The 116,786-nt window shown below is 33.2% G+C and overlaps 1 protein-coding gene across 4 annotated transcripts; it reads right to left on the bottom strand.

Annotated features, from left to right (window-relative positions):
* Positions 1–11,253: 11,253 nt before the first annotated feature.
* LIN28B (lin-28 RNA binding posttranscriptional regulator B) lies at positions 11,254–113,166 on the bottom strand. 4 transcript variants are annotated; one of them, XM_039869502.1, is made up of 5 exons: positions 112,966–113,166; positions 111,923–112,110; positions 65,590–65,774; positions 21,630–21,671; positions 11,254–16,114 (listed from the first exon to the last, which is right to left on the bottom strand). In XM_039869502.1, exons 1-5 carry the CDS (start codon positions 112,973–112,975, stop codon positions 15,745–15,747), a joined length of 795 nt encoding a protein of 264 aa, XP_039725436.1. In that variant the 5' UTR covers positions 112,976–113,166; the 3' UTR covers positions 11,254–15,744. The 4 variants fall into 4 exon arrangements, with proteins under 4 accessions (XP_039725436.1, XP_039725435.1, XP_039725442.1 ...); XM_039869501.1 differs by lacking the exon at positions 112,966–113,166 and adding an exon at positions 112,448–112,560; XM_039869508.1 differs by lacking the exon at positions 21,630–21,671.
* Positions 113,167–116,786: the final 3,620 nt, after the last annotated feature.

Genomic DNA, 116,786 nt, shown 5'->3' with positions numbered 1-116,786 from the left:
CTAAAGGCTATTAGAATACGTCTTTTTTTTTTTTCAACTATATATCTGTGTGAGGTCAGATTTCCCTCGTAAACTTTAGCCAAAACAATGCAGAAGCAGATGTGAGAATCCAGCTCTGTTTTCTATTAAGCCAAACTTTTAAAAGATTTGTAACTAAAAAAATATAGGATGCTACTCTTCATCCTATATTTTTTTAGTTTGGTAAAATAGTTATTTAAAGAATAATGTCCTTTACAGTAACATGTAATAAGTTTTTTTATTATTTTAAAATAAAATAATAAATATCGTCATTCTATGTGTGCCTCCACTTCCGATCTCTGTGATTCTCTCTGTGATTGGTTTCTGCAACAGAACCCAACTTGTTTCTCTACCTCTAGCCTTGGCTTTTCCAGTCAACCTTTGTGCTACTATTAATCTGAAAATTTGCAGAGATGAAAACCTTCTTACCTGCAGACATCTTACCTGCAGAGAAAAGCCCACATTTTTAGCAGGGCTACCAGGCTATCCATGTCCAGTCGCCCCTCCCCCTGCACCCAGCCATGGTGGTGACCATTTGCCATTCTCTGAGCTCATCACCCAGCCCTTCTGCCTGAAATGCCAGTGCCTCCCCCTCCAGCAGTGCCCCAGGATTAACTCCTACACCTCCCAGTTAAAGTGTCGCACCCTCTTTGAAGTCAGTTCTTCCTCATTCCTCCCCCTCTGCTGCCTTGGGTTTACAACCACAGTGTGTCTGGTAGGTAGTAAGTATGCTGTGCCACAGCCATGGCAGAGAGATTCGTTCAGGTTCTCAAAGTCCCCTGATGTATTTGACAAAGCCCTTATCCTTACCCACGCAGTAGCTGAACCCCCTGCAGTGCTGTGAAGGTGGCAGGACAGGTATTAGCATCCCCGTTTTAGATGGGAGGGAAGTGCAGAGAGGATGAATGACTGGTTCAAGGTCACATGGCCAGCAAGTGAGCAACCAGGACCCAAATGCATGGTTGGCCTGGGCACTTTCCTAGCTATACCTTACAACTCTGAGAAACCTATTTTTTTCCAACCATGCTCTTATTCTACTCTTAGGCCTTCTTCTCATTCCACTTTAGGGCCATTTGCATAGTTTCAACATTGTCATACCAGATTCCTCTGGATTGCTACACTCCTGGATCCTGTATGTTAGAGAATACATTAATATTTCCTTCTATTTACTAGAGTCAAAGATATCCCACATTGACCTTTGAGATCACCCAGGCTCCTTCTTCATTCTGTCATGAAAGAATTCACCTCTCTCCAGTTTCCAGCTAAGCCTTTCTGTTTTTCTACTTCTATTTGCTTGTCAGAGCTGCTTGTCACACTGTGGTTACTTAGCATCACTGGACTTGCTCCCCGGAGAAGGAAGCACCGTGACTTGGGGTTTTCCTCTCTGACTCCTTGCATGACAGGCCAATAGAACTAAATATGGTTTAAACTAAGCTAAACTACCTGACACCTGAGTAAAGGAAGTCTCACAACTATAAAATGGCTCTTACAGGAAAGGAGCCTTGAGTGAGAAATGATTATAGCCATTTACTTCTTGATATTTTTCTGCATGTGATAAAAACACAGAGCTGCTCACGTCTTTTAGTGGTTACATATAATTATGCCATTTATGCAGAGACTGACTGAGATGAAACACATGTCCCTTTCAAGGAGCTCAGACAGGGATGAATCTCAGGATCAGTCTTCCAGTGCACTGGCTACACTGCACATAAAACAGAGCTACAGAGATTCATCCACTCTGAATTAGTTTCTCTTAAAAAAGCTTCTGCTATCTTGGAGACATAGCCAAACTTTTTCAAGGTGTTTCCCATTATTTTTGTTGTTCTCATCTGTTTACTCTTCTTATTAATATTGATATGTATTATGAGTAAGAATAACAATATAATACTTTATATTTTTTGTACATGTATTTACATAGAGAGGCGGGCGTTTTTTTAGAAAAAAGAAAAATTAAAATCTGATGTTCCCCTTTAAAATAATTTATCAGTTCATATGAAAATGCAGGGGCCAAGTTACATGCTGCCCCAAACAAATTTCTTATCTATGTTGTCTACCTCGGCCTCCCTCTCGACTCAAAGCAACTCTAAAGTACTGACCTGAAAAAGGAAGCGGAGTCCTTCTCCTTGGACGTGGCTTGAGGTCAGACAGATGCACGTGATCTTTGGCAAGTTGTTAAAACTTTTAAAGCCACAGTGTCCCCATGTGGTAACCAAAACTTTTCCCAACACATAGTTGGCACTCAGTAAATGTTAGTTCTCGATCTTTTTCCCTTTTTCCTTCAGCTGCCAAGTCAAATCCTTAAGGTTCTGGCATCTTGGCAACCCTGGTCCTTGTAAAGAGCCAGAGGGTCAGTGCCAGGACCCGAGGGACAGGCAGGGCAGAGAACTGTTACCAAGGCCCCTTCTGTTTACAGCATACATAGTCGAAGGCACAGGAGCCCAGCGCTCACAGACTGCGGTCTCTCTGGACATGTTGGCCTGGGGCAGAGAGAGAAGCCAATTCTGACTTCAATAAGTGGTCCCAGAAAGCACTCGGCTGGGAAAGGAGGCTGTAGGCACCACTCTAAGGTGGCTAGTGAGTGGAAAACATTGGCATTAGGAAAAAGGATGATCTCCATGAGGTGATGAGAAAGAAGAACATGTTAAGCTGCAGTCAACTTTTGACACTTATTTTGACCTAATACTCTTGCTTATCTCCCCACGGTGACCAGATGAGAGCTGTGAGCAGGTGGGATGGAGATGCGTGGAATGTTCAATGGGTGAGTTTCGACAATAGGAAGGATGGAGAGAAATTCATCTAGACCCCAGAAAGTGTGAGAAAGGGAGAAGTTCTAAAAACCTTAGGAGACTGTAAGACTTGTATTCCTGGCATGGTTTGAGTGCTAAAGAATGCTGGACATAATCTTTTAGACTAAAGCAATGAGGAGTTAATACCTCATCCTCAAACTCCAACATGATCTATGCCTAAGTGTTTGAATTTTTTTGTTTGCTTTGATGGAAAAGCAAGAATATTTGGAGCAAGAAGCTGCAGTACTCCAAATACACAATAGGCCTTTTCTTCATCATTCATACATTTCTGGTTAAGCTATATATAGATGGGCCATGTTATTTGTCCAGAGGAAGAGAGTGTAAAGATACGAGAATAATTTTTTAGTCCTAAATGCTGTTTTGTTTACTTTCTGTCTAGATATTTACCAGTATCAAATTCAAACTATAATACTGTGTAATTATACATAATTTTTTTTATGTTTTTGAAATTAGACTAGATATACATTTATAAACTGAAAATCTGGCTGAACAGTGTTCTATTAACTCATTGCATGTGTTTCCTTTGTCTTGCGTTAATAAATAGCAATGTCTAGAAAAAAAAGAATGCTGAGACATTGGGCAGTTGATATCACCTGTTTGGACCTCGGTTTCATCTGTAAAATGAGGTGAGAGCAGGTGAGGACTCTTCTAATTCCGATGTCCATAACTCTAAGTTGCATACTTTTTAAGGTCTGACATGGTGTCTCCTTGCTCCGGGACTTTTTCTTTTTTTGGTCGAAGATGATTTGGAGTGTTACGTAAAGTCTCACCAGCTGCCCCACCTCTGGCTATCTTTCCTATCTGGGGCAGTCCCATCTTTGCCCTGTCCTTCACAAATGCTCTGTTGGTTTGAAGTCATGTTACCTTTATTCTCAGTACCAGAACTAAATTTTAGGTCTTTTTATCACCAAGTATCCAATGTTTTCTTTTACACCATTTAAAGGGTTTCTCAAAAGTACTCCTCAAAGCAGTTAGCTTGCTGGAAAACCCCTTCTAGCCCTTTCAAAATGGTGTTCACTGAGATTTTGGAGGGACATAGAACTTCAGAGCAGACAGAATCTGTATTTCAACTAGTTCAGATATTCTCAAACTTGAGTGGGCATCAGAAGAATCACCTGAGCCTCCTCAAAACACAGCTTGCTGGGCCCCACCCCCAGAGATTTGATTCAGTACATCTGGGATAGAGCCCTAACTCTGGGTTTCTAAGTTCCCAGATATGTTGACACTACCATTAAGGAGACCACACTTTGAAGTCCCTTTAATTATTAGTCCAGTGCTCTTATTAACCTACGAGGAGACTACGGCTGGGAAAATTGAACTCAAGAAAAATTATTACCCAGGTAATCTCATTCACAGTCCAATGGCTTTCAATTAAAAGCAATTTATATATATAGGCCAGTAGTTTTCAAACTTTTAATAAAAGAGTCACTTAGGGAACCAGTTAAAATGTGGATCCAGGAACACAATACACCTGTAGCGATGATTCATAACCCCAGCTGCACATTGGAGCCAGAGATTCCAGTGTAATTTATCTGGGCATCAAGATTCTTAAAAGGCCCCAGGATGATTCTAATGTGTTAAGTTTGAGATGCTGTGGTCTGGAAAAAGGTCAGAAACCTTCTCTTGTACAGGCATCCCAGGTGATGTGGGTATAGCTGTGAGCTGGTGCAGACTTTGCAGGCAAATACTTTTCTAGTTTTGCTTCCTGCTTTAGGAAACATAAAGCAGCAGGAGTGTCAGTGTGGGGTTTGAAGAGTGAATAGCAGGTGGCATAGAAGGAAACATGCAGATTAAAGCAAGTGTAAATAGTCTTGTTGGCGTGATTTTTTTTCCTGTGTATATCAATATTTGGTTCTGGAACTTTTCAATTGAGATATAATTGACAAATAATAACATATTACTTTCAAGTGTACAACATAATGATTTTTTTATACATATATAGTGAGAAATAATCACCACAAGTCTAGTAAACAACCATCACCACATATGGTTACAAATTTCTTGTGATGAGAACTTTTAAGATCTACTCTCTCAGCAACTTTCAAATGTGCAGTACAGTATTATTAACTATAGCAGTACACAGCAAGCAGTACATTAGATCTCCAGGACTCATTTATTTTATTAATGGAAGTTTGTACCTTTTGACCACTGTTGGTGAATGATTTTGATCTGTTCAGCTCCCTCAGTCATGTTCTTTGGCTTTCTGTAGCTTCTTATATAACAGAGTCAGAAACAAGCTTACAGCCTGATTCTGGTATTTGGGGGAAAAGAATAATTACAATCAGAATTCTGAGATGTCTCTTCGAGCTCCAAGACTAGTTATGTGACCTGAGCAGTTAATGTCACCTCCTTGAGCCCAATTGTATATTCTTTCGTAATATAGGAATATTAATATCTGACATCTTTAAAAGGGTTTTGTAAGAACCCATTTTCAAAGCCTATGTAAACTATAAAGCACTATGAAATTGAAAGCTATTATTATATTAACACATAAATGGAAGCTTAAGATGAAAGCAATTCCTCTTCACTAAATTACATTTGGAAATTCGCTTGTAACATTTATTTAATTTGTCCTTATTTCTAGGTACACACTTTCAAATCCCAAACCCAGAACACCTGGGTGTGTGTGATAGTATGAGCATTTCGACAAGATATAGTTTTTTTCTCAGATAATGGGAGCATGGATAGACCTATTAAAATGTCTAAGTGAGAAGAACATCAAAGTTTTAAGTGAAAAAAACCCTAAAAAATTTTTTTAAAGTCTTATATTTCTTATATCTTGAAACAGGGATAAGAAATTTATGGGACAGTAATGCAAGTATGAGTAGCAATGCAATATAGGTGTTCACAGTTTTGAAGTTTCTTATTACGAGAAGATCTAAAAATACTGAGATAAAAATTTTTGTCCTAGACGTTACCGATATCAATATCCCTTTGATACCCACGGATTCCACATTGACAGCCTGTCTTCTGCATAAGATCCCATAAAGTCATTTCTTATAATTACATATTTTTCCAAGCAGAAATTCTCCTTGGCTAAGTTCATCAAACATATGAAATATACAGAAATTCAAATAGCAGCTATGAGGTGATGTAAAATTGTTTCAGAGAGCGAGTGAAGAGTGCCCTCTGGTGATATCATGCAGCAACTGAAATGCATCATACATAGTCTTTAATCACAGAATCATTAAATCACACTTCTACAGTTTCTTAAAAATCAGACTTTCATCTCAACCATAAGGAATTACTACACTTCCAAAGGCCCATTGTACACTGTACTAAATTAGAAAGTGTTATATTATTTAGGTTAGATTTGACGGGAGACCTAAAAAAAATTTTAGTTGGGACAGTGTTCCATTAAGAAATTTTAATTAAAAAAAAAAAAAAAAGCACTAAGGGTGCTTTTAAACTGAGGATAACACATTATGTTTAAGTAACAGTGAAAGCTTTCTCTTCAATTCCAATTGTTTCCATATTAACTCTGGCACTTCCAAATTGTGTCTCTTAAGTAATCTGACTTTGGCCCACAGTTTTTTGTTTTGTTTTGTTTTGTTTTGTTTTTTGTTTTACTGCTAATTTGTTTTGTTTTATTTTGTGGTGGGATTGGAGATTGTTTTGGAACATTTAGACATGGTGATGGAGTTCTAATAGAACTTGTTGACTCTCCTGAAAGTTTTGGGAATAACAATCTGGAATGATCTGGTGTGACCCTTGATGAAGGTAGAATAATGGACCAAATGACATTCCAGGGCTCCTTCCAAACATTTTACTCTGTTAAAATTGCCCTGGTAATCTGATATGTCTCCCCATTAATGCTGTGCAGTATTAACAAAGAAATACAAACCCAAGGAAACAGTGAGCACTGGCACATCTCCAGAATACTTCAACAACAGCTTCTCACATTTCAGCCCCTCCTTTGCATTTTCAAATTTTTCTATCATGAAAAAGCTTATTATGGTTATAATTAGATTTTATTATTGTTTTAAACGGATTGCTTTGGGTGAGTGGCAGAAGCAAGTTTAACACAGGACTAGCTAAACTAATATATCTGGACTAACTAATGAAAATTATTTGTACAGAATTAATTTCATGAAGAAATAAGAACATTTGAAGAGCCAGTGTGGAGGTAACTGCAATGGCTCGAATATGTGATCTGATGATCTAAATGAAAGAAGTGATAAAATAAAATTTGAAATATCTGATATGCCAGTAGTGAGGCCACACTTAGAGAAGAAAATGTAGAAAAGCAGTAAGAAAGGACCACATGTCAATAATACATCTATTTGAACCAAGTCAAATGTAAATATGGTTTGATTCTTAAGTTCGAAATTCTCTTTCCATCTACTCTGATTTTGCAGCATTATTGCTACTATAATATTTAAGTGTGAGTCTAGTTTTCTTGACAAAAATGTAGAACCATGTCATTTGAGGTGTGAGCAAAAACCCAAAGGTTGGAGTAGACTTTAAAGAATTTTTATAAACTGGAACGGGCAAATAGCTATAGGTGTGAAGCAGCTCAGAAATTAAATGGAAATTGAAGCCCTTGACCTTCAAAAAATAGCTCACATCTTCAATAAACTTTGACTAATTTTATAGCCAAAGTACATAAATGTATCTTATAGATAAGAAAATTTTTAAGTGGAAATATTGTGTTAAGAAACATGCCTGATATGCAGCCTCAGAAACATTTACCATTTTCCGGAGTACTAAAAACCACTTCAGAAAATGTATACCTGTGTGTGTGTGTGTGTGTGTGTGTGTGTGCGTGTGAGAGTGAAAGAGAGAGAGAGAGAGAGAGAATTAGAAAGGGTAACATACGCTGATTTCTAAACTGAGGATGACAAGTTATATTTAAGTAACAGTAAAATCTTTCTTTTAAATTTCAATTGTTTCTAGAAAGCAAAGCAGACAATAGAACCCATAGAGTTTTTGAGAGGAAAAAAAAATCAATTTTGTGAAAATAACAAGAAAACAGGAGCAGGATCTGTCACAAAATGGTAGATTGTCACAAAAGTAATTTTTTGATTTAGTAGCCTACCAAGCAAAAGCTTCATATAAAGGCACTTACAGAAAGCTTCTACAAGAGGCACAAACAGGGGTATAGGGCAAATGCAGTGCTTTGTGTAGAGGATTCTGGGGCTTCTTCTTATCCTGAATGGGTCTTACATTTTTTTTTTTTTAATTAAGAAAAAGAAAAGAAACATTAATTACAGAAGCATATTGGACCACCTATATTTTAGTTGTCAAATTCTCCTATCATTTAAATACTATAACTTCTTTTCCCCAGTGTAGAGGAGAGGGTGAATGTGGTAAATGATGTTTCTCCAAATCAGCATGTGGGTTCACCAGCAAAATATCTTGTGGATTTCTAAACAGTTATAAAACATTCAGATTATCTTAAGCCCCAGCTTTTCAGTGATGGTCTAGGGAGTTCCATTAAAATTCTAAAATTAAGTGTCCCTGTGTTCACCGCACCCCACCCCACTCTCCTACCAATGGCTGCTTAGAAAGCAACCAAAAAAGAAAACAAACAAAAAAAAGTGGTGAGAAGTCCTTTCCCCCATGTTCTTTCATGAAAGTACATAGTTTTATACTTAGGTCATCTTCCAGAACCTTCTGTCTCTCTCTCCACTGGTTCTATTCCCTCTGCCTTCAAATGCATGCTTTGTATCCTTAAAAAATAAATGATAAGTTCATGAGAAGACGTTATGGTATAGAAGCAAAGGGTTGCTGTTCTTTGATTTACGGATCAGTCTTTCTTGTCTGTCTGCCTGCCTGTCTGTTTTATCGTCAGATTCACTAGGATTCAAAACTTCGACAAGGTATTGTGAAAGATAGCCACCTTAAAGAGTACAAGCACAGAGCAGGAGTCCAACAGGGCTACTTTAGCAAGCAAGTTGGGAAGCAAAACTCTACCACTGCAATAACTTGGTTAAGGAAGCAACTTTGTAATAATTTTAGTAACTTTGTTAACACCTATAGCTTTTCCACATTGTAGCACATTATTTGTTATTCTATATATTTTCCCATAATGAAATAAAACAAAACAGTAAACAAAAAACCCCTAGTATTTTTAATCTTGAAAAATTTGTAACTTATTTTTTCTAATTGTATTACATTTATGCTCCCTTTCACTCCCATAAACAAGTGGTATAGGCTGTGTTGCTATTTTTTTAAACCTCTGCAATTTGGTTTCACCCATATTTTTCCATTAAAAATTTTCAGTCTATGATTCTGGATACTTTTTATTGACCTTTCTTCCTATTTATTAATCTTCTGTTCTGTTGCTTTTCTGCTTTTTTTTTCTCTCCCTGTTCTCTCAGCAGTTAACCTTCTGTTAAACCCACCTGAATTCTAATTTTTAGTCGTTATAATTTTGGGTTCTAAAATTTGACTTTTATATTTTCTCTATTTATTAGTTATTTTAAAAGTCTTTGTATAATAATTGCAATTCTGAGACACCTGCCTATATATCTGTTGTTTTCCATTGTTTCCAGTGAATTGATACTGTTTATTAGCATGCTTCCTATTATTTGACTGAATGCTGGGCATTGCAGATGAAAATTTGTAGAACCTTTGGGTAATGTTATCTTCTTCCAAGGAGGGTTGTTTTATTTTGGTAGGTAGGTAGAGTATCAGGGTTTTTAGTCTTTGTTAGGGCTGGTCTATTTCAAGTTTGCCCCTTTCCTGGTATTTGGCCTGTAATCTTAGGACAGGCCCTTATTCCTAGATTTAGCCCTTCTGGGATCCAGACAAAAAGCCCAGGTGTTGACCAAGCCCCGTCCAACTCTCTGAGGCTTCAAATTCCATCCCTATCTGTCCAGCATTAGATGGTTGAGAAAAGCTCTTTTAACTCCTTTAGCCTCCCAACCAGGGGCTGACTAGGGTGAAATAAGGAAGGTGACTAAAGCACCTTCCTCAGCTCGCTAAGACTGCCACTTCCTGTTTGGGTTCTATCACCCTGTGGTGGCACCTCAGGAAACAGGAAAGTGCCTTTAGGGAAAAAGCTGGGCGTAAGCGTATGGCGCTCAATTGTGCTTTGCCCTTCTTTCAGAGTAGGTGGCCCCTGAAGTTCCTGGCTGCACAGATTGCCCTCCAATGTATTCACCCTGATTTTAATACTTTGTCTCATCAAATTTATCTCTTTATTGATTGAATGTGAACTGCTTATTTTCAACTCTGATTTTTTGTTTATGCTGTTTCTTGTCTTCCATTTACTTCCTTCACCCATCCAAATCAATTCCATCTTTCTTACTTCACCTGAGTCTCACTTCCTCAAACCACTTGTACATTTATCAAAAAATGTTTTTGAACAATTTTTACTGATATAGTAAAATATATGATGTAAAGGGAAAAAGTGTAAAGTTCCAAATCATTTATAATGTAACTTAATTTTATTTTAAAAAATCAAATTTATTGATAAAAGAAAAGAAAATCAATGAAAAATGTTAATAGTTACTTATAGGTGATGGGATTATGTATTTTTAAAGAGGTTTTCTATATTTGAAATTAATAAAGAATATTTCCAGGTGATAGGATTATGTATAAATTTTTATTTTTTAAGGTTCTCCCTATTCCCTACAGTAAAGTACAATGTTACTTTTATAACAAAAATCTACTCTTTTAAATATTATCAAAAATAAACGTGGTTGAAATGTTTATGTAATCACACTCTCATGAGCATACATGATAGAGACCTTCACATTCTAAAAGTGAATCATTCACTGTTGCACAATATACTAAACACTACTATAGACTTAAAAATGATTAAGATGGTAAATTATCTTTTTTTCACCACGATTAAAAAGAAAAAAAAGTAAGTCAGAGTAGACACCATTCACCACCCACAAACATGCACACGCACAGTGAGTCATCCAGGTATAGAGTGCAAATGAAAAAGAGCGTAATCGTGGGACTGGCCAATTTATAGCACTCAAGTTTTATCAAATTGTTTCTGTAGTATATCAACAGTGTATACACAGTTCGACAAATCTACATTCACATTTTAGATATTGGTACTGGTGTAACTTGACTTTGTTTCTTTGTACCTTTACAAATAATAAGAAAAAAAATTGTAGGGAAATCCTAAAACGGTTCCCCATTGGGGTTTGAATATTTTTGTTTCAGGTGACTTCTCCTGATCACATGAAGTATGTATCTTGATTCACAAGCTTGCATAATCCATGCTGGCTAATGCAGGATGACTCTTAATGATGACAGAACCCATCTTTCCTTCTTGATTCATTCAGACTGAATTTATCCACCATCTGTATTGTCATAAGTAAGGTCCATATTTATAATCACCTCTGAAGATATGTTAAAACTCTTTAATTTATGCTGATTGATGCACATACTGCCTCAATAGCCTTTTATTCATTCATTTAATCAAGCAGCCATACAAATCATGAATAATCTACAAAACTCATCGTAAATGTCAACGTTATATGTTTTATTTTTAATCAAGTAATTTTTTTAAACCTCAAAATATCCACAATTGACAGAATAAGACATTAGGCATGAAATGAAAATATAAAATTCATGGTCTGCAGAAAGGCAAACAGTACTTTAGTCCATTGGGATGTCTGCACATGGGTGAAATGCTATTCCAAACATCTACTCTTTTTTTTTTTTTTGTCATTTAAAAACATACAGTTCAAATGATTTTTTAAAAAAAATTTTCACTTGTAAACAACATGAGTCAAAATGGACAATGAGGTCATCTAAATACTACACAGGATAATTTAAAAACACTAGATAAAACACCATATTAAAGACATAGAGAAATCAGTGTTCACTTTGGTCTCTAGTATGGTTAGAGCTGTTAATACCAAAAACAACACGTACTAATTAAAGCCAGCTTGGTGGTGGATGCCAGTGGTTGGTAGATGTAAGTAATTCAAGAGGTAGTCAACACCATCATTTTCAAGCTGGTAAACTCTCACAAGTGTTAAGCCACAGATGTATTAAATAGAGTAATAATTTCTCACAGTACAGTACTTTGCCATAACTTTGCAGCTTTGTTCCATATATAAAATTTAAAAACGATTCATAGGTCAACCTCTTATTCTAACTGAACTATGACACAGATCACACAACCACCACGTCTTAAAGAGGCTGATGACAGCTATGTAAGACAGAATTTGATGCTTTTAACAAGTTGTTCTCTAAAACAAATAAATCTCATTAAGACATCTAGAAAATTAAAGGCAGTGCAGCTGCACTTGTACATACTTTCCCAAATTTTATAACCAAAGGGGAAATACACATATATATTTTATGATAAACATTTCTTAGAGGAAAACAGATAAATTAATTTAAATTAACTTTAGACTTAATGAGATTTCCCATGTCCTGTATAATTCATCTTACAGTGAATGTTACAAAGTCTATTAACACTTATGAGCTTCTATTCACAAACTAAATACAACTAGCAGTAACTTGGGGCCACATTGGTGCAAAATAAAACTGGGCCAGAGTATTAAAAAAATTGGCAATAAAAACATCCTATTTTTGTAGATGGACCGATGCTAAGAACATGATGTTTCCTGATCTTTTCCCCTACATTGCACGCCAAACTTCCAAGTTATAAGCAGGTAAAAATCTTTCTATATCTTTCAATTGTAAAAATACATCCAAAGTCTAAAAAGACTAGAAATGCAAGTATAAAAATGTTTCCACTATCATCTGCCATGTAGCAAAGGAATAGCTCACAGGGCTAAGAGACTGGTAAAGCATCTTTCTTAGGAATTACATTTGTGTTGACATGGGGGTGAAGTCAAGGGGCAACTAATTCACAGACCTCCTGCCCAATCCATGAGTAAACCTGTAAACAGATGCTTCACACAGACCCTTCCCCTCAGTAGCTAGAAATGGCATTGCACATGCACTCTATGTCCACTCCTTGGCAAGCCAGTGCTAGTTAGTTAGTGTGCCTGGGGTAATAATGCTGCAATATGCTTGGCTTCAGGGCATCACAGACACAAACGAAGAATGGCATCTTTTATACCGTTTGCTCAGCATGAATACACTCATATACCAACCTCTTCTGCTATACTTTCCGCCCCCAACCTCTGGGCAAAGCAGCTATTTCCAAGATAGCTTCTATGTTCTGTTTTGCTTAAATGTAAGAATGCCCATAATTCCTTAAATTAAATACATGGTAACTTTAAGGAAATGTTTGGAGACTTTGCTAACTAAATGAGATGCTTCATTATTCACAAGTGTTTGTCAGAAACATGGAGTTGTAAGTTGTTATTTATATTATAGATAAAAAGTTTCTGTACCAGAGAATTAACAGCCAACTGTAAGGCTGGAGCAGCATAAAGGTGTGCTATGCATCATCTATGAGGTAGCCTTTTGTTGTAAACAGAATATATTTCACCCATGTAAATGAACACTGCTCACATCAGTGATATTCCCACACGCAAGGAATTCAGGAATTCTGCTTTAGAGTACTTTCCACATGAAACAGAGAGAACTGATATCTGATATTCAGAAATTTTGATCTGTCAAACGTAGAGGTAGTTATTACTAACATCAGTACATAATACTTATATAAAGGTCCAGGTTATTTGGTTTGTTTTGAGTAAGCAGGACTGTAGACTATTCTGTAAAAAATCAACATTATATGGTATGTTCCCTGAGCAAAGTTCTTTGTCCTGAGTATGTTATGTAATAGTGATAATATTCTTATATAAAAAATAAACCCCAACTTTTAATCAAGATAGGTTTGGTATGTGCTCTTAGTTCAGTCTGTTAAGATGCTTAAAATGATTTCAAATTGCACCCACGAAGTCCACAGTATAAAATGTTTGTTTGTTTTTTTTTAACCAGGATGTCAGCTCTGAACTTTTTTTATGTAAACAGGGAATGTCCAATTCTCAAGTCCATAATGTCCTATTCCTATAAAGTCAAGGAACTTTGGTTTGAATTTTCAAAGTGACTTATTGTGTTTTGCATTTTTTACTGTTAACCTGCTTATTATACCTGCTAAAGATTAAGCGATGCCACTTTGATTTGTCTACATAATTTAAATAAGCTTACAATCCTCACATAAGGCAAGGAAGTACTTCTCTACAGCTATATCACATTCAATATCGTCAAAGGTAAGCGTTGCATCACAGCACACTGATATTTCAGTATATACTATGGAGATTCTCACAAACACTGTCATGGAATTCAAGCTGGGTTGTAAAGAACTGATGGCCCAGCCCAAGGCATTTCTCCTTATTCGTGGCTTGCTGAAACAGCAGCAACTGTTCAGGTCTCCCATGGCAGGACAGGGGGACAGGGAGCCAAAACTGTTCAGTAGAATATGTCTCATTTGAGTCATGCTATTTTCTCTTTTTTGATTATCCAAGCTTACACCAACAGGCTCATACAAAACAACATTTACTGCCAATGTTAAGCATTATAATTAAGTGATACCTTCTTGCAGATGTTTCAGAAATGTACCCATAGTATCTATAACCAGGATGACACCTAAATGATTTTTTTCATGACCGAAACCTAAAAGGACCAATACTACGATTGGTCCCTAACCAACTTATTAACATAACTGAAGACCAACTTGAGAAATGTCTCTATTCCCTTCATTGCATGTTCATCCTGAATCCACCATATAGGTACTTCAGCATGAGTAATGGAGAGAACTTCCATAAGATCAACTTTATCGTATAAAATCCTTCTAGCTCTCTGGTAGGAGAGGTTTTGATACCTCTGTCCAGGCTCATCACTCTAGTTGCCTGCCACCAAACACTGCGCTTTTTAATATTACTGACGGTCACACATATTGGGTAATTGTGAGCATCTACTTACTATTCATTCTCAACCGTGGCATTTTATTCATATCTCTTGCTATTTTGTTTCAGAAAGAAGTTAGATAACTCACCAGGGGGAATAAAAACAGCCACCAAAAATGTACACCAAATGACTGGAGTTTTCCTCCAAGGTCTTCAGTAGTAAACAAGGAGGGCCCCTGCTCAAAGCGATGGTTAGGACTGACTTAGTCAAGGGATACTGTTGCCACAATCCCATCAAAAACCTCATAACATAAATGATTATGAGCTGGTATCAAAATACCAATGAAAGCAATCAAGTCACTACATTTTTACACTGCCCTCCCCTTCTTTTCTCTTAATAGGCATCTAATTTACAATCAAAATATATGAATTAAGAACATTGAAATATCGGCACAGAAATTACACATTCATTGTCTTTTCTGGAGTTATGTATCCCAGATTCAAAAAAGCTTATGGCAGTCAAGAGGCATATGGAGTTAAGTTACTGCCTTCAAAGGGGGTGGGGGTCACTCTACAGGTATCAAGAAAAAAAGGCAATCCCAAACTTGGGAGAACTGATGATTTAAAAACCTTTAGTACCATATGATTGGCAGCTCTGAGATCTGAAGTATCCTTTGGTTCACACAAAAGGTAACAGTCATGTTTTTATTTGTATGTAATCTAAAGGGAATGGCATTTCAAGAAAAACTTCAGGGGTTATTTTTGAAACCATCTAAAATGCTTCACATGAGTGTTTTTAGTTCTTGGGGATGTCAAATTCTGTGAGGGAGGGTGTGTGCTTGTATCTATATACACACATATATAAAGATAAACTCTCTTTATATATATGTCTACATTCCTATATAAATCCTCCTACACACACACAGATTCAGGCTCTCTCCCTCTCACACATGCACATATAGATATACACAGTATCTCATTCTCTGAATAACATAAAACATGACACCCTGCTCAAATGTAATTTGCTTAGAGTGATTTGTCTGTTTAAAAAAATTCACAGTTCCTCAACAGTAGTTAAAATCCCAGGTTAGCTGCTATTTGTGAAATACTGTTCTCCTGTACTTGCATGAGGTAGACTTCCCAACCGGGGAAAGAAAATGACACATTAAGAAGAGGGGTTATGTCTTTTTCCTTTTTTGAACAGAAGGCCCCTTTTTGCTTTGTTCTTCTGGTGCTGTAGGTGACTTCGTGGAGGAAGCCTCTTGAGGTGACCTGCCTGGCCATTCTGAGATCTCGGACCTGGCCTCCTGAGGAAACGGTGCTGATGTACAGCCATGCCCTCCCCCCACCTCCCGAGGGAAAGTCGAAGTGCATGGCTGTGATTCTACTTCCTGTCTTCCCTGAGAACTGACGGGCGGCTGCACAACAGTTTTATGTGGGCAGTTTGCCACCATGTGCGTGATGCTCTGACAGTAATGGCACTTCTTTGGCTGAGGAGGTAGACTACATTCCTTAGCATGATGATCAAGGCCACCACAGTTGTAGCATCTGCAACAAGAAAGAAAACATCTTAGAAGTAGGGAGCATATGTCATAAAATAGACATTATTTTATGTCTGTCAAAAGATAATGAAATATACAAACTGTCAATGAGATCAGCTTATTTTAATGTGCCTTCTTAATAAGAACGTAATGCTATTTATATTAGTTGCTGCAGACTATCATCACAAAAATGCTCCAGCAAAGTTATAAAGCTAGTTGTACTAAACACACCAACGTAAAACACAAAAGATAAATCACTTCCATATAGAAATAACCCCTTTTTAAAATCTGATAGGTTATTGTAAAAGAACAGTTTAGTCCACTAGAGGGCAGCCAATGTTCAACAAAAAACAACTAGCTAGCTCTAAATAAAGACAGTTAAAAAATACAGCTGTTGACATAATATGCAATGGCAGTGCACTTGGCAATTGGGAAAATTATAGAGCAGATTAAATTTTATCAGTTTAACATTTATTTGGGGGTAAAATTACTCTGAGTGTGGAAACCAGCTGACTTAAAGAATTTTTTTCCTTTGTACAAATTAAGTACTGCCGTGAAAGTTGATATGCAGGAAAACCATACGTCTATGGTGAATGATATCTGGAAAATTATCAAGTAATTTTAGAGAAGTACAGTAAGTATGTGAATCAAAAGAATGCTATAAAAGAAAGCTTCTAATTACTTAGATTGGATTAAGAAAAGTTGATGATAGTTCAGAAACTTTACTTTCTTTTTCTTCTGTAAGAAATTAGTTTTCCTTTAGAGTAAATTCTTCTAAATTGAAATAAACATAAATTCATCCTAAATTAATATTTATATGCACATTGGGGGCATGGCTTTGTATTAGATGTTAGAAAATTTGACTTAGCTTCTAAAAGCTCAGTAAGTAAATTATAGTTTGTCAGATTTTCTTTTAAAATTTTATATTAAAAATGACAAAACAGTATAAAGTGGAGAAAATCAAATTTTGTACTAAAATTTTTAATCTACTTGTTGAGTATAAAATTTACTTATTACTTTGTCTCCAAATGAAATGTTTTAAAGACTTTCTATTTTAAATTTATTTTCAAATACATTTATCACTTCATAATTCTCATTATGAAGCACAAACCATAGGTCACAAAGTTTTTAAAAAACAGCAAAGTAAGTGGTCACTGTGAGTCAGATTAAGATGATAATGACAACAAAATAATTATAATTAATTAGATTTATGTGTATGTGAGACTAGCAAGCTTAATAATTTATATTACCATATATTTCAAAGACAAACTACTAAGCTACTACTAACCTACTGAGCAGTATATGTAAAATACTTAGTATTTTATCTTCTGGGATAAATGATAAAGAGTGACTTTTTTTATTTGGCAAAAACTAGGATAACTACTGCCTGCTTCTCCAGTTGTCGATGTTACCTTATAGATTTCAGAATAATGGGTTCACAAGAAGAGTTTTTACTCTTTGCAATATTAACAAGTATTTAGGGGGAAAAAAGTGCATCATTTGAAATATTAAAGGGAAAAACCAAGAAATCACTTTTTCTAATTAAATTATTTCTTGTGCAATTACATAATTTAACATGATAAATTAATAAAATATTACAATGCAGATTCACTATTGTTTCAGCCATGTGTTTTAAGATAATACAAAAATAAATAATAAAAATCACTTATGCTTGAAATTTGGGTCCCCAAATAACACTCAAAAATGACATCTTTGAAAAATACAACCAGATTACTCATAATGTTTTCTCATATAGTTCTCTTCTATAACAGTAAGTGAATTCTTAAATTAAATTTGCCCATCTATAAAATATCTCCTTTTGAATTAAATTCACTTTCTTGCGGATAACATCCACTCAAGAGCTCATTTTCGAAGAAAGAGAAAATGGGTTAAAGGCTCAGTAATAGAGCAGGCTCTCCTGTGGACACATCAATTTCATCAGTCACTGTGGTATGCACTGTGTTATCCAATTCAGGGAACCATTTTGCCCACTCATTTACCAAGGGCCTGATGTCAGATTCCACTTTCACAAATGGGGTCTTCTATCATATTCTATATGTGCATTTACCATTACATTTGGATTTTAAAAGTTATTTTTAAGGATACTATATAATTTTAGTTTCCTTGTATTTTGATCTGCATAGTTAATTTACTCCCCTAGCTTTTTAGATATGTGCTATCATTAGGCCAGACTGCCTTCCACACTGAAAAGATTTGCATTCAGTGTATATATGCTTAGCCTTTAAAGGGGAGGAGTGGTATTTATTCTCCTCTTCTATTTAATTGTTCAATGTCAATCACTCTTACTAAGAGTGTGATCACACCCCATTATGAAACCCCTTCCTTCCCAAGAGACTGACACCAAAATGGAAATGTTCAGCTCACAAATGACACATCACATACAAGCTCTATATGGTACTATTCTCCTTTGTTCACTCTCTACACTTCTCCAAGTCAGCTTGCTTTTGTTAGTTTGAATGAATTTTACATTATGATGTGAGGTTAAAAGTGGCATGTGTCCACATGTATAGTTACATGCTTAAGAAATATAAGGACGTACTCATAAGCGAAAGACTGCATAAAAAGAAATCATACTCTATGTATTCCCGCTAATGTTAAGTATTCTACAGAATGATGAACCAGTGGCCCAAAGGATATTTTCTCATATATTAAACATAAAGTAAATAAAAATGTTCAGATTAATCTTAGAACTTGATCAAATTCTTCATAAAAATCACTTTATAAATAATTTAATTCTAGTGAGCTAGCATAGCACATTCTACAAATATTATTTCTTAAAAGATGCTTTTTAAGATGGAAGATAATCAAATTTTTAAAGATAATCAAATTTTTAAAGATAAGATTAACATTTTAAAAGGAAGGAGAATACCAATGACAGAGCAGAAAGGAAGCACATAAAATGGTAAAATAAATTAAAACAAATCTCTTAGATTTACATCTTTGGAAGTATTTAATTACATGATGAAATAAGTAATTATGTGAATTTTAATAAGCTAAGCCCAAACACCTACTCTAGTTAAAAAGGTTAATCAAAACATCCAAAGTTTTGAAGATTCCACAATAAAAATGGCAACTCTGATTCAGAAATCAGAGTTTAAATCTGCTCTGATCTTTGTAAAAATTATCATTTTGGGAGTCCAAAGCACTGAATAAGTAAATTATATTTTCTAAAGACACCAGAAAAAAATGGTTAGAACTGAGCTCAACTAATGACTACTAGATTATACAGACATTATATGTAGATACTAATTTTTAAATGATACCTCAATGGCTTAATAAGAGGATTTCTCAATTGTGTATTTCCCTTAAGTCTCAAAATTGATTTAAAAAAATCGGGCAGAGGGGTGATACTACAGATAAAGGGCCAGATTTGCCTGTCTAAAAATGTAATGGATAAAATGTAACTTAGGTGCTTTTAAGTATTTATAAAGTGTTAGCTTAATAAGAATTTATGTGGAAATTTAAATCTGTATTCTGTGGGGTTTGGTGAGGTCATTAAGAATAAGGATACAGTGATCTGTAAAAGCTACTCAAGAGGAAGGATATATTGAAAGAATAGTAAGTAAAGCAATATCAGGGAAAGAGAATAGAGTGGAAAAAACAAGTGCAAGCTATGGGGAAGGGGAGAAGGAATGAATATAGGAAAAGAGTACATAAAAATTCTTGGAAAAGAAAGATGAGAGAAAAGATCAATGAAATTTCCAAATGGGAGGCCAGAAGGGCTAAAGAAAAGCCATAAAATGGAAAGAATTTCAGAAACTAATTTGGAGAAAAGATAAGTGACTCTTTGATTGTTTATAATGTTTAATCCTGACACAATCCAACTCAAATCCAGAAATAATACTAATGACATTCACCAAGTCTATAGTTTTCTATTCTAATGTATGCACACTTGTTATCTAATTCAATTGAGTGTCAATTAACCAAACCCAGGGAGTGTTAGGCCCCAGTTTGGTGGTGGGAGGAAGGTCAATGGACAGAAAGGCCATCAGAGAACCCCAGAAAGATGAGGAAAAAGGAAAAGATCCAGAGCGTAGCTTTTGATAGATGCAATCTGCCTACCTTGTATGTATCTCTTGAAGGGAAGTGAGACAGATTCTAAAATCAGCCTTCCAGAACAAGGTCCCATTTTGTTCTGATAGCTTCTAATCTAAACTTGCACCTATGTATTGTTTATTCACTCTACAGAATCTGCTCCAAAACACCAAGAGGAGAATTAGAAAACTTTGAGCCTTTCAACAGTGCACACGCTTTCTGACCTCTATCAAAGTAACCTTATTCTTTATGTAAACTTCTGTTTAATTTAATTTTCTTATATCCTAACTCTTAAGACCGAAAGCAAATTAAACAATAAAATATTTTAATAAAGTTAATTTTTATATGTTCTTTCTAAGCATAGTGGTAAAACTATTGAGTTTTTAAAAATATTGGTTAGTGGTGGGTTTATGTTCCTTTAGAAAGGTTCTTATAGAACAAACACATATTTAATACCAGAAAAAATTTTTATTTGTATTATTCAAAATATAGAAGTCAGTATCTCCATAAATTACCTTTATTTGTGCTAAAAATAAAATGATCTATACACAAGATTCTGTTAACAGAAGTAAAATGTTAATAACAGAAATGATAACAGGTTCAATTTATCAAGAGTTTTACTTATGTTCCAGACACTGTGCAAAAGGTTTATAATGTGCTAAATAATTAAATCTTCCCTTAAACCCTATGAACTAGGTAATATAATATCTATTTCCATTGATAAAAAAATTAAGACTCAGTTTACACAGAAGGCAATTTTAATTGAAAATAGTAAATTTTACCTGCATTTTAATTACATAAAAACAGAGCCAAAAATATTGATGTAAATTTTATTATATGTAAGTCTAAAAATATATAGAGTCCTAAATTAAAACACCAGCACAAACATACACACTAGATTTTTCATGAGATTTGGGCTACTGCTGTGTCATTATGCTGTGGGGAAATGAGTTTCTCTCTTTGAACTGTCAATGCCCACTGTTTTTACCCCTCTGGTACTTTCTATGTTGAAAAATTCTGTCTAAAAAATGAATACATAATTTTTCCAATCTCCTTTATCATAAGTTTAAGAATATAGACCAGAACTTCAGGTTAACATGCTATAGACAGAGCTATTAAACTGCCTCAATAAAATTCCAGTCAAAATAAAGAAGTCTGACATTTTAGTTAGCTCATGATGTCATACTGTAATGTAAATGATTTATCTAGGCCCTGAAATAAAAATTGCAATCAGAGTCTATTGGTTGGAATGAATGTAAATTGAAATTGTCTCTCTTGGAGGGCAATCTGACAGCATATTTCAAAATGTTAACATTACATACTCTCTGATCCATCAACTCTATCTGTAGGAATTTGCCCTATAGGAATATCCACTGATAAGCATGATGATTTGGGTACTGAGATATTAACTAGAATGTTGCCCGTAGTGGTAAAAAATAGAAAAATTAAATGATGATAATACTAACCCAGGTAATCTGGCTACAGAATCCATATTCTTTACCGCTAAGCTGTAAATATGTGAAAATGAAAAAGAAATTAAAAGTACGCATATACCAATAAACACTGCAGATATTTAAAGGAGTTAAGTAAAAGAATTTTTTACTTGAGGTAGATCTATTTGTATTGACATGGAAAGACCTCCAAGACAAATTAAGTAAAAAATAAAACAAACCACAGGATAGTATATAAATATAGTATAATCTCATTTATGTTTCAAAAACACTATGCACAACTTCAAGTAATTGTATGCATTTTTAAAGGCATAGAAAAACCACTGAAAGGATAAACAATAAATTAGCAGTGGTTACATCTGAGAAGAGAATAGAGTTAGTAAGGTGAAGGGGGAATTTCATTTTTACTGCATAACTTTTAGTATAGTTTCTTTTTAAGTAACAAGAAAGAATCTATATATATTTGTGTAATTTTAAAAAAAGATCAATAATAAAGCTTTTCTTCCATTTTTTAAATCTGACTCTCATTATTACTGTTAGTTATCTGGCAGTGAACCTGTATACCAGTAGTTCTAGAATCATCTTAAAAGCTTTTAAAAGATACAAATGCTGGGCTCTACTCCAGACCAATTAAATCAGAATCTTTGAGATGGAGCCCCAGGCGTCAGTACTTTTTATAAGCCTCCCAGGAGATAGGAGCGTGCAGCTCTTTGAGAACCACAGCTGTGTAAAAACCCAAGTTTAACACTGACAACATGACCAAGGGATGACTATAATCTAAACCATAAGGGATGTGGTTCAAAACCATAAATCTCCCAAAGCATGTTTCAACAGGTCACTGATACCTGGAAAGAAAGAAGGAAGGAAGGAAGGAAGGAAGGAAGGAAGGAAGGAAGGAAGGAGAAAAGGAAGGAAAAGAAGAAGGGAAGGAAGGAAAGGAGAAAGGAAGGCAGAAAAAAAAAAGGTATGTATGCATCATATTTCTTTACTGGGAAGTAAAAATGACTCCTTAAAATTTAAGTCTGTGAAAGTTGTAAAAAGTCCACACCTTTTAAGGTCCTTAATCTCTGCTTATTTTAGAAGGAAGACATTGCAAAAATCTACTGAGTTTAGTTTCAGATGTGGTTTCTCTTTTTCTGAGGCCATTATTTAATTCTTACTTAATTCATCAGTCAAGGATGAGTTCAATGTGCAGGCACCCATGTCATCAGAATGGGTGATAGTTTACAGCTCTGGAATCAATTGCTTTCTCTAAACTTCAACCATCATTACCAATTAACATTTACTGATTTCCCATAATAACTCTTTTAATTCTCCATCTTCTATTGCTTGCATCTAAAATAATTTTCAAAAGCATATACACTTGTTTAGTATGAACATACCCCTGCAAACATTTCTCCTAACGGCGAAATTCTGTTGGCTCTTAAATAGAAAATTACTATCTTAAATCTAAAAACAAGGTCTTTGCTTTTTATAAACTCTATTAGCCATGGAATTTTTAAAAACTCTAACATTTAAACTATATATCGCGTGAAAGAGTGCCACTGATAACTACTGTTCAATCTGTTTCCTATACTTGGAGAAAAAGAAAGTCCATAAGAGATGGACTACAACCCTAAGGCTAGGTTTTCAATATTATTTTTAAAAAGCAAAATGTAGTCACTATAATTACCATTCAGTTCTTTCTGGTGCATGACAAATGGTAGACATTTGGATGGTTCTATATTGCCTAGTTCTGGTCACAGTAAGCAATGGTCAGCGTGTTCTGGCATGAAGCTAAAGTAAACTCTAAAACCATTGGTAGTGGAAAGGAATAATCTATGTCTCTTCTAAACCTTAGTTTTTAGATCATTTACTAAACTATCCGGCATCTGCAGTGAGTTCAAAGGGTGTCTTTTTACTTACCGATCTCTGTTCTAACCTCTTTTATCATCTGGCCTTTTGGAGAGAAATTATCTAAATACATTGGTCTGTTAATGGATTCAGCTACTTATAATATCCATGCAATCATTTTCATAAATTCAAATGAAAAATAGAAAAAAAAACAAGCACTTAATATCTATTAATGCGCACAACTTTGTACCAGATCCTAATGAAACATACGTGAATACTTAGCTGGATGGTAAGATATATGTAGTTACATATTTAATTTTGTTTGATGTCTTCTCCTGACTGCTTCTTAGATTGTCATATGTTTATTAGTTTTTGCACACTTTCTGATTAATGCTATCTATATTGTAACTCCAGCTAAAATTGCACCAAAGTATCTTGAAAACCAGCTAAACTACAGTAATAGCTCTGTTCACAAACTTTTCACTATCACATAAGAACAAGAAGATAAGATGGAAAACGTGACGACAAGATATGTGAATGGCAGTGCAGGGTATTGAGAGAAGTGGGGATGGAACATGGAGCAGTTTTAAAAGAGAAGAAGACATGGAAGAGAAACATCACTGGAGAAATGGGAGCTATAGGAGTCTTTTTCATGTATGGACACTTCAATCAGGCATGGTTATAAGCCAGGTATTTTTGTATTTCATTCCATTATATTTAAAAGTACTCGGCACATTCTCCAGCAATTCCATGGAACAAAAACCATTTGTTGAGAGCTTGCTACTTTGTACCATAACTTTAAAAAGAGCATAAAAATGAATTTTAGGTCTTTAAGTTAAATCTGTATTTAAAATAGAAATGTTATCTCTCTTTTAGGTGACAGACAACATCCCAGACAGGTAATCTGTTCTGGCTAATGGAAAAGTTGAAAAAACAAGGAGAAGGATGTACTCAAACTCAGATAGCTTAATGCTTTCCAATTTCTTGGGAGTAGAAGAAGTTTGTTATGAAATAGAACCCATCTCGCAGACAGCGGGCCTTCTGCCAGCACTGCTTTCATGATCCCAAAACAAAACGAGAGAGAAATGTCTGGGTCAGGACCTCTCCCTCCCTCCCTCCCTCCCTCTCTCTCTCTTTCTCAGTATATATGTGTGTGTGTGAGAGAGAAATGAAAGCCACATATGCACTTTTGCAGTGGTGGTGTAACTATCCAAACTGCTGGTTTAAGTCCATCTTCGTTGTAACCAAAGTCAGTTTATTTACCAGATTTGGTCACAATGACCTTAAGGTATAGAGTATTTTTAGAAGGTTAGTGCTGGTATCAAATATGAATGGAAGACATTTAATATTTTAATGACCAGATTTTCATGACCAGATCTTGAACTGGTCAGAATTAGGTGTCTGCTCAGATGGAAGAATCAGATTATAATATGTAATCTGAAAATGTTGGTTCATTTATTTATGACAGCAGCCATGCTGAAAACTTAAAACCCCCAGGGTTGCTTGCTTTTCACCAGACCATTTCACATTTGCCAGTGTCAGAGGTGCGACATCTGTTGTAAATAAGCATCCGTTTGGCCTGAAGAAATACAATTCCACTACTGCTTTTGTGTCAACTTTTATAAATTTTTTTTTCTTTTTTTGCTCATCACATGATGTCTTTTAGGCTTGGGCTCTGTTAACCAACCTTATTTTTAGGGCTGTAATTATTTCATAAGTCATTCTAAAGGATTAATATCTTTTTCTTTATGTATACAGTGAAAACATTTTTTTACTACTAAACATTTGTCCAAAAGCACAAGAAATTTTAAAAGAGGAATTTCATGATTACTTGATAGGTGAAGGAATAATCTGTTATCTAGAGAAGTGAATGTAAACATCAAAACAACATATGAAAGAATTTAAATACATAAAAAAAATTACCTTAGGTATATATAAAAAAAAGTCTTAGGTATACAGATAAGGACTGCAAAATAAAAAAGTAACTACCTCATATTTTATCACACACACCTCTCTGTGAAACACAGAAGGAAGACAGCATGAGAAATTTCAAAGAAAGATACATACAGGTCAAGAATCAATGTCAGTGGCGTGATTGAGGAACGGCACAGAAGTTAGGTAAAAGTTCCAGACGTGCAAACTGGTTGTTTGCAAGCTGGAGGCAAAAGGGGGCTGGATTAAAAGATGCTATCCCAGTTTTAGCCAAGTGAGTTATTATAATTATTTAGCCAAAAGGGTTATTTAAAGCCTTGAAGTTACCATGACTGACTTACCTTTGAGGTAGATATGTAATAATAATAATATATTGGTAGTATCTGTGTTTCTATGCAGACAGAGTGTTAAAACATTTCTCTGTTATTGTATTACTAAATTAATATTATTACTGTTACGGCCGTATTACAGAATTAGTAGGAACTATGCATATGCTTTCCATTTTGATGACGTTTATATGAGTAGCATAAAAATTTTTTATAGAGGAGTTGTTGTCCTAGAGCACACTACTTGGTGTGATCTATCTAAAATACACCTTCAGGATTAATTCATGTGCAAGAGGCAAAAGGAGACTGTGCCAAACCATCTCTTATCTCTATAGCTACTCAGGAATCAGAAGGAGTTAAAACTATTCTGCTGAAATCACCAAGGAAAGGCTTCTAATGATCGATAAATTTGATCTCCTGTTCCAGCACCAGCTACTGCTGAGGAAAATGATGAAGTACAGACGAGAAGTAAATGACCTCTGTCCACTTTCCCCTCCAGCCCAATTGGTCTTCCTGTGACTGACTATATATCGCCCTTTGCCAAGTATCAGCAGTTCTTAAATTGTTCACCGTGTAGGTAGGTAGGTGAAAATTGAACAAGGAAAATCGCTACTGTGTTCAGATAACTCCATAAACTGTGATATTATCTCCTTTCCATGTAGGTCTGATTTTGAAAATTAAAGCTTAAGGTAAAGTCATGTAAGGTATTCTTGGCCTCGTGGCTACTTTTCACCTCCTCCTGACTGGGTGCAGCTGCCTTTCATGTCATCCAGCTTTTCATATGACTAAAGCTTGATGGTCAAACTGCTAAGACATCCCTGCAGATCTCTTCTCTATCAATGATACCTTAAGCAATCTCGTTTCCTTATTTGAACAATTTAAGGCTGTGACCCTGTGAACACATGGCCATTGACATAAAAAGAGATAGCTCTCAAGCCAAAGATGGAGGCAAAAAACTAAAGGTCTGTGGGTATGAGAAGAGCAGATAGTTCCCTGGACAGAGATGGGATTGTTTACATATGTGCAAATACTCTTAATAAGTGTTACCTGTTAGGACTAGACTCTATACGTTAACAAAATTATTTGTGCATATTCTACAGGCCAAAAATTGGCTTGTCTTGAAGGCAATTCCTTGAGTATTTAAACAATAAATTTTCCATCTCCTTTGGACTTCCTTTCAATTTGACTGGTAGAAATTTACATGAAGAATTTCATTCATTCTCTTAGTGAGACAAAAATAAAGTCACTGAATAAGTTTTCTATGTTTTTCTAACAAAAAAATTTTGAAAAATATCCTGGAAGATGTGGTAAAAGGAAGTAAACTTGCTTGGATAATACTTGATCTTTTTACTCTAAAAATGCATATATTTCAGAAAACTAATAAACATCTAAAATGATAGCTGCAAATAACAAAGTGTTCTTTACTTATACTGAAGTGGAAGTTCTCTTTATGTTTTATTTTTACAATTTATGTGAATACAACATATGTGTAGGGAAAAAGCTGTGCTTCAGTGGAAAACTGTGTATTGTCCAGATCTGGAGCCCACACCATAGATGATCCAATTCTGATTTCATGGAAGTTACTTTACAGCTCTTTAGGATGCTGGTAAATGACAGCAATGCCTACCAAGAGGCCAATTCTGTCCTGTCAGGTGAAGGTTCAAATGACTCCCTTTCCCCACAGCGGACAAAGCTAGTTTTGTCTTCATTTGCATATTAATTTCAATATTCCCTATCTACAAATAGCCTTTGGAGTCTCCTTTGAACTCTTATAACATTGCCTATTTCCTTCATTTAATTGAGTTAAATAAAATCTAACACTTGCTTAATTTATATCTGTATGACAGTCATGATATTACCTTTCTTAAAAATTATCCTTTAATTCTCATACTGTGAATATGCACCACAGAAGCCACTGGATGAGATATAAAGATCATTATGACATGGTCCTTGCTTATCTTTAAGCACAGAGAATCTAGAAAATAAATAAGATAAATGCACAACTAATTTTAACCTCAGAGTTATTGGACCCAATTTTAGTTTTTGTATTTCTTCTTAGTGATCTCATTTTTCTTACACCTTGAAACATTTTGTTCTTTCATAATCCTGGGAATTATTTTCAACTATGCTAAAAAGTAGCTTAGAATAATAAGAAAATTAAAAAATTTCTGAAGACATACAAATGGCCAATAGGTACCTGAAGAGTAGCTCAATATCATTAAACATCAGGGAAATGCAACTCAAAACCATAAATTAAATGGCCATCATCAAAAGACAAGGGATAACAAGTGTTGGGGAGGATGTGGAGAAAAGGGAACCCTCATGTATTGTTGGTAGAAATTTAAATTTGCGCAGACACTAAGGAGAACGGTATTGAAGTTTTTCAAAAATTTAAAAATATCATAACTATCATATGACCCAGAAACCCTTCCTTCTGGGTACATATACTCAAAGGAAATGAAATCACTATCTTGAAGAGATGTCTATACCCTCATGTTCATTGCAGCATTCTTTACAATAGCCAAGACATGGAAACAACCTAAGTGTCCATCGATGGATGAATGAAGAAAATGATAGATGTACATACAGATATATGTCATGTGCTACTTAACAAGGAGGATATGTTCTAAGAAATGCATCTTTAGGTGATTTTGTCATTGTGCAAACATCATAGAGTGCACTTACACAGACCTAGATGGCACAGCCTACTACAAACCTAAGCTACCTATTGCTTCTAGGCTACAAACCTATATAGCATGTTACTGTACAAAAACAGGTTAAATTAAGCACAAGAGAAAATGATGCAATCAAGAGACACATAAACACAAGATGTATGAGGCTGCTGCTAGCATAACCAGCATCACTACAAACACATGAGTAATGAATGCGTTGTGCATTTTCTGTCATTACATAATTACATCAGTAGACAACAAGAACTTTTTAGCTCCATCATAAGCTTACGGGATCACGATAGCATATAAGATCTATTGTTGACCCCAAAATTGTTGAGGTCCATGACTATACACAATGGAATATTACTGAGACATAAAAAGGAAGTCCTGGCATTAATGACAACATAGATGGACCTTGAAGACATTAAGCTAAGTGAAATAATTCAGAGGAAGAAAATAGTATATGATCTCACTTATATATGGAATCTAAAAAAAAGTCATACTCAGAGTAGATGAGTGGTTGTCAGGGTCTGAGAGGGCTAGAGAAAGTAGTAAGGGGTTAGTAAAAGAGTATGAACTTTCAGCTATAAGATAAATAAGGTCTGAGAATCTAATGTAAAACATGGTGACAACATAGTCGATAACACTGTATTGTATTATTGAAATTTGCTGAGTAGAACTTAAATGTTCTCACTAAAAAATTAAACAAACTAACAAATATCTGAGGTGATGGATGAATTAACCAGATGGAAGGAATCCTTCACAATGTGTGTGTGTGTGTGTATGTGTGTGTGTGTGTGTGTATACATACATATACATATATACATATATACATATATATACATATATATATATATAAATTATCTTGATGCACACTTTCAGTATCTTAAAACTTTATCGGTCAATTGTACTTCAATAAAGCTAGGGGTGGGGAATGAAAAAACATTTCCCTTAGAGGACTTCATGCCACCTTAATGCATTTACTCTTCTCTAATATTTGATGTAATTTTCCCTTCAATTTGCCTACTTCTCAATTCACTATGCTGGAAAACACTGAAACAAGGGTCAGGAAACTTTGGCTCTTGTTTTTCGTTTCACTGTTAACTAACTCTCCATTTCATTTTCAAAATGGGGCTAGGACTTTAATTCTCTTGATTCTCCCAGTTTGATCTGTCTATGATCTCGGTATCTCTCTACTCTCATAATCAGCAAGTTAGCCTAATTTTATGACTTTCTCCAAGAAATATTTGTCAGCCCAGTAGTGATCAATGGGAGGTAAAAGAGATCCGAATTTTTCTAGAGTTAGTACTGGCAAGGTGGATACTAGGAAATGATAGAGGGTGAAGGGGGAGTATTTTGCTTATAAAAGCATTATTGAAATGAGTCAGTTCCAGCTGGGAGGAGAGGCAAATAGGACCAGAAGGAATTCAGAGGATTTCAAATACCTAAACTCAGTAGTCTCAATCTTCTCTAATGTCATAACCCTAAATATCAATTATAGTACATGTTCACCTGGAACTGAGATTATATAAATTATTACTCAATTGCCCCATGCAATCTTGGAGTACAAAACTATTGGCAGAAAACTTAATCTGTTTAACAGTATTCTGTATTGCCTCCATAAAGTTCTATTAATTATACAATTAAATCATTTTCTAATACCTGGGAAATAACCATTTTGAACTTAAGGCTCTCACAGAAAAAAAGAAAATTTAGAAATAACGTGATCACCTAGAGAGATGATAAAATAGTGGAATAAATCATCACTATTTCATTATCCTTCAGTTTTCTTATTGCATTGCCCACAATAGGGTCTGATTTTCCCATAAAAGACATCAGGGAACAGTAATTCTTTAAAGACATATTTTTGTAATTTTTTTTTGTTTACTTTTTCATTGAATGCAGTTGAGAATTCAGAAAATTTTCATTTTCTGTCGATAATGGCAAATAGAAGAAAACTGACAGATGTTCCACAATTGTTAGATGAATAAGAATACAAATACAAAAAGATGGCAGCACTCCAGACTCTTAATGATTTATAAGTTTGAGTCCCTAAAAAAAACTCAGAGTAACTTTGTTTTAATAAATTTCATCAGAAAATTTTGAAGATGAAGAAAATTGTAAAGATGTTAACTTGTGTATAATATAGTTTTACATATGGGGACTGTGCTCACTACTCCTATATACTAGAAACTATTCTTTCATTTAGTTTCCAGGATACTCTATTATTATATTGGTTTCGTTCTACCTTTCTGACATCATTTTCTTACCTTATTCTCAGTAACTTCCTGGATTCACCAAAGTCTAAACTTATGCTTATCTATCATCTCTCCTTTGAAAAACTGATCCATTTCCTTTAAAAAAACGATTTTTTTATGCTGATCACTCACAAATTATTCCCACTTTGATGTCTTCCTGTAATTTCAAACTCAATTAATCTCTTCAAGGCAAATTTGACCTCTAAGTTTCCAGATCTCTTCCAATATTTATTGATTTTTCCTGTAAGTTCTATCATTCATCGTTGCATTCATAGTATTTATTCTTACTTACTTGGTTGGCTCAAAGAAAAGGAAAGAAATTATTAAAATCTTTACTATCTTTTTGTCCTTTCAAAGCAAAATGGAAACATAAAGCTTACCCTTGGGTCAACTCTCCTAAACCTATTAACAGTTTTCTCTGTTTCTTATCAATTTGGGAATAGATTTCTGGTATCTTATCTTTATGCCATGCCAAAGACTGGTCATGCTAATTGGTACTTCAGGTATTTTTATCAGCACAATTGGCCCACTCAATAATCAACCAATGGCGATCACATTAGTATTATCTTAGATAATGTAAATAACACACACATAAATTTATTAAATCAGTCATTTTGTATTATTTTTTTAAATAATGTAGTAATAAAAACAATGAAAAGGTAAACTTAGGAGCTGGTGGAACATGAAGGTGAAAAAGAGAGTATTTAATATTAAAAGGGCAACATTATTAAAATGGGCAAGATATAGTGACTGTCAAAAAGAAATGAAAACATAAATTCCCACCTACTTTAATTTTTGTACCAAGTATTACTGTAATGTAGTCTAGTCAATATTGCAACATAACGGTCACCCACTGAGCTGTCATGTAACTCTCTGGCAGAAACCTCACCTCCTGGGCAAACTACCAAAACTCAGCTCAGTTTCCCATTATCTAGTCATCTTTTGACAATTCTTTCCGGCTTTTTTGACTAAACTTCAGTAATCATAAGGAGTTTTCAAAGAAGTAGTAAGGAGAACCGAAACAACTGTTAGTTGATGCGCATCTTTGGAGATACTGCTCATGTGAAATTTGAGGAGAGTCTAAAGTTAACCTCACAAAGGAGACATCATTGAAAGGACAGATGGTAGTTAAAGCCATGGGACGGAGGTTATTAGCAAAATCTGAAGAATGAGAAGAGGACTGCTGATAAAGCTTTCAGAAATACTTTGTTCAATAACTTTCAGGGAGAGGAATCAGAAGTCTAAGAAAGAAGAGTCAGCTAACTAGGAAGGAAGGCAAAAAAGGAGGCATTTCTCTAGTTAAAAATTAAAATAGTTTTATATTGGAGAAATTGGCTTACAGTGATCAAATAAGATGATTACAAAATAGGTTGATGGATTTGTCAAGCAAGAGGTAGTCTCAGGTAGAACATACAAAAATACAAAATAATAAAGGAACTAAAATTGAATTGCAGTGCCAGTATCATATTTAACAACCTCAAACACATGACATCTTAGGAAATAGGTTTGTCAAGGGGATTCACTTACTCAGAGAGTGTAGAAGCCCCTTCCAAATATGTACGCTACCTATTCTTTTGAAAATCAGCAGAGTCCAACAGAATGACAATCAAAAGCCTTTAACAGTAAATTCACAAAAAAGAAAAATGACACAGATACTTCTAAAATACTCAGATTAGCAAAACACTTTCAAAACTTAAAAAAAATCAATCATACAAAAAAAATCAATGAATTATAGTCTCTTCAAAGTAACACGTAAAAAGACACACTGTAACAATGAAAACAACTAAAAATACTAGGGAAAATATTTTTAAAACATCTTTTGGAATGCATTACTGATCAGGCAAGAAAGTAAGGAATGCTTAGAAGTGAAAAATAAAGTGAAAGCAGAAAAGTAGGGTGGTAAGCAGAGCACTGAAACATATTCTCACCCTAGAGGCATCTACAGATGCGTGTTACTTTGTAAGGAGGATGATGAGCAGAGGGGTCAGGTAACAAAGCTTAGGATTTGACTGGAAGTTGACAGTCTAATAAGAGATCCTGCTCCATTGCAAATAGAACCCCTCCTCCCGAAACTATATTCACAATGTAAAGATAAATGAAAAAAGCAACTTGCCCCTGCCCCCATGAAAACATTTCTACTCCAAACATGGTGACGGGAGGAAGAGAAAACAAATCGCTGCTGAGGACTGATAACTACAACCAAGATCGTGTATGGTGTTGTAGCTCAAGCGGAGATATGGCATGAGCTGAGAATTTATTATAAAATGGTTCCCATTTGGTACAAGTGCCTCCTGGCACATGACAAAGCAAACACACACAAAAAATCCCTGGAAAAAATGTATCTATTAGCCAAGAGTCAAAGAATTCCAATAGATAAAAGTCCAAGAAATATAAGCAGTTAAAACAATCATAAAAGATATAAGAAAACAGGGCACCAAAACTACACTCAGTAGAATCAGATCCAAAGATTTCAGATATTGAATTGACTATATACAGACTATAAAATAAATACATGTTGATATGTTTAAAGCAACAGTTCTTAACATCAGACCAATGTCTGCTTTTTATAATAAATATTTTTGTAGTGCCCCTATTCTTATTCTCAAGAAATTTAAAATAATATAATGTACACACACAGAGCACACTATATGTTTTCTTTATAATACAAAAGGGAAAAAGTAATTTATAATAAAATAGTATATGTTTTAATTTAAAAATGAAGTAATGAAACCACACTGGAAGACATAATGAAATTATCACTTGTTTATGATAAATTTGGATTTCAGAGAAGCCATTCCATACAAATACGGGAAAATAAAAAAAGAAAAGGTATAGGGGAATACTAGAATAAAAATTAGTGTCAGTGTACCTATACACAACAAGAGATAGGAAAATTACCTTAACTAAAGCAGCATAATATGTCAAGACAAATTAAGAAACAATCAACATGTAAGAAATCAAAAAAAACAACACTCTTCAAATGAGCTAGACTTATTACATAAGTGCAGTATCCAATTAATTCCCCATGTTGTAACATGGTAGACAATAGTGATGAAGTATAATATAAAACATATTAAGTATTTTTTTAACTCCATCACATGATGAGACATAACTTCAGTGTCAAGTATATAAAAAGACATTGGAAACCATATCTTTTAATAGCTGATGGAGAAAAGTTGATGGATTTGAAAATAAAATATTATACAGGAGGCTATAAAGAAATTGTTTCTGGGGACAGTACTACAGTAAGACTGAAAAACAACTTGCAACCCCAAAGAAATAATTTCTACATGTATTTTTTTTTTTTTTTTACAGTATAGATTCTTTATCTCTGTGTTACAATGAAAATCAAGAACACGTAGGTTCAGTAGATTACTGACCATGACGGACTTACTGTTACTATACCTGCTCTTTAGTAAACAACTATAAAACTGGGGGGGAAAAAACCCAGATATAAAGCAACTGTTTATAAGCACTGTATGGAACAACAGGCAGTAGAAAACTGTGATGCTTTATAGAAGGGGAATGTTTAAAGTAAGCACCATGTTTGACCTGGCTTTCTGCCTGAGTAGACTCTTGAGAAATAAGGGTCAAGAAGATGGAACCCAAGTATACAGTACAGTGGTGTCAGTGAGCTGAAGAGGTGAAGATTTGAGCTCAGGGTTTATGAAGCAATTCGTGGGACAGACTACTGGAGAGATTTGTGCAAAAGACAATCCTTTACCTCCATACACAGAGTGAGACTGCAAAGCATAACGGAAAGAGACTGTAGTTGTTTGGTGGAGAAATAAGCAGATACCCAAGGTCACCCAGTGCTGGGAAATACCAGAATTTTACTTAGCTAGGGTGAAGAGACCACACTGGATTCTGAGTCCAACACCTTGGGCATTCAGTTGAGATCCCAGTAAGCTCATATCTTACGAATAAAGAAGGACCATACCCTAGAGGAAAGGCCACACCCGAGGACTAAACACAAAACCAACAAACACTACAGTAAACTAGAACAAAAACAAGGCTGGCAGAATAAAAATCTACCAGTAATTCAACTGCCTGTCAGAACAAGATACAACACCTTGTAAAGAAGATAAAAACCCAGACTCCCTACAACCCATAAGCCACATGTTCTGCATATAATAAAAAAATTACTAGACATGTAAAGAAACAGAAAACCAACCCACAGGCAAGGAAAAAATTAGTCAATAGAAAAGACCTTGAAAAGATCCAAATATAGGAAATAAAAGGACTCAAGACAGCAATTATAAATATATTCAACAACATTAAGGACATAATGAATGAACAAATGGGAAATCTTGGCAGAAAAAAATGTAAACCATAAAAAGTAAAGCAACTGAAAATTCTAAAAATGAAAGCTATAATATCTAAAATAGAAAAACCACTGATTGGATAACAGCATCTTAGAAACTGCAGAGAAGTCAGTGAACTTAAACAGATTATCAAAAACAAAGAACTGAAATATATGAACAGAACCTCTATGACATGTGGGACAATATGAAATAGTGTGATATATATGTAATTCGTCTCAGAAAGAGAAGAGAAAATGGTTAAGAAAAAAATACTTGAAGAAATAAAGGCCAAAAATTGTCTAAATTTTATTAAAAAGATTTGAGTCAACAGATTGAAAAGTTTATACAACTCCAAACACGATAAATACAAAGAAAACCACACCAACGCACATCATAATTAAACTACTAAAAATCCAAATAAAGGAGCAAGGTGGAAAAAAAGACACATTTCATATTGTGAAACAAAGAAATCGAATGACATTTAATGTCTTCTCAGAAACAGTGGAGGACATGTGACAACGGAAGAACACCTTCAAAGTCATAAATGAAAAAATACTTGCTGAGAGAGTTTGTAGCTGGCAGACTGCCACACACACAAAAAAAAGCAAAAGGAAAAAGGTTCTTCAGGCTCAAGGTAAATGCTACTACATGGAAACTTAGATCTACACAAAGGAATAAAGAGAACTAGAAATGAGAGATGTATACATAAACATAAGATACTACCTATTTTCTACTCTTAGTTCTGAGGTATATATCAAATAAAAGCAAAAGAAATAACACTGAATTGTGGGATTTATAAGTTAAGATGAAGTAAATATATGACACAGTAGTACAAAAGATAACATTAGGAATGAATGAAATTACATTAATTATACTTTTGTAAATAAGATTCTTACATTTCATAGCACACGAAACAGTATTAACCAAAAAGAAGGCAGAAAATGAAGAACAGGGAAACAAGAAACAAATGATAAAAACAGAAAAAGAGCAAAATGGTAGACCTGTATCTAACTATATCAATAATTACATACAAACAGTCTCAGTGCTCCAATTAAAAGGCAGAGATTATCAGATTTAAAAAAAAAAATAAAACCTAATTATATCTTTGACTACAGGAGACACTTTAAATATAGTTGTAGATTTGTTGAAATTATAAGGAAGGAAAAACATAAACCACGCAAACAATAATCAAAACGGTGTAGCTCTATCAGACGAGGATACTTCAAAAAGAGATATGTTATAAAAGAAGTGAGAAATTGCATAAACACAAGGGTCACTCCATCAGAAAGCATTCTCAAATGTGAATGAAACTCACTTGCTGTTAAGGGAGTTACCAATTTCCAAACACAGGAAGCAAATACTGTCAGAACTCAAAGGGAAAATAAGAGAAATGCACAACCATAGTTGGATTTTAGCATCCCTTTCTCAGTAATTGGTAAAACAAGTACACACACACACACGATATAAAAGATATGAGCCACATTATAGAAGAATCCACACAATATCTGCAGAATAAGCATTCTTTTCAAATGTACATGGAATATTGTTCAGGACAGAATATGTTCGGGGACATAATGTAAGTCTAAATAAATTTCAAAAAGTCGAATTCATATATAATATGTTTTCTGATCACAATGGAATTAGGTTTAGAAATACATAAGGAGAGAGAAAATCTAAACTATTTTAGAAATTACACACTTTAAATAAAAGATCAAAGAAGAAATCACAAGTGTAATAAAAATGAAAACAAAATGTTAAAATTTGTGAGATTTCTTAGAAACTTAAAGCTTTAAATGTTTATATTAGAAAAGAAAGATTTAAAAAAAAATCAATGGTCTAAGTTTTTACCTTAAGAAGCTACAAAAGAACAAAAAAATCCCAAAGTAATTTAAATTAAATAAAGAGTAGAAATCAAAGAAATAGGAAACAAACGATAAAGTTAAGAAAGCCAAAAATTGGTTTAAAAAGATTAATAAAACTAACAAACTATTAGTAAAATTGATCAAGAAACAAGAGAAATTATCAATATCAGAAATGAAAGAAGAGATACTCATATGTTACAGACATTAAAAGGATATACAAAAATATTATTTATAATTTTATGCAAAAAACACTCCACGAATTAAAGACTCATTCCTTTAAAAAAATACAATGTAAGAAAACTGACCTAAGACTAAAGAGAAAATCTGAATTGCCTTTTGTGATGATTAATTTTATGTGTCAATTTGGCAAGGCCACGGTAGCCAGTTCTTGGTCAAACACCAGTCTAGATATTTCTGTGAAGGTCATTTTTAGATGTGATTAACATTTAACTCAAGAGACTTTGAGTTAAGGAGATTACCCTCACATAATGTGAGTGAGCCCACTCCAATCAGTTTAAAGTTTTAAGAGAAAAGAACTGAGGTCCCTGAGAAAGAGGGAGTTCTGCCTCCATACTGCCTTTGGATTTGAGCTGTAATATCAACTCTTCCCTGGTTCTTCAGCCTATTGGTTGGCTCTGCAAATTTCAGACCTGCCAATCTCCAGGAATTTTGCCTTCAGACTGACTTCACTTCAAGGTGAGCGAGCCTAAAGGCAACGTCAAGAATTCTCTGGGTTTCCAATCTAGTGGTCCTGCAAATTTTGGACTTGCCTGTCCCTAATAGTAGCATGAACCAAATATATATATCCCATTTCCCCAGAGAATTCCATTATACCTTCCGCCCATTAAAGAAATTGAATTCGTAATAAAAAAAAATTTCAAAAAGGAAAGCTCTAAGCCCAGATGGTTTCACTGGTGAATTCTATCAGACATTTAAAGAAATTTTAAAAATAAATGATTCAATCTTACAAAACTCTTTTTATGAGAACACTTATTTAAGAAGATCCAAATAATCTTAATACCTAAACCTGACTAATACATTACAAGAAAATAAAATTATACACTACCATTTTTCATGAACATGGACATACAAATCATTAGCAAAATATTAGTAAAAAGAGTGCAGCATTATATAAAAAGGATTATGTATGATGACCAATTGGAGTTTATCCAAGAAATGCACAGTTGGTTTATCACCTGAAATGTCAGTTAATTAATTCACTATATTAATAGAGTAAAAGAGATAAAAACATCTGGTCATTTCAGTACAAACAGATAAAAGCATCTGACAAATCTCAACATTCATTCATGATTAAAAACTCTCAGAAAGTAGAAAGAGAAGAAAAACTTCCTCAACCTGACAAAGGACTACTATCATTATTAACAGTGAAATACTGAACACTTTAACACATCGTTATAAGAAAAAAAAAAAAAGGCAGGAATATTCACTCACCACTTCTAAACAACATTTTTTATCGAAGAACATTTTAGCTAACAATATGGGAAAAAAGGCATAAAGATGGAAAAGTAGAAGGAAAATTGTTTTCATTTGTAGACAACACAATTGTTAACATATAAAATCCTAAGAAATCTACAAGAAATAGAACATATAAATATAGTAGTCACTAGCTTTATTTTATATACTAGCAGCAAAAATAAAAAAAATAAAAAATATTTACAATAGCATTATAGTATATAATACTCAAGAATACAAAAGATATGGCAGACTTTATATACTAAAAATTACAAAACAATATTCAGAGAAATAAAAGAAAACCTAAATAAGTGGTTATATACCAGGTTAAGGAATCTGAAGACTCAAATTGTTAAGATATCAATTCTTACCAAATTATTCTATGATTAAATGCAACCTCAATCAAATTCCCAATCGACAAGTTCATTTTATAATTTACATAAAAATGCAAAGGACCTTGACTATTCAAGGCTATTCTGAAAAATATAAACAAGATTAAAGAACTGATGCTACCTGATCTCAAGACTTACTAGAAAGCTGCAGAAGGGGTTTTCAACCTTGTTATTATGACATTAGGATAGATAATTCTTATTATAGGTTGCTGTCCTGTGCAGTATAGGACTTTTAGCAGTATCCCTAGTCTCTACCTACAACACCGCTTCTCAGTTGTAACAATCAAAGATGTCTCCAGATATTGCCAAATGTTCCTCGAAGGGCAAAATCACTCTCAGCTGAGAAACAATAAACAAGACAGTGTGGTATTAGCATTAAGATAGACAAATAATATAGAGGGCAGAATCCATAAACATGTCACCTCTATGCGGTCAATTGATCTGCAACAAAAATGCCAAGGTAAATCAATGAAACAAATAAAGTCTTCATCAAAAAGGCATTAGAAAATTTAGATAAACATATGGAGAAAAAAAGAACCTCATCTTCTACTTCACACCACATATCAAAATGAGTTCATTTATGAGTGACAGACCTCATAAAAGATAAAAACAGCAGAACTTTCAAAAGGAAATATGGGAGAATTATTTTTATAATCTTGAGGTAGGCAAACATTTCTTAAAGAGAACATAATAAGCACCAACGATGATAAACAACTGATTATTAGATTCTACTAAAATTATAAAGCTTCTGCTTATCAAAAAACTCAGGTATAAAAGTGAAAAAGGTAAACCTCGGAAAATATTCTCAATACATTATCTGTCATTGAAATTGTATCCAGAATATATATAATGAATTATTATAACTCGGTAATAAAAAGGCTACCTAATTTAAAAATAAATGAACAAAAGAAGAAATATAAATGGCTCAAAGTATATGAAAAGATTCTCACCCATCATCATGGGAATGAAAATTAAAACTGAAATGAGACACCACTACACAGTCAGTAGAAAGACTTAAATTAAAAACATCAAAATTTTAAATACCGAGAAAGATGTGGAACAACCTGAACTCATTAAAATTGCTGGTTTAGAAAACGCAGTTTACTAAAAAGTTTGGAAAACTACCCTATGACCTAGCTATTCTACTATTATGTAATTACTCAAGAGAAAAATATGTGTCCACAAAAAACTTTTACAAAAAGTTTACAGCAGCTTTATTCATAATAGCAACACATTGTTAACAAGCCAATGTGTATCAATAGGTAAATGGTTTAACAAACTGTGATATATTCATACAAACACTACACAATAACTAAAATTAAAATGACCTACTGAACAGACATTAATCAATCTCCTAAACATGTTGAGAAAAACAAACTAGACAAAACTATGACAGCATGACTCATTCCAATTATGATAAGTTCAGGCGAAACTAAACTATGGGGACAGAAATCAAGAGTGGTTACATATAGAAAGCAGAGATTGGCTGCAAAGAGGCACAGGGTAATTCATAGAAGGACGAAAAAATACATTTGTCATATTTGTTCAATGAGTGTATATTTTATCAAAATGTATTAAATTATAAATTTCAGATCTGTGCATTTCATTATACATAAATTTTAACTGAATTAAAAATATGTAAAATATGAAAATATGAAAATTATTAAAAATATGCAATAATGTGAGATATTTTAAAATAATTTATTCATGTATATATGCTACTTGATAATATTTGAATTTAAATCTGTTAAAAGAAGTCTCAAATCTGTCCTGTAATATATTTACATATGACTACAAATTAACAGTGATATTGATATGATATCAATATTGATATTGATATATATATAGAGAGAGCACTGATATTTTTAAAAGAAATTATATATATATTATATATATGATTTCAGAAACTTTAAATATTAACATCGACCATTTGAGGGATGGAGAATATGGAAAACTCATCTAACCCAGTGATCTTTTAAATGATAATACTTTGGTTTCAATCTCTCCTTTTTCTCCAAATTAAGAAAAGACTACCCAGTATGTATAAAAATAAATATTAAAGTGATTTTTCTTGCTAGATAAGAAAGTAATCATCTATCTCTTTCACCTAAAATCACTAGAAACACCCCTTTATTAAAGTCACCACTGACCTCTATCCTGCCAGATTGAATGGCTGCTTCTCATCTCACCTTCTCGGCAGCATACCAACATAGTTAAATCACTTTCTCTTTGAGACACTTCTCTCTTTGAGACATAGCTAGCAAGGACTGTCTCTCTTCATTTTCCTCTCTGTCCACTCTTTTTTAGCTGTTCTTCTAATCTTAAGTTCTAAATTCTTCTCAGTCCTCAAAGTGCTCCCATCTATCCCCATGGCTTTAAATGCTGTCAGTACATTGATAATTCCCAATTTATATTTCCAGCACCTACCCCTACCTTGAACTATGAGATTTCTGTTCTAGAGGCAGCTCAAACTTAATATACCCAAAAGCCTACTTCTGATTCTCCAACTCTGCTTGCCCCCATCCTCATTTCAGTAAATGGTACTTTCATCCAACTGCTCACACCAGAAATTAGCAGTCATCCTAATTCCTCCCTTTCCCTCACACTTCATATCCAGTCTATCAACAATTCTCTTTGGCTCATTTAAATCATGTCCAGAATCTGACAGCAACTTCTTGGATGTTCACGACCACATCTCTGTCCAAGCCATCATCGCCTCTCATCTACCTGCATAATTAAAACAGCCTCTAAACTGGTCTTTCTGCTTCTATTCTTCTTCGCCAAGGGCTATTTTCCACAGAGCAGCCAGAGTGACTCTTGCAAGATAAACAAACAGAAAAAGGTCATGTCACTTCTTTCCTCAAAACACTTCAAAGCCTATCCATCTCACCAAGAATAAAATCAAACTTCATAAATAACCACAGTGCTATATAATCAGACCCCTGCCAATTTCTCAGCTCTCATCTTGCACTTCCTCCTTCAGCCACATCACTTTCATCATACTGACCAGCCTGGAGGAGCCTTGCAAACCGGATAAATTCATTACTGCCTTAGAGTCTTTGCATAGGTCTTGCCTTTTGAATAGAAATCACTTCCCCCAGAGCTATAGAAGGCTTGCTCCATCTCTTTATTCAGGTGTCTGCTCAGAAGTCATCTTCTTAGGTATTTCTTGACCACTTTACTTAAAATAGTCCTACGGTTAACCTCTGTCCCCTTATCCTGGGTATTTTTCTTTACAGCTGTTACTACCACCTGACTTTATATTATGCATTTATTTGTATATCTGTTTATTTGTCTCACATTAAAGCATTTGCTCCAGAATGACAAAACTCTGTGTCCCACTCCCAGCTACATGCTCAGTGCTAGAACAGTGCCTGGCACACAGGAGGTATGTAACAAACATTGGTGGAATGAATGATTTTATAGATGAGGTAACTGAGGCATACAGAAAGTCAAGCACTCAAGGCCACAGCTACTTTATTCAAGAAATACTCACTGAGGACTTATTATATACCACACTTGGTGCTTAGAGCTAGATATACTATGATGAATAAGAAGATCAGATCCTGTTCTCATGGACTGTACACATCAAAAGAACCCAGATTGTAGGTCTCATGGCCTACTGCTCTTTCTATTACACACACCTCTTTGAAACTTTAAAAAAGTCTTTTGAAATGGGCAGGGGACCTGAACAGACAGTTTTCCCAGGAAGACATACAAATGGCCAACAGATGTATGAAAAAAGATGCTCAACTTCACCAGCTATAAGGGAAATGAGAATCAAACCCACAATAAGATACCACCTCATACATGTCAGAATGGCTATTATCAATAAGTCAAGAAATAAGACATGTTGGAGAGGATGTGGAGAAAAAGAAATCTTCATACTCTACTCACAGGAATGTAAATGGGTGTGCAGCTACTATGGAAAATAGAATGGAGATTCCTCAAAAAATTGTGAATAGAGATACTATAGTACCCAGCAATCCCTCTTCTGGATATCAACTTAAAAATTTTGAAAACATTTATTTGTAAAGATATATGTACCCATATGTTTACTGCAGCATTATTCATGGTAGCCAAGACATGAAAACAACCCAAGTGTCCTTTGATGGATGATTGGATAAAGATGTGTCACATATATGCAATGGAATACTACTAAGCCATAAAAAGAATGAAATACTGCCATTTGTGACAACATAGATCAATCCTGAGAGTATAATGCTAACTGAAATAAATCAGACAGACAAGAAAAAGAATCATATGATTTCACTTACATATGGGGTATAAAACAGAAAGCAACAAATGAACGAACAAAACAAACAAACTCATAGACATAGACAACAGTATGATGGTCACCAGAGAAGAAGGGGGTTAGGGGAGAATAAAGAGGGTAGAGGAAGTCAAATTTACAATGATGGAAGGAAACTAGACTTTAGGTGGTGAGCACACAACACAATGTATCTGATGATGTATTATACAATTGTATACCTAAAACTTATATAATATTATTAACCAATGTTACCTCAGTAAACTTAATTAGTAAAAGAAAAGTCTTCTGAAAGAACTGAGTAAAGCTAGAACACAACATTCCTTAGCAATTCAATGACAACTAAGATGTCTACTAAAAAGTAAAGACATCCCTTGGATGTCTACTTTTTAAATTTATTAATAACTGCAATTTTTCTTTTTTAAAATTAAGGTATAATTGACATACAACATTATATTAGTTTCAGGTATAAAAGATAATGATTTAATATTTGTATATACTGTAAAATGATCACCACCATAAGTCTAGTTAACATCTGTTACCATGCATAGTTTTTTTTCTTGTGATGAGAACTTTTTAAGTGTACTCTCTTACTAACTTTCTAATACAACCTAATTTAAAATTTTTTGATATATTTACTTAGCCTAGGTGAGCCCTATATATTTCTTACAGCATCACTTGCAAAACAGTCTTACATTTTATACCATATCTTGAATTTCCTAATAAAACAAAGTACCTTAATTAATATTTCTCAGATATTTTGGTGATCTCCGACTCACACACACAATTTTTTTTTAATTAATGAGGCCTATAATTGACCTAATATAAAAACATAAAGTAATTTTAAAACACTTTAAAATAATTTAGTATTAATTAAAAGTACCAACTATAAGAAAAAAACACTTCAGAAAATAGAATAAAAACAACCCAAGGATGAAAGAATATCTAAGCTTAAAAAAATTTTTTTTAAGGTGGTATTAGCTAGCACATCACATATTGATCATTTGGAGAGAGACATGGTTAAGTTTACAGTTCTGAGTTCTGGCCAGGTTTTGCTCATAATCTCACCAACTGGACTTTGAAAAGCAGCCTGGCCATGCCATTCAGGACATCAGACTTCCTTCTCGAGCCAAAAAATGAGTAATTTTTTTTTTAACATGTTCAAGTGTGTGCAGACATGATAGCTTTTTTAAGTTTTGAAAAAAGTAAAATTTAAAACAAGTAAATTTAGAGTCACCCAGAATTTAATTAAACAGGCCTACCTATATAAATATACGCAGGAGAGTCATACAGTGCCTTCAGGTATTCCTGTTATTTTTCTCAGCCTATGATGGGATTATGTATCTGTTTTTCTATTACTACTCTTAACAGTTTAACTGTTAGACTCTTCATGATACATATACCTGTAGCATTACTTTCCCCTTCTATCTTTGACAATATCTTTCTTATACATCATAGATCTAAATTTGGCTTATTACGTTGTATTTTGTACATAAATATCAGACGTAAATTTTTAATAACTATGAATAGAAATTAAGTTGATGCTTTTAAAATAATTTCCAATGACCGTATTAATTCAATTTTTAGAGCATAAAAAATAGATCAACCTATGTGACATAACAGTTTATGGAATCATTATAGAAATTTAAATTTCTATTTAAAGTACTGTACCTCTGACTTATCAACTATAAAACTGGGATTCCTGTACCAAAGGAATCTCATGAATAAAATAACTTATATTCCTATCGAAACCAGTGGGATTATTTTGGTAGTGACAAGAAGACTTGACAAAGTGATTTTAAAGTTCATCCAGAAAAATAAATGAAAATAGCTACAAGAATATTGTAGAACAATAATAAAGTGATATTCACTTTCTAGGTACAATAAGGTATTAAAAATATATAGAAATTAAAACAATTGCTAGAAGAAAAGGCGGAACAAAAGCAATGCAAAATTAGAGAGCCCTGAAACATAAATACTAGAAGAAATACGGAGAATGAATCATGATAATGAAAGAGGCTTCGCAAATCTCTGGAAAGGGTTCAAACAAGGGATGCTGAGTATGGGGAAATTCAGAATAAAGCTTCATATTATATAAAGTTACAAATTAAATTTTAGATAGATTTAAGAGTTAAAAGAAATAAACCAGAATAAATTAGATCAATATTTATCTGGCCATCAGATGGGTAAGAAACAAAATGGAGGCACTCACCAAATAGAAGTAATAAAATTGAATATAACAAAAATTATCATAGATGAGTCAAAATTATTACTTGTAGGTGAAAATATTTTATACTTGAAAATCATAAATGCACTGAAAATTTATTAAAATCAATAAAATAAGCTAGTAAGGTGGCTGGTTATAAAATTTTATATAAAATCAATCCTCTTTAGAAAAAGATTATAAAAATAAAAGAAATCCCATTTTTAATAGTACACACACACACACACTCATACATGCACACAATACACCCCAGGACAGACTCTGTACATGTGTTTAGATTTACTCAACTGTGCTTTCATGCTAACAAAGTATAGTTTTCATTTTCTCTATTTAGGTTTTGCCTATCTCTTATTAAGCTTTATTACTGTTTTTTTTTCCCCCTTTGGTAAATGGAATAAATTCTTCAGTGAGTGGAGAAAGATACAGAGAGGTTCTTTATTCAGCTATCCATCCTCTATCCTCCTATCTCCCCTAGCAGAAGGGTCATGGTTTGATAGTTTATTTACTGCCGGCTCCGAAGAGCAGAAATTATACCTTCCACAGCTCAGAGATTTGCCTCTGCTCAAGAAACGCTAAAAGCCAGCTTCTTACTCTTCTTAAGGGGAAGAAAAACCACAATTGGAGACCAGAAACAAAAAAAACCTCATATGCACAATGTAACTTAAGGAAGAAAGATGCACTTTTAGAAAATGTAGTTCTCACTGAAATTTTCTGGAGAATTTTAATATAAACTAGTATAGAATATAAAAAAACAGGCTTTCCAGAACTAAAAACGATTTCAAATTTTAAAATTGAATAGAAAAAAACAGTAAGAGGAGATAGTATACTTGAGAGAGAATTCAATAGTCTAGAAGTTCAAGAAAAACAAACTTATAACGAAAAGCAAGACAGGAGATGGAAATGCTGAGAGAAAAGATATGAAACTTTAAAGACCAATTTAGGAGCATTAATATTTGACTAACAAATTCCAGAAGAAGAAAAGGAAACAAGTAAAAAATTTTTTTTAATAATAAAAGAATATTTCTAAACACATGAAGAAATGAATATTTAGAACAGGTGACATTGTTTTGTAACAAGACTTTCTCAATGAAGGAAGTAGCATGTTGATTTACTTACATAATGGCACAAGCTCCTTGTGTTGTTGGAAAACAGAAACAAACTGCAGACTGACTACTTTGAATAGTACTGTTTTATGGACATCGGTTGTTTCTGCCTAACTTCATCCAGTATCTATTTTCATAACACCTTGATGTTCTTTTGGAGAGTCTTCTTTCCCCTACTTTTAATCCTTGTAGTCTGAATTAGACTCATTTCATTCCTCAGCTCAAGAGGTGTGCAAATGATTCAAGTCGATCGAATCAGAGTGTCACATTATAGGTTAGATCAATAAAATCAATCCTAGGCTTTTGTTAGAATTGCTGATAATTCTACCCTTGGCACTTGAATTTAGCACTCAAATCCAGATGTATCTGAAAACTATTCTAATTCCTAGAATTATAAATTATGTGAGTCAATAAATTTTCTGTTTTTCTTCTTAAGCCAGTGGTTCTCAAACTTCAGAGTGTATTGAAATTATCTTCAGGGTTTGTTAAAAAAAAAAAAAACCCAGAAAACAGTTTCTGGGACCAATACCCTGAGATAAGTCTGTATGAGATCTGAGAATTTTTATTTCTAACAAAATCCCAGTGATGCTGATGCTGATCTAGGGCCCACACTTGAGAATAACTGCTTTAAGCCATCATGAATTGGTTCATATAACTTATACCTGAAAGATTAGTGCCAATTTATCTCGTCAGATGAAAAACAAATAAGTCTTGAAGCAAAGCGGAAATTAAAATTAATTTTAAATTGCCTAGAAAATAATTAGAAATTCATACCAAAACTTGTGCAACAGTTAAGCTTTTCTTAAAGGAATATCTATGTTCTGAAATCCTTATTATTTATAAAAATATAGAGTAAAAATAAGCTAAATATTCAATTTATGAAAATAGAAAAAATATAACAATTAACAAAAGATAGAAAACTTTATACAGGAAAGATATGAAAGTGAAGAAATAGAAAATCAACAAAAACACCAGAAAATGTAGATAAAAATTAATTATTTGAAAAGGTAAACCCATGAGAAACCTAAATAGGAAGAGAGAAAATAAAAATGTAAAATGCTAGGAATTGTTAAAATCCAAATGCATATATGGAAGTGACTAAAAGAATAAAAAAATTTTATTACCACAAATTAGAAAATCTAAAGGAAGTAAATAATTTTGCAGCAAAAAATTACCAAATTTGAATGGATAGGAAGCAAAACAACAACAACAACAACAACAGCAAATTAACAGACAAGAATCTGGAAATGTAAGTTTTTAAACTACAAATGGGAAAGAGGTTAGATGTTTTTAGCTTAGTTCTATCACCTTTTAAAGCTATGGGCATATTTTCACCATGCACACTTATCAGTAAAATATTTTTGAACAGCCACCCCAATATATGTTTATTGTTTGTATTTACAGATTAAACTAGTATACATTATAAAACAAAAAGTATAAAGTATATAAAATATAAATACAAATTGTGATTTTTTTTCCATGTATGAAGAAAATGAATATATTATCTTGTCTATCCCTTGGAATGTGGACTTTCCACTTGGGAAATCACTCTTTAATTCTTATCTACATTAAATATTCTACAACATGGAAAGAGACAGAAAACTCCCTAATACATGAAGCTGGAATAACCTTAATAATAAAACATGATGAGTAAAATACATAAGAAATCCAAGTTATGGACCAATAAATGTGAATTGAATACATCAGCATATCATGACTAAAGTTTTTTGTCCCCCCAAATATAAGAATAGTTCAACCTTAGAAAACAACTATAATTCATTTTATCAATAAACTGAAGTAGAAAGTTAATAATTATTTTAATAGATGCTGAAAAGATTTTTTATATAATCCAACAGTTATCCACAATAAAAATTGAGCAAAAGAAAAAAGCAATTAAACATGATGATTATTTATGAAATAATAGCAAACAGATTAAATTTGAAATATTAAAGCCATTTTCACTAAATCAGAAGACAAGATGCTTGCTGTCACCAGCATTATTTAACACTATTTAGGAAGTTCGAGCCCACTCCATAAGAACAGAACCAGCTCTTCACTATAACATCAATAACCAGTTAAAACAAAACTTAAAAAATCATTCACAATAACATCAAAAGTTAGAATACCTAAGAATATTATAATGGATGTATATAAATATCTTATAGAAAGACAAAAAATAACTTGAAAAAAATGGGTCAAAATAGCTCATATGCTCCTCTTATCCACTTCTCCAAAGTAAGCACTATGATGAACTTGGGGTTTATCATGTTTTTATATTTTTATCATACATGTAAGTATCCGTAGACAATACATCATATCACTAGATGGGTTTTAAAAGTTAATAAAGATGGAAGATCTTTCTGCAACTTGCTTTGTTATTCGCATTACAGTGGGCTTTTTAAAAGAATTATCCAAATTGATAAAAGTAGCTATAATCTGTTCATTTTGACTCTATATCATCTTGTGAATATACTATAATTTAGCCATTCTCTTGCTAATAGACATTTAGGTTGTTTCCAGTTTTTTGCTATTACAAACAATGCTGCAATAAACATTTTCTTTGCACCATTGACTCTGTGTGCATGTGACCACGACCCATGCTGAGAAAACATTTTGAATCATGATTCAGTACTCACAAATGCAAATGCGCATAGCACAAACCCAAAGTTCATGAGACAATAGTCACTATATACAGTGCAGAGATGAATTTTATTCTAGTTCATTAAAAAAAAAAACTAATAATACTGGGCATCACCCACAAATTAATATCAAAAGCCACTAGAGTGGCTCAATTCACAGGTTGGAAAACACTGCTCTGGGAAATCCACCTAGAAGTGGAATCAAAGATTATGAAAAAATTTGATGCTATCAGATATTGCCGGATTGCTCTCTAAAGTGGTTGTATCAATGAAGAATCTCATCAGAATTGTGTGACATTCTTCACAACACTTGGTTATGGTCAGACTTCAAAATTTTTGCTATTTCAATGAGAGCGAAATAGTATCTCATTTAAATTAGTAATGCTAAACATGTTTTTGTTTATTGAACATTTTCTTTTATAAATTACTGCTTGTTTACTCCTTTTTCTATTGTTTTTACTTCTTCTTGATCTGTAGTCCTTTATATGTCTCATATATTAATTCCTTATCAACTGCATGCATTGCAAATATCTTCCCATTCTATATCTTATTCTCTAACTTTGCTTATATTGTTAGTGCTGGACTGTTTTACGTCAATTTGGTTTTGGCTGGTAACTATGCTTCCCAGAATCTTTCTCTGGATAAGGTTTTGGGTGAGGATTATCCAAAAGAGAAATTTGTACATGATTTGGAAGGCAGAAGTGAAGCAGAAGCCATTATTCTTGGAGGGTAATCATGGTCAGACAGATCTGTCCATCAGGCCCCAGCTTTTTCCCTCTAGCGCTCTGTGCCCAGCTTGTCTTCCTGATGTTGGCCCTGCCGGCCTGCTACCAGCCTTGTCTGCAAACCCAGAGAGGCTGTAGCTACACAGAGGCAGCAGTTTCATAGACCTCAGGGGCTCCCTCTTCCCATTTCCCCTGCAATAGCCAGATGTGATGGCTTTTTGGAATTCCCTGCAAGTTCTGATTTGTCTATCTAGCCCAGGGCTTCTGAAGACTGGTTAGTGACTATTTCTTTAATGCACTGACTCATCCCTTCCCCACCATACTTATATAACAAATATTGATATCTAGCTGGAAAAGCCCCTACACACTTCTATTTTCATCTACAAAATTGTGTGGTTATTATTAGCCCTATAACTTCCAAATCAATTTTAGAATCAACATTATGAGAATTTTGAATGGAATGACACTGAATTTGTAGATTAATTTATGGGAAATCACCTTTTTAAAAAGATCGAGTCTTGCCATTCATTAACCTTTATTTATTTAGGTCTGCTTTTTCTATCTCTCTCAATACAAAGTTATCATTTTCTCTATAAAAGTTTTTCGTAATTTGTTAGATATATTCCTGGCTATAACATATTAACATATTATGCTTTTTTTAATGTTCCAATTACAAAATAAACTTTTTAAAAAAATTATAGTTTCAATTATTAGTTCCTAGGGTATAGGATTGTTCTTACATTCCTGATATTCAGTTGTTTTTAGTTTAATTTCTGCATATTGAACTTATAACTAGCAATCTGTTAATTTATTTTATTCCAATTATTCCAACAATTTGTCTGTAGATAATCATAGATATAAAATCATCTTGTTGTGAATAACAAAGCATTTGGTTTCTTCTTTTCCAATTCTTAGGTGTTTTATTTTGTTTTCTTCTCTTATTACATTGGTAGTATCTTTAGTATTATCAATAATAAACCCAGGAAGGGACACTGTATGGGCTACTAAAACTGAAGGGACTAAAAACAAATGCTTAAATCGGAGAACAGAGTTTGGAGTCAGCAAAATAGTAAAAGCAGAAACTGACTTAATAGCAATTCCATACAATGGTCCTGTAAAAAAAAAAATGTTATCCCTCAGAGGCTTTTGTTTGTGACAGTGTAGAATGGCTAGTGAGGAGGCAGGCTAGGGATTAAGAGCCCTTCGTTTAAATTTAGCTCAAGGCAATCAAGCTCCTCTAACTACGATCATATCCTACTTTCTCAATTAATGAGGACAGCTATGAAATTCGGTTCATAGTATAAGATTCTTAGAAACTGAGAGTTTTAAAAATAATTATGGAAAGTACCAATAATATTTTTAGCCTTCACAGAAGGGCATCAGTAGATTTTAAGCACTTTTAGAGATTCTGAACATTTTCTATAGCCACTAAGAGTCAACAAATAACTCTCTCCTAAAAGGAAGGAAAACATTTGATTTTGTTCCTTATTAATATCTGTTCTTAAAATCACTTGCAACAAACAAGACTAAACTTAAAGCAAAATTTTATGGGCCAAAATTTTTCAATTCTTGCTTGACTTATTTAGATTTTCTTTAAAGAAAAGATGATCACAAGAGCATTTTTACCTTTACAAAACATTTTCTAAATTTAAAATCTGTTCTCTGCTTCTATCCAAAGGATACACTTAAAAAATAGCCCTTCATTATGTAAAAATGCATGTGTTAACAATATTTCTTTATAGAAAAACTTACTGATCATGAATCTGATTTTACAAAAATGAAACCTGCTTTACTTCTTTAAAACACTACTTCTTACTGATAAGTGTAATTATATTATAATTTATATATTACATATATTATACCATATATTATAATGTAATATATAAATTATGATATAATTAAGGCAATTCTGTTTATACCAACAAAAAGAAAAATCTCTATAATCTGAGAATAGTTTATGTTGCAGCTCTTAATTGGTTTATTTTAACCAAATTTCAAAAAATTAAAATTCCAGTGTAAACTTACAAGAACCTCTACACAGGCTCTTCAAATTTATAGGAACAGAATTAACTTGTACTTCTTCATTAATGGAGAATAAAGAAAGGCTAGCTAGTGGCTCTTAACAACTTTGTAATTCCCTCGATTACTACTTGGGCTTGGGCACAGGACTCATATTTCAGTGGAGGGATTTAGCAGTATAAAAATGGAAATTTTCTGTTGATTAGTCTTCATTTTGACCAGCTCTTATTCTATTCACACAAGAACAGACTGGACATCACAACAATATTAACATGAGAATTTATGTCTTTACAGTTTAAAACTGACACTCTAAACAAAGTCATATGTTCATTAAAAAATATACATACTTAATATTAAAGGTTAATTAATTTCCTTTTTTTGAAAGAATATCAAAGTTTATAAATATTACCCAATTCTCATAATGTCTTGTATGGAAACTATACTATAAATATTCGATCTCATTTTCACCAAGACCACAGTCTAAAGAAAGAAAGCCACATAAAGTTACTTTTTAAATCCACAATTTCTACTTGAAATATCAGTAGAGTTTCTTCTGGAACATTGTTTTCTACAGGCATTATTTTACTATTTATTATTCTTAGAATAAAACAGCAATCAGAAAATCAACCTAAAATTGTGATTATGTGCCACTTGGCTTTTGACCGTTCCCATCAGGCATCTTGGGAGACCTATGCAGCGCCAAATGAAGCTCAGCCCCACACAATGTCTCGCTCAGGGTGATGAGAATGGCACATTGTCTGCCTGGTCTGAACAGAGGTCACAGCAGGGAGAGCATCTGCTAAGATAATGTGAATGAAGGAAACAACTATAATTGCTTCATTAAGAGATCTCTAGCCAAATAATCACAAGAACAAAGGACTTGGAAAACCACCCTAAAATTAAGTTTATAATAAGGTAAATTTGAGATAGAATAAAAATACAGAAGAATTAAGGAGACTTGGGTATTCTATTGGTTCTAGTAATTTTCTTAGTCACTGTATGGATGAATGGAAACTAGGATGCAACAGTTCAGTTATTCAACTCCAGCCCTTGCAGTCATTAGTAAGAAGCAGAAGATGCAAATCCACAGCTGTCCAGGATACAAACAAATGTAAAATAAAGAGTGCTGGGGAATTGCTTACAAAGGATCAAAAATAGAAATTAAGAAGGGATGTCTACTGTTCTATATTGTGGAATAATAATGAAAAGCATGTAATTAATTAAAAGCATAATAAACATTTTAGGAGGAAAAGAGGTAAATTTTTAAAAAGCAAAGTCTCAGAAAAACAAAGAAAAAAGCACAAATTGCCAGTGCCTGATCAATTTACTTTCTTCTATTTTCTACCTCTACCTTTTAAAATCAGATTTTTCTTTAAGTCAATAGTGTAGAATTACAACTAAATTCCCCAGTCACCGCAAATTACCAGTTGATATAGGTGTAGTGTTTTATTCAACACTGTTGATTAATTAAAATATTTTATAGTAAAAGCTAAGGTAAATGTTTTCCCAATTTAAATTTAAATTAAGTATCCAAACTGGACACAAGACTAAAATGTATTGACGCTGTGACAAATTATTTTTGCATGTCCTGATATTTTGAAGTTAAGCTTTATGAACTTAATTTATATTATATAGTTAAAAATGATTATTATATAAATAGAATCTTGAAATGAATTATGATTACTAAATTTTTCTGATTCCAACACAGTAAAATTAGCTTGTAACACCCATAAGCCAGGTTTAAAATAAGCAAACTATTTGATGACTTTGATGTTTTGCACCCAAAATGTGCTGGCTAATTTTTCCATTCCATTTACCATTCCGGTCTTTAAACTGCCTTAATCTCCTGCCCTCAGATGTTGACCTTGTAAGAATAGGGGTCATAGGTCAGAATAGACAGACCTCAAAGGATCTGGACTATCAATTCATGCCTGAGAGATTTCTCTTCCACAATAGGAACCTACTAAACAGCAAATTCCTAAATCTAATCACACAAGTATCAGGGTGAAACAGTTATTTATTGGAATGTGTTTATTTACATTTCCAAACATCTCTAGCACTTACAAAGAGCATTTTTTCTTCTGTCATACAATAAATATGAAAGTAAAATAACTGAAAGAAATTTTAATGTAAAATAGATATCCTTAATACAATGGTATCATAAACCTAAGTATAGATTTATTGTTTTAAAAATGCTATGTAGGTTTAAAAAAATGTACAGCACTAGAAATACTAATTATAAAGTACCTGGAAAACTTCGAATTTCACCAGAGATAATGAGTGGGAGAGGTTATACTATTGTAAAGGTAGATGGGGGAGGGGCTTGGGGAAGGTTACCAAAAGTTTGAACTCACTTGCTCTAATGGTAAATGAGGGCATTAAACAAATATTTTTTAATAAACAAATGAAAATACACAGTCCTTCAATAGGAAAGCCTAAATAGATAAAAATCAAAACTAAAACAATATCTTATGGCTTCTAAAAACTTTTTGCAAATTTAAAGAATTTAAAACTACAAAATTATTGTCCTGTAAAAATAACTTTAGTATCATATGTCTTCACTTTTATTTTTTTTTTTAAAAAAAGGCAAACTAGGTCTTCTAGCTGAGAAAAAATTAGACATTTATAAGTTCCTGTTTATGCTTACCTTGGTGTTTCTAACCATAAACAGTAAATATAATGTGCCATTCTAATACCATTTTAATACTGAACTGTAAATAATGTCAAATTTCATAATCAACTTTAAGTCTAAATGAAGAACATCTTAAAAATGATAAACAACTCTAATTGATAAAATGAAAGGAATTTCCTACACTTCCATGCCAAAAGCACTAATACTGAACCACACAACAATTACTCTTCTTTCTAAACAAAATATTTAAAACTTCAACTCATGTAGAAAATCAAAAAGCTTACTCATGTGCTAATGCAGTGATGCAAATAAAATATTGTCTGAAATGGAATGAAAGGAGTAGAACGATGGTATTATTTTCCAAGTTATTTTAAAAATCTCAAGTCAACATTGTTGAAAGGGAACTTGCACTATTATGAATAGCAGTTCTTGGACTGTGTGGTTGGGTCAAAAGATGTGGAAGGTTAAGGAGAACAAAGAAGATAGTCACTACTCAAGGAAAAAAAATAGAATGAAAAAGGAAGTTAAAAAGAAACCTTAAACAATAAAAAAAATGAAGCTATATGTATATACCCAATATGTACATCTACCATGTATGCGTGTACTTCAAATGTTTTTAAAAAATCACATCTATTTTTATTCCTTAATTATTAAATATTAAAATAATTTAACTTATATAGAAACACTTCCATATCAGTTGTTCTAGTCCACATCCTTTTCATAACTATCACACTTGTTAACATAAACTAAAATTTTATGATATAAAATATTTAATTCTATATTATAGGCTGACATGATTATTTCATGTAAATACTAAAAATCAACAACGGCAAACAAATAATCATTCTACTCTCTTCCCCCTACTGTTAAAAGTTACTTCTTTTTCCTCAGAAATTGTGGTTTATTAAAGAATAAAAATGTAACAATTGTAGGTCAGTTTTTGAGAAGAAATATAAAGTTTTAAAATATTTTGTTAACAAAAAACTTCACTTTACTATAAAGAGAGTTTTATGGGGGTCATTCAATCTCTTTGCTCTTTGCTAATGAACATAAGAAAAACTAAACAGCAAAAATAAATCTAAAATTATTTCATTTGAAATTCTAAGAAAACATTTTAAATATGGAGGATTTAAAATAAAACAAGATAACACTGCTATTGGGTAACTGGACACTAGTAACTGATCACTAAATGTAGTACAATTTAAGACAGAATGAAAAAATAATCCAACTTTCTTTTGTAAACAGTTTACTCAAAATTAAAGTAGAATCTTTAAAATTATTTTATATTTCTTGCCACAGAGACATAAATCTTCACGAAATGTGGTTCTATCATATATATAAATATTAGAATTGAACAAATAAGTTAGTTCTCTTGGGTGATGAAACCAAATCTGAATTTGTTAAATATTTCAATAGTCTGTGATAAAAACTTTAGAGTTTTAATTTTTTAACCTGAAATGACAGAAATTAAACTTTCTAATTTAAAAACATTTCAAGAGAAAAATATTCTTTTCAACAGACAGCACTTGAACAATTCATATTATTCATTATCAAAAAAAATGAAACCCAACTTGAACCTCACACCTTCTATACAGAAACGAACTCTAAATGGATTGATGATGTAAATACAAACTATAAAACTATAAAACTACAAGAACAAAAATGGGGAAAAAATATGTGTGATCTGAGATTAAGCAGATTTCTTAAACAAGACATCATGATAAATATAACCTAAAATAAAAAATAAATACCTTTATTAAAATTTAAAACTTTTCCTCTGTGAGATGTTTAAGAGGTTGGAAAGGCAAGCCACAAATTCGAAAAAAATATTTGCAAATCATATATCTGATAAAGAGCTGTTATCCACAATTTATCTAAATGCAACAAGAAAACAAAAAATCCAGTAAAAAATGGGCAAAATGTATGAACAGACACTTTACCAAGGCTGACAAAAGGATAACACAAAAACATAAAAAGAAGTTCAATATCAGTAGCCATTAGGGAAATGAAAATTAAAACCATAATGAGATATCACGACACGCCTATTAGAATGCTTAAAATAAAAAATATTGTCAATACCAAATACTGGCAAAGATGTAGAGCAGTTGGAACTCTTATATACTGTTGGTGGGAATTCAAAATAGTTCAATCATGCTGGAAAAAATTTGGGCAGCTTCTTATAAAGTTAAACATATACCTATGACCATATTATCCATCAATCCCATTCCAAGATAAATGAAAACTTATGTTCACATGAAAACTGGTACACAGACTTTTGTAGTAACTCTACTCATAATTACCAAACCGAAACTACCCAATTGCCCTTCAACGGATGAAAAGATAAAGTGTTATATCCATGTAATGCAATACTACTAAGCAATAAAAAGGAACAAACTACTGATAATACTCAACAGTTTAGAAGAATTTCAAAGCCATTATGCTGAGTGCAAAATGCCATTTTCAAAAAGTTACAAAAAAACTAAGCCCAAAGTTGGCAGAAGGAAGGAAATAACAAAGATCAGAATGGAAAGAAACGAAAGAGACTAAAAATACAATAGAAAAGATCAAAGACACTAAAAACTGGTATCGTGAAAAAAAGAAACAAACTAGACAAAGCTTTAACTAGATTACCAAGAAAAAAAGAGATAGCTATAAATAAATAAAATTAGAAATGAAGAGGCAGCATTACAACTGATACTAAAGAAATACCAAGAGTCATAACAACTACTATGAACAATTATACACCACAAAATTGTACAACCTAGAACAAATATATAAATTCTTAAAAACATACAACCTGCCAACCTATCACGAAGAAATAAAAAATCTGAGCACACCAATTACTAGTAAGGAGATTCAATCAGTAATCAAAAACCTCTCAACAAAGAAAAGTCCAGCACCACATGGCTTCATTGGTGAATTCTACAAAACTGAAAGAATACCAATCCTTCTCAAACTCTTCCAAAAAACAGAAGAAGTAGTAACACTTGCAAACTTATTTTATGAGGCCAGATTATCCTGATTACAAAACCAGCAAGGATACAAGAAAAGAAAATTATAGATCGATATCTCTGATGAACATAAATGCAAAGTCCTCAACAAAATATCAGCAAACCAAATTCAATAATACAGGAAAAAGATCATACACTATGATCAAATGGGATTTATTCCAGGGATACAAGGATTGCTCAACATTAGCAAATCAATCAATATGATACTCCACACTAACAAAATGAAGGACAAAATCATACGATCATCTCAAAAGATGCAGAAAAGCTTTTGACAAAATTTAACATCTATTTATGATAAGAATTCTCAATAAAGTGAGTATAGAAGAAACGGACCTCAACATAATAAAGATCATAAATGACAAGCGCAAAGCTAACATCATACAAAACCTTTCAGCTTTTCCTCTAAGATCAGAAACAAGACAAAGATGCCCACTCTCACCACTTTTATTCAACACAATACGGAAAGTCCTAGCCAGAACAGTTATGCAAGGAAAAAAAAAGGCATTCGAATTGGAAAGGAAGAAGTAAAACTGTTTGCAGATGACATATTATGTATAGAAATCTCTGAAGACTCAACCAAAACACTGTTATAATTAATAAATGAATTCAATAAAGTTGCAGGATACAAAATCAGTACACTAAAATCAGTTGGTTTCTATATACTAACAACTCTCAGAAAAAGAAATTGAGAAAACAATCCCATTTATAATTCAATCAAAAAGAGATAAATTTAAACAAAGAGGTGAAAGATATGTACACTGAAAACTACAGGACACTGATGAACAAAACCGAAGAAAACACAAATAAATGTAATGCTATTTCATGCTCATAGATCGAAATTGTTAAAAAGTCCACACCACAAAAGCAATCTATGGATTCAATGCAATTCCTATCAAGTTCCAATGGCATTTTTCACAGAAATAGTACAAACAATCCTAAAATTTTTATGAAACCACAAAAGACCGCAAATATCCAAAACAATTTTGTGAAAGAACAAAGCTGGAGCCATCATGCTCCCTGGTTTCAAACTGTATTACAAAACTCCAGTAATCAAAACAGTATGGTATTGGCATAAAAACAGACACAAAGATCAGTGGAATAGAATACACAGCCCAGAAATAAACCCACACAAATGGTCAATTAATTTATGACAAAAGAGCTAAAAATACACAATGGAGAAAAAAACAGTCTCTTCAATAAATGATGTTAAAAAACTAGACAGCCACATGCCAAAGAATGAAATTACACCATACACAAAAACCAATTCAAAATGTATTAAAGACTCGAATGTAAGACCTGAAAATATAAAACTTCTAAAAGAAAACATAAGGGGCAAGTTCCTTGACATCAGTTTTGCACAATTTTTTGGATTTGACACCAAAAGCAAAAATAAAAAAATGAAACTCTATCAAACTAAAAGGCTTCTGTATAGCACAGTAAACCATTAACAAAATGAAAAGGCAACCTACATAATGGGAGAAAATACTTGCAAATCATATATCTGATAAGGAGTTAGTATCCAGTATATATAAAGAACTCATACAACTCAATAACAAATAATAGGCAGAGGACATTTTTCCAAAGAAAACATACAAATGGCCAACAAGGACATGAAAAGGTTCTCAACAGCACTAATCATCAGGAAAATGTAAATCATAACCAAAATGAGATATCACTTCACACCTGATAAAATGGCAATTATTAAAAAAACGAGAGACAGCAAGTGTTGAGTGAGGATGTGGAGAAAAGGAAGCCATTGTATACTGTCGGCAGAAAAGAAGGGAGGCCACATTTACAAACAGCCTCTCTGTCACTGCTGCTCCTTATTTTTACTTGCAATTTCTGTATTTACCACAGCTTGTTAGGCATTTGAGGAGTTTATCTTGCCATCCTCCCCCTCATGTTTCTTTGTACCCACCAGTCCCACTGTTCATAGGAATGTAAATTGGTGCAGCCTCTGTGGAAAACATTATGGAGGTTTCTCAAAAAAATTTAAAATACGACTACCACATGATCCATCAATTCCATTTCAGGGTATATATCTAAAGGAAAGAAAATCATTATCTCGAAGAGGTATCTGCACCACCTTATCCACTGTAGCATTATTTACAAAAGCCAAGACATGGAAAGGACCTAAGTGTTCACTGATGAATGACCTGAAAATGAATACGTGGTATGTACTGGAATGTTATTCAGCCATAAAAAAGAAATCCTGCCATTTAGACTAACATGATGGACTCTGAGGACATTATGCTAGGTGAAATAACTGAGACAGATAAAGACAATTACTGTACTATCTCATTTATATGTGGAATTTTTTTTAAAAGAAAGCAAACTCATTGGAATAGAAAACAGATTGGTGGGTGAAAGGTGGGGAAAATGGGTGAAGACTGTCAAAAGATACAAACATCCAGTTATAAGATTAATAAATTCTGGGATGTAATGTAAAATATGGTGACTACAGTTAATACCGTACTGTATATTTAAACGTTTCTAAGAGAGTAAATCTTAAAAGTTGTCATCACAAGGAAAAATATTGTAACTGTGATAATCATTTCCCAATATACATATACATCAAATCATTAACGTTGTACACCTTCAACTAATACAATGTTATATGTCAATTATATCTTAATAAAACTGAAGGGAAAAGGTTACACACTGTGTAATTCCATTTACATTCCATTCACAAAAAGACAAGTGATAAAGAAGAGGTTAATGTTTGCTAAGAGTTATAGGTGGAGTAAGAGTAACTATAAAAGACAGTAATGACATTTGGGGGGTGATAGACTTGTTCTGAATCTGAATTACAACGGTGACTTTCAAAAACCTATACATGTGTGAAAATATATAGAACTGTACAACAAAAGAAAAAAGAGCCAATTTTACTGTAACAATTTTAAAAATAAAATAAAATAACATTCCAAACAATATACATAAATAAACAATGCTTAATTCCTTTTAATAGAAATTAACCAGAATTCAATCTTTCTAGTATTTCAGCAAACCAAATCAATTATTTAATATCATTATTATAAGTATTTTGTAGGCTATGAGTTTGAAAGTATCTTATGCCAGTAAGAAGTACTCAGAAAATGATGAGGACCTGTCAAAAGGACACAGAAACAGCTAAAGGGGCTCCTAGTGGCTCCATTGGGGAAATTTGAGCATTAAAATAACGAAGTTACAGATTATAATTCATTATAAAAAAGAGAAAGCCATGGTCCACACTGATATAATAAATAAATGAAAAATTTGAAGTTTGATGTAGACTGGGATACTTATATAATCTCTAAGTATCTCCTCACGAAACACTAATTATAAAAGGAAAAAGTAATTATAAGGTGGAGAAACCTAGCTGGTACCACACAGACCAACTGGTCAAAGACATCATCATCAGTAACAGGAAAACTCAATATTGTATGTGATTTGATAAGATACAATGAGAAGAACACAGTGGCACCTCCACGATATTCTTGCCAAAGATGAATAACCTTAATCTAATTAGAAGGAACTATTAGACAAACCCAAACTGTGATTTGGATTCATTCTAGTGTTTTTAAACTTCTTTCTGTTATCCTTTATTGCCTATAAATTGAAAGAGTAAAAGGAAGTTTTAGATTCAAGGTAAACTTGTATTTAGCATAGCACTTCCAATTTATAGGCAATATAATTGTAGAGAAACAAGTTTAAAAACACTAGAATGAATCCCGGACATGGTACATTCTACAAAACAACTGACCTAGTCTTTTTAAAAAGTTAATGTCAAGGGTTTTTTTCCTAAAAAGGATGCGTGTGTAGATCTAGATTATGAGAGACTTAAGACATACAAAAATGAAATGAAAGGCATGTTCCTTAACTGGATTCTAATTTAAAAAAGTAGCCACAAGAGATAAGTTTTAGATAACTGGGGGAATTTTAACATGGACTGGCTATTAAATGCTATTAAGGAAGTATTGTTTATTCTGAGAAGTATGATAAGACATGACATTACAGGGCTAGGGCATCTGTAATATATTTTAAAACTTTAAAAAGTTTCCACAAAAATGTTTATAATTATTGAAATATATGAAGTGGGTATTTATGGGTGTTGACTGTACCATTTTTCTACTTTTCGTCTTCTGAAAATTTTCATGATAAAAAGTAAAAATAAAATGGAAATAATAAGAATAATCACAGAAAGTATCAGGACAAAATAATATAACAGAAATTAATCCAAGACCTGGTTCTTTGCAATGCAATAAAATACCTATTCGAGGAGAGGAAAGTCAATGAGAAATAACTAGAAAATACGTAACTATGCTAATAAACAATAAAATCTGGATCAAAGCACAATTTTGTTCTCATTGCTAAAACTCTCAGGAACTAGATGTGGTTAATTAGCATAGAAGAAGTCAAGAAGTTATCAAAGATCTCTGAAGTCTTTTAAACATTTGAGAAGCAAATCATTGCCTTGGCAACTGTTCCAGACATCAGTTGACACTATCGCATCATTTTCTCATTGTTTCAGTTTCTATATAGGAGTTGCTATGCTTATTTGACTATGTTATTGCAGTTAGTCTCTACCATTTTATAAAAACATGTGGCACATAGAGAATTGGAATAGCTAATCCTGGTGACAAAAATTATGGAAACCTAGAACCTAACAGAAACTTGGAATTCATTAGATAACAAAGGGGTCAAAGTTTTAATCACAATAAGGTACACAATAACTGTAAGTAGCTAGAGCAGCTATTTACTCTCTGATCACCACCACTTACCTTCTCAGATCATTCCTTCTAATATCCCAACTACAAGAATCCTTTGATGTTATGAATCTGCCACTTTTCCAGTGTCTACTACTTTCCTGGTTTATATTCTATGATCCATCATTACAATTGCTTCCTTGCACACATCTTCACTGCCTTTGTTCCCTCTCTTTGTCATTCTCAATCGTAGGAGAGCTCCAATTCTAGTTATACTCACCTTCCTGCCTATTTCACAGTTTATAACCATGAGGTCAACAACGGATGGAGTAAAATGCAATCATACTAACTGACTTTACTTTAAATTCACATCCACCAACCTTAAGTGGCTTTTGATATAGTCCGGAATTCTACTTTTCTTCTATAATGTGTTTATTCACTCTTCTATTTTTTTATTACCTTCTGCTTCTTTCTTAACTCCAAACCTCCTCTTCTATCATTCTCAGTTGATGGCTTTGCTTCAAATTTCACTAAGAAAACAGCATAAAAATGAGAGAAATCTCACCTTATCCCATCTTAATATCTACCTACCCACCTGTATCTACACCTGTATGCTGTGCCTTACCTCCAGTTTTAAAGAATAAACCATCTGTACCCATATTGCTAACTCTCCCAGTTGTGCTTTAATCCCAATCCTCTTTCCTACTCAAGGAAATCAGTCCATCAATTGTCCTACTCTCTCCTGCACATTCAATCTTTCTTCTTCTCCTAGACCGCTCCTCTTGACACATAAACATGCTATATTTCTTCCTCTCAGCTAGCGCTTTTTTCTGCTCTCCTTTATAGAAAACCTCAAAAACTGTCTATACTTGCCATCTTCACTTCTTTCCTTCTCTGTTGAACACAAATCACTCAAGCATTCACTCCCACCAGTCCTCTGAATCTTATCTTGTCAACTTCACTAATGACTTCTCATACTGGTAAAATGGTCAAGTGTCATCGACCATCTTATTTAATCATTTTACCATTAGCAACATTTATCACACGTGATAAATTCTCTCATTCTTGACATACTTCTTTCTTTGACTTCTGAGACAAAACCTTCTCTTGATTCTCCTATTTCCCTCCTTCTTACATAATGACCTTGGCTATTCCTCCTACTACACCCGATCCCTAAATGCTGGAATGCCAGGGCTCAGTCTTCTATTCTTTGCTATGTATACTCACTCTCATGGTGCTCTTGTGCAGTCTTACAGTTGGAAATATCATCTTTCTACTAAATACCACCAAATTTTTATCTCCAACCCTGGAACTCCATACTCATGCATCTATCTGCCTAATCAACAGCTCTACTTGGATGTCTAGTATATATCTCCAACTGAGTATGTCTGAAACCATACTTCTGATTTCCTGTTCCTTCCCTAGTCTTCTCTATCTTGATAAATGGTCCCTCCATCTTTCTTGCTGCTCTGGACAAACCTTTTAGCCATCCTGAACACTTTACTTTCTTCACAGTTCACATATATATTCATCAGGAAATCCTGCTGTTTCTATCTTCAAAACATATCAGGATTTTTTTGCTCACCACTTCTAATGCTACCATCCCAATCTGAACCACCATTATGTCTTTCTGTTTTACTGGAACTGCCATCTTACTGGTCTCTTAACTTCAATCCTTGCCTCCCCAATCTGTGTTGTCTTCACAGCTTCCAGAATGATACTTCAAGGAGAGAAATCAGATCATGTTACTTTTCAAATTCAAATCTTCCAACACTTTCCAGTTCCCCCCAAATCAAAATCTTACAATGGTCGACAAATTCCTACATAAAGGAATGTCCTGCTATCTTACTTCTCTACTCTCAGCCTCCACTACTCTCCCTCTCTTAATGATTCCAATCCAGTACATAGTTTTTGAGCCAGAGCTATATTGTTAAATATTTTATTTAAAAGACATGAAAAATAATTTTTAAATTTTTATTTATTTTGTTTTATTTTATTTTATTGTTTTACATGTCTATACTATCTGGGAGAGAAAATCTCCCAGATTTTAACTTACTGTTAAAGATCACTTTAACAGTAAGTGTAACATTTCACTTTATACATTTTCATGGTCTTTCTTTTATACAAAATTAGCTCCTTAAAATATAGATGAAAACTGAATTTATTTTCTTACTAATGGCTTTTCAAACCAGTGTAAAAATATGGACTAGATACTGTAGAGATAATTAGCAATTTGGAGAGGAAAAACAGCTAGATCCTTATAGTTCTCGCTTTAAAAACAAATTACATACAAAGAGAAGAGATAGGTAAAGGCAAAAGATAAGTTAAAAAAATTATGTAAGAAAATATAGGTGTATAAAGTATATTTTTATTTGGTAGTTTAGAAAGCCAGATAGCTATCAAGTCAGACAGCATTAAGGAAAGAGTGACAGCCTTATCTGTATAAAAATTCAAAGCTTCAACACTATTTTTAAGTCACTATAAGTAAAGCTAAAATATACTTCGGAAGCTGAAAAAATATTTCTTATGTATTTGAGATAAGGTTAACATTGTAAATATACAAAAAGAACTTGCAAATCAATAATAGTAAAGGAACATCTCAATAGAAAATGAACGAAGTATAAGAAACATACAATTCATAGGAGAAAAAATTTAATTACAATTACCATAAAACATATTAAATCTCTAATCTAATCAAAGGATTCAAAGAAAAAAAATAAGCTGCATCTCTTAACCTATGTACTGGGAAAGATTAAAAACATAGCATCATTCAACGAGTAGTCTTACTTTTGAGGGGTTGTTTATATGTCCTTAATCATTTCTGGAGAGCAGTTTGGATATAGATATCAAAATCTTTAAATTGCACAGTTTTTGATCTAGATATTTCATTATTAGGTATTGATTCTAAACATATAAACGGATAATTTTTCAAAATAGTACATATAAGGATTCCACTGTGGTGTTATTGACGAAATTTAAATGCTGGAAATGGCCTAAATATCCATTAACATAGCCATGTTTTATTAAATTTTGATATAGTCACACTGTGGGAATTTATGCAGGTGCTAATAATTGATATGAAATGTTCCATGAGATACTGTTCAGTGCAAAAGAAATGCAAGTTTCAAAAAATTACATATATATTATGATTCTTACCTCTACTTAGGAATTTCAGAGATTTTTTTCCTGACTTCTTTATAGTTTTTCATACTATTTGAATTTTCTCTATATGAGTTATCTCTTAAAAACAGGCAAAACAATAAGTTTATTTTCATTGGAAAAAAACAGGTGCACTGTTTGGATGTACAGACAGGCACTTCTGTCTATTGGAAACTCCAACCATACTTGTGTCAGAAAAGTCTGGTGAAAATGGTGGTCAGGGGACTATTAAGCGCTCAGTGCCGAGTGCTCAGTTCAGTATATTCTGCAGATAGTTCAAATTGCAAGACAGCCTATATTCCTGATAAATTTTATTCAACTACACAGTGGTGGCATTTTATTTCATTTTGGCTAGACTACATGAAGTCTGATAACATAATAAAACTGTAAATAAATTTTCGGAAGTCTTTTCCAAAAAATAAACTGATCAACCAACAAAGCAAAATGATTACTTACCTATCTCCCTTTGGTTTTCTTTTTTGTAGTGTCTTCCCTTTGGGTCTTCTTTCACTTCCTAAGCAGGGGCTCCCACCAGGTCCTGTTACCCGTATTGATTCAAGGCCTTTGGAAGATTTTTTAAATGTGAATTCCACTGGCTCTCCTTCTTTTAGGCTTCTAAATCCTTCCATGAATAATTTGCTCTGTAAAGAAGCAGGGGAGGGAGGGGGAAAGAAAGAGAGATCATGATTATCAATGCTTTATAAATCATCTCTATAATTTTAAGATTAACATAGCAAGATACTCTCTGTTACCCATTGCGAAATATAGTGTTTTTTTTTTCTTTTTTTTTAAGTTCAGCGAAAGTTATACCATTTTAAAGTTTCCTGTTGCAATGCTGGCAGTGAGAATAAACTAATACCATTTTCTAAAGGCAGTTTGGCAATATTTACAAAAATTTAAATGTGTATGCTCTTTGACCCAGCAATTCCACTTCAAGGACTCTCCTACATATTCACACAAAAGTTAAAAAAAAAAGACCTACATCAAAATTTACCACAGTGCTGTCTGGTAAAAAATTATAACTACTCTGATGTCCATCAATGGGAAACTGATTAAATAAATTATAGAAGAGTTATAGAATGTGATATTATTGAGCAATTAAAAGATGATCTACATGTATTAATATGGGAAAATAAACATGTAATATTGTTGATTTAAAAAAATTAAGGTTAAAGAAGAGTATGTTTACCATAATGCCATCTATGCCAAGAAGTTTTTAAAAGATACATGTTTCTTTATGGAGAAATGGGGTCTGGAACAACAGACAACGAACCATAAACAGTTGTTTTCTCCAATCTTTTCCTGGGAAAGTGGGGTAGCTTTTTTATATATACATGATCGTACTGTGTGAGAATTTTATAATTTAAAAGGAAATAGATTTTTATAATTTGAAATATAGTTGATTTTTGGAACAAGTTTCCTGATTATAAAAGTGTAACCTCAGTTACAAATATGAATTTGACCTTTCAATATTATCTTTTTGTCAAAGTCAACATGCCAATTCAAAATATACTAAAAATTACTGTCAGTTTTATATATTTCTTCAAATGCCCTTGTGTATATTTTACAGATATAATTCGAACTATCATTTAGTGTTTAAAGACTTTTCTGAATTTGGGGGCAAAAGGAAATAAAACTAAATAGGGTAGAAGACCTTGGTTCAAGTCTAGTTCTTTAAATAAATAGCTATGCAGCTTTGAGTGGGCCATTTTATCTCTTTTCTGTTTATCTGTAAATTCAAGGGATTTGAATTTCCTCACATGTGTTCTGAGGAACAGCGGTTCCACAAAAAGGCTCCATGGAGAAAGGATTTCGTGGTCAAATAAGTTTGTGAAATGCTATACAGTATATTGTTTCTCCTTATGTCATATTAGCATATTAAAGTTTCTGAGATGCCCTACCCTCCCCCACCCCCCACTGAAATAAAAATCTTGTTTAACTGTGTTTAACCTAGCAATTTCCCGACATAATTGATGCCAGAGACCTTCTTTTTAAGCACTTAGGGAAATACTGAACCAGAAAAATCTTCACCCCTCCCAAGTCCCTAAGTATACTTAAGGAAATACTGAACCAGAAAAATCTTCACCCCTCCCAAGTCCATTATTCAAAAAGCAGTTAAATAATTACATATAACCAAATAATTACATGAAACAAATAAAAACAATACTTCAAAATTCAATGCAAAAGACTATTCACTATGAAAGTAATGATACGCGAAAACGGGGTTTTTAACCTGTTTTTAAGTGCAGATCATCTGACACTGCTACATACTTGATGTAGAAGTATGCAACTGGCAGCACCTTTTCTGCTGTCTAATGCTATGTCGAAATCAGAAGGAAAAAAATCACAACTGCCTACCTCTTTAAAATAAAAAATTATTGAAGCTTTTTTTAACATGTCCAAATCTTCTGTTTTTTCTCCTAAGCTTTCTTCTTACTAATTATAAATAGTTCTTTTGCTTTTATTCCCTTTCTCACTCTCCACTCAAGAAAGTGCAGATTATCAAATCAGATGAAGTGGAGCACAGGTCAACTACTGCAATTAAGAGAACGGACAGTTTTAATTAGAGCTATCATATGTTCATATGTTTTGTTTCTGTGCTAAAAACTCCATCACTTATTTATTTCCTCTTAGTTCCTAACGTTCACGTGCACTTTCTCCAACTTAATTTGGTTTCATTTTCCATTATTATAATTTTTGATAGGTATCAATAAGTAAACTTATAATTAATAATCTAGATTTGGACATTTCACATCTAAAGTAAATTTCCAGCTCTTATGGACCACTAAGTTCTGTATATTCTTCATGACATCCTGAACAAAAATATTTCTTAAATTCTATCATATGCTTATCCTTCCCCATATTAGTACATAAGATAATTTAGATATATAATACTTCACAAAAAATAATAACAATATCCTTAAGAAACTACAGTGGGATGGCAAAAAAAAGATGATTCACATAGAATATGATTCACATAGAATATCCTATCTTTGCTATTATACCCAAAACTGCTGCTACACAGGTGAGAAAGATTTGTTGAAAGATAGGGAATTGACTCATTACATGTTTTCACAAAAATCCACTTCTCTCTTTGCATTCACAACTTTTATTAAAGGTGCCTCAGTTTTTCTAGTCAAGCTGATTCTAATGCTTAGTTTTACTCAAACCGTTTATTGAATCTGGGCATTCTATCTTCTTAATTTCTTTCATCTGCTCCAACCATTTCACTGGACCTACTTCAGGGCCTATCTTCTACTTGGATAAGTTTAAATAGTTTCTTCATTGATGTTTCGACATCAAGTTTCCTCCCTACTCCATAGAGTCTTCCACACCAGCATATTCTTTTAATTAACCTTAGCCTGTTAGTCTCCTGTCTTAAAAATCTACAATATCTTTTTCAAGTTGTAGGTGAGACCATTCATATTCTAAGGCAAATAACTTGATGCCCTTCTCTAAAGAGATTGAAGGAAATATCTGGGGAACTGGTGAAATATTGGATCCGACATACAAACCCCTATTCATTCTAACAATTAAGAGGCCACTGGTACAAGAGCTGGCTCCCTACCCACTCAACCTTAAATCATTCCTATCCCTCATTCTTACCTCTCATTCATACATCTGAAGGGTCAACCAAGAATCACAAAACATGCAGCATAATGAAAAAAGGCCAAGATAAATGAGGGAACAAAAGAAATTTTATATACCATCCAATTAGTATCTCCAGAGATATTTGAGACAATATGGCATCAATAAAACAAGAACAAAAACAACCAGATAATTTTAAAACACTCAGAAAATTTTAAATGCTTGCTGAAATTAAGTGGGTTGGAAGTAAAAGGTTAGACAATATCTCAGGACATAGAATAAACAGACCCCCCTTCAAAACAAAATATATGAGAGAAAAGACAACTACAAAGGATGAATCCATAACAACAAATATCCAACTTGAACTAGCATTCCTGAGAAAGAGAATATGGAAGGTGGAAAAGAGAAATTATGAAATGAATACTATAAGAAAATTTTCCTATAAAAGCTATAGGGCATACCAATGTGAGGCCCATACTGGGTGGAGGCAGTATGGAAGCTTTTAAACATGAGGTAAATTTTTGAGTGCACGAAAAGAGGCAATGGAGATTGAAGGTAGTAATCCAAACTAAGATAACAGTTTAACCATACGCTTGTGCAGGAGGATAATTAAAACACTTTTGCGGATGACAAAAAGCTTAGTTAATTGTATTACTGTGATGGGGGTAAAATGAAGCAGGAAAATACAAGTTAGAGCCAGATCATGGAAAATGTTGATTGATATATTAATTTTACTCTGTCTAAAATAAAGATCTAATGATACTTATTTTGCTTTTACAGGTAGCAAGATCAAGTTTGTGTTATAAAATATATAGTTTCTTTGGCAGCGTGCATGTGTGGAGACAGGAGGAATGTAGGTGGGGATACCTGTTACAAGGTAACTGTCATAGACTTAGCAAGAAATTGTTATAACTACACTAAAAAAAGAAAGAAGGAATTGGTTTTGCAAAACACTTCAGCAGTCATATATATCACCTGCTATAAATTATTACTTACCTCATATAACAACTTATTGTTAAAACAGATAGTGATGTTTTAAGAGTAGCACAAACATCTTTGTGAGACTGCTTCAAGTGCTTCATCACAGAAAGTGATGAAATAACTTCAACACAGTCAGCTGGGAGACAACAATTCTAAAAATCAAAATCTGGCTTTTTTTTTTTTTACCAACAAAAAATTTAATTGACTCTTGAATGAGTCGATTAATATCTTGAGAGTTGACTTTCTCTAACTATAACAACAATAAATTTAAGTGATTTTTCTCCAATGTTTGGTAGTATAATGAATATATAATTAAAAATTAAATGTAGAAGGATTTTAGTAATAAAGCCAGATGATACAGTTATGTTAAAATATAAACGTATTTCTGGAATAACAGATAATATTAGTAGGCTGAAAAGCTGAAAAAACATAATGAAAATTCAAATACATCCATTTCTTTTTAAAGTTTTTATAATCAAAGACTAATTTTTCTAAGTTATCAGTGAAAAATCTAGAATTAATGAAAGGCAATTAATAATTACACAACATGCAGTGGTAATATCACACAATATTAATGAGTAATGGCTGAGACTCTTAAGGACTATATACTTTTGACTTATCTGCAAGAATTATTAAGCCCGAGGCACATAGAACACAACAGAAGGATCACTGGACTAAGTGTCAGGAGCTATGGGATCTGGTGTTGGCTCCACAATTAATGTGTTGTACAACCATGGACAGACTGCTTATCGCTGAGTGTGTCACCCCCTTTTCTTTGTTACAGAACACAGAACTCTGTCCTTTTATATAGGACTTCAATTTTTTAAATTCTATGACTTCACTCTGTCTATGTGAACATAGATAAAAATAAATGGGTAAATACTTTTTGTCAATGTTGGGAGTGTAAAGGGATTTCCTTTTAAACATTCTTAACATTTCTCCATTTACTGAAGAGAAGCAAGATTTTAGTTCTTACTTAACTCAAATCCCGAAAGAAAACAAATGCTAAAAGAAATATGGTGACATCATGGAAGTCAATGTTTACAGAATTTTACTTACATAGATAAAATACAGTTAAGTCCCAGTCAAATCATTAAATTTCCAATGAATAGGATCAAAACCAATTAAGATTTGTCTACCTTTCCTGAAATTTCTTCCTTGAAATTAAAGAAAGTCTTAAGTAAGTCTTTCCATCTGGTCTGCACTTCAAAACTGGGAAAGACACACTAAAACAGACAACACTTCTGGAATGGCATTTAAAAAGGCATAATGGAAAGCATCCAGGGATTAAAGTTGGATTGGAAACCTGGGTTTGAATCCTAATCCTACTACTTAAAACCTCAAGCTGCATAACTAGAGACATGGTCAAAAAACTCTAAGCCCCAGTTTCTTTATCTATAAAATGGAAACAATAATATATTCTCAGAATAAAAAATATCAAGGTCCAGTAACTGTGAGATTCCAAAGAATTAATGTAAAAGTCAAGGACACTGAATAGCCGCTCAATAAATAGTTTATATATTATCTTTATAAGAATCCAGTCTGCTCCTCTACCTGCTGATATAAGTACAAGAGAGGTAGGAGAAAACAAACAGGTATCAAGAATCTATTCATTAACAGGCACTGTGCAGAATGCTTTCAGTTATCTTATTTGATCCAACCTACCCTCATTCCCTACTCCCACTTGGCAAATGTCTGCACATTACCGATTTTCAGTTTAAACATTATCTCATCTTTGAAGCCTTTCATGACATTCTAGAGCAAATATAGGTACTCCTTTTCCAGTGTTCCAATTATACCTGACATATATCATCATTATAACACTTATACCGCATTTATAATGTGTCTTTTTTATTATAAGTCTACAAACTTCCTAAAAGGAAATGTCACACATTTGCATATACATCCCCACATTCCTAAAACCATCCTTGAAAGATAGCGGGGTGCTCAATATAAATTCAAGGCACAGGGGAGAATCAGGGTGGTAAGGATCAAGGGAGAGTAGCTGTGACTTACTCTCTTTCAGATGAGAAAATTGAAAGACCCAAGATCATATCTTGTGAATAGTAGAGCCAGGACTCAGAGCCAGATCTTTGATACCAAAAGCCCTTTTGTAGCATGATGCCTAGGCTAATACTCTCTAGAATATTTCATCCTTCGTTACCATAATCACAATATTAAGCTTTAGAATCTTCAAGCTTATAGGCCTCTGGTAGGCCTTCCTCTGTAACTCATGCAATCTTTTATGCTTTAACTTTTAAAACCTTTTCAAAAATTTATGTAAAATGTTTTAGTTACCTCTTAAAGGTAACACAGAGACTTAATTGCTGAAGGACTGACTCACTCTGAGCTCCAGTGCTGAGGCAGCAGCTCGAGAGGCAGCAGCTTGAAAGGCACCAACGACACACACATGGGAAGAGACTGAACTGCCTGGCTTCGGGGCAAGGGCTGAAGGGCAGCTTTTTCCCAGACAGAGGTTGGCAGTAGCCACTGCTCCTTTGTTGAGCCCTCCCTCAACCCAGCGTGCAGACACAGGCAGCCACCATATCTCAGTCCCCATCACTCCAACTAACACCATTCATTCACCCCACCCAACTTGCAGGCCTACCTAAGCCACCTCCAGTTGCTTTTCCATATAAATGGCCTGTCTTGGCTCATGCTGTGGATTTTCTTAAAATCTCTCAAAGGTTCACAAACCCCAAACAAGCAACATCTGCCTTGGCGTGCCCTGTACCTATTGTTAAGTAGCCCCAAGCCCGGCACTAGCAGCAGTTGGCCTCGGTTCAGAGCTTAGCCTCTCCTGGGCACCTCCAACCCCAGAACAAGTGGCAACTATCTGTAGATCACTTTGTAGCTCATATTGAGTGGCCCTGGGCAGAACATAGGCAGCAGCTGAACTTGGCCTGCACCCGAGACCCTCCTGAGAGGCCACAGAACCAACAAAGCTGATGGCCAGCTTCAGACCACACCAGAGCACCACCCAATCACCTCTACAAACAACACACCCAAAGGGAAGACTGGGCAGGCACCAGAGCTCCGCCAACATGTATCCTGCCCCATAGGGTCGACCCCTGCATAACAGCTCCTCCTAATGTAGTCACAGCTAGTCCTTACAACCAATCATCCTCGAAAATCAATCCCTCTATTCTCATGCCAACAGCAATCAAAACACAACTACTACAGGAGGGCATACACAGCCCACACAAGGGACACACCTGGAGCACCCAGCTCAGGTGACCAGGGAGACTGTGATCTAGACACATACTACATAAGGCCACTCTACCAAGACCAGGAGACATAGTAGCTCTTTCTAATACATAGAAACAAACACAGGGAGGCAGCCAAAATTAGAAGACAAAGAAACATGTCCCAAATGAAAGAAAAGAACAAAACTTCAGAAAGAGAACTATACAAAGTGGAATAAGCAACCAACGAGATGCAGAGTTCAAAACGGTGGTTATAAGGATGCTCAACGATCTCAGCAAAACTTCAACAAAGAGATAGAAAACATAAAAATGAAGATAGAAAACATAAAAAAGGAACCAGTCAGAAATGTAGATTACAATAACTGAAATGAAGAATACATTAGAGTAAATCAACAGATTAGATGCAGCAGAGGATCAAATCAGTGATTTGGAAGATAAGGTAGCAGAAAACACCCAATCAGAACAGCAATAAGAAAAAAAGAGTCCAAAAAATAAGGACAGTTTAAGAGGCCTCTGGGACAACATTAGCATACTCACATTTGCATCATAAGGGCACCAGAAGGAGAAGACAGAGAGCAAAGAATTGAACACCTATTTTAAGAAATGATGGAAAACTTCCCTAACCTGGCAAAGGAGTCCCAAACATGCAGAACCCAAAGAGGCCCAAATCAAGAGAATCTTAATTAAAATGCCAAAGGTTAAAGATGAAGTCTTAAAAGAGCAAGAGAAAAGCAGTTAATTACCTACAAGAGAGGTCCCATAAGACTGTCAGCTGATTTCTCAACAGAAATTGGCATTAAATATTCCAAGTGCTGAAAAACAAGGACCTACAACCAAAATTACTCTACCTAGCAAAGCTATCCTTTAGAATAAAAGCACAGTTTCCCAGACAATAAAATTCTAAAGTTCATCACTTTAATGTTAAATGTTAAAGGAACTTCTTTAAGAAATGTTAAAGGAACTTCTTTAAGAAGAAAGAAGATCAAAAATATAAATAATAAAATGTCAATAACTACATATCAATCAACAATTACTTTAAATATAAGTGAATTAAATGGTCTAATCAAAAGACACAGGGTGGCTGAACGGGTAAGAAAACAAAACCCTTACATATGCTGCCTATGGAAACTAACTTCAGCTCGAAAGACACAGACACAGAGACTGAAAGTAAAGGGATGGAAAAAGATATTTCATGAAAATGGAAACAAAAGTAAAAGCTGGGTTAGCAATACTTATACTAGACGAAATAGATTTTAAAACAAAGGCTATAACAGGACACAAAGAAGAACCCAGCAATTCCACTTCTGGGTATTTATTTGAAGAAACTCAAAACACTAATTTGAAAAGACATATACATCCATATGTTCACTGCAGCATTATTTACAATAGCCAAGATATGGAAGCAACCTAAGTGCCCATCAATAGATGAATGCATAAAGAAGTGGTACATATATACAATGGAATATTACTCAACCATAAGAAGAATGAAATTTTGCCATCTGCAACAACATGGATAGACCTAGAGGATACTAGGCGAAGTGAAATCTAAAAAATAATAAACAAACCAAATAGCAACAAACTCATAGACACAGAGAACATTTTGATGGCTTCCAAATGGGAGGGGAGCTCGGGGGATGTGGGAAAAAGTGGAAGGGATTAAGAAGTACACATCGGTAATTACAGAATAGTCATGGGGCTGTAAAGTACAGCATAGAGAATATAGTCGATAACATTGTAATAACTATGTGTGGTATCAGATGGGCACTAGATTTATAGAGGTGATCACTTCATAAGTTATGTAAATGTCTTATCACTATGTTGCACACTTGAAACTAACATAATATTGAATGTCAACTATAATTGAAAAATTAAAAAAACATTTTTAAAAAAAGTGAATGTAGACATAGTCCTAACACCTTTCACGAAAACTAACTTAAAATGGATCAAAGATCTATTCTTACAATGCAAAACTATAAAACTCCTAGAAGACAACATTGGAGAAAATCTAGATGACCATGGGTATGTCAAAAAGCCAATGTATGAATTAAAACAGAATTTCAAAACAGACAGAAGAAGGCAGAAGTGGAAGAAAAGTGGTACAAAAACATCCAGATGGGATAAACAAAACATGACAAGTGATAGATCTAAATCAAACCATATATATAAATACATTAAGTGTAAATAGACTTAAATTCCAAGTCAAATGCGATGATCGATAGAATGGATTTATTTATTTATTTGTTTGTTTATTTATTTATTTACTTATTTATTTAATTTATTTTTTAGAATGGATTTAAAAAGCAAGAGCTATGTGCTATTTACAAGAGAGCTACTTTAAAGATAGAGAAAAATTGAAAATATGATGGAAAAAACATACCATTAAAATAATCAGCAATAAGAAGGCTACAGCTATGTTAATAACAGGAAAAGTCGACTTCTAGACAAAGAGTAATACCAGAAATAAAAGAGATTTCATAATAAAGTAAAACTAATTAAGACATAATAATCATAAATGTGACATAGCTGTGAGGTGCATAAATCGAGAACTGACAGACTGAGAACAATAAGTAGGCAAATCCCAATCAAAGTAAGAATAGTTGAGAGCTATTTAATACACCACTCTCACCAATTGATAACACTAGAAAAAAAATCACATAGAAAGTAAGATATTAAAAAACACTATTAACCACTTTGCCCTAATTGACATTGTGTATGTATTTAAATGACCAACAACTGCAAAATACGATTCTTTGCAATTTCACATGGTCCATTCACCAAAATAAACCATTAACTGGGCTAGAAAAAGTCTCGATACATTTCAGAAGATCTTAAAGAGTATGTTCTCTTATCAAAACAGAATTAAAATAGAAGTCACTACCAATAAGATAAATAGAAATGTTAATTGTTGCAAATATTTGTAACTAAACAATGTACTTTTGATTAATCTGATAGATGAAAGAAGAAATCACAAAGAAATTTAAATATTTTTGAACTGAATTATAATGAAAAATATAGAATATCAAAATTTGTGGTATGCAGCTAAGATCATCCATAAAGGAAAATTTTCAGTTTTAAATGTTTATATTAAAAAAAAAGAGAGGTCTTAAATCATTATCATAGAGTTTCACCTTAAGAAGCTAGGGGAAAAAAAGAGCAAAGCAAACCTAAAGTTAGTAAATGGAAGAAAATAATAAGAATCTAATAACATAAATCAGGAAGTAGCAAAAAAGAAAAAAAAAAGAAAGAAAGAAAAAGAAAACTGAGAAATACAAGTCAGTGCTTTCAACAAAACTGAATAACCTCCAGGTAGTCAGACATGAGAAAAAAAATTTAAAAAATCAGGAATCATATAGGGCCTATTGATAACAATCCTAAGACATTATGAATATTATGAATAAATGATTGCCAATAAAACTGACGACTTAGAAGAAATGAACTATTCTTTGAAAAATAAGACTTACCAAAACTGACATGAAATGAAACAAAATAATAACTGAGAATAAAATAAAATTCAACTAAAACTCTCAGCAAACTAGGAACAGAAAGAAACATTCAGTCCACTAAATGGCATTAATGAAAAACCTAAAGCTAAATCAAATTTAATGATGAAATATTGAACACTTTTCTCCTCATGTTGGAAATAATGCAAGGATGCTCATTCTCATTGTCTCAACAATGTGCTGGAGATCCTAGCACAGCAATAAGGCGTGGGGGCAGTGGAGGCAAAAATACTGGAAAAGAATTAGTAAGCCTATCTCAATTTACATATAACATGAATAGTTATGTAGAATACTTTAAAAAAAAAAACTTCAAAGCAACCATTAGAACTGTAAGTGAATTTACAGAGTTTCATGATTCAATGTTGACATATAAAAATCTAAAATGTATTTTTATGTAACAGGAAACGAGAAAATAAAAATTTGAAAGCAAACCACATACAACATATGAAAAGTTATTAAATAAAAGATTTAAGAGCCCTACAGTGAAAACTATGAAACACTGCTGAAAAGAATTTAAAGTTAAATAAATAGGACAACATACCATGTTAATGGACTGGTTGATATAACGTTAAGTTATGAATTCTCTCCAGTTTGATTTATAAATGCAAGAAAATCTGAAACATTATTCCTTCAGGTTTTTGTACAAAATGAGATGTCTAGAATTTATATAGAAATTAAAAGGATACGTAGTATAAAAAACAATATTATAAAGGAAGAACTGAGCTATAGGACCTATGCCATATCACTACAAGATTTAGTATACAGCTACTGTAATCAAGAAAAGCTCTGGTATATGGATAAACAAATATATCAAAGTGACAGAATAGAGCCCAGAAGTAAACTCAAGCTTATATGGTCATCTGACGTCTGATAAAGGTGCCAAAGCAAGTCAATGAAGAAAAAACATCTTTTCGATAAAATAGTGCTGGAATAATTTGACATCCATATGCAAAAAATGAACTTTAATCCCTACCCTACTCCAAAAACATAATTTGACATGGTCACAGATCTAGTCAAAAAAAACTACAACCATAAAGCTTCCAGAGGAAAATATAGAAGAATATTCTTGAGACTTGTGAGTAGGCAAAGGTTTATGAGGACACGGAAAGCAATAATCATAATCAAATTTCATCAAAATTAAAAGCTTGACATTCAAAGACATGGTGAAAATAAATTGAAAAGACAGATAAGTAAGAGTAAGCTTGACTTTTACTCTGGAAGGAAAGACAATTTCTATGTTCCCAGGCTGTTTGCTATATAAACTTCCTTGAAAAGATATTGTGGAACAAATGAGTCAGTGCCTCACTCACAAGACCAATAGCAATCTGAGGGAGAGACTCAACAGTTGTCTCCTAACAATATCAAGTGAAAGCAGCTTTATGCAAAAATATATACTGAGTGATTCCATATATTCAAATTTATGAAACATACAAAAGTAACCTATGGCAGGAAAAAAATTAGAATTGTTTCCTATGGGTGAGTGCATGTGTGGAGGGACAGGAGGAATCTTTCTGAAGTAATGATAATGTTCAATATCTTGAGAGGAGTTCAGATTACAGAAGTGTAGATATCTGTCAAAGTTATTGGATGGCACACTTAAACAATTTTGTATTTCATTGTACGTAAATTTTACTTAAAAAAAGATATTGTACTCTAGTTAATGACATGAATGTTGACGGATTTGGGGGAGACTACTGATGTCTGCAACTTCTTCTGAAATGCATTGAAAAGATAGATTAATGGGTTAAAGAGAGATAACAGATGTAGAATTATGTGAAAAAACCAATATATGGAGACATTAATTATAAAGTCTAGATGTTGGGTATAATGGTGTTCATTGTTAAAAATCCTTTCAACTTCTTTGTTAAACATTTTTCATTTAAAAATATTGGAAAAATACATGCTTTACTGGTAGAGATATCTTGGTATGCTTAAATTTAAATTAAAAAATATTGGTTGATATTGAAGTTATTATCATTATTATGTTTATAAAGAATTTAGTAAGACCAGTGTGTATGGCACTATATTAGAAATTACCAGAGAATTTTATAAAATCTTATATTCTAGTGACTTACAATCTGACATCTTATATTACCTGTATAACTGGAATAGACAAGAACGTGGGTGGGGGAATGGAGGGGTTGGTGGAGAAAAGAGATGTGTGTGAATAAGAAGTAATACGATGGAATGTTATTCAACCATAAAAAAGAATAAAATCTTGCCATTTCCAACAACATAGATGAACCTATAGGGTATTATGCTAAGTGAAATAAATCAGATAAAGATAAATACCATATGATTTCACTTATATGTGGAATCTAAACAAACAAACAAACAGATCAAACAAAACAGAAACAAACATAGATACAGAGAACAAATTGATGGTTGTCAGATGGGAGGAGGTTGGGGGATAGGTGAAAAACGTGAAAGGGATTAAGAAGTACAAATTACCAGTTATAAAAATAATATATGGTGCCAGATGAGTTCTAGTCTTATCAGGATGATCACTTCATAAGGTTTATAAATGTCTAATCACTATGTTGTATACCTGAAACCACTATAATACTATATATCAACTGTAATTAGAAAAACAAATTTAAAAAAAGTAATGAACATGAACACAAGTGGAAAAGAGAATAAATGAATATAGGAACCTTGGAGTGAATCTACAGAATCATTTTCAGACTGTACATTCTTGGCTGCTACGCTGATACCTGAATTTGAAAGGCAACAAGAAGGTGATTTAGAGAACACATGGGAGCACAGACCATGAAACTGAAGAGAACAATGACAAAGAGACCCTGCTCTCCCTTATAGCATGTTTTCTGAGAGGAGTTAGTTACACTTCATCCTTACTTTCAATGCAGTTTCTGCCCTCTGCATGGAGCTGATTTGGCTTTGAGAGCAGTATGATATTCACCCTTTTTACAATGATCATTGAAGCAGATAGGTAGTAGGGAAGATGAATCAATGAGAAGTCTGTCCATTTTTACTTTAGAGTTGAGAAAAAAATTAGGAACTTCTCAGGCTGTACAGGTAATGACAAAAATTTCAAACATCTTTTTGGCTTTATTCAATACCAACAAACAAACAAAACCTCAGCCTTCCACACCCTCCCCTGCTCGCTCCCATCTGAAGCCTTTTGAAAGAATGATTTTTAAACTCCACTATTTTTAAAACTCTGGAGTTCAGAGAAATGCTTCTGTGATTCTATAATAATTGATTTGAATTTCTAGTTTTAACTATATTTTTAACATATCTTAAAATCTGTAATCGACAGCATGGTCATATTATTCTCTAAATTAAGTCAGTAGAATCCCCCTAGCATGCTACTTGGTACCATCAGGTTTGCACATTTTGTGTGTGTGATTTCATAATAGTTTCTATTACTATCTTTATCCCCCTGGCTATTTTGTGACTACCAATTTGTACTTCTTAATCCCTTCAGCTTTTTCACCCAAACCCCTAACCCTCCCTCCTATCTGGCAATTACCAGTTTGTTCCCTGTTTCTAAGTCTGTTTCTGTTTTGTTTATTTTGTTTTTTTCAATTCTACATATAAGTGAAATCATATAGTATGTCTTTTTTTGGTCAGACTTATTTCACTTAGCATAATACCTTCTAGGTCCATCTATGTAATTGCAAATGGTAAGACTTCATTCTTTTTATACGGCCACATAATATCCCACTGTATATATGTACTACATATTCTTTATTCAATTGTTTATCTATCTTTCAGTACATGTATTAAAACTTATGTTTTTGATTTTAAATACAATACACAGCTCTGTATTGCCTTCATTAAAGCTTCTGGCTTGTTTATGGCCATACACACACACAAATCAAACAAATGCAGTTATTATTAGAGCACATGAGATATACACAAAAGTGTCAAGACTCGGGCACATAATATAATTGTCAGTAGTTTATTAACAAGTAAACATACATATCTCCTTTCAATACTTGGAGAGTTCTTCCTAGCTGAATATCCGTGTTTGTGAATGAAAATAACCACCTATAAATGCTAGAGTTTTCTATTTCTTGATTAAAAGCAGAGCATTTAAAAGGAAATGGGTCAAGTCATTAGACTCAAGCTTAACAAGTTCCATTATACTAACAATAACGAATTCTTCAATTGTTTCCACTATGTGGACAGTGCCCAAAACTTTCAAATAAAATCATGATTCAAAGGCAAGCAAATATTATAACATTCATTTGATGTTTAGGTACTCCTCCTAGAAAAGAAAAATTATCTAAACATACATGAGCTTCAAATAATAAAATTTAGCAGAGTGCTTGTGTGGCTTCTGTCAAGAGACAATGTCATTTTCAAATATAGAATAAAAATAAGGCTGTTAATTTATTTTTAGTGTAAAGTGACCAACTTAGTTTGGAAAACAAAATTACGTCATTTAAAATAACCTACTAAGTTGAATATGACGGAAAAAAAGGCATTGACAGGGGAAAAGCTTACTGATTTACTATTGTGGTGTTACAATGTTACTAGGCTTACAAGGATAATGTCAGCAATAAAACTAAACTAAAGTCTGAATCTAAAACACAGAATAAAGAGGAATGAAATTTTATCTCACAGAAGGATACTGACATTTTTGAGATTTTTAAAAAAGACAGCATAGAATAACTTATGATAAATATTTTTAAATATACATGTTTATTTTCAACCAAGAAAGAACAGTCAAGTCAGCTGATGAATTTGTCATATATGAACTTGATACTGGACATTTATAATTCAAGGGTACAAGCAGTGGTTAAATATTGTCAGTAATTCAACAAAGAAACAAAATGATCCTATAATTTTTTCAAACTTTGGAATGTTTCATTTCTCTTTAAGAAACTGCTATTGATGAAAGTAGCTACCACCTTTTATGGAATATTAATGTCTTTTCATTATGTAATTTCATTACATTTATTGAACACAGTAATTTTCAACCACTTGTTAAAGGTGAGTGGCAGTTCTTAAATCACCAGCCACAGAATTTGAAGGTGGAAGGGAGCTGAGACATTTCACTCCTGGAAGACACACACTGCAAAATCCACTAAAATAGCAAGAGCATAAAGAAATCATAGAACGTGCTTAAGTGGTGTGCCATTGTGGTAGCTATTACAGCTGTTAACAGACATTCTGGTGACTCTCCTCTTTAGAGAAAATGGCAGCTTACACTTCACGACTATCTTTTAAATTAGGCATGGCCACATTAGTTACTTTGGCCAATGAAATATGAGTAGAAGTGGCTCGGAATCTTTGGGGTAGAAGCTTTAAGAGGTAGTGTTCAATCTGCCATATTCTCTTTTCCGGCCTTAGCAATTAGAGAAACAAGTTGCATGATGGAGCCTCCGCTAGACTGAGTCCTGAAGTGAGGGCCACGAGTAGAAGGCCCTGTAGACCACATTGCACATGTGGTATGAGAGAGACAAACTTTCATCGTGTAGCTGCTGAATATCGGAGGTTGCCTGTTAGCGAAATTTAACCTAGACTGTCCTGAGTGGTACGGGAATAAGACTCTAAAAGTGAGTTGTGGCCATAACAAAAAGCTAAAAATATCTGGCATTATCTTACAGGTGGTGAGTGGGAGGAGAGAAAATTATCCTGGATGGCAATCCACGCTATGTGGTGTGTCAAAGCATTCAGTATATCTGTCACATAACAAAATGGCCGGGTCACTCTTCAAAATAGCCCAGAACCACTAGATACTTCAACATGGAGGAGAGGAAGCAAAATAAGAAAATGACAACATAACAACAACAACAAAAGGCTGGAGGAAACAAGCAAAGATAGGGAAAAGAAATCTTAAAACTCTGCAATTAACATCCTAGGTAAAAGAGACTATATTACATTCATAAAACAAGTCAAGATTCTCCTGAAAACAAAAAAGAGCTCTTGAAAACTGCATATATGATTAGAGAAACTGAAAATTCAACAGAAGTATTACCAAACTGATTAAATATTCTAAAAGGAGTACAAAGAAGAAAAAACAATGAGTGAAAAGTTTAAAATACAGCATCTACCCATCAGAGTTGCAGAACTAAAGGAGAGGGCTTTATTGAGAATAGTTCAAGAACAGAAAAACATGTGTTTTCACATTGAAAAGATCAAGTTATGAAAAAAATTAATTAAAAACTGTGCACATGACTGAAATCAGAACAACCCAGGTTAGTGGGGGAAGGGGGAACCTAAAAGATTCTTAGGAGAAAGAAAAAAGGGTGAGGTTTTGTAAAAAGGAATGGGAATCAGAATGACATCTGACTTCTCAACAGCAACAATAGAAATAGAAGATAATAGAAAAATATTTGCAAAATTCTGAGGGAAAAGTATTTCTATATGAATTCTCTATCTAGCCAAACTACCAGAGTCCTGAAAAACAGTTACCACGTTCGATTAATACTGATTTTACTTAACATATGTAGAATCTGCCCCTTTCCTTCGATTTTTTCCTAATATGATTCTTCACTTCTCACTTAAACTGAAAAACAAACAACCAAACAATAGCTTCCTACTGTTCTCTTTGTTTTCAATCCATTCTCCACATTGCTGCTACAGTGTATCTCCTGAAACACAGTTCTGTTCCTTCTCTCTCAGTAACTTCATGTTCCCTCGCTCATACACACAGGCTTAAAAGTTTTCAGTGTGTTTCCACAGTGTTCAATATGAAGTTTAAATATCTTAGTCCTTTACTTTCTACTCTCTGCTTATATTCCCAGGCTTAACAGTTAACATACTTTTCTACTCCTCTATGCTTTAGCTAGATCCCTTGCATGCCAATGCCAGTGCCTGCCTGCACATGCTACTCACTCTGCCTGGAATAACTACTACTCTGTTCTTTTCTACCTTGACTGATCTGTTAGATAGCCTTCCTTTCAGTTTTTATAATACTTGGTACACTACTATGACAACCGTCCTACCTATTTTTATAATAATGTGTCTTTCTGAAGTGACTACAAGCTCCAGGAAATAATTATCACCTCACTTCATCCTTTCAATGGGAAACTGAGGCAAGATAGGTCATGTAACTTGCTCAAGGTTACACAACTAGTAATCAGAGGAAATGCTAACCCAGATCTGCATGACTCCAATGCTAATGAAGATTTTTGCAGAAGGAGTGAACATGATGAAAACAAGTATTTATGATAAGTGGCTATAACTTAAGACTTACGGAATCCCTCTCATATTCCTAGGCATTGGTTTAGTGGTTTCTACAGTTAAATGCTCTGTCTTTAAATAATTGTGAACAACAGCATGGTTCTCTTAGCCGCTTCATCAATACTTCTTTCTCTGTGGATTACCTCTTCCACTCAAAATCATAGCTCTTTTATAAAAGTTATATGTAAGAAAACAGAAGTACCCAGAATTAACTATTATAGCAAAAAATACTTCTAAAAATATTTTATTTAAATCTACAATTTAGGGATGAAGAAGTTAAGTCCTAAATTAACTTTGGAAAATTAAATGTCCAAAATCTTATAACTAGTTAATGACAAAGCTGGGACAAGATCACGTTTCTTGTCTTCGAAGTTAGTATTCTTTTTCAGTACCTACGCAATGCTGTTTCCCGCAAATCCAGCTTCAGAGTACTTTATAGCCTAGCACAGTAAATCTCTATTACTGATTAACTTGAATAAAATTTTCCTCAAAAAATAGTAAAGTGAGCTAACTGGGAAATCTATCATTGTAATATACTGTCACAATACAAGAACAGCATTTGCTTAATTTGAAAAATTTGAAAAAACACTATGGTTTCTCTTCAATACACTTACATTTTAAAACACATATAGGAGGCAACATCAATGACCTCAAAAGACACATCTTTCTACAGTATTGTTTACCAATAGGATGTGATCCAATGACAGAAATAATCTGTATTTGCACTGTCCAAGAGGGTAGCTACAAACTAGCCACATGTGGCTATTGAGCACATGAAATACTGTTAGTGCAACTGAAGAACTAAATATTTTATTAATTTAAATTTAAATAGCCACAAAAGCTAGTGACTAGCATTTTGAACAGCACAGTCTTAAGAGTTATATCATAAAGATCTGAGAGGTACTTTACAAAGACGGTCTGAAAACAGATCACATTTCTATACTGTTCAATCTTCTTAGTGTAAACATAGGTAATGACTATGCAATATATTACTCTGAAATGTTTTTATTAACCGCATGACCACCTGACCACCGTCACTTTCTAATCAGAGAGCAGGATCTTATATGCCATGGAAGAAATCTTTACGGCTGTAGCAAGGTTGGGCAAAAAATGAACAAACGCTCCTCCTAAAAAATCAGAGGATCTCTTCAAGTGCCCAGCCTGCTCCAATGATCACAGAAGGGTCACAAAGCCCTAGGGGATCTGTCTAGGCATGAAACAAGTTCCACAACTCTGCTCTAATTCTTTCACTGGATAAATCACTGGATACATGTAAGGCAATGTCCCAGCTATGCATTACATTATTTATATTACTACAAATTGTTCCAAATAACCAGACAGAAAAGAAAAAGATGTAATATTAATCAATGGTATCATTAACTTATGATTGTCTACGTATTTTATCCCTCCTCCCCTTTCTCTAATAATTAAATACTTGCCTGAAAAAAATAACTTTCAGCTAGGGATATGAATTATTTTAATATCAAGAAAAACTTGGTGAAGGGCTCATTTTATTCATAGGGATATCATTCTATTTCCTTAATCAACTCATCATCTCTCAGTAATACTGTGCCAATTTCTATCCTTTCATTAACATAGTTCTCCTACACTCATTTTCTCCTGCCTCCTCCATCCTTTCACTCATCACGGTCTGTTACCCTTGTTAATAATTCTTCCTTTCTCCTACCTGTGCCTTTTCCCTTAGAGCTCTGATGATGTTTCCTTCCGACATTCATCAACCCTAAAAAGTATGAATTTTGGAAATGAACCATCTTCTGTTGAAAAAAGGCACATGCATGAGGATTTTTGGTCTCTAAATGCACTAAGACCTCTCCCAGCTTTTTCATCTTCCTCAGTGAAGGCCCACAGAGTCACAGATAAGAGAATATGGAAATGTCTCAACACAATTTGTTACTATCATTAGTAAGTCACGCATAAATCTTGCCGACAGTGGGAAGTCTGGATCAGGAAATAATACCAAAAGAAATGTCATCTTCAAATATAAAGAAACTGTGATTTGTGTATGTTTCAAGGGCAAATGATTTATGTGTGTTCCAGAGGCACGGCGTGTAGACAGTGTACATATCTAGAGACGTGTGTTGCTCAGCTTGCTTAAAAACAAACACAGAAACTCAGTGCCAGGGCTACCACAGGCAGGCTTCTAAAATGTTTTAATGTGAATAGGCACCTGATCAATCTAGAAGATCCTCTCGTTTCCTATCTGCATATGACAGTAGTAGTGAGTGAAGCAATAGCAGCAGCAGGGCAAAGTCTTCTATCTAACAGGAGGAGACGATAAACCAAAAATACAAACAAAACACAAAATATATACAAACATGTCAACAACTTATATATGTTTTCACATCCACTATCTGAAAACTATTTCTGAAATTTAAGGGAATTAGTAATATAAAATGGGGTCCCAAGAGATGGCATTTGAAAACCAGGGGCAATGTATCAAGGCAGTTTGAATCAGCAGTGTGACTTTGGTCATACTACTTAAACTCTTTGTATATAATACAGTTGATCCTTGAACAGCCTGGGAGTTAGAAGCACCAACCCCCTGCATAGTCAAAAATCTACATATAACTTTTGACTCCCTCAGCACTTAACTCCTAATAGCCTACTGTTAACTAGAAATCTTACCAAAAACATAAACATTTGATGAACACTTATTTTGCATGTTGTATGTATTTTATACTGTATTCTTACAATAAAGTAAGCCAGAGAAAAGAAAATGTTAAGAAAATCATAAGGAAAATATATTTCCAGAATTTATTGAAAAAAATCCACATATAAGTGGACCTCCACGGTTCGAATCTGTGTTGTTCCCGGGTCAACTATAATACTAACTATATAGGGTTGTTAAAAGAATTAGGTAAGTTAATATATGTCAACTGCTTAGAACAGTACCTGGCATATAGTAAATTATATAGTTAGACCATACCAATATTAAAGGGCACTTTGCATCTAAATGTGATAACATTTTTAAAGTATAAGTGATTGCTATTGCTTTTTCCCTTCATCACAAATAGTACCTGCTCATTTCATAAAATACAGATAAAAAAAAAAGAGGGTAATAATTAAAATCCCATCATACCACTGCCTTTTTTTCCCATTTTGTTACCATTATTACTATAAACTTTTCATTTTTTCATATGCATATAAACAGATAGAGATAGAACTTTTTTAAAAAAACATCTATCTAAACATTGAGATCCTACTATTGAGAGCCGCCAATGTTTATACTCCACTATTTTTCATTTAGCGGGGTAATATCAGTATCTTTCCATTGTATGGAACACTCTAAGGCCATGTTTTTAGCAGCCAAATGTATTCCCTTTCCCATCCTTTTTCCAGGCAACATCTATGAGAAACTTCTGTATAAAAGGCAAATATAGCAGGTCCTTGAATAACGGTTCATTATCTCGATGAGAAAAAAAATAGATTCCCGGCCAAGGGAATCTCTGGGTGGAGTTTGCACATTCTCCCCACATCTGCATGGGTTTTCTCTGTGTACTCTGGTTTCCTCCCACATCCCAAAGATGTGCACATTAGGTGACCTGGTGTGTCTACACTGTCCCAGTCTTAGTGAGCATGGCTGTGTGCGTAAGGGGCCCTGTGATGGAAAGGTGTCCTGTCCAGGGTTGGGTCCTATCTTGTGCCCTGAGCTGTCAAGAGGGGCTCCAGCCACCCACGACCCTGAACTGGAGTAAGCGGGTTGTAAAATAATCACCTTACATGTTTTTATTAGTCTTTCTTAAATTTATTTATTTAAATGTTTAACATTAGAAGCGTTTCGAGTCTTCGTTTAAAAGTTTGGTGATGTTTTTGCGATCAGAAATATGCCCTAGGAAGTTAACCCTTGTTTATGTCAATTAACTTAGCCTGTGGTAAAATTGGTTTCATTTAAATTGTTCCACCTAAAGTTGCAGTTTCCAACAACTGATCCACGACAAAATTAAATGACGACCTACAGTAGAGATAAAGCTGATCTGGTTAAATCAGAATGGAGTTGTTCTCAGCCGCCCCTCTCCCAGTGGTTCTCAAAGTACTTCTAAGGAAATCAAGGTCACTTCTGAATACAATTTAACAATCTAAGTTTGAAAACAACATTTAAAAAAATTGGCCGCAGAGTATTACATTACATGGATGTTCATAATTTAACTAATAACGTAGTGATGTACATCTACTTTTTTCAATGCGTTATTATAAAAAGCGCTATGACAAAAATCTTTGTGTACATCCATCTTATTTAGACTTTTAACAAGTATTGCCAAATTATACTCTAGAAACTTGTGTCAGTATATACCTCTGCCAGAGATATGAGACTGTCCATTTCTCTGAAACTTTATGAATATCAAGTATTATTAAAATGCCAAACTTTATCTGTTAAATGCTGTTTCCTACAAGAATGCTTGTTTTTTCCTTGCCAATTAACAAGACTTCTTTACACTTGAAGGATATTAACCTTTGGTATATGTGCTGAAAAAATACATATATTATTTGCATTTTGCCTTTCAATTTCCTATCAAGTTTCTACAAGTCATTTGAGTCTAATCAATAAAAATACAGTTAATAGGAAAAAGATCCATGGTCATGTACAAGATAAAAAAAATTCTGGTTTATTCCTGAGATGCATAGATATTTAACTTATACACAATTTACTAACTACTTAAATGTATAAGACTGCAATGTATAAAGTGTACTTTATAAATTTAAAATGTATTTGAAATAAAAGATTTTGCTCATTAAACAAATAGCCATCTTTACATTTATAAATAATAGGTTATCTAAATATAAACATGACTTTAAGCATTAACATCAGTGAATGATTAATGATACTGAATTCTAAGAGGAAATACACAAGCAAAAACAATTTTTTATACATAAAGTTGTAACATGACAAGCTGGCATATTTGGAAAGAAAAAAGGTTAAATATAAACAGTGAAAGTCAAACATTTTTTAATCACAAATGATAATTTGATTCTTATTGTCTATATTTGACCAATAAATTAAACTACTATACTATAAACTATATAAACTATATACTGTATAAACTACTACTATAGTAAAATTAGATGAAGTAAATCATGTAATCCTGAATTATTCTGGAGTATGTTCATTGTTAAACATGTTCCCTGTTAAAGTTTAACACTGGAAAATCTAAATAAAATGATAATAAAATATTAAGAAATTTAACATCTCTTTTAGTTGAACTTTATACTTTATGAATGATATGTAGTCTCAGGACATCAATGATAGGTTAAATTCTACTACAATGAACTTCAACAATTTCTAGTATTTTCCTTATGGAGTTTTATAACACTAAACACTTACAATTATGGGCCAGGAATTAGGCATGTTAATTTTAATATTCTATTACAGTATGATTGATTCGTATTATATATTATATATAAAACTATTCTATATGATTAAAACAAATTAGATAGATAACAAAAGTACTTAACTTTATAGTATAAAAAAGTTTAAAACAATCTTTCAACATCTTCTCCAATAATGAAAACTTCTTCTTCTCAGTGTATTACTGTATATAAGTAAGACAATTTTTTTCCCCCAAAGGTTTCTAAAGAGGACAACCTTATCAAAAAGGCATATGGAAATAAATTAAGGATGAAAGGTTAGTGCTTCTTCTGATGAGTACCATCAACATTAATGGGATAGTAAGTAGGTATCTTAAACCCAGAAGTGTCAGCCTTCACTAATGTTTTCACACTAATTTTTATGGGATATGAACTCAGACACATGCAGATTATAAATCCTTATTGCAATAGTAGTATGGACCTCTTCTCTCATCATTACTTTCATTAATGGTCACCAAATGTCAAAGCTTTCAACCTAAAAACACTTTACCATTTTAACAATTGGGTGTATTCTGCAACTTTCAAAACATCTTGTAGAAATGGTGTTGGTGAGTGTTACATACTTTTGTTGATACTGTATTATAATATTGTCCAATTGAGAAATTATATATAAAGAGAGAGGGGGAGAGAGAGGGATCAATTTTATCACTGTTAAAGGTTCAGAATTTTTAATTCTTTTCTTCCTTTATGCCAGCTTATCAGTAACAGAGACTTGTTGATTTTTTCTCCCCCAAATTTCCCATTTCCTTTATGTTACTGCTTTTACTGCCTTACCCTTTCTGAGAAAACTGATAGCCTCGCAGACAATTATCAGAATGATCCTCTTCAAACAAAGTAAAAACAGAACAATAGTGGTACATTAAGCAAAAAAATTTTTAAGTTCAGAATATAAAACAACAATGTAAAAAAAACATATGGACAAATACTTAAAGAAAAATTAGTATTTCTTTTGAGTTACAGACAAGATAATGTTCATTAAAATCATTTTTAGATTTTAATAATTTTAAAAGGCAGTTTATTGTCCACGAACACTAATTTCATCATAACATTAACTTGTTTCAGGACTATATGTGAACTATATTCAAAACTGATTATTTAAAACCATTCACCATCTGGTCTCTACTTAGCTTTCCACCTCTCCAAATCTTACCCTCATTGTATCCCAATTACAGACTTACTAGTGCACTTTCTAATGACGCCCACAATTATCTCTGCCACCGAGCCGTTGCTGAACCTTTTCTCTTATCACTGTTTTAGACTGAGGAAGACAAAAGTAGCCCGTAGCAGGCTAGGACTGGCCTGTCACTATCAGTCAGGCCTTGTGTTGTTGGGAGTTGGCTTGGTTCTCACAGCTATGCCAGGGTTTTCATAACATTACATTTTATTTTGAACATAAGCAAATTCAGAGAATACCAACTCCAGACAAGGCCACTCTGTGACTTTATCTGAACAGAGACAAAAACAAACAGTATCCAAACAACAACAACAAAAACCCTTTGCTGGCTAATATGTCTGCTTCCTTACCCTCTCCAGTTTTAGCGCCATCATGTTTTTCCTGCCTTCTAGATTAAAATTCCAGTCACAGCATTACTGCTGCTTTTTGACAACATCCAATACAGAGCAAACCCCTGCTTCCTTGATTCCTGGCCAAATCACCTAACACAAACCCAAATCCTGTAAGTCCTTTCTAACACCCTGTCACTGGGATGTTCCAAGGTTCCACAAGACGTGTCACGTCTCTCATTGCCACAAGTTAGTAAATCCAATTTTGTTTGAGTCAGGTGTGCTCATAATGGCATTAATTTATATATGTAGTATATATATTTATATATTTTTATCGTAATTTTAAGTTTTCAAAACACATATCTAAAAGTCTCCGTTATCTAAAACCAAGCTATTTTTTGTTTCAGCATACTTTTATAGTTCATATTACATTTCATATATTTACTCATATGTTAAGCAATTTTTCCCATTATAAGCATCTATACCTTTGCTCCTTAATTCTATAAAAAAGATAAGCTCCTTGTGGATCCAAATATCTATTATCTTTAAATCACTACAAAGAAAGCTATAGATATGTCATTGATCCCTTTTACTTATCGGTACTTTCCAAAATTTTGTTCCTGGATCCTTTTCTTCCCACTCTGTATCCCTTCCTCTTCCCCTTCCCTTTTTTATTATTCCTCTTCTTCTTCTTCTTCCTCCCCCTTCTCTTTCCCTCCCCCTCCTTCCTCTCCTTCTCTCTCCTTCTTCTTCACTTTGTTTTTCCTTTTTTAGAGAATTTTTATGAGTTTATTAGAGCCATACTGATGACATATGCCAGAGAGCAAGACCTCAAATGCTCCTTGCATTTTCTTCTTTTATGATGCTCTCCACCTCACTTTTACTAGCACTTACATGTGATGACTTCTAAATTCACAACTATAATCCATGAAATAGTTGTTAAATAGTTATTATTAAAAATTATAAATAAAAATAAAATTTATAAGTAAAAATAAATGAATGAAATAAGAAATACAATGAAATAAAGTATATGAAAAATGGTAAAAATACTCGTCATACTTCTTAATTAATTTATTATAAATATTTACTGTGAAAGTATTTATACCATGGAAATTGGCAATGCTACAAATCAAGGCTTGACTTATTCTTTTGTTGAATGTCTAGACACTTAGGAAAGTGATGGAGAAAATGTTAATAATGCAGATTAAATTTAACAGTGTATCATGCATATATATATATATACATATATATATATATTTGTTACATTGTAAATAGCACAAAAGTTGAAGAAATAGCCTTACAGTGTTCAAAAACTGTTATCCAATTCAGCAAAGAAATCACTCACAATAAAGTTCTGACATCTTTGTCTTTCTTGTGTGAGTTTTGTGTTACTCATTAGTATGACAAAATCATTTAACCTTCATGTAAGAATTACACTTGTTCATCAATCACAAGCACAGTTTGGCTACGGATACAAGAATTCAGAAAAAAATCAACAAAAGCTATCTGTGAGAATCAATTGGCTACATGAAATTTATAACAGAATACCATATATGTACTATTTGTAGATTGTGTTCTACATTCTTTATAACAGTGAAATTTATAACACAATTTTTTTGGAAAGACAATTATTAAACATTTGTTAAATCACCCCAATCTTTAAAAAATGTTTACTGGTTCACAAATTACCAAAATTATAATCAGTGATACAGAATCTATATTTTTAAATCATTTTTTCTCTACTCGTGGAATTAAAAGTCTAGTTCCCAGTAGGAAGAATTTTAGGCAGTTATAAGAGGTAAGACGTTTTCAAGTTGAGATCAGGCGGAAGTGGTGATACTTTCTCTAGTAATAGTGCTGGTGTATGTGGTCTGAGGACCAGTGCTTTTCAGTAAGCTTTCGTTACTGGACAAGTATATAAACCGAGGAAGCATTTGTACAAAAGTGTTTGGGCTGCAACAGATCAGAAATTTTATAAATTTTTAAAAAATGCTTGGAATCACTGCTCTTAGGGCATTAAAACTTCCCAGGAGAAGATACCTGATATTGTCCTGTTGAGAAACTGGGGTAGCTGCCTTCAAGCAAACTCAGCTGCTACTCAAAAAAAGCCAGCGAGGTGCTATAGGCCAGAGGCTATTCCCAGAAGCTGCTAGTGAAAGACAAATGTGTATCACTTACTGTTTTTCTTTTTTTTCCACCTGACCTACCCTAGCCAAATTTCAGCTTCCCTATACCACCGTCACCACCATTTACCAATCTTGTGCTATCTTCACTTTCCTTTTCAGATGCCTGTGTGCATGGCTGATGTTTTCTGAATCCTTGCGTCAGTTTAGCTCACCTGTTAGGCTATTTTTTTATATGATGAACTACCTCCCCCTCACCCCCAAGCTTTTCTGGATGTCTTGGGTATTATTTATGACTCTGGTCTTATAAAATAAAAATATATCACTAAAAATGTTGAGAAATGTTTAAAAAACCTTTAATTTCCTTTAACTTAACAATAAATTGTGAGCTAAAGAGTAAAGATATTAATATTAATACACAGATTACTGGCCATCAGCCAAAAATTTCTCAGTTCCTGCCCCCATGGAACCATATCCCATGAGACAATTCTTAAAAAAAATAAAGAGGGGGATGTGAATGTTCAAGTATGGAAAGTACTATATACTATATCCCTATCTTGGAGACTGATAGCATAAAACAGTATAATAAGGCACTGAGAAGTCATTTACTAAATAAAGAAACACAGAATTTTGTATAACCAAGAATTTACCAAACTTATTGAAAAGGGGCTTTTTTCCTTTGAGGGAACACTAACTAATACACCATAGAACTACTTGTTTACGAAACATGCTCTGGAGCATTGGCCATCATGCAATTTCACCACTAAGCCTAAGGCCATTCAAATTAACTCCTTCCTATGATAACTTGTCCATATCTAATATCTCTATGTGCAAACATCTTTATGTAATGCCTAAGGGATATTCCAAATATATTTTGGCTATTTTGTAAATTTTCTCATCAGATCTTATAACCTTATTTTGAGGCTAACTTGGCTGCTCAAACTTGTCCATGACCTAAAGACAAATTCTTTTAACTCTGTATCTAAGTACAACAGTACCTGACATGTTTAAAGAAATAACCCTATAAAAAGCAATATAGTAACTCTCTCTGGTTTTTCTGGATCTCATTGCATTAGTTTCTATGACAGCATGATTTCCTTCTAAGTGCTTTGGAATTGCCTTGCTTTGGTTTTTGTAGAAAAGTCAACAAGAATGAGGAAAGAAATGCACTCATTTTGATTTGCAGTCTTTGCCTTCTTAATAGGAAGCAGCTTTATAAATTAAATTGTGCAAGTATTAGCTGGAATCATTGAGGAGATACAATTCATGAAATTGGTTCTTTACTCTCTAGTCAGTACAAATGAGGTAACTAAAAGCCATGAATTAAAAGTTTATAATAAAAAGGTAAAGTGATAGGAATAGAAGAACAGATACAAGTGAGGCGGCAATGGGCAAATGACTGAAATTTCAATCTAGTTTTCTTTTGTTAAAAGCAGCTACTCTGGTACAGAAAAATTGATTAATCAGAGAAACTGACAAGGATCACAGAAACCTGGTCAATTTCTCTTAGCAGCCAGCTCCATGTGTTAAAGACTTTGAAGCAGAAAGACACGATTATCAATTTCCTACAGAAGCTCTTTACACCAGGAAGAGGGAGTGGGGGTGGAAGTTGAGAAAGAGGAGAAAAACACACACACACACACAAAGTGGTGAGAGGAACAAAAATGAGTGAAAGATTTAAAAATAGCAGCGTTTTAGAAAAGATGGGAAATAATAGCACAAAGGAAACAAAGGCTAAGGTGACTTTATAGTGTGGTAGGATATATCCTGCATCCTCTGTGATGCTTTATTTTTGCTAGCTAAAATAAGATGTTCCAAAATCTACCGGAGTGTCCAACCTCAGTTCTGATTAGCATTATATTAAGAATGGATCGAGCACCCAGGAGACATGAGAAAATTTATAGCATGAAATATATAGCAGAAAATGATAAGAGGCATACCTTTCAATATATGGTAGGAATAAAATTAATAACAGTAGATTAAGGATGGGCTGTTCCTAGTGGCTGTATTGAGACAATGAGGATAGCCAACAATGTTAAGTGGACATGATATGAAAAGGTTAATTCAGTATGCATGTGGAGGAGGAATCGTAGTGAATAGAGAAGATGCATGGGTGACAACTAATAAATATGTGGATGCATGGATAATGAATCAATCACTGTTAAGAAAGGAACATTTAAGGAGCATATAAAGGCTGTTTCCTTTCATATTAAATGAAAATTGTTCCTTTAACATAGGTTTTTAATTTCTATAATGCAAAACAGAATCCGAAGATGTTTGCCACTTAAATTTAGGTCAGCATAGATCTTCTCAGCATGAAAAGGAATATAAATATTTGTGCAACTCTGAAATTAATTTGGGAATTTAAAGTCGAGAGGGGCTCCTGGAAACTCCCAATGTCATATAAAATTTTCAAATGCAAGACTACTTCTACCTTTTAGCACATGTATCATTTTCCCTGCCCAAAATGTTCTTCCTCCTTGCTCTATGGCCAAACATTTTTCTTTCTAAAAGAGATAAAAATTCACCCTCTCTCAACTGTAAATGACACTGACATGGTACTTAACATGCTTTGGTTAAACACACAGATTCATTAAAACTTATGTAAACCTATGAATTTTAATATTTCATGGCATTTTATTATTAAAGTAACTATATTACAGAATTTTAAATAATATATTTTAGAAGTAAAGGTCATCTCTAATATATTTAGAATCGAATTTCATATCTGCTAGGAGAAAAAGGTATTCACTTGCCTATAAAACTGAAAATCTAACTGAAGATTTAATGATGGCTTTCAAATTTATGTAAAATAAATACATATACCAATCCTTTCTATATTTTGCATGTGAAAATAAAGACATGTACATATATTTGTTTTTCCCCAAGTTTTTCCTAATGACAAAATTTCCCAGATTTAAAATTTTTTTAAATAAATCTTACATATTCAGACTCGTGAAATTATAAGTAGATAAAATAAGAAATAATATAGGATGTTAGGTTTACTCTTATTTCAAAAAATGTACACCACTAACAAATATTATTTAGAATCTATCACTCAAATGCATAGTATTTGTTTCTCTATACTTTTCTCAACTTCCAAATTAATTTATAAATCTCTATTTTTCCTATTATAATTCAATTAACTTTAAACTCCTCTAATTTAAAATTGGCAATAATTTGACAAAGGAAATTGAAAGTTATTTTCCCCACTTGTAAAAAACTTTTAGGCAAATAGCCTAAAAGTAAATAATTCAAAAATAGCATTTGTTTTTAAGTTATACAGAGGAGGAAAAAGGTAAAAGAAAATAAACTAAAAGGGAAGCAGTGATTATCTTTGGGTAGCTGGATAATGGATGATTTTTATTATGGTCTTTATAGTCTTCTCTAAATTCCTATAATCAACATGTACTATATTTATAATCAGAATGATACAATATATAACACTCTAAAAATAAAAATGTTAAAATGTTTCACATTTAGTTTTCAGTCCATATTGCTACTTAAATATGAACTTATTGGTAATTTCTTACCCCCAATGTACAGGCCCTCTAAAATCATTTTAGACTACATTTATGTCTAAACAAAAGATTATAGATATTAATTATGAAGCATTATATATTTGATAAAGCACTTACCAGAGTCATTAAATCAGAGGTTCTCAAATGGGGCATTTTGCCTTCCGTGGGATATTTAGCAATGTTGGGAGACACTTCTGATTGTCACAAATGGGGAAGTGTGCTGCTGGTATCTAATGGGAAGTGGGTCAAGGATATTGCTACACATGCTGTGAAGCACAGGATAACCCCCAACAACAAAGAATTATCTGGTCCCAAAGTCCAACGTGACCCAAAGTGTTGAGTCAACACTTCTGCTGCGGATCACTAACTTTCACTTCTCTTTAGTAACAATACTATTGTATGTATCTCAAATTATAATTTTTAGAATGCTCTAGAACTCAGACTTTGGGTCATTATTTCATAAATGTTACTTTACACTTTCTTCTTTTATGCTCCTCATGTTCAAATTCTCCTGAGATTAATTTCCAGAGTTCAAACATTACCATGAAATTTTTTTTAAAAATTAACAACGTTGTATTTTGTAGTGAATATTGTTAGTGTGTTCCTATTTTTACAGTAGAGATAGAAGACAATGCAAAAGAGATGAGGGGAGTGGGAGTTGGTGCATGAAGGCTGGTATTTTCATTCATTTTGTTTTGCTCATTGCTGTATCTCACATATTAGGTGTTCAATAATTATTTGTTAAATAAACTGATGGAGCTAACTAAGTCTTGATGGAGGCAGCTTGCTACCAGATTCCCTTTAGAAAGTGATTCACCTGCAGAAGCATGCCCCTGGAAGAACCTAACATCAAATCATATTATATGCCTGCCTTTAATTCCAAAGCTTCTTTATCTGACTGCCTAATTTTCAGATCCTTGTTTTTCTAGATATGAACTACGGGACAGCCAATCAAGACTCTAATCATTAAGATCTCAAGTACAGATGATAGGAAGTTATGTGGCATTTTGAGGTGTGTGTGTGTGTGTGTGTGTGTATATATATATATATATATATATATATATATATATATATATATATATACACACACGCATATATACACATATACAATTTAATATATATACACACACATATATAATTTAGTTATTGATTGGACATGAGGGATAATAGAGAGTTACGAGTCAGAAATGACATTAAATTTTCCTATCTAAGTAACCCAATTTGGTGGAAGGGTAAGAGGCATGTCCTCCAGATTGGAAATCAGTGCATATAAAAGGAATCGTTACTGGTACTAGGCTAGACACTTAAAATACATTAACTTAAATCCTCACAACCCTATAAAATTAGTATTGCTATCTGATTTCTATAGATAGGATATCTGAGGTAAGGTAATGTGGCAAAATGCAAACAGCTAGTAAGCAGTGGAGCTGGGATTCAAACTCAGGTCTATCTCATTCTAAGGTCTCCACTATTTACATGTAATGCCTCTCATCTCCCTAATGATATTGCCACCTAAAACATTTATTGAATATCCAGGTCAATGTTCTCTGGATTTAAAAAGAGAATTAGACTGGTAGGACATTCCCCTCCAATAAACTGCAGACACTTTAGACTTAGCAATAAACTGTGGTAATAAACACAGCGCAGAAATCACCATCTTTTCTGCTGGAAAAAAAAGACAGGAGCCTAAAAGTGTTCTGGGCCCACAGACGCACTTTATCAAATGTAAGTCAATGTATAATGAACATATAAGAGTGATATTAAAGGTAACTGAATATAAGCTGAACACTAGGGTTTCTTAAGCAAGAGTTTGCACATGCTCTCTTGAACAATATGACTCCAGCTAGTTCTCTATAAACCATATTTTTTATCCTAATGGAAAAATAAGAGGAGAATGTTCTTGTGTTATAGTTTATTTCATTGTTTAAGAAATGCTTTTGAGTAGAAATTATATGAAAAGCATGCACCCATGTATTGTAGGGAATACCAACTTTATTAAATAATTCTATTTAGAGTTTACAATTTAGTAGGAGAAACAAGAAAACAAAACATAAAAGAAGACAATCTATGACAAGTAACCCATTATTTAAAAAGAGTTTTGGAGTTTACAAGAATGAAGTAAGGAATTCTAGATAGAATGATGAGGGAAGCCTTTAGGAAAAGAAGGATCTGAATTTGGGGCTGGATTCTAAAAGATGGCAAAGATTTTTTCTAAAAGTAAATTTAGAGAAAGACATGGTACTGTCTGTGCAGAACAGAAGCCTTGGTAGAGGAAAGTTACATCACAGTCTTTGATCAAGAGATAAGACCAAATGGTGGCAAATTAGGGTTTATCCTCAAGGAATGGTAGAGTGGCAAGCAGCTAAAACAAAACAAACATAAATGTTCATTGATCTGGTGAGGGTTGGACCAATAGAAAAGAATACATGATTACATTCTAACTGTATTTTTAAAGCTATTCTATCAAAAGATTACTTATACTTATAACATTGTTATATTACCTTAAATATACTTGCTGTTATATTTTTACATATGCCCTTTAAGTAAATAACATTAAAAATTTTCAAAATATCTTTGGTTCATTCCAAAAAACAAATATTACATAATATTCACTTTTAGATGTAAATTATGATTTCTAAAATCCTCTTTAAGTTAATTATAAAAATTCCATGACCATTCTGTTTAAATTTTTCAAACTAGGGTCAACAAGTATGAGACTTGAACAAATTGCACGTGGAGCTAAGTAAAAGGATTGTCCTTAAAGATGAAGAAATGCCAGCAGAAATATCTGTAACATAATGAAAGAAACTTGGGCCCTTCAGCAATCTTACACTATGATTATAAAGTGTTTACACCACTGAATGTGCCCTTTCTTACTCATCCTGAAACAAACAAACAAATAAAAGCCAATATCACAAAAATCTAAGAAAGTAAATAATTAAAACATTTTTAGACCTATCAATATTGATTTATTATCATTGTTAGCCTATTTTATGAGTCACTTTGTAGTTTAAAAAGGCTTCTAGGCAAAAATATGCTAGACATATAAACGTTATCTTTAGATAACAAATGATGTAGAGTAAAACATTTCATATGTAATTTCTCTGGAAGTTTAGGTAAATATTGCACATATCGGTAAGTTATTAGAAATGTTAAAATTACCTAACTGTCCATTGCTTTTGTTCAGAACTCACCCTGCTCTTCAATGATAGTAAAATCACTGACAACAGCCTTTGGAAAAAATATAAAAGATTTAAGCAAAGCTAAGTAAAGAGAAAAGTGGTGGAGGACTGGATCGGAATTTGCTGTCACCTAAACAAAGTACACTTCTTTTTTCATAACAGCAGCAATATCCAGCTATATCGAAAATAAATTCTAAATTAATTAAGGATGACTTTCAAACATTCTAATATTATTAACCTCTTCTCAACTACACTCTTCTCCAAGGGATGACACCTCTGTCAAAGACAGACACTTTCTGCTGAGTGCTTGCTTTTCCCTGGTGTCTCTAGAGCTAGGGCCTCAGGCTTCCTTCCCGAATGGGAGTGGGGGAGGGGAGAAGGGGGAGGAGAAAACTCAAAGAGAGAGACCACTTAGGGCTGTAATAATTCCTAGTGGCAGATGAAATGATAATGTTAAGGCAGGGAATAACTTGGGGACTGCATAACGCTATAATAATTTGGGTAACTTCTTTTTTTTTCAATTTACAGTTAAAAATTGAAAAATATAAATCGAAATAATGAACTATATTCTATTAAAAATCTCACTGAAAATATTATCCCATGTCTTTTGAGATTTTTCCAAAATTTGTTTGGATTTTGTAAATTTGGACAACTAAATATATGTTGAACACTGAGTCTCACAGGAAATTCTGGATTACCTTCAGGAATATTAATGGTTTAACAGTGACCAGATATTTTTAAAAGTAAAGGCAGAGAGGATGGAAAAGTGCTCAATATCTAATAAAAATATTTCCCAAACATTATTGGTTAAGATTTTATATGTATATATATACATGTATATATCAAGATATCTTAAAAAAAAAAGTATATCCAATCCTAAACTAAAGAATATGAACTGAAACAAATGTCTTTATTTACTTGATCCTTCATTTATTTTAATGATTTGAAAACTTATTCTCCATTTATTATAAAGTTTATTTTAGGAGAAAGAAAATCCAGAAAACAAATCATTTATCAACCATATATTTATAAAAACCACATGAAAACAAGTACAATATCCCAAATGGTGTTACTTCCACAAATGAGCTTTGTCTTTATAACTAAACATGAAAACACTTAAAGCCATTTAAATTCATTTTAAAACTACTTTTGTCCATACAGATTACAGAAAACTTTTGCAGGAAGGAAAGAATTATAAAGGTAAAAAAACTCAACTTTTCACTTTTTAATATCAAATTTTGTGTGTGGAGGGGAAGCATGTGTTACACAAAAAAATCTACTAGCGATTTTTTTAAATTAGGTTTTTGTTTCTTAATATTTTTATTTTAAACTCACAGTAACACTAAGTACTAAATGGATTATTTCAACAATAAATGTCATTAGTAGATTCAAATATAGTACTTTATTAAATAGTTTGTTGGTGTTTTATGAATATCTTGCTATGCAAACAGTAATTGGAGTATAATAGATTTCAAAGATTTAATACCCCAACCCTTTCCACCAAAGCAAAATTTTAGGGACAATTCAAACATTAAATAAATACCAATAAATAATTAATTAATTAAACTGAAGTTGAAATGTTCAATTGTATAAAGCACATGCAAAATTAATCACTTATTATAAATTTTAACATAAATAAAAGCATGGACCAGCATATTACAGACTTCATTGCCAGATCCTAGTTATTGAAAAGCTGATAACCCACCATTATTAATAGAAAGTTACGTAGTTTTTCTATATATCTCAACAAATTTTTCATATTTACAAACCTATTAACCAAGTCATCTTGGATTGATAGCAAAATCATAGGATTAAATATCATTGCCCTTTAAGATCTGTAAGACTATAAGAAAGCCTATAAGAACATTTAAGAAAATGTTTTTAATGTAACAATAGTCTGGAACATTTTATTGAAACAAGTATTTTAAATAAAAATGCATACTAGATTTTAAAATAGTATACTTCTTAGAAGTCTTTTAAAAGTAGTTACTTGCATGGAAATATGTGCCAAAAACATTTCTATCTTAAAAATTATTGAGAGGCTACTTCTTTTAAAACTACCTTTGTTTCAAATATTTTACTTATTATTGGGAACAGTTATACTGTTTACTAAAATAAATTTAAATGTTTGGAAAAATAGCTTAAGAACAAATTAAAATAATTTTAAAGATTAAATTTTTAATAGTAAATTATAACATCATGTCTACATCACCAAATTAGGACTAAACATAATTTATCCTCATGTTATATAACTTCATAATGAAATTCTCATAGTATCTAACTTCATAATTAAATATTCTAAGAGCTGGATAGCCCTACCTAACAGCTAGCTACACTGCTTATTTATCATAGGTGACAGAAGAGAAGCAAAAATATATTCAATTAATTCCTTCCTATATTTGCACGCAGTCCTCTAAAACATTTTTTTCCCAACCAGCAATTTTCCTCACTAAAATGATCCCAACCACTGTCTCTGCTTTACACTGCGAGTTCTGAGAAATAAGCTACAGTTCAGAAACCTCAAATGATGCTAAGATAACTGATAGAAAAATAAGTACACTAAGAAACTACTATGGTGCAGATAAAAAGATCAGTATTATTTTAAAAATCTATTTAGTAACTTTTTTGGCTTCCTAAAAAAACAGCAGCATGGTTGTAAAGGTATAGTGGTTCAAAACAAAGATTTTAGTGCATTAAAAAAATAAATTTAGAGGCAGATTTCAAAAATATTTCATATAAACATAAAACTTTGATAGCTTATTTATTTTGAGATTCACTTCAGCACTATCTGTAACTAAAAGGGAAGTCACATGACTTACACAATGAAAGAGAAAGAAGTTTTCTTTCCTTTCCTTCCTTTCTACAGGAAGAAGCAAAAGCTCGGTATTAGCTATCCAAGGCCAATGGGTGGGGCCTGCAAGCCAAAAAGCTGTAATGGATTGAAGTTAATCTTAATGGGGGCCCACTTTAACCTTCTAAAAGCATCAAAAATGTGAAAACTGCAACCAGCACTTGCATAAAATAACAAGCATTTAATTTAAGTTAGGCTTTAGAAAATTCCAATTCAGTTTATGAACAATGATGCTGCTTCTGTTGGGGATAAAAGCACCTATGATTTCCTACACAGATACACACACCATCCCCCACCGGCACACAGATACTTCACAAGCTTCTTGAATAAATAGGAGTATCCAGTGTCCAGGGTGATGGGTGGTCTTGAGGTCCTGAACCAGAGCTGTATACTTTTAAGGGATGCTGAGATAAGAACAAAGTGTTTTGTGTTTGTTTAAACCTGGGTTTATATTTAAACTCTTTACACCATTATTGATACAGTTCATAAATTTGTGCTATAATTGATTCATGCAAGTTTTAGATGTCAGCATAAATGCTGGAAATTAACCACATCAAAACAAAGTACTTTTTTTTATAGAGCTAATTCAAATTAACTAATTCAATTTACTTAAAAGTAATCACTACATCTCAAAGGTGTAAAATCTCAACCTGAAATAGAATATCGTATCACCACACTTTCACTACCAACAGGATGCTTTTATAATATCTTATAAAATAAAATGTACTTAAACAAAATTATAAGCATCAAATAAGCAGCGATGCAATGAAAAACTTCTAAAAAAAGTGAAATTAACCCATTTGGAGTCGCAAGCATCAACCATTTGTCTTATACTCCAGGCTTTACTATAAATATAATATAAAAGGTTTTTTTTCCTTCTTCTTCTTTTTTTTTTGCAGAGCAGAAAGGCAGGATTTACAAGTGGCCCAAGGAAAAGATAAGCGGTGAATAGTTCTGACCCCAGTTTTTCTGGCTTGATCAAGTGGGTCTGCAACCTGAGCCAAAGGGCGCAAATTCCTCACCATTCAAAATTCTTCAATGGCTTGGGGGAGGAAACAGTGAAAGGGGCAAACGTGCAAATCCAACTGTCCTTAGATTCGATATTTTGATATTCAACTAAAAATTTTAATTAAAAAGTTAAAAAATGAGATCAATACTGTAGTTAAATTTCTGGCTCATAGTTTAACCAATCCTAAAAAGAGATTTAGTAAGATTTTTTTCTTGTTAAAATTAAAAATGATTCATTCATTTATCTTTTTAAATATGATACACTGAACTGTTAGGTATGTGTCTCTAGTATCATTTAATCTATTTAAAGGAGTTGTTGAAAAGTGTAATTAGTTTCCAAGCACCAGTCTTTCCATATTATAAAAGAAATCGTACTTTGAAAAAAAAGTTGATAGAATTCATTCCAAGCTTTAAAATATATCAATAATCAATTAAGCACTTAAGGTGATAAATATAACCAGTGTTGTCAGCCTTCTGTTACAGATTCAACTAAGGATAAAGAGGATTCATTTGAATGAAAAAACATTAATATAAAATAATTTAAGCATTATAGTGTCTGGAAATACATCAGTACTGGCCTAGGGAATTGCTTACAAAGCTTAAGGAAAGAAATGGTCATAAACAAATCATGGTTAAAATAAAATTAATTTTAAATTTACATAGCTTTATATAATATAGCACAATAAAACTGAACAAAAAAACATTATCAAATTAAACTTACAAGTTTTTGAAATAGAGGCCAACTTTCAGATTAACAAAAGTAATAAATTTAAGTGGGTTTTGATTTTAAAAAGTGGACTGTAATAACAAAAAGTTAAAGCAGCTGGTAAAAATTAAGTATGTTATTAATAGCACAATAAAATAATATGGTTCTAAGCATCTGTAAAGATAGTTTCTATGTGTGAAATCTGAAAACTATACATTTTAAGACTGATGAGAAATCGTTTCACTCAAAACTTAAAAAATAACATTTTAAAATTACAGTTATCTCCAAATTAAATGAGTAGAGGCTATATAATTAGACATTATAAAAAGTGTAAATATTACATCAGAAAATTTTTTCTTTGCTTTTATACTTTGTATGAAAAGAATGAGAATTGAAAAATTTTATTAAAAAGTTTGCTAAAAGAAAACAAAAATATATATAGCAAGCTGAAGAGCAGAACTCTTAAATCTATCATACAACAGTTTACACTTAGTATGTGATCAATAAAAAATAGTTGAATAAATTATTGAACCAGAAATTTTTCTAGAGTAATCATTTTCTTAAAAGATACTACTTTTATATGACAATAAGCCATTTTGTTAACTTATACCTCTAAGAATGTTAATACAAAAACTCAGTTGAGACAGAAATTAATTTACCACAAGAAATATGAATATCAATAAACCTAACCCCCCCCCCATTAGCTAAGTAGTTAGTTTATATTGTATGAAAAGTACAAGATTAGTGAAATGCATATTAGTCTTACTTTCACTGGCATAGAAACTACTGGTGTAAAGATAATTTCCAAGCAGAAAAAAGTAGAGAAACAAAACACATGAAAATAAGTATGAATTGTATTTGATAAAAGATACTGGATTCTTGTGTGACAAGACAAAGTTAAAAGGAACCAGGTTAGTTAACCAGTAATGTAACATATAAATAATCATATAGGACAACTGAGCCGGAGACAACTAAGTCTCTTCTCTTCAAGGGTGACTACAAATGGGCACAAAGGAACTCATTGGGCCTCTTCTCTTCAAGGGTGACTACAAATGGGCACAAAGGAATTCATTGGGGTGATTTAATATTTTATATCATGACAGTGGTAGTGGTGGTCATATGATTTGTCAAAACTCATCTAATTGTATACTTAAATTTGGTGAATCTTATTCTACATAAATTATACCTCAATAAAACTGACAAGGTAAAAAAAATAAAATAAATGACATGAGATTACTATCTTTTGAAAATTATGACAAACGCTTTATATGGTGAAAGTATTAATAAAAATATAGTGTTTGAAATAAAGATTAAAAACCTGGTATTGTTACAGTTTGTAAGTTATTTTCACATGTTATCTCAATTAATCCTTACCTTACTCCTCAAAATAGGGAGAAAATATTATTGACCATATTTTACCCATGAGAACACTGAAATTCTGAGGATGTGACTAGCCAATGGTAAAGAACCAACCAAGCGGCAGAGCCAAATCCAAACCTTCATTTCCACTGTCTTCTTCCTCACTCTACCATGTTACTTTTCCTTTGTAATAACTATATACAACATTGTTGTGTCTTTACTATTTCCCGAGGTATGTGTTAAAAGCTTTACGTGTGGAACATTTAAATCCTCATTATAAACCTCTTCAAGGTGGATACATTTTTGTCCCTTTGTTTATAGGACACCAAGACACTGACAAAGCAACTTACTTTCCCTCCAGATATATAATAAACTAGAATTTGACTACTGATCTATTTGACCAGATTCTATACCATTATATAGTATCTCATAAAGATTAAATAATTGTTAACAGAGCAATAGACATTAAATTATCATAGAAAGTCTATTTAAAACAATATTTTTTCCTTAACTTACACTGAAGAATATACAAACTGGATATGTACACCTGAAGACAGAGGTAAAATTTCATGATACAACAAACTATTGAAAATATCTATGTAACAAAATTATTCCCAAACCTCAGTTTATATCTTGATACTTTAAACAGTATTAAATACCATAAAATTATAATAAAAAGCCTTGTAGTTCACTGTAATGAAAATTAAGCTATTTATACAACACATTTTGCCAAATTTTAAAGAGAGCACATAAAAGATGATGCCAATTTAGCTTTTCACCATTAATATATGCCACCAAAAATAACTTAACCATGATTTTACTTTGGCAAAGACTAGTTTACATGTTAGTTTATTTATTCAACACATACTTGCTTTGCAGTTTATGTAACGTCTCTACTCTTTGCAACAATCTGAAAAGTTAGGTATTACTCCAATTTAGAGCTGATTATAGAAAGAAATGTAAGACTAAATCTATCAACTATCTATAAGTTTTATTTTAGATGGCATTTGTAAATTGTCAATTACTCAGATTATTGAGGGTGGGGGTAAAGCAGTCATCAGATTATCTTCCAATTTGTTGAAGATAAAATTAATCCTGATGTATCAAAATGTAACAACACTTTTGTTACTTATTTGATAGAATACTTACTAAAAGATCATTTCTAAATGTACCCCCACTGACATGCAATGTATCTTCTTGAATGTTACTATTATCACCTTTTCTGTTATTAGATGTTACAGTCAAACTATTTTAGAGAGGAATATAAATCATTTAAATTTCTTGTGAACTGCATATGTTACAATACCATAACCTATAGCAACTTTCCATTACTTAAAATTCAGTGAGAAATAGCTCAAGGTATGATAATAAAATAACTATTTTATTTATTTCATATTTAACTCCAAATCAAGTCTATAGAATATCATATTTAAAGACTTTCCAATTTAATTAATTAGAACTATCACTTTATTTGTTTAGGTTAACTTGGTTTAGAAATAAGAATACAATACACTATATTTTTAACTTCTAGGTTAGTTGCAACACTAAAAAAATTACTTAGTTAAGATATACAAAACTATCCTCAATATTTAAGTAATTTCTGAACAGGAAAAATCCAACTAAATTCAAATAATATGGGTTTCTTGCTTCCCTAAAGTAAGAAAATTTACAATAAAGAACACACTTTTTAATCTACTATGTTGAGTGCAGGTAACAAAGTTCTAAAAACTTATGAAACCCAAGAACTCTGAGATGAGTTAAAAGACAGGTTAAAGAAAGATGTTATGCTGAATACTTGGTAAGTGGTTTGTGATTTCAACATTGGTATAAAAAACAATTCTGTAATTTGTTGCCTTCATTAATCATGAATGATTTCTTTAAAAATAAGAATCAAACATAAGAAAGAGGAATACACTTAGGAGTTACATCAATAATCTTTAAGATGAGAAAAGAAGACCATGTCTTAAATATGCACTCAATTCACATTTCATGTTTAAATTGAATATGAAAAAAAGACCATCTTTTTAGGATACAAAAAAAAAGTCTTGAAAATAATACATTTGAAAATAAAAAGGAAAGTAATATCTTTTATAAGACAAAGTCTTATAGAATTTTGATTTAAATGTCATTAAATGTGATTGAGTAGCTTTAAAGCGTTTAGTTCAGGATTCTTCTGAATTGGTCAACTGGGCAAATTGTCTTGAAAATTTGTTAGGTTTAGGAACTATTTTCAAAATATTAAAATGCATAACTCACTAACTAATGTTCTACAAAGTTACATGATCATATTTTAAAATTTCCAAGATTTCTCTACCTAAATAATTTTTTAGAAATTGAAATTTTCAATGGACCTGAGAATAATAATAATCACATCTATTGTGCATATGAAAAATGTTTTCATGCTAAACTGACAAAAGTGGATATGGCTAGTAAATTGGTGATGAAATACTACGAAATGCCCTTAAACATAAACATATTGAAATGTTTTCAAAATTGTATAATTAATATTGAAAACATTGAGATTTGAACTCTATACTATACCAATTGAATTGTGTATAATATTTAAAATTTTCACATATATATGACTATTAGTCATCTCTAATGTTTTCATATCTTATATTATTAATAAAATGTTTTAAATTTATCAGTTACAAAACTATAAATTTATAAATTAGAAATAAAGAGCATAAGAAGAAAACATCAGTACTTGAAAGGCAATGAAGAATTCAAAATCAAATTATTAAAAAATATATATAAGCCTGCTGAATAATGGGAGATAAATTGAAGCCATTTTGAATTACTTTCTCTTTGAAAACAATTCATACATAATTTGTGAAATAAATGAATTACACGCTCATGTTAAAAAAATTCTTTGTATCATATTTGATGGCAAAGAATTCCAAATATAACCCAACAGGTGAAAAAAAAATATTACACAAATGAGCTTAAGAGAGGGCAATAAGGAAAATGGATTCTATCTCTCCCCTAAACGGAATAAATTTCAGATGATCATTAGGTAAGATAATGACTTTGGAAATAAGTGTCAAAATCTATGTAAAGAAAAACTTACAGGATAACAAATATCAACAGGTAGTTATTGGGGAACACTGCTCTTCTCCAGAAAAGATCTAATATTTAATTACTGTGTAATTCATCTAAAGGACCATAAAATATTTGTCCTATTAAAAGCTTATAATATTTTAAAAAGTTCTCAAAGACCTTTCCAGGTAATTTAAACATGTTAGCCCACACTCCAGCTGTTGATGCAAATTTTTAAAATCCATTAACAAAAAATTGAGAGAAGTATTAAGCACGTACAAAACAACTGTATTCTAATTGATCAAATTGCCTTAGTAGGAACTTAGACTTACAAATCTGTGTTAACCATGTAACTCTTCAATTGATAGACAAATCTATGTTTTGCATTGGACTCTAAAGTAAGAAACTCCTACAAATTTATGCTATTTACAAACTAAATCATCATCAAAATTTTAAAATTTTGAATATTAAATATTTTAAGGAACATTTCAAAAACTGTGTGCAGTGACAAAATTCAAAAATAATATTTATACATTTTTGTTGTTTTTAAAATTAAAATATTCAGTATTGAAGGCTAACTGTTTCAGTATTAACATGTGTCAGAATACATATATATTCATTAACAGCATATAAAAATAAGATCATTTAAATCACAAGTTAACATTAGCAAGTGAAATGAAGACTGTCATTTTAAACCACCAATGGTCACACACCATTCTCAAACAGGAGAATCTCACTGCATTTATCAACAAGTCTAAAGATAGGAAAAGTGCAGCACCTGAGTCATGTGTTTCTGTTTGAGGAGTTGGTGACATTACAGAAACTAATAGGTTGATTGTATTATTGCCAACAAATTTTAAATAAAATTAGGTCAACAAATTTAGGTAACAGATCTATTTTTTATAACACATATATATGTTCTCTTCATTTCTTGGCAACTGAATTATTGTTTTTGATATCCAGTTCTTGGCAGTCAATATTTTCAAAAGAAAAAATATATCCTGGGTTTTTAAATATTATTTTACAGAAACTAATTGATTTTCTTATTTCCTCAGGTATATACTATTAAGAACATGTTTCCGAATATTTAAAAAAATCCATTGACACATAATACTTCTGAACATTCATCATATATTTAAAATGAATATTGGTCCAGAAGAACAATTAAATGTCCTAATTATACATAATGTCTATCTTTCATAACAGAAGAGTATATAGACATGAGGAAAAAAATCTAATTTATAATTTTATATAAAACCTAGTATGCTTTTGAGATTGCTGACAGTAAAAATGGCAGCAAAAATAATTGAAAACATTTTTAAAACTTATAAAATGGTCCTGAACTGCAATCTGATTCTATAAGCAATGCTCACATGCTACCTACACATATCATTTATGACCATCTAATTGTTACCTGTAGCTGCTTGGCTAAAATCAGTAGTATTCCTGCCTTTTTCAAAACAGTTATTCATATGGTTTATATGCAATTTATGTTAAGTCCCAGTATAAGACAGAAATCTAGGTATCAAAAAGAAGCAATTGATATCTAAGTAATTTTTCCCTAGGAAAAAACTCGAGATATATTTAAAAAAGAAACAAACACTGTAACCATAAAAAAAAAAAAAATCTCTTGAAATGTTACTTTCTAATTTTAAATGTAAAGATTATCAGAGTCTGGTTTTTTTACATCACAAAAACGCTAATATTTAAGTTTTATTGACTTTTTACATACTTCTTCCTAAGAATGTACATTCTTCTGAAGACTACAAATATACATATTTAAAGAGCATTTTTATCACGTCATTTTAATATTGTTCTTTTAGTAAACATATGATGTGTAACAGAAGATTAAAGCAAGTCTTAAATAATCAATTATTATACTCTAGAAACTGTTTGCTATCTATAAAACTTTTCCAGCAATACAGTATTCCTTAATTCAGTGAATATAGGAATGTTTATCAACATAATCATTGAACAGCTTAAATTTGGATGTCTCATGGTTCTAAACATTAATATTGATTAATAAGATATCTAACATTTGAATATATTAAAAGGTAAAGATAGAAAACCAAATTATAACAAGGTGTGATCAGACAAAGAAGAAAGGGTTATTTTTTTCATTCATCTATAAAACAAATTTATGAGATCGTAAAGAACAATTTAACAACCTAAAGAAGGTTCAAAGGGGGGAAAGCCAGAGCCTGACAGAAATGGATCTGTCAATGATTTCAGTCATTCAGTCTAGGGAATTAAAAAGAAAATGTGGCTTCATTTTGCAAGGTAAAGTAGGAGGCATAAAATTCAGTAGCCTGTCTGTGGACTTCTATTTATGTATTTAAACGCTGTTTCAATTCACAGATTATGCTGATTCTTCCACATGTAAACAGCCAATAATGATGGCCAGGCCTTTAGGAAAGGAAAACACACACCATACAGCAAGGTCAGGAAGCTACCAAGCACCACAGGACAACAGATCAAAACAATGGTTTCATGTGTTTCTATTGTTTATAAACTTAATTTAAGATGATTCCTTAGGGAGAAAAGAAGGTTGTAAATATTATCAGGGACATACAACATAGAAGCAAACAAAATATATAATTTTCACTCAAATAGACTATTTCTTGCACGTATCTATGTCAGTCAACCTATAGTATTGATAGTCAATCATTAAATTTTTAACATAAATGTCAAGCCAAACTAAACCTCTTTAGTCTTAAATCCCTTTACTCCTAAGAATTAATTATTACAGATAACTTATAGTTCTTTGACTTCTTTCGATGAAATATTCAAGCTTGCAAACTGTAAATTTTTTTTTACTATACAGAGATTAAGCAACAGAGAGGAGTGGATTGAAAGGGGATGAGGTATTAATTTGCTTGTTTCTGGATAAAATCTTGAAAATGAGAGGCGATGACATTCTGATGATATTAAGCATCTTAAGAAATTACAACACACTATAAGCAATGGTGGAAATTTACCCCAGGTAGGAGACTAGCACATTTTAAACATACAGGCTAGAGCCGCCTCTGGCCACATGTTTCTTTGAGTTCAGTCTCTTAAAGAGACAGTATCCTTTAGATCTATGCCCTACAGGAGCACATTTTAAAATGTTTGATTACCAAGCATCCTCTCTTGCGTTTCTTCAAGTCCATACAAGGCCAACAGTATTCTACTTTATTTTACTGTAAAATCCAATTATTTTGACTTAAATCTACAAATGACTACTGGGCAGGGAAAACTACAAACTAGTGATATCTACAAATACGGGACCTATTGATTTCTCATAACAGCAATTTTTTTTTTTTTTACTTAAGACGATCACTGTTTCTTCATTCATTTGCCCACTCATTCACCAGCCATAGGCGACAAAGTATACTGTATTCCATAACACCGGAAGCCACACCACCGCAATTTCGCTGTCGAATGAAGGGGGGAACTTGCTAATAAAGTCAACCAGCATCCAAGCAGTAAAATTTCAAAGATTTTACTTTCTGTTCAGGAAAAGATATCCAGGAAGGGGTCCAAATAGCACCTTAAAAACTGTATTAACTCGTTACTAAAAGGAAGATCTTGTCTTTCAATATACCTAAGGGCACATTATTGTATAGCCATTTACAAAACTACTGATCCGCTCCACGTGGAAAAAGGTGAAGAGGAGGATGAAAAAAGTTTGGCTTACTTGGTGTACGAATACATCGACTGGAATATCCAAAGGGCTTCCCTCTCGGTTTATCATGGAGATGAATCCAAATCCCATTCGCACATTGAACCACTTACAGTGGCCAGTTCCGTGCAAAACCTGGGATTCTTCCTCTACCTGCTCCGGCAGCTTCCCGGGCTCTTCTCCACCACCTTTGCTTGCCCCACCTGAGTGGAACAGGACAAAAAAAGTCAGTTAGTCTGTATTGCCATACAGTTCACTGAATGAGAGAGAGAGAGAGAGAGAGAGAGAGAGAGAGAGAGAGAGAAAGAAACTGCTTGGAGGTTGGGGAGAGAGGAAATAGGAAAAACATGCTTAAGTGGTTGATTCCTTCTTTTCTACAGAAAATATTTAAAATGAAAAGGGTTAAAAGGGGAAGCGGGGGAGGGGGAGCCACACTGTTCTATCGATCACATCCACTTCCACGTTTCAGTACAGACGTGTACTTTTTCGTTTAACTCCATTTTTCAGCTACATATTACATTATGGCATGAGATACTTTACTTGCATATTGCTGATTTAACACTGATCCCATTTACAAAGAGAAAATTTCAGAGAAACTCTTTTCTCCGCGGGCACGAGGAGAAAAGAGAAATCGCGAAGATGGTTAGAACTACTTTAACGCACATGCGGCGGCAGCGAATCCAGGGTTATCTGCAATGTGCATCCCCCCCCACCCGATAACTTTCAATTAAAGTTGGGGTGGGATGGGGGAGGGGGCAGGTGTATAAAAGTTTTCTTGGGCTCACTAACTGAAACTGCGCTTAATCACACTCAAACAATTCAAACAATAGCCCCCTGAAAGCTTTTCAAGTTGTGAATCAGTGTGGGCGGTACAAAACATTTTTGGAGATCTGTAACAATAGGTTGCAGAAAGCCCCATTAGATGGGGGTGGGGGTAATGCCCAGTATTGGGGTAAAACGGGGAAGGGGGGGTAACGGCAAAGAAGGGTGGGAGAGGGGGAGGGGGGAGAGAAAGGAAGAGAGAAAATCACAGTAAAACAATAGAAAAGAAAATTAACCTTCGGCCATGTTGCCCCACGGGCCCTCTGCTCCAAACTCGTGAGATGAAAACTTTCCCTTTGGAACGGAGTGATCTTCTGCATCAATCTAACATCTTGATTTTGTGCGATCACAAATTTAGCTCGCATGGTCTAATGTGCTTTCCCTCTTTTGATTTTTTTCTCTTCTCTCTCCAGTTTCTGGCCCCCTGAGCACACGTGACTTTGTCAATTACATGCTTTCTTGCTACTAATTTCACCTCGGATCCTTAAGGGGCTGGCAAGAGGAAGAGATAACCAATCGCCATTTCATCTATGCTGACATCAAAATAATTTATGAATGAACACGAAAAACTCAAACATGTTATCTAAAAGACAATTTGGGACGCTTCTTTACGATTAATCAGAATGCTGATTTCGTGCTTTTACTTAAACACAATGGAGGGTGCTTCTGAATCGTCGATTTAGAAAAACGACACAGTCGTATATGTGCCTTACACACAAGCTTGTCCAAATAATCTCATTTAGGGGGAAAAAAAGCCATTTAAATAAAGCAACGGATGTTACGCTTTTTTTCCTCCCTAAGATTTCAGTTGATCGATAGCAGTAAACCTGCTTGGGACTCAAATTTCATATTTTTCGGTTCTTAGAAGAAAATACATAATTTCCAAAAAACCTAATTAAACCTAATTACATTCCTATGAAAGTTTAGATAATCGTAATGTACACCTACAATACGAAAATAACACACAATTACCTGATTGTGCCCTGAAATTTTTTCAAATTTGAAATAAAATCCTACCGGGAAAAATTGCTATCACCTTCACGTAGTCAAATTGTGTTTAGGTTTATCATTTCGGAACACTTTGGAGGGGGTTGGTAAGAAATTGTACTTCACAGGTTTCTCCGCCATCTCTTTCCGGGGGAGGAGATGTGATTAATGACTTCCTAAATAACAGCCCAGTTTTCCAGCCTAACATAGAGTGAACCTCAATCAGTGGCGATTGTTCCCCAAGAGCAAGACGACGTAGGGCAGGGAGGGGGAGGGGTTCTCCAGGCAGGGGAGGTGAAGAGGAGCCGCCAGCAGAGGCGGCTGCAGAGCCAGAGAAAGAGGTGGGGGAGAAAGAAGCGGGCGCCGGTGGGGGGAGGGGTGAAGAAAGAGGCAAGTAGGAGAAAAAAGGTAAATTCATGTAATATTGACTGGACCCTGACATTTTAAAAGTCAACTACCAGTGGATAGAAGAGTCGAATAAACGAAAATTTAATAACGGATTAGGCTCGTACCGTCCCGTCCCCGGTCCGGCCCCAGTTTCAAAATGCTTTCCCCTTACCTTTCAAATTAGTTCAAATGATTGTAGATTACTAGATGCTGACACCAGTATTACTGCCCTCATCGAATACAATAAATATCATAGATCAACTAGAAATGCTTTACTTCCTTTAAAGTAGAAAATAACACTCGTTTTTGAAACATTAAAATGCACCACCACTCTTTCCCCCACCCCACCCCCATTTTCTTAAACAAGCAGTTTACGGAGAAACTGTACAGATACCACTTCCCTTAGGCAAAGCTACCGAGTTGACCCTCCCCCACCAAACCCGCAATCCCCTCCGGTCTCTCCAAACGTCCTCACTGCTAACTCCTAACACTCCTGACACTTTCACACAAACTAAAATGTAGGGATCTTGAATCTAAAAGCTTTTGAAAATCCACATACAGCACCTATGGACACCTCCTCTCCATATTAAAGCAATAAATATAAATGTATACTAATTGGTTCGGATCTGAAATGAATGGATGTATATTTATGCTATTTCCAGCTGTTTGTGGTAAAAGGTGTCAACCAAGACATGCATTTGTAAAGATTTTTCGTGTTTATTTCTTGTTGCTTCTCAGGAAATGGGGCAAAGTTTTCTCATTTTATTTACTTTGTGGGGATAACCATGTGCCAGCTTGTAGGGAGAAAAGGAAAAGTGAAAATCCAAATGATTTTGAAAGAGTAACAAAAGCTAGAGGATCTCAAAAAATTATTTGTTAAAACATTTATTAGGCATTAATAGTAGAAATCAACTGATTACATGAAGTAACTTTAATGATGACATTCCAGGTTAAACATTTCACACACAAAATAGAAAATACTAAAATAAGTTATGTGGGTTTTTAAAAAATATTTTAAACGAAAGAACTACATTTAAAAATCAACATCTGGTTAAGAAAAAAATCTGAAAAAGTATTATGTAAGTTGAGGGGGAAAGCTATTACTTATGTAAAAGTAGTTGTAAAATTCACAGGCCAGTATAGTCACTGACACACATTTACAAAAAATATTTTATCTATAAGTTTGTTTTAATTTGAAAATTGTTTAATCATAAAATCAGAAATAATATAATTGATTCTGAATCCTTGTTTATTAGTGACTTTCAAGAAATTCAAAACTATCGACAATTAGATGAAAAGTGTGAAATGTCATAACTGAACCACATAGAATGGTAGTTATGAAATTCACCTTCTTGCCTGATTGGGGGCCTCCAGTATTAGTGGAATTAAGGTAGGGTTCACTGGACTGGTCACCAGTGTCAGAGGTTATCGACTCATTCATTTCCTGAGAGGGACATCAGCCTTTCAAGTTGTGTAGAAGGCTTTTTCCAACTGGGAACTCTGAGAAATCCTCTAACATTCATTCACAAAGAATTTAAGGCAACTGCATTTACATACCTTGGGGGTGGGGTAAAGAAAAGGGGGAGAGAAGAGAAGAGGGTAGGTTACAGGGAGGAGGGAAGGAAATTGGGAAGGGAGAGAAGTGAAGAAAACAGTGAGAAACAAAATATCACCATTTCAGGGATGTGGTACTGTCTTTTACATAGATTCGTCTTTTGTGTACCCCCCACCCTTCTTTTGAGCCCGAGATCCTTTAATAAAACTGAACATAATCTCTTTAAGCTCATAGAATGCTTCTTTCACATAAAATGGTCCTATGAATCTCCTAGAATGCTTTCCAATTTGTCACCTTCCTGAAGTCTTCTGGTTTTAATTTTTTTCTCATTTCCTACTTGTTTTTAGTGCCAGAAAGACCTGTGCTTGACTCAAAACGCATGTTTTATACTTGTGAAAGCCAAATGTTTTAGTAAGTTGATTTATCATAGTTCTTTCAAAATGTCTTTAAAATAAGTTCAAGTAGCAACAAAGAATTGTCAATGCACGGGGGGTAAAAATCAAGGAACTAACTTAGCATATGCCTGTTGGTTATCATACTAAGGTTTCTCTATTTAAAAAGCTAAGTACACATATTCGCAGCTGTTGGTTGTGTTTGTGTGTGTGTGTGTGTTTATTCCAATAGTACAATGCAAGGAGCCAAGAGGTGCCAGAGCCCACCGTCGTTGTCTTCCTATAAGCAACGAGTGACTTCTATCAAAGCAGAAACAATGCTTCGGTTCTTCTTAAAACTAGGAGGAGGGGCTGTGGCATTGCAGCAAGCGACTCCACCCGTGGTCTCCTGCCGGCAAATAAGGCCAGGCTCTGGAGCCTCAGCGCTGCCTTTGCAGCCGTGTATCTTCACGCGCAGCTCGCGCCCCAGGGTCACAGAGACCCCCCGGGCCAGCGGATCTGCCCCTTCCCTCCACCTCCACCCCCGCCACTTCCTCTCCTCTTTCTCCAGTCACCTTTCCCTTTATTCAACACATCACCACCTCCTCTCTACAAGTGGAGCGGTTCCGAAGAAGGCTAATGGTTTCTCACTAATTAAGGGATTTTACATTTGTCATTGTGTCCCCAAGAACACCAAACAAAGGAAACCCTTGCCTTCACCACTATGGAAGGAAATACTTGGCACAATCGACTACTT

This window comes from Pteropus medius, unplaced genomic scaffold, assembly GCF_902729225.1.
Source record: "Pteropus medius unplaced genomic scaffold, Ma_sr-lr_union100, whole genome shotgun sequence".
Lineage (NCBI taxonomy): Eukaryota > Metazoa > Chordata > Mammalia > Chiroptera > Pteropodidae > Pteropus > Pteropus medius.
This window is presented reverse-complemented; position numbering and strand designations above follow the sequence as displayed.

What these genes read in the sequence shown, in the direction of transcription:
- LIN28B (XM_039869501.1), bottom strand. Translation starts at nt 112,478, where the DNA reads ATGGGATCAGTGTTAAATCAGCAATATGCAA. An exon ending in TCGATGTATTCGTACACCAA is followed by an intron (nt 65,775 to 111,922) that starts GTAAGCCAAACT and finishes GCTTCTTTACAG; the next exon opens with AGCAAATTATTCATGGAAGG. An exon ending in TCTGTAGCCAGATTACCTGG is followed by an intron (nt 16,115 to 21,629) that starts GTTAGTATTATC and finishes TTCTTGTTGCAG; the next exon opens with ATGCTACAACTGTGGTGGCC.